We start from the raw sequence: 144,179 nt of genomic DNA, 5'->3' as shown, positions 1-144,179 counted from the left end.
TCTGGAACCTCTCTCTCCCAACGTTCCTTACACTTAACCACCCCAATCGGTGTTTTTTTAAACAGGGATTTATATATTGTTGATAATGGTTTGGATAAATCATCATCCTTTAACATAAGTTCCAGGGGTGAAGGAGGGTATTCTACCCTTCGGTCCCCGAACTGCGCCCCAAAAGCATGGCGCAGCTGCAGGTACCGAAAAAAAACAGAGTTTGGAAGATCGTGTCTTGTCTTAAGTTGGTCAAAGGTAAGGAGATCCCCCTCTCTAACAATATCCTCTAGTTTTTTTATGCCCCTACCTGACCACACAGTGGGATCTGGAATGGAGCAGAAATGAGAAAGATTTGGATTAAACCATAGTGGCGCTGATGGCGTAACTCCCACATAACTAGGGGAAACTGACTTAGTAGCAACCTCCCAGGCTCTAATAATGGCTTTCATAGAGACCGTAATAGGCAGGCCTGCCTTCGGGCCTCTGTATAGGGTTAAGCTCAGGCTTTCATACGATCCAATATACGCTGCTTCCAGAACATTAGCAGAGTCTCCATTATCGGCCAGCAGCCAACGTCTGGCAAAAACCATTTGGCCGGCCAAATAATATTTTTGCCAGTCTGGAAGAGCCAACCCTCCCTGTCCCCATGGCTCTTGAAGGGTCTTTAAGCTAATTCTTGGTGCCTGTGGATGCCATATAAAAGATCCTATTATTCCATCGAGGGTGGAGTAAAAGGATTTCGGTACCCAGGTGGGGGAATGGCGCAAAAAATACAAGATGACGGATAAGAATTTAATTTTTAATAGGCTCACCCTTCCCATAAGAGATAGCGGTAGTTTCTGCCATAATTGGACCTTTTGTTTTAACCTAGTCACTAGGGGGAGAAGGTTCAACTTCACATATTCATAAATGCTAGCTGTGATTTTAACCCCTAAATATGTGATTGTGGAAACCCAGAGCAGCGGGAGAGAATTATCCCTCACCGCCTGTGCCCCAGGACCAAGCGGCAATATAGACGACTTGCTCCAGTTCACCTTCAACCCAGAATAGGTGGCAAAACTATCTAGAATCCTAAGTGCAGCTCTCAGTGAAGGTCCCGGATCTCGGAGGAACAGGAGCAAGTCGTCTGCATACAGCGCCACACATTCCTGAATTGTCCCCACTTGTATGCCCCCTACTTCACTAGATTTCCTTAGTGCCCTGGCAATTGGTTCCATCATCATTGCAAACAGAAATGGAGAGAGGGGACACCCCTGCCTAGTGCCCCTACTAATACCAAAGAAATCAGAGATTGACAACCCCAACCTTATTGCCGTCCTGGGTTCACTGTACAGCATTGTTATCCAGCGACAAAACACAGGGCCAAACCCTAAAGTTCCCAGCACTTTATGCATATACCCCCAATCTACGGTATCAAAAGCTTTCTCGATGTCTATGGAGACAACGACCCTCTCCGGGAACTCAGGTGCTTCCATTTGGATATGAGTAAAAAGTCTTCTTAAATTTGTGTCAGTTGACATGCCAGGCATAAAACCTGTCTGGTCAATATCAACCACCGTGGGGAGAACCTTTGCTACTCGCGTTGCTAATACTTTGGCAAGAATTTTCAGATCCATATTTAAAAGTGCTATGGGGCGGTATGAGGAACATTCCAAAGGATCCTTTTCCGGCTTCAGAAGGAGCACCATATATGCCTCCATCATGGACGCCGGCAAAGTACCCTGTTCCCAACAAAAAGCAAAAAGTTTTGTCAGCCTAGGGGCCACTTGAGATAAATATGATTTATAGAAGTCTGCGGGGAATCCATCCGGACCCGGCGCCTTCTTAGGGGGGAACGCTAATATGGCAGCCTCTACTTCAAGCACAGAAATAGGTTCGTCTAATGATGCAGCATCAGCTTCCGACAGTTTAGACATATTGAGAGTTTGCAATAACTCGTCTAACTCCTCATTATTATATTGTGGTATAGGAGAATACAACTTTGAGTAAAAATGGATAAATTCCCCTAAAACTCCTTCTGGTTCAGTGATGAGAGCTCCACCCTCTCCCTTTATTACCGGAACACTAACCGGAGCTTTGTGATCCGCAACCATATTAGCCAAAAGTCTGCCATTCTTGTCTCCTTCAGCAAAAATGACCTCCGTCCTCTGCTTAATCTCCTTGCCAGCCAGGGTCTTAAAATGGATATCAATCGAGCGTCTTGCTTCCAACAAGGAAATATACCCTGGCTCGGAAGGAGAGTCTGCCTGTTGTTGCACTGCCTCTCGTTCCAAGGCAAGAAGAGACTCTCCCTCAGAATTTTGATCCTTCCTTGCTGAGCTGATAGCAGAGATGCACTCCCCCCTAATTACTGTCTTGAAGGCATCCCATTCTATACTTGGGTTTACTGAACCTTCATTACATTTCCAATATGTTTCTATTGAATTTTGAACATGAGTACACACCTGATCCTCCATTAACCAGTCAGGAGATAACCTCCAACACCCTTTTTTGGTACCTGAGGAAAACCTCATTGTAAGTAGCAGAGGATTATGGTCCGAAATCCCTCCTGACAACTTTTCCGTTGCACACACAAACCTCAACAAGGAGGTATTACCAAAGGCCAAATCGATCCTCGCGGAAGATCTGTGTGCAGAGGATAAATGTGAGTAGGCCGTAGCATCAGGGTGTTTCCATCGCCATAGCTCTGTTAGTCCTGCCATATCAGCCCATGAGCAGAGATCCGCTGAGGCCGACCTAGCAGCATTGGAGGAGTCCAGCACCCGGTCTAGAATGGCATTGTAATCACCCATAAGTAGGATTGGCAAATGAAGGAAAGGAGCCAGTGTTACCATTAGATCAAACAAAAACTTCACCTGGAATGGGGGAGGCAAGTACACATTGACCAATATGAATTTATGATTATATACTTCCAAGGAAACCACCACATATCGTCCTCCCGGATCCGTAATCACCTGATGTATTGTACAGGCTACAGCTTTACTGATTAAAGACACCCCTCTTGCATATGTAGAATAGGTTGAGTGAATCACTCTCTGTACCCATGACTTACGTAGAGACAAGATCTTGCTGCCCTCCAGGTGGGTCTCCTGCATGAGGACGATATGTGGCTTCACCTGTTTCAGATATTGGAAAACCGTTGCTCTTTTAAATTTGCTATTCAAACCTTTGACATTCCATGATAAAATTCTTATTCTACTATCCATCAGAGAATATTGTGTAATGCACAACCTTCAAGATAAACTGTAGTTGAATAGAGATTATTTGAAAAGAACTATATGAGGACATGTGTATCATTAAAGACAGATGTGTTGAGTCATTAAAATATCCGCGACAGTGGTCTAACAAAACCCCCCCTGCTATCATACCAGAACCTGGAGAATCTGAAACATGGTTCCACCCAAACAATAGGCGAAACAAAAAAAGAAAAATACAAAAAAAAAGAAAAATTGTCCGGTATGCAGCTTGATCCCGAAAACTACCAACCCTCGGAGAGTTCCACCCTGTAGAACAAAAGTACGGCATACTTTGAATAAAGAAAGTGTCCGTGAACTGCATTGAAGTCTCCGGTAGAATTCAGATATCGGAATCGCTTGCACCCGACCACCCAAATAGAAAAATCATATGGGCAATAAGGGAAAAGAACAGGGGTACAAATATTGCAGGGATTTAATTACTTCCCCATCTTGAGAAATTAAATGTCTAGGGGGTTAAACAGAAAGAGCAGCCCCCTCCCTTCAGCAGCCAAAAAAATAGAATTAAATAAACAGCGGGGATCACTCCCCCACAACAGCTCTGTTTTGCCACGAGGTATCTGCTCCAAAATTGCCAGAAAGATTTAGGTTGTAACACAACAGGTTCAGAAAAAAACATAAAAACTGAGGCACATTGCAGATTCACCTGGTTGTGTTGTAAATTCATGGGGTAGCATCCAGCCAATCACATGCCTCCTGTGGGGTATCAAAGAACTTAACAGAACCTTTATATTGGACTCGGAGACGACTTGGATATAGCATGCTGTATTTCAGTTCTTTTTCTCTGAGCCTTTTCTTTACATCCGTGAAGGATCGGCGTCTGCGCTGCATTTCTGCAGAGAAATCTGGAAAAAGCATGATCCTGGCGTTTTCATATCTGAGATCCTGATGCTTTCTCGCTTCAACCAACAGCATGTCTCTGTCTTTATAGTTAAGAAAACGAACCAAGAATGGCCGGGGTGGGGCACCTGAAGGCCTGGTTCCAGTAGGGACTCTATGTGCCCTTTCCGCCACATAAGTAGGTGGCAAGTCCCCCAGCGATAATAACTTCTTAAAGAATTGTTCTGCAAAGGTCGACGGGGATGACCCCTCCACCCCCTCAGGGAGCCCCACCACTCTTACATTATTTCTGCGTTGGTGGTCTTCAGCATCATCCGCTCTGTGTTGCAACGCCCTGACCATATCCTTCAGTTCATGTAACTGGGAGCTCTGTGTGTGTGTGACATCCTCCACCTCCGATATGCGATCCTCTGCCGATGTCAGTCTGCCTCTAATTTTATCCAAGTCATGGCGGATCAAATTGCATTCCGACGCCAAACAGTCAATGCGACTAACCAGCTCAGTCTTTGAGGCTGCTATGGCCTCCAGTATTGGCCCTGTGATGGCATCGGTGTCCACCTCAATTTCTTGAGGCAGAGAAGGAGATGACTCTGGAGCCTGCTGTGTGGGGGACTTACGCTGCGCCATCTTGCCAGCCTGTGTCTTGGCGCGCTGTGTAGCCGACACAGCAAGTGAGATGTGTGGGAGGGGCTAGGCGCCATGCTCTCTCGTGAACGCAGCTGCCTCTGATCTAACGACGGCTGTGAGTGTTGTTTAGGCTGCCTTTTAACCCCCGCGGATGGCATCACTGTGTTCCCTGTCACCTCCCCTAGATCCGGAGCGTACTGGCGGCGAGAATAGGGCGATCGGTTGGGCGCAATCAGGATAAATGTAACGGATGCTAACCGGAGCTCCAAGGGATCACGTCCTGCCTCGTTCACATCCGGCCACGCCCCCCAGGGGGGGCCCTTGTTTTAAAGAGAGCTGTATTTTTATTGGTTGGTGCCATACCCCTACCCCCTTGAGTTTATTTATTCCAGACTGTGTCCCTCTGCAGAGTTTTCCCTAAACTTGATGATCCAGAGATGCACCAATTCTTTACAAAGGGAGTGTACTAATCCCCCCTTAGACAGTTGACACCGAAAAAAGTGCTCCACTGGATGATTTACCCTCATCACTTGATCTGCGGGATAAATAGGAAGAATCTACCCAGCATAAAAACTTAACATTGGCTATAATCCTTGCCTACTCTGTCCAAAATAAATTAAAAGTTTGACTATACATACACTTTAAAGTGGTTGTAAACCCACTTTGAAAAAAACAAACACCTGCAAGACAAAGGCATAATGAGCTAGTATGCACATCTCATTGTGTAATACTTACCTGAGATCGAAGCCCCCGCTGCGGTGCCCATACACAGCACTGGCCAGTGACATCACTCCTGGGGATTACTTCCGGGTTTTGCGGCTCCACCGCTGTGACACATACGTGCCATTGCTTCAGTTTGTGTCAGTGCACATGTGCCGATGACATCGGCACATGCAAATAAAGGGGATATCTCCTAAACCGTAAAGGTTTAGGATGTATCCTGGGTAGCTACAAGTAAGCCTTATGCCGCGTACACACGAGACTTCTCGTCAGACTGAACTCCGAAGGACTTTTCAACGGAGTTCCGAAGGAGTTCCGACGAAACGGGCTTGCCTACACATGATCCTACCAAAGTCCAATCGTTTTGAACGTGATGACGTACGACCGGACTAGAACAGGAAGTTCAATAGCTAGTAGCCAATAGCTGCCCTCGTGTCCTCTTCGGTCCGTTGGACTAGCATACAGAGGAACGTTTTTTTCGATAGGAATCGAGTCCATCGGAAAGATTTGAAACGTGTTCTATTTCTAAGGTCCGTCAGATTTTTTAACAGAAAAGGTCCGATGAAGCCCACACACGATCAGAATGTCAGACGGATTCGTTCCGTCTGACCTTTTCTCCTGGAAAGTCTGCTCGTGTGTACACGGCATTATTATAGGCTCACCTGTAGTAAAAAATGGTCTATAAGCCTGAGAAAGTGCAAGCACAGGATTCTAGGAGTCCGTTGAAGCCACTAAAGTACATACTGGAGCAGGAGAGGGAGGTTGCACAGAACAGAATCTGGTAACAAGAGGCTACAAGGCCACTCTAAAGGGCAATTGAAAGTTACAATTTAGTAATTTTACAATTCTGGATAGTATTACCTGTAGCGCTACCCCTTTAGGAGCTGCTAGTGTGTTGCCTGGGTCTTCCCAATTTCCGCTCCACAGCCAGGCACACAGTATTTCCCACATAACTTCTGCTCATTACTCCAATGACTAGTCTAGGGCTTGTAGTGTTTTTTTGTTGTTTTATTTTTGTTTGGGAACTGGGATAGGGGACACTTGAGGACAGCTTTCTCAGTAGAATTTTGTAGCAGCATGTACAAGACTGAGCAAAGTCCCTTGCAAACAGAAGGAATTGGGTGGACCCTGCTCTTCAAAACACCAGTCGTCCCCTTTAGCTCTGTACTCACAAGGCCCTGGTCGCAGGTCACCTTTCTTCATGATAACAGACAGGATTCATGGATGTCCTCCCTCATTCAGCTTCTAGGAGAACCCTGGGTTTTAACATTCAGGCTCTCAGGTCGCCCACCCGAGGCCGCATGGCAGCTTGTGCTAGGGAGAGGCAACCTGCCCCCTCCCAACTGGACCTCTCCTCTCCAGGAAAAGACTGAGGAGCCCAGGTGCTCCCTGGACATAAATACATGCACCCAGCATGCCTAGGGGCACCTCCCCTTCCAAATAGCTATCGCTCCTGTGTCCTGTAATAACTGAGCAGAGTAAACTGTGATTACTCTGCTTCAGTTTATGAATGAACAGGAGACTATGTTTCCTGTTTATTCATCTTCAATGCTCACCAAAGCCCCCAACAGGGCTGATAAGAAAAAAACAAAAAAAAAAACAAACAATAATTATTACAAAATTAAATTGTAAAAAAATTATAAAAAATTAAATTGCAAAAAAAAAAAAATCTAAAATAAAAAATTACTGACACCACTCCCCCCTGCCCTACCAACACTGTCTTTCTGCCCCAACCCCCTCCCCCCAAAAAAGCATTGTGAAAGAAATGAAAAACACCGTCCACTGCCCTACTGACACCAGCTACTGCCACATACTCCCCACCCCCTTCCGCAGAAGCACTGTGAAAAAAATATTTTAAAAATGATTTAAAAAAATAATAAACTGTAGCACTCTGGTGTTTAGGCAGGGTTGCTAACAAAATTTAGTTTGCCAGGTAGTATTTGTCCTAGCTAATGGTTAGGAGATCCACTGATTTCCCCCTAATTCTGGAATTGCTGCTCTTCTCTTTTCTGTCACTAGGTGGCATTGTGGCTGGTGAGTGATATAGTTACATAGTTACATAGTAGGTGAGGTTGAAAAAAGACACAAGTCCATCAAGTCCAACCTATATGTGTGATTATATGTCAGTTTTACATTGTATATCCCTGTATGTTGTGGTCGTTCAGGTGCTTCTCTAATTTTTTGAAACTTGATGAAAAGTTTGAAAAAGTTTTTTGAAACTCGATGCTCCCTGCTGAAACAAATGCCTGTGGAAGGGAATTCCACATCCTTGCCACTCTTATGCCCTGTACACACGGTCGGACATTGATCGGACATTCCGACAACAAAATCCATGGATTTTTTTTGACGGATGTTGGCTCAAACTTGTCTTGCATACACACGGTCACACAAAATTGTCGGAATATCCGATCGTTCTGAGCGCGGTGACATAAAACACGTACGTCGGGACTATAAACGGAGCAGTAGCCAATAGCTTTCGTCTCTTAATTTATTCTGAGCATGCGTGACACTTTGACCGTCGGATTTGTGTACACACGATTGGAATTTCCGACAACGGATTTTGTTGTCGGAAAATTTTATAGCAAGCTCTCAAACTTTGTGTGTCGGAAATTCCTATGGAAAATGTGTGATGGAGCCTACACACAGTCGGAATTTCCGACAACAAGGTCCTATCACACATTTTCCATCGGAAAATCCTATCGTGTGTACAGGGCATTATGCCGTGTACACACGGTCGGAATTTCCAACAACAAATATTCAATGTGAGCTTGTCAGAAATTCCAACCGTGTGTAGGCTCCATCGGACATTTGTTGTCGGCATTACAGTAAAGAACCCTCTACGCAGTTTAAGGTCAAACCTCTTTTCTTCTAATTTCAATGAGTGGCCACGTGTCTTATTAAACTCCCTTCTGTGGAAAAGTTTTATCCCTATTGTGGGGTCACCAGTAGGGATGAACCGAACACCCTCCCGTTCGGTTCGCAGCAGAACATGCATACAGGCAAAAAATTTGTCAGAACACACGAACACCGTTAAAGTCTATGGGACACGAACATGAATAATCAAAAGTGCTCATTTTAAAGGCTTACAGTGGGGCAAAAAAGTATTTAGTCAGCCACCAATTGTGCAAGTTCTCCCACTTAAAAAGATGAGAGAGGCCTGTAATTGTCATCATAGGTATACCTCAACTATGAGAGACAAAATGTGGAAACAAATCAACTGCCAACATAACCCCCTTTTTTATATGAGGGGTGCAGGAGTCTGGGGGTACCCAAGGGCATAGATGGGTTTTACTAGGAGGGGGAGCAGGTGTTTGTGGGGGTACCAAAAGGGTGTAGGAGTCTGGGGGTACCCAAGGGAAAAGATGGGTTCTAATAGGAGGGGGAGCAGGTGTTTGTGGGGGTACCAAAGGGTGCAGGAGTCTGGGGGTACCCAAGGTAAAAGATGTGTTCTACTAGGAGGGGGAGCAGGTGCTTGTGGGGGTACCAAAGGGGTGCAGGAGTCTGGGGGAACCCATCTACCCAAGGGAATAGATGGGTTCTACTAGGAGGGGAACAGGTGTAGCAAAGGGGTGTGGGAGACTGGGGGGGTACCCAAGGGAGTAGATGGGGTTTGGGGGTAACCAAAGGAGTAGATGGGAGGGATGCAGGAGGTGGGTACCCAAGGTAGAAAATAGCACGAATGAGGGAGGGATACCAAAAGTGCAGCAATAACCTGGTCTACTACTGCTCCCCTGCCAACATAACCCCCCTTTTAACTAACCACCCCCTTTATATGGGGTCCTAGTATGGACACACCACCCCATCATATTACCCATGCAGAACCTTTGATACAGCAACCCCACTTTTAACTTCTCCTTAGACCACCACTTCCATGAAGCTAACCCACCCTAACATCTCCTTAGACCACCACTTACTGCCCCCACCTAACACCATGGCCTAGATGGGAGAGGTTCCATGCCCTAACCCCCACTTTGCTTTGTTCTTCCACTTCCTGACAACCTCCTTTGCTGCACCCATGAGACAGCTTTCCCTTCTATTGTGCACCCCCAATTTCCCCTCCCTTCCAGAACCAAACACACTTAGGTCATTACTGCTGCAGCCTCCAAGCCAATCACAAGCTATTGTTTCATCAATCCAAGCATACCGCTGCTGGGATTCAAACTCACAGCTGCACAAGCTCACATTAGCACAACTGGCGCATATACCCACTGAGCCACAGCAAGAGTTGCTTGTGACACCTCTCAAAAACTAGGGCTTTGTTAGACATAGAAACTTGCCAATAAATTTACAGCTGGCTGAGACGTGGGTTCTGTGTCTAATATGGCCCTCCTTTTTGGCAAAACTCACAAGCAGCTCCGGCCGTGGAGTAGTGGGCTAATGCTCCCAGCTAGCAACTGTGACGGTTGTCAGTTCAAATCCCGTGTGGGCTGTGCTAAACGAAATGTGAATCAATTAAAATTGACCTGGGAGCTGCAAGTAGCCGCCAGGGTTGCCAAATTGGTTGCAGAAAAAGTTCTGTAGAGCGTGGAAGGAAGGGGAGGCGGGGAACGTGCACTGCTGTGCTGAAAAGGTGATTGAGGATATGGGTGCATAGTGACATGGGAGAGGAATGCTTGGGGAACAGTCAGGGCCCATATACCAAGGGGGAGGATGAAGTGCTCTACCCCCCCATAGAGAAACAGTGTAACAGGGAATGCAGAAGAAGGGTGCCCAAGGGAATAGATGGGTCCTACTAGGAGGGTAGCAGGTGTTTGTGGGGTACTCATAGATGGAGATGGTAAGCAATATAGGGGGTGCCTGAGTCTGGGGGTACCCAAGTCAAAAGATGGGTTCTACTAGGAGCAGGTGTTTGTGAGGGTACCAAAGGGTGCAGGAGCCTGGGGGTACCCATCTACCCAAGGGAATAGATGGGTTTTACTAGGAGGGGAGCAGGTTTACCAAATGGGTCTGGGGTGTGGGGGTACCCAAGGAATTAGATGCGGTTGTGGGGTAACCAAAGGAGTAGATGGGATGGATGAAGGAGATTGGGGGGTGGATACCAAAAGTGAACTTGGTCTATTTCTGCTCCACTGCCAACATAACCCCCACTTTTTAAATGAGGGGTGCAGGAGTCTGGGGGTACCCAAGGGCATAGATGGCTTTTACTAGGAGGGGGAGCAGGTGTTTGTCAGGGTACCAAAGGGTGCAGGAGTCTGGGGGTACCCAAAGCAAAAGATGGGTTCTACTAGGAGGGGGAGCAGGTGTTTGTGAGGGTACCAAAGGGTGCAGGAGTCTGGGGGTACCCAAAGCAAAAGATGGGTTCTACTAGGAGGGGGAGCAGGTGTTTGTGAGGGTACCAAAGGGTGCAGGAGTCTGGGGGTACCCAAAGCAAAAGATGGGTTCTACTAGGAGGGGGAGCAGGTGTTTGTGGGGGTACCAAAGGGTGCAGGAGTCTGGGGGTACCCAAAGCAAAAGATGAGTTCTACTAGGAGGGGGAGCAGGTGTTTGTGGGGGTACCAAAGGAGTGCAGGAGTCTGGGGGTACCCATCTACCCAAGGGATTAGATAGGGTTGTGGGGTAACCAAAGGAGTAGATGGGAGGGATGCAGGAGATTGGGGGGGGGTGGCTACCCAAGGTAGTAATTAGCATGAGTGAGGGAGGGATACCAAAAGTCCAAGAACCCTGGATGAACATACTGCTCCCCTGTCAACATAACACCCCTTTTACTAACCACCCCCAAATCCCCTTTAGTTTTCCCAATTCCGGCCTTTGATGCACCTAGGATAGCGCTTCCCCTTCCTTGAAGCTAAGCCTCCCTTAACTTCTCCTTAGACCACCACTTCCTGCCCACACCTAATACCATGGCCTAGATGGGAGAGGTTCCATGCCTTAACCCCACCCTCCCTGCTTTGTTCTCCCACATCCCAATCACCTCCTTTGCTGCACGCATGAGACAGCTTTCCCTTCTTCTATTGTGCACCCCCAATTCCCCCTCCCTTCCAGAACCCAACACACTTAGGTCATTCCTGCTGCAGCCTCCAGGCCAATCACAAGCTATTGTTTCATCAATCCAAGCATACCGCTGCTGGGATTCAAACTCACAACTGCACAAGCTCACATTAGCACAACTGGCGCATATACCCACTGAGCCACAGCCAGAGTTGCTTGTCACACCTCTCAAAAACTAGGGCTTTGTTAGACATAGAAACTTGCCAATAAATTTACAGCTGGCTGAGACGTGGGTTCTGTGTCTAATATGGCCCTCCCTTTTGGCAGGACTCATAAGCAGCTCTGGCCATGGCTGAGTGGGTAAATCCACCTTCTGAGTAAATGGCAGTCTGAATCCTGCGTGCGGGTACCCAAATGTACCAGGTACCATGTTTTATTTTAATGGCTGTTCAAAAAACATGCGCACGAAGGCCATAACCCTTTTTCAAAATAGCGCCGTATCAAAACGCATAGTACTTTGTTACCACGTGTTTTGGCACGTGTGTTAGGAATTATTGACATCACTGCACATGCGCTAAAAAGGCCGGCTCATTTTTGTGCGTTGCAGGATTTTTGGTGCATTCCCGCAATGCACAAGTATGAACGTATACAAAGTGTTCCTTCTTTCTGTATTTTCATGATCTTTTCTACTTTGTTATGAAAAAAACCCTTTTGCCTTTCTTAAAGCACTTTTTAACCACTTGTCGACCGCCTCCTGCATATATACGTGAACAAAATGGCACAGGCAGGCAAAATCACGTACCTGGTACGTGACTGCCTTCCCGCGGGCGGGGGGTCCAATTGGACCCCCCCCGGTGCCAGCGGCGGTCGCCTTCGGTCTGGGAGCATTGAGAGGCGAGGGGGAGGCCATCCGATCGTGGCCCCCCCTCGCGATCGCTCCCAGCCAATGAGAAACATCCCCTGCCTGTGTATAGTACACACAGGCAGAGGATGTGATGTCATCTCTCCTCGGCTCGGCAGTTTCCGTTCCGGCGCCGAGGGGAGAAGACTTCACAGTGAGTGAACACACACACACACAGTAGAACATGCCAGGCACACATAACACCCCCGATCCCCCCCTGATCGCCCCCCGATCACCTCCCAATCACCCCTCCCCCCCTGTCACACTGACACCAAGCAGTGTTTTTTTTTTTTTTTTCTTTTTTTCTGATTACTGCATGGTGTCAGTTTATGACAGTTAGAAGTGGTAGGGCAGTTAGTATTAGCCCCCTGTAGGTCTAGGGTACCCCCCTAACCCCCCCAATAAAGTTTTAACCCCTTGATCACCCCCTGTCGCCAGTGTCGCTAAGCGATCATTTTTCTGGTGACACTAGTTAGGGAGGTAAATATTTAGGTTCGCCGTCAACGTTTTATAGCGTCAGGGACCCCCATATACTACTGAATAAATGTTTTAACTCCTTGATTGCCCCCTAGTTAACCCTTTCACCACTGATCACCGTATAACCGTTACAGTTGACGCTGGTTAGTTCGTTTATTTTTTATAGTGTCAGGGCACCCGCCGTTTATTACTGAATAAAGGTTTAGCCCCTGATCGCCCGACGGTGATATGCGTCGTCCCAAGCAGCATCAGGTTAGTGCCAGTAGCGCTAACACCCACGCACGCAGCCTCCCTTAGTGGTATAGTATCTGAACGCATCAATATCTGATCCGATCACATCTATACTAGCGTCCCCAGCAGTTTAGGGTTCCCAAAAACGCAGTGTTAGCGGGATCAGCCCAGATACCTGCTAGCACCTGCGTTTTGCCCCTCCGCCCGGCCCAGCCCAGCCCAGCCCACCCAAGTGCAGTATTGATCGATCACTGTCACTTACAAAACACTAAACGCATAACTGCAGCGTTCGCAGAGTCAGGCCTGATCCCTGCGATCGCTAACAGTTTTTTTGGTAGCGTTTTGGTGAATTGGCAAGCACCAGTGGCCTAGTACACCCTGGTCGTAGTCAAACCAGCACTGCAGTAACACTTGGTGACGTGGCGAGTCCCATAAGTGCAGTTCAAGCTGGTGAGGTGGCAAGCACAAGTAGTGTCCCGCTGCCACCAAAAAGACAAACACAGGCCCGTCGTGCCCATAAAGCCCTTCCTGCTGCATTCGCCAATCCTAATTGGGAACCCAACACTTCTGCAGCACCTGTACTTCCCCCATTCACATCCTCAACAAAATGCAGTCGGCTGCATGAGAGGCATTTTCTTTATGTCCTCCCGAGTACCCCTACCCAACGAACCCCCCCAAAAAAGATGTTTTGTCTGCAGCAAGCGCGAATATAGGCGTGACACCCGCTATTATTGTCCCTCCTGTCCTGACAATCCTGGTTTTTGCATTGGTGAATGTTTTGAACGCTACCATTCACTAGTTGAGTACTAGCGTAGGGTACAGCATTCCACAGACTAGGCACACTTTCACAGGGTCTCCCAAGATGCCATCGCATTTTGAGAGACCCGAACCTGGAACCGGTTACAGTTATAAAAGGTACAGTTACAAAAAAAAGTGTAAAAAAAAAAACAAAAAAAAAAACACAAACAAAAATATAAAAAAAAATAGTTGTCGTTTTATTGTTCTCTCTCTCTCTCTCTATTCTCTCTATTGTTCTGCTCTTTTTTACTGTATTCTATTCTGCAATGTTTTATTGTTATTATGTTTTATCATGTTTGCTTTTCAGGTATGCAATTTTTTATACTTTACCGTTTACTGTGCTTTATTGTTAACCATTTTTTTGTCTTCAGGTATGCCATTCACGACTTTGAGTGATTATACCAGAATGATGCCTGCAGGTTTAGGTATCATCTTGGTATCATTCTTTTCAGCCAGCAGTCGGCTTTCATGTAAAAGCAATCCTAGTGGCTAATTAGCCTCTAGACTGCTTTTACAAGCAGTGGGAGGGAATGCCCCCCCACCGTCTTCCGTGTTTTTCTCTGGCTCTCCTGTCTCAACAGGGAACCTGAGAATGCAGCCGGTGATTCAGCCAGCTGACCATAGAGCTGATCAGAGACATCTCTATGGCCTAAGAAACCGGAAGCTACGAGCATTTTATGACTTAGATTTCGCCAGATGTAAACAGCGCCATTGGGAAATTGGAAAAGCATTTTATCACACCGATCTTGGTGTGGTCAGATGCTTTGAGGGCAGAGGAGAAATCTAGGGTCTAATAGACCTCAATTTTTTCAAAAAAGAGTACCTGTCACTACCTATTGCTATCATAGGGGATATTTACATTCCTTGAGATAACAATAAAAATGATTTAAAAAAAAAAAAAATGAAAGGAACAGTTTAAAAATAAGATAAAAAAGCAAAAAAATAATAAAGAAAAAAAAAAAAAAAAAAAAGCACCCCTGTCCCCCCTGCTCTCGCGCTAAGGCGAACGCAAGCGTCGGTCTGGCGTCAAATGTAAACAGCAATTGCACCATGCATGTGAGGTATCACCGCGAAGGTCAGATCGAGGGCAGTAATTTTAGCAGTAGACCTCCTCTGTAAATCTAAAGTGGTAACCTGTAAAGGCTTTTAAAGGCTTTTAAAAATGTATTTAGTTTGTCGCCACTGCACGTTTGTGCGCAATTTTAAAGCATGTCATGTTTGGTATCCATGTACTCGGCCGAAGATCATCTTTTTTATTTCATCAAACATTTGGGCAATATAGTGTGTTTTAGTGCATTAAAATTTTAAAAAGTGTGTTTTTTCCCAAAAAAATGCGTTTGAAAAATCGCTGCCCAAATATTGTGTGAAAAAAAAAATGAAACACCCACCATTTTAATCTGTAGGGCATTTGCTTTAAAAAAATATATAATGTGTGGGGGTTCAAAGTAATTTTCTTGCAAAAAAAAAAAAATTTTTCCTATAATCAAAAAGTGTCAGAAAGGGCTTTGTCTTCAAGTGGTTAGAAGAGTGGGTGATGTGTGACATAAGCTTCTAAATGTTGTGCATAAAATGCCAGGACAGTTCAAAACCCCCCCAAATGACCCCATTTTGGAAAGTAGACACCCCAAGCTATTTGCTGAGAGGCATGTCGAATCCATGGAATATTTTATATTGTGACACAAGTTGCGGGAAAGAGACATTTTTTTTTTTTTTTTTTTTTGCACAAAGTTGTCACTAAATGATATATTGCTCAAACATGCCATGGGAATATGTGAAATTACACCCCAAAATACATTCTGTTGCTTCTCCTGAGTATGGGGATACCACATGTGTGGGACTTTTTGGGAGCCTAGCCTCGCACAGGACCGCGAAAACCAAGCACTGCCTTCAGGCTTTCTAACTGTGCCTATCACAGTTTCGGAGGCCATGGAATGCCAAGGTGGCAAACCCCCCCCCCCCAAATGACCCCATTTTGGAAAGTAGACACCCCAAGCTATTTGCTGAGCGGTATAGTGAGTATTTTGCAGACCTCACTTTTTGTCACAAAGTTTTGAAATTGAAAAAAGAAAAAAAAATGTTTTTTCTTGTCTTTCTTCATTTTCAAAAACAAATGAGAGCTGCAAAATACTCACCATGCCTCTCAGCAAATAGCTTGGGGTGTCTACTTTCCAAAATGGGGTCATTTGGGGGGGTTTGTGCCACCTGGGCATTCCATGGCCTTCGAAACTGTGATAGGCAGTGAAGAGTGAAATCAAAAATTTACACCCTTAGAAATCCTGAAGGCGGTGATTGGTTTTCCCCTCCCTTCTAGAACCCAACACACTTAGGTCATTCCTGCTGCAGCCTCCAGGCCAATCACACGCTATTGTTTCATCAATCCAAGCATACCGCTGCCGGGATTCAAACTCACAACTGCACATGAGCACAACTGGCGCATATACCCACTGAGCCACAGCCAGAGTTGCTTGTCAAACCTCTCAAAAACTAGGGCTTTGTTAGACATAGAAACTTGCCAATAAATTTACAGCTGGCTGAGACGTGGGTTCTGTGTCTAATATGGCCCTCCCTTTTGGCAGGACTCACAAGCAGCTCTGGCCATGGCTGAGTGGGTAAAGCCACCTTTTGAGTAAATGCGAGTCTGAATCCTGCGTGCAGGTACCATGTTTTATTTTAATGGCTGTTCAAAAAACATGCGCACGAAGGCCATGACCCTTTTTCAAAATAGCGCCGCATCAAAACGCATAGTACTTTGTTACCACGTGTTTTGGCACGTGTGTTAGGAATTATTGACATCACTGCACATGCGCTAAAAAGGCCGGCTCATTTTTGTGCGTTGCAGGATTTTTGGTGCATTCCCGCAATGCACAAGTATGAACGTATACAAAGTGTTCCTTCTTTCTGTATTTTCATGATCTTTTCTACTTTGTTATGAAAAAAACCCTTTTGCCTTTCTTAAAGCACTTTTTAAACAGCATTTTTTTTTGCTTTCAGTTCACTAATTAGGGGAGTGGTTAAGTGTTTGCAGCTGTGATATAAGCAAGTGCACAACTCACTGAGCTTGCTCACTAGGATTGCAAACAAGTGGATTGGAATAAGTGCAGTTAAAACACAGGAGTTTAAACAGAAGGAGTTTACACTCTGTATGTAACATAGCATTTACATTACTTTAAGTAACATTTGATCGTATGTTATATATGTATTGTAACTTGAAAACCAAAAAAATCCGCAGCCAGAAGTTGACACACATACATCAGTCACACTGTTATTATATCCACAAGCAAATATTACTTCTGTCTAAGCATGCCACACCTGGGAACCAAGCTCATGGCCGCACAAGCTCACATGAGCACAACTGACGCCTTTACCCCCTGAGCTACAGCCAGAACCACTTCTGACAGCTTCCGAAAACTAGGCCTTTGTTAGACATAGAAAAGAACCACTAGTAAACCTACAGCTGGTTGAAACCTGGGTTCTATATCTAATATAGGCCTCCTTTTTGGCAGGTCTCACAAACGCTTCTGGGCGTGGCGTAGTGGGCTAATGCGCCCTGCTAGCAACTATGAGGTTGTCAGTTCAAATCCCGTGTGGGCCAAGCTAAACAAAATGTGAATCGATTAAAATTGACCAGGGTTGCCAAATTGGTTACAGAAAAAGTTCTGTAGGGCCTGGAAGGAAGGAAGGAAGGGGAGGCGGGGAACGTGGACTGCTGTGCTAAAAAGGTGATTGGGGATATGGGTGCATAGTGACATGGGAGGGGAATGCTTGGGGAACAGTCAGGGCCTGTATACCGAGGGGAAGATGAAGTGCTCTACCCCCCTATAGAGAAGCAGTGTAACAGGGAATGCAAAAGAAGGGTGCCCAAGGGAATAGATGGGTCCTACTAGGAGGGTAGCAGGTGTTTGTGGGGTACTCATAGATGGAGATGGTAAGCAACATAGGGGGTGCCTGAGACTGGGGGTACCCAATGGAACAGATGGGTTCTACTAGGAGGGAGAGCAGGTGTACCAAAGGCGTGTGGGATTCTGGGGTGTGGGGGTATCCAAGGGATTACATGGGGTTGTGGGCTAACCAAAGGAGTAGATGGGAGGGATGCAGGAGATTGGGGGGTGGATACCAAAAGTGCAGGAGTACCCTGGATGAACTTGGTCTATTTCTGCTCCACTGCCAACATAACCCCCACTTTTTAGATGAGGGGTGCAGGAGTCTGGGGGTACCCAAGGGCATAGATGGCTTTTACTAGGAGGGGGAGCAGGTGTTTGTGGGGGTACCAAAGGGTGCAGGAGTCTGGGGGTACCCAAGTCAAAAGATGGGTTCTACTAGGAGGGGGAGCAGGTGTTTGTGGGGGTACCAAAGGGTGCAGGAGTCTGGGGGTACCCAAAGCAAAAGATGGGTTCTACTAGGAGGGGGAGCAGGTGTTTGTGGGGGTACCAAAGGGTGCAGGAGTCTGGGGGTACCCAAAGCAAAAGATGAGTTCTACTAGGAGGGGAGCAGGTGTTTGTGGGGGTACCAAAGGGTGCAGGAGTCTGGGGGTACCCAAGTCAAAAGATGGGTTCTACTAGGAGGGGGAGCAGGTGTTTGTGGGAGTACCCAAGGGTGCAGGAGTCTGGGGGTACCCAAAGCAAAAGATGGGTTCTACTAGGAGGGGAGCAGGTGTTTGTGGGGGTACCAAAGGGTGCAGGAGTCTGGGGGTACCCAAAGCAAAAGATGGGTTCTACTAGGAGGGGGAGCAGGTGTTTGTGGGGGTACCAAAGGGTGCAGGAGTCTGGGGGTACCCAGGGCATAGATGGCTTTTACTAGGAGGGGGAGCAGGTGTTTGTGGGGGTACCAAAGGGTGCAGGAGTCTGGGGGTACCCAAGTCAAAAGATGGGTTCTACTAGGAGGGGGAGCAGGTGTTTGTGGGGGTACCAAAGGGTGCAGGAGTCTGGGGGTACCCAAAGCAAAAGATGGGTTCTACTAGGAGGGGGAGCAGGTGTTTGTGGGGGTACCAAAGGGTGCAGGAGTCTGGGGGTACCCAAAGCAAAAGATGGGTTCTACTAGGAGGGGAGCAGGTGTTTGTGGGGGTACCAAAGGGTGCAGGAGTCTGGGGGTACCCAAGTCAAAAGATGGGTTCTACTAGGAGGGGGAGCAGGTGTTTGTGGGGGTACCCAAGGGTGCAGGAGTCTGGGGGTACCCAAAGCAAAAGATGGGTTCTACTAGGAGGGGAGCAGGTGTTTGTGGGGGTACCAAAGGGTGCAGGAGTCTGGGGGTACCCAAAGCAAAAGATGGGTTCTACTAGGAGGGGGAGCAGGTGTTTGTGGGGGTACCAAAGGGTGCAGGAGTCTGGGGGTACCCAAAGCAAAAGATGAGTTCTACTAGGAGGGGAGCAGGTGTTTGTGGGGGTACCAAAGGGTGCAGGAGTCTGGGGGTACCCAAGTCAAAAGATGGGTTCTACTAGGAGGGGGAGCAGGTGTTTGTGGGAGTACCCAAGGGTGCAGGAGTCTGGGGGTACCCAAAGCAAAAGATGGGTTCTACTAGGAGGGGAGCAGGTGTTTGTGGGGGTACCAAAGGGTGCAGGAGTCTGGGGGTACCCAAAGCAAAAGATGGGTTCTACTAGGAGGGGGAGCAGGTGTTTGTGGGGGTACCAAAGGGTGCAGGAGTCTGGGGGTACCCAGGGCATAGATGGCTTTTACTAGGAGGGGGAGCAGGTGTTTGTGGGGGTACCAAAGGGTGCAGGAGTCTGGGGGTACCCAAGTCAAAAGATGGGTTCTACTAGGAGGGGGAGCAGGTGTTTGTGGGGGTACCAAAGGGTGCAGGAGTCTGGGGGTACCCAAAGCAAAAGATGGGTTCTACTAGGAGGGGGAGCAGGTGTTTGTGGGGGTACCAAAGGGTGCAGGAGTCTGGGGGTACCCAAAGCAAAAGATGGGTTCTACTAGGAGGGGAGCAGGTGTTTGTGGGGGTACCAAAGGGTGCAGGAGTCTGGGGGTACCCAAGTCAAAAGATGGGTTCTACTAGGAGGGGGAGCAGGTGTTTGTGGGGGTACCCAAGGGTGCAGGAGTCTGGGGGTACCCAAAGCAAAAGATGGGTTCTACTAGGAGGGGAGCAGGTGTTTGTGGGGGTACCAAAGGGTGCAGGAGTCTGGGGGTACCCAAAGCAAAAGATGGGTTCTACTAGGAGGGGGAGCAGGTGTTTGTGGGGGTACCAAAGGGTGCAGGAGTCTGGGGGTACCCAAAGCAAAAGATGGGTTCTACTAGGAGGGAGAGCAGGTGTACCAAAGGCGTGTGGGATTCTGGGGTGTGGGGGTATCCAAGGGATTACATGGGGTTGTGGGCTAACCAAAGGAGTAGATGGGAGGGATGCAGGAGATTGGGGGGTGGATACCAAAAGTGCAGGAGTACCCTGGATGAACTTGGTCTATTTCTGCTCCACTGCCAACATAACCCCCACTTTTTAGATGAGGGGTGCAGGAGTCTGGGGGTACCCAAGGGCATAGATGGCTTTTACTAGGAGGGGGAGCAGGTGTTTGTGGGGGTACCAAAGGGTGCAGGAGTCTGGGGGTACCCAAGTCAAAAGATGGGTTCTACTAGGAGGGGGAGCAGGTGTTTGTGGGGGTACCAAAGGGTGCAGGAGTCTGGGGGTACCCAAAGCAAAAGATGGGTTCTACTAGGAGGGGGAGCAGGTGTTTGTGGGGGTACCAAAGGGTGCAGGAGTCTGGGGGTACCCAAAGCAAAAGATGAGTTCTACTAGGAGGGGAGCAGGTGTTTGTGGGGGTACCAAAGGGTGCAGGAGTCTGGGGGTACCCAAGTCAAAAGATGGGTTCTACTAGGAGGGGGAGCAGGTGTTTGTGGGGGTACCCAAGGGTGCAGGAGTCTGGGGGTACCCAAAGCAAAAGATGGGTTCTACTAGGAGGGGAGCAGGTGTTTGTGGGGGTACCAAAGGGTGCAGGAGTCTGGGGGTACCCAAAGCAAAAGATGGGTTCTACTAGGAGGGGGAGCAGGTGTTTGTGGGGGTACCAAAGGGTGCAGGAGTCTGGGGGTACCCAAAGCAAAAGATGGGTTCTACTAGGAGGGGGAGCAGATGTTTGTGGGGGTACCAAAGGGTGCAGGAGTCTGGGGGTACCCAAAGCAAAAGATGGGTTCTACTAGGAGGGGGAGCAGATGTTTGTGGGGGTACCAAAGGAGTGCAGAAGTCTGGGGGTACCCAAAGCAAAAGATGAGTTCTACTAGGAGGGGAGCAGGTGTTTGTGGGGGTACCAAAGGGTGCAGGAGTCTGGGGGTACCCAAAGCAAAAGATGGGTTCTACTAGGAGGGGGAGCAGGTGTTTGTGGGGGTACCAAAGGGTGCAGGAGTCTGGGGGTACCCAAAGCAAAAGATGGGTTCTACTAGGAGGGGGAGCAGATGTTTGTGGGGGTACCAAAGGAGTGCAGGAGTCTGGGGGTAGCCATCTACCCAAGGGAATAGATGGGTTCTACCCAAGGGATTAGATAGGGTTGTGGGGTAACCAAAGGAGTAGATGGGAGGGGGGGTGGCTACCCAAGGTAGTAATTAGCACGAGTGAGGGAGGGATAGCAAAAGTGCAGGAAGTACCCTGGATGAACATACTGCTCCCCTGCCAACATAAGCCCCCTTTTACTAATCACCCCCAAATCCCCTTTAGTTTTCCCAATCCCTTCCTTTGAAGCACCTAGGATAGCGCTTCCCCTTCCGTGACGCTAAGCCTCCCTTAACTTCTCCTTAGACCACCACTTACTGCCCACACCTAACACCATGGCCTAGATGGGAGAGGTTCCATGCCTTAACCACCACCATCCCTGCTTTGTTCTCCCACATCCCGATCACCTCCTTTGCTGCACCCATGAGACAGCTTTCCCTTCTTCTATTGTGCTCCCCCAATTTCCCCTCCCTTCTAGAACCCAACACACTTAGGTCATTCCTGCTGCAGCCTCCAGGCCAATCACACGCTATTGTTTCATCAATCCAAGCATACCGCTGCCGGGATTCAAACTCACAACTGCACAAGTGCACATGAGCACAACTGGCGCATATACCCACTGAGCCACAGCCAGAGTTGCTTGTCACAGCTCTCAAAAACTAGGGCTTTGTTAGACATAGAAACTTGCCAATAAATTTACAGCTGGCTGAGACGTGGGTTCTGTGTCTAATATGGCCCTCCCTTTTGGCAGCACTCACAAGCAGCTCTGGCCATGGCTGAGTGGGTAAAGCCACCTTTTGAGTAAATGTGAGTCTGAATCCTGCGTGCAGGTACCATGTTTTATTTTAATGGCTGTTCAAAAAACATGCGCACGAAGGCCATGACCCTTTTTCAAAATAGCGCCGCATCAAAACGCATAGTACTTTGTTACCACGTGTTTTGGCACGTGTGTTAGGAATTATTGACATCACTGCACATGCGCTAAAAAGGCCGGCTCATTTTTGTGCGTTGCAGGATTTTTGGTGCATTCCCGCAATGCACAAGTATGAACGTATACAAAGTGTTCCTTCTTTCTGTATTTTCATGATCTTTTCTACTTTGTTATGAAAAAAACCCTTTTGCCTTTCTTAAAGCACTTTTTAAACAGCATTTTTTTTTGCTTTCAGTTCACTAATTAGGGGAGTGGTTAAGTGTTTGCAGCTGTGATATAAGCAAGTGCACAACTCACTGAGCTTGCTCACTAGGATTGCAAACAAGTGGATTGGAATAAGTGCAGTTAAAACACAGGAGTTTAAACAGAAGGAGTTTACACTCTGTATGTAACATAGCATTTACATTACTTTAAGTAACATTTGATCGTATGTTATATATGTATTGTAACTTGAAAACCAAAAAAATCCGCAGCCAGAAGTTGACACACATACATCAGTCACACTGTTATTATATCCACAAGCAAATATTACTTCTGTCTAAGCATGCCACACCTGGGAACCAAGCTCATGGCCGCACAAGCTCACATGAGCACAACTGACGCCTTTACCCCCTGAGCTACAGCCAGAACCACTTCTGACAGCTTCCGAAAACTAGGCCTTTGTTAGACATAGAAAAGAACCACTAGTAAACCTACAGCTGGTTGAAACCTGGGTTCTATATCTAATATAGGCCTCCTTTTTGGCAGGTCTCACAAACGCTTCTGGGCGTGGCGTAGTGGGCTAATGCGCCCTGCTAGCAACTATGAGGTTGTCAGTTCAAATCCCGTGTGGGCCAAGCTAAACAAAATGTGAATCGATTAAAATTGACCAGGGTTGCCAAATTGGTTACAGAAAAAGTTCTGTAGGGCCTGGAAGGAAGGAAGGAAGGAAGGAAGGAAGGAAGGAAGGGGAGGCGGGGAACGTGGACTGCTGTGCTAAAAAGGTGATTGGGGATATGGGTGCATAGTGACATGGGAGGGGAATGCTTGGGGAACAGTCAGGGCCTGTATACCGAGGGGAAGATGAAGTGCTCTACCCCCCTATAGAGAAGCAGTGTAACAGGGAATGCAAAAGAAGGGTGCCCAAGGGAATAGATGGGTCCTACTAGGAGGGTAGCAGGTGTTTGTGGGGTACTCATAGATGGAGATGGTAAGCAACATAGGGGGTGCCTGAGACTGGGGGTACCCAATGGAACAGATGGGTTCTACTAGGAGGGAGAGCAGGTGTACCAAAGGCGTGTGGGATTCTGGGGTGTGGGGGTATCCAAGGGATTACATGGGGTTGTGGGCTAACCAAAGGAGTAGATGGGAGGGATGCAGGAGATTGGGGGGTGGATACCAAAAGTGCAGGAGTACCCTGGATGAACTTGGTCTATTTCTGCTCCACTGCCAACATAACCCCCACTTTTTAGATGAGGGGTGCAGGAGTCTGGGGGTACCCAAGGGCATAGATGGCTTTTACTAGGAGGGGGAGCAGGTGTTTGTGGGGGTACCAAAGGGTGCAGGAGTCTGGGGGTACCCAAAGCAAAAGATGGGTTCTACTAGGAGGGGGAGCAGGTGTTTGTGGGGGTACCAAAGGGTGCAGGAGTCTGGGGGTACCCAAAGCAAAAGATGAGTTCTACTAGGAGGGGAGCAGGTGTTTGTGGGGGTACCAAAGGGTGCAGGAGTCTGGGGGTACCCAAGTCAAAAGATGGGTTCTACTAGGAGGGGGAGCAGGTGTTTGTGGGGGTACCCAAGGGTGCAGGAGTCTGGGGGTACCCAAAGCAAAAGATGGGTTCTACTAGGAGGGGAGCAGGTGTTTGTGGGGGTACCAAAGGGTGCAGAAGTCTGGGGGTACCCAAAGCAAAAGATGGGTTCTACTAGGAGGGGGAGCAGGTGTTTGTGGGGGTACCAAAGGGTGCAGGAGTCTGGGGGTACCCAAAGCAAAAGATGGGTTCTACTAGGAGGGGGAGCAGATGTTTGTGGGGGTACCAAAGGGTGCAGGAGTCTGGGGGTACCCAAAGCAAAAGATGGGTTCTACTAGGAGGGGGAGCAGATGTTTGTGGGGGTACCAAAGGAGTGCAGGAGTCTGGGGGTACCCAAAGCAAAAGATGAGTTCTACTAGGAGGGGAGCAGGTGTTTGTGGGGGTACCAAAGGGTGCAGGAGTCTGGGGGTACCCAAAGCAAAAGATGGGTTCTACTAGGAGGGGGAGCAGGTGTTTGTGGGGGTACCAAAGGGTGCAGGAGTCTGGGGGTACCCAAAGCAAAAGATGGGTTCTACTAGGAGGGGGAGCAGATGTTTGTGGGGGTACCAAAGGAGTGCAGGAGTCTGGGGGTACCCATCTACCCAAGGGAATAGATGGGTTCTACCCAAGGGATTAGATAGGGTTGTGGGGTAACCAAAGGAGTAGATGGGAGGGATGCAGGAGATTGGGGGGGGGGGGGTGGCTACCCAAGGTAGTAATTAGCACGAGTGAGGGAGGGATAGCAAAAGTGCAGGAAGTACCCTGGATGAACATACTGCTCCCCTGCCAACATAAGCCCCCTTTTACTAATCACCCCCAAATCCCCTTTAGTTTTCCCAATCCCTTCCTTTGAAGCACCTAGGATAGCGCTTCCCCTTCCGTGACGCTAAGCCTCCCTTAACTTCTCCTTAGACCACCACTTACTGCCCACACCTAACACCATGGCCTAGATGGGAGAGGTTCCATGCCTTAACCACCACCATCCCTGCTTTGTTCTCTCACATCCCGATCACCTCCTTTGCTGCACCCATGAGACAGCTTTCCCTTCTTCTATTGTGCTCCCCCAATTTCCCCTCCCTTCTAGAACCCAACACACTTAGGTCATTCCTGCTGCAGCCTCCAGGCCAATCACACGCTATTGTTTCATCAATCCAAGCATACCGCTGCCGGGATTCAAACTCACAACTGCACAAGTGCACATGAGCACAACTGGCGCATATACCCACTGAGCCACAGCCAGAGTTGCTTGTCACACCTCTCAAAAACTAGGGCTTTGTTAGACATAGAAACTTGCCAATAAATTTACAGCTGGCTGAGACGTGGGTTCTGTGTCTAATATGGCCCTCCCTTTTGGCAGGACTCACAAGCAGCTCTGGCCATGGCTGAGTGGGTAAAGCCACCTTTTGAGTAAATGCGAGTCTGAATCCTGCGTGCAGGTACCATGTTTTATTTTAATGGCTGTTCAAAAAACATGCGCACGAAGGCCATGACCCTTTTTCAAAATAGCGCCGCATCAAAACGCATAGTACTTTGTTACCACGTGTTTTGGCACGTGTGTTAGGAATTATTGACATCACTGCACATGCGCTAAAAAGGCCGGCTCATTTTTGTGCGTTGCAGGATTTTTGGTGCATTCCCGCAATGCACAAGTATGAACGTATACAAAGTGTTCCTTCTTTCTGTATTTTCATGATCTTTTCTACTTTGTTATGAAAAAAACCCTTTTGCCTTTCTTAAAGCACTTTTTAAACAGCATTTTTTTTTGCTTTCAGTTCACTAATTAGGGGAGTGGTTAAGTGTTTGCAGCTGTGATATAAGCAAGTGCACAACTCACTGAGCTTGCTCACTAGGATTGCAAACAAGTGGATTGGAATAAGTGCAGTTAAAACACAGGAGTTTAAACAGAAGGAGTTTACACTCTGTATGTAACATAGCATTTACATTACTTTAAGTAACATTTGATCGTATGTTATATATGTATTGTAACTTGAAAACCAAAAAAATCCGCAGCCAGAAGTTGACACACATACATCAGTCACACTGTTATTATATCCACAAGCAAATATTACTTCTGTCTAAGCATGCCACACCTGGGAACCAAGCTCATGGCCGCACAAGCTCACATGAGCACAACTGACGCCTTTACCCCCTGAGCTACAGCCAGAACCACTTCTGACAGCTTCCGAAAACTAGGCCTTTGTTAGACATAGAAAAGAACCACTAGTAAACCTACAGCTGGTTGAAACCTGGGTTCTATATCTAATATAGGCCTCCTTTTTGGCAGGTCTCACAAACGCTTCTGGGCGTGGCGTAGTGGGCTAATGCGCCCTGCTAGCAACTATGAGGTTGTCACTTCAAATCCCGTGTGGGCCAAGCTAAACAAAATGTGAATCGATTAAAATTGACCAGGGTTGCCAAATTGGTTACAGAAAAAGTTCTGTAGGGCCTGGAAGGAAGGAAGGAAGGAAGGAAGGGGAGGCGGGGAACGTGGACTGCTGTGCTAAAAAGGTGATTGGGGATATGGGTGCATAGTGACATGGGAGGGGAATGCTTGGGGAACAGTCAGGGCCTGTATACCGAGGGGAAGATGAAGTGCTCTACCCCCCTATAGAGAAGCAGTGTAACAGGGAATGCAAAAGAAGGGTGCCCAAGGGAATAGATGGGTCCTACTAGGAGGGTAGCAGGTGTTTGTGGGGTACTCATAGATGGAGATGGTAAGCAACATAGGGGGTGCCTGAGACTGGGGGTACCCAATGGAACAGATGGGTTCTACTAGGAGGGAGAGCAGGTGTACCAAAGGCGTGTGGGATTCTGGGGTGTGGGGGTATCCAAGGGATTACATGGGGTTGTGGGCTACCCAAAGGAGTAGATGGGAGGGATGCAGGAGATTGGGGGGTGGATACCAAAAGTGCAGGAGTACCCTGGATGAACTTGGTCTATTTCTGCTCCACTGCCAACATAACCCCCACTTTTTAGATGAGGGGTGCAGGAGTCTGGGGGTACCCAAGGGCATAGATGGCTTTTACTAGGAGGGGGAGCAGGTGTTTGTGGGGGTACCAAAGGGTGCAGGAGTCTGGGGGTACCCAAGTCAAAAGATGGGTTCTACTAGGAGGGGGAGCAGGTGTTTGTGGGGGTACCAAAGGGTGCAGGAGTCTGGGGGTACCCAAAGCAAAAGATGGGTTCTACTAGGAGGGGGAGCAGGTGTTTGTGGGGGTACCAAAGGGTGCAGGAGTCTGGGGGTACCCAAAGCAAAAGATGAGTTCTACTAGGAGGGGAGCAGGTGTTTGTGGGGGTACCAAAGGGTGCAGGAGTCTGGGGGTACCCAAGTCAAAAGATGGGTTCTACTAGGAGGGGGAGCAGGTGTTTGTGGGGGTACCCAAGGGTGCAGGAGTCTGGGGGTACCCAAAGCAAAAGATGGGTTCTACTAGGAGGGGAGCAGGTGTTTGTGGGGGTACCAAAGGGTGCAGGAGTCTGGGGGTACCCAAAGCAAAAGATGGGTTCTACTAGGAGGGGGAGCAGGTGTTTGTGGGGGTACCAAAGGGTGCAGGAGTCTGGGGGTACCCAAAGCAAAAGATGAGTTCTACTAGGAGGGGAGCAGGTGTTTGTGGGGGTACCAAAGGGTGCAGGAGTCTGGGGGTACCCAAGTCAAAAGATGGGTTCTACTAGGAGGGGGAGCAGGTGTTTGTGGGGGTACCCAAGGGTGCAGGAGTCTGGGGGTACCCAAAGCAAAAGATGGGTTCTACTAGGAGGGGAGCAGGTGTTTGTGGGGGTACCAAAGGGTGCAGGAGTCTGGGGGTACCCAAAGCAAAAGATGGGTTCTACTAGGAGGGGGAGCAGGTGTTTGTGGGGGTACCAAAGGGTGCAGGAGTCTGGGGGTACCCAAAGCAAAAGATGGGTTCTACTAGGAGGGGGAGCAGATGTTTGTGGGGGTACCAAAGGAGTGCAGGAGTCTGGGGGTACCCATCTACCCAAGGGAATAGATGGGTTCTACCCAAGGGATTAGATAGGGTTGTGGGGTAACCAAAGGAGTAGATGGGAGGGATGCAGGAGATTGGGGGGGGGGGGTGGCTACCCAAGGTAGTAATTAGCACGAGTGAGGGAGGGATAGCAAAAGTGCAGGAAGTACCCTGGATGAACATACTGCTCCCCTGCCAACATAAGCCCCCTTTTACTAATCACCCCCAAATCCCCTTTAGTTTTCCCAATCCCTTCCTTTGAAGCACCTAGGATAGCGCTTCCCCTTCCGTGACGCTAAGCCTCCCTTAACTTCTCCTTAGACCACCACTTACTGCCCACACCTAACACCATGGCCTAGATGGGAGAGGTTCCATGCCTTAACCACCACCATCCCTGCTTTGTTCTCCCACATCCCGATCACCTCCTTTGCTGCACCCATGAGACAGCTTTCCCTTCTTCTATTGTGCTCCCCCAATTTCCCCTCCCTTCTAGAACCCAACACCACTTAGGTCATTCCTGCTGCAGCCTCCAGGCCAATCACACGCTATTGTTTCATCAATCCAAGCATACCGCTGCCGGGATTCAAACTCACAACTGCACAAGTGCACATGAGCACAACTGGCGCATATACCCACTGAGCCACAGCCAGAGTTGCTTGTCACACCTCTCAAAAACTAGGGCTTTGTTAGACATAGAAACTTGCCAATAAATTTACAGCTGGCTGAGACGTGGGTTCTGTGTCTAATATGGCCCTCCCTTTTGGCAGGACTCACAAGCAGCTCTGGCCATGGCTGAGTGGGTAAAGCCACCTTTTGAGTAAATGCGAGTCTGAATCCTGCGTGCAGGTACCATGTTTTATTTTAATGGCTGTTCAAAAAACATGCGCACGAAGGCCATGACCCTTTTTCAAAATAGCGCCGCATCAAAACGCATAGTACTTTGTTACCACGTGTTTTGGCACGTGTGTTAGGAATTATTGACATCACTGCACATGCGCTAAAAAGGCCGGCTCATTTTTGTGCGTTGCAGGATTTTTGGTGCATTCCCGCAATGCACAAGTATGAACGTATACAAAGTGTTCCTTCTTTCTGTATTTTCATGATCTTTTCTACTTTGTTATGAAAAAAACCCTTTTGCCTTTCTTAAAGCACTTTTTAAACAGCATTTTTTTTTGCTTTCAGTTCACTAATTAGGGGAGTGGTTAAGTGTTTGCAGCTGTGATATAAGCAAGTGCACAACTCACTGAGCTTGCTCACTAGGATTGCAAACAAGTGGATTGGAATAAGTGCAGTTAAAACACAGGAGTTTAAACAGAAGGAGTTTACACTCTGTATGTAACATAGCATTTACATTACTTTAAGTAACATTTGATCGTATGTTATATATGTATTGTAACTTGAAAACCAAAAAAATCCGCAGCCAGAAGTTGACACACATACATCAGTCACACTGTTATTATATCCACAAGCAAATATTACTTCTGTCTAAGCATGCCACACCTGGGAACCAAGCTCATGGCCGCACAAGCTCACATGAGCACAACTGACGCCTTTACCCCCTGAGCTACAGCCAGAACCACTTCTGACAGCTTCCGAAAACTAGGCCTTTGTTAGACATAGAAAAGAACCACTAGTAAACCTACAGCTGGTTGAAACCTGGGTTCTATATCTAATATAGGCCTCCTTTTTGGCAGGTCTCACAAACGCTTCTGGGCGTGGCGTAGTGGGCTAATGCGCCCTGCTAGCAACTATGAGGTTGTCACTTCAAATCCCGTGTGGGCCAAGCTAAACAAAATGTGAATCGATTAAAATTGACCAGGGTTGCCAAATTGGTTACAGAAAAAGTTCTGTAGGGCCTGGAAGGAAGGAAGGAAGGGGAGGCGGGGAACGTGGACTGCTGTGCTAAAAAGGTGATTGGGGATATGGGTGCATAGTGACATGGGAGGGGAATGCTTGGGGAACAGTCAGGGCCTGTATACCGAGGGGAAGATGAAGTGCTCTACCCCCCTATAGAGAAGCAGTGTAACAGGGAATGCAAAAGAAGGGTGCCCAAGGGAATAGATGGGTCCTACTAGGAGGGTAGCAGGTGTTTGTGGGGTACTCATAGATGGAGATGGTAAGCAACATAGGGGGTGCCTGAGACTGGGGGTACCCAATGGAACAGATGGGTTCTACTAGGAGGGAGAGCAGGTGTACCAAAGGCATGTGGGATTCTGGGGTGTGGGGGTATCCAAGGGATTACATGGGGTTGTGGGCTAACCAAAGGAGTAGATGGGAGGGATGCAGGAGATTGGGGGGTGGATACCAAAAGTGCAGGAGTACCCTGGATGAACTTGGTCTATTTCTGTTCCACTGCCAACATAACCCCCACTTTTTAGATGAGGGGTGCAGGAGTCTGGGGGTACCCAAGGGCATAGATGGCTTTTACTAGGAGGGGGAGCAGGTGTTTGTGGGGGTACCAAAGGGTGCAGGAGTCTGGGGGTACCCAAGTCAAAAGATGGGTTCTACTAGGAGGGGGAGCAGGTGTTTGTGGGGGTACCAAAGGGTGCAGGAGTCTGGGGGTACCCAAAGCAAAAGATGGGTTCTACTAGGAGGGGGAGCAGGTGTTTGTGGGGGTACCAAAGGGTGCAGGAGTCTGGGGGTACCCAAAGCAAAAGATGAGTTCTACTAGGAGGGGAGCAGGTGTTTGTGGGGGTACCAAAGGGTGCAGGAGTCTGGGGGTACCCAAGTCAAAAGATGGGTTCTACTAGGAGGGGGAGCAGGTGTTTGTGGGGGTACCCAAGGGTGCAGGAGTCTGGGGGTACCCAAAGCAAAAGATGGGTTCTACTAGGAGGGGAGCAGGTGTTTGTGGGGGTACCAAAGGGTGCAGGAGTCTGGGGGTACCCAAAGCAAAAGATGGGTTCTACTAGGAGGGGGAGCAGGTGTTTGTGGGGGTACCAAAGGGTGCAGGAGTCTGGGGGTACCCAAAGCAAAAGATGAGTTCTACTAGGAGGGGAGCAGGTGTTTGTGGGGGTACCAAAGGGTGCAGGAGTCTGGGGGTACCCAAGTCAAAAGATGGGTTCTACTAGGAGGGGGAGCAGGTGTTTGTGGGGGTACCCAAGGGTGCAGGAGTCTGGGGGTACCCAAAGCAAAAGATGGGTTCTACTAGGAGGGGAGCAGGTGTTTGTGGGGGTACCAAAGGGTGCAGGAGTCTGGGGGTACCCAAAGCAAAAGATGGGTTCTACTAGGAGGGGGAGCAGGTGTTTGTGGGGGTACCAAAGGGTGCAGGAGTCTGGGGGTACCCAAAGCAAAAGATGGGTTCTACTAGGAGGGGGAGCAGGTGTTTGTGGGGGTACCAAAGGGTGCAGGAGTCTGGGGGTACCCAAAGCAAAAGATGAGTTCTACTAGGAGGGGAGCAGGTGTTTGTGGGGGTACCAAAGGGTGCAGGAGTCTGGGGGTACCCAAGTCAAAAGATGGGTTCTACTAGGAGGGGGAGCAGGTGTTTGTGGGGGTACCCAAGGGTGCAGGAGTCTGGGGGTACCCAAAGCAAAAGATGGGTTCTACTAGGAGGGGAGCAGGTGTTTGTGGGGGTACCAAAGGGTGCAGGAGTCTGGGGGTACCCAAAGCAAAAGATGGGTTCTACTAGGAGGGGGAGCAGGTGTTTGTGGGGGTACCAAAGGGTGCAGGAGTCTGGGGGTACCCAAGGGCATAGATGGCTTTTACTAGGAGGGGGAGCAGGTGTTTGTGGGGGTACCAAAGGGTGCAGGAGTCTGGGGGTACCCAAGTCAAAAGATGGGTTCTACTAGGAGGGGGAGCAGGTGTTTGTGGGGGTACCAAAGGGTGCAGGAGTCTGGGGGTACCCAAAGCAAAAGATGGGTTCTACTAGGAGGGGGAGCAGGTGTTTGTGGGGGTACCAAAGGGTGCAGGAGTCTGGGGGTACCCAAAGCAAAAGATGAGTTCTACTAGGAGGGGAGCAGGTGTTTGTGGGGGTACCAAAGGGTGCAGGAGTCTGGGGGTACCCAAGTCAAAAGATGGGTTCTACTAGGAGGGGGAGCAGGTGTTTGTGGGGGTACCCAAGGGTGCAGGAGTCTGGGGGTACCCAAAGCAAAAGATGGGTTCTACTAGGAGGGGAGCAGGTGTTTGTGGGGGTACCAAAGGGTGCAGGAGTCTGGGGGTACCCAAAGCAAAAGATGGGTTCTACCAGGAGGGGGAGCAGGTGTTTGTGGGGGTACCAAAGGGTGCAGGAGTCTGGGGGTACCCAAAGCAAAAGATGGGTTCTACTAGGAGGGGGAGCAGATGTTTGTGGGGGTACCAAAGGGTGCAGGAGTCTGGGGGTACCCAAAGCAAAAGATGGGTTCTACTAGGAGGGGGAGCAGATGTTTGTGGGGGTACCAAAGGAGTGCAGGAGTCTGGGGGTACCCAAAGCAAAAGATGAGTTCTACTAGGAGGGGAGCAGGTGTTTGTGGGGGTACCAAAGGGTGCAGGAGTCTGGGGGTACCCAAAGCAAAAGATGGGTTCTACTAGGAGGGGGAGCAGGTGTTTGTGGGGGTACCAAAGGGTGCAGGAGTCTGGGGGTACCCAAAGCAAAAGATGGGTTCTACTAGGAGGGGGAGCAGATGTTTGTGGGGGTACCAAAGGAGTGCAGGAGTCTGGGGGTACCCATCTACCCAAGGGAATAGATGGGTTCTACCCAAGGGATTAGATAGGGTTGTGGGGTAACCAAAGGAGTAAATGGGAGGGATGCAGGAGATTGGGGGGGGGGGGGTGGCTACCCAAGGTAGTAATTAGCACGAGTGAGGGAGGGATAGCAAAAGTGCAGGAAGTACCCTGGATGAACATACTGCTCCCCTGCCAACATAAGCCCCCTTTTACTAATCACCCCCAAATCCCCTTTAGTTTTCCCAATCCCTTCCTTTGAAGCACCTAGGATAGCGCTTCCCCTTCCGTGACGCTAAGCCTCCCTTAACTTCTCCTTAGACCACCACTTACTGCCCACACCTAACACCATGGCCTAGATGGGAGAGGTTCCATGCCTTAACCACCACCATCCCTGCTTTGTTCTCCCACATCCCGATCACCTCCTTTGCTGCACCCATGAGACAGCTTTCCCTTCTTCTATTGTGCTCCCCCAATTTCCCCTCCCTTCTAGAACCCAACACACTTAGGTCATTCCTGCTGCAGCCTCCAGGCCAATCACACGCTATTGTTTCATCAATCCAAGCATACCGCTGCCGGGATTCAAACTCACAACTGGCGCATATACCCACTGAGCCACAGCCAGAGTTGCTTGTCACACCTCTCAAAAACTAGGGCTTTGTTAGACATAGAAACTTGCCAATAAATTTACAGCTGGCTGAGACGTGGGTTCTGTGTCTAATATGGCCCTCCCTTTTGGCAGGACTCACAAGCAGCTCTGGCCATGGCTGAGTGGGTAAAGCCACCTTTTGAGTAAATGCGAGTCTGAATCCTGCGTGCAGGTACCATGTTTTATTTTAATGGCTGTTCAAAAAACATGCGCACGAAGGCCATGACCCTTTTTCAAAATAGCGCCGCATCAAAACGCATAGTACTTTGTTACCACGTGTTTTGGCACGTGTGTTAGGAATTATTGACATCACTGCACATGCGCTAAAAAGGCCGGCTCATTTTTGTGCGTTGCAGGATTTTTGGTGCATTCCCGCAATGCACAAGTATGAACGTATACAAAGTGTTCCTTCTTTCTGTATTTTCATGATCTTTTCTACTTTGTTATGAAAAAAACCCTTTTGCCTTTCTTAAAGCACTTTTTAAACAGCATTTTTTTTTGCTTTCAGTTCACTAATTAGGGGAGTGGTTAAGTGTTTGCAGCTGTGATATAAGCAAGTGCACAACTCACTGAGCTTGCTCACTAGGATTGCAAACAAGTGGATTGGAATAAGTGCAGTTAAAACACAGGAGTTTAAACAGAAGGAGTTTACACTCTGTATGTAACATAGCATTTACATTACTTTAAGTAACATTTGATCGTATGTTATATATGTATTGTAACTTGAAAACCCAAAAAATCCGCAGCCAGAAGTTGACACACATACATCAGTCACACTGTTATTATATCCACAAGCAAATATTACTTCTGTCTAAGCATGCCACACCTGGGAACCAAGCTCATGGCCGCACAAGCTCACATGAGCACAACTGACGCCTTTACCCCCTGAGCTACAGCCAGAACCACTTCTGACAGCTTCCGAAAACTAGGCCTTTGTTAGACATAGAAAAGAACCACTAGTAAACCTACAGCTGGTTGAAACCTGGGTTCTATATCTAATATAGGCCTCCTTTTTGGCAGGTCTCACAAACGCTTCTGGGCGTGGCGTAGTGGGCTAATGCGCCCTGCTAGCAACTATGAGGTTGTCACTTCAAATCCCGTGTGGGCCAAGCTAAACAAAATGTGAATCGATTAAAATTGACCAGGGTTGCCAAATTGGTTACAGAAAAAGTTCTGTAGGGCCTGGAAGGAAGGAAGGAAGGGGAGGCGGGGAACGTGCACTGCTGTGCTAAAAAGGTGATTGGGGATATGGGTGCATAGTGACATGGGAGGGGAATGCTTGGGGAACAGTCAGGGCCTGTATACCGAGGGGAAGATGAAGTGCTCTACCCCCCTATAGAGAAGCAGTGTAACAGGGAATGCAAAAGAAGGGTGCCCAAGGGAATAGATGGGTCCTACTAGGAGGGTAGCAGGTGTTTGTGGGGTACTCATAGATGGAGATGGTAAGCAACATAGGGGGTGCCTGAGACTGGGGGTACCCAATGGAACAGATGGGTTCTACTAGGAGGGAGAGCAGGTGTACCAAAGGCGTGTGGGATTCTGGGGTGTGGGGGTATCCAAGGGATTACATGGGGTTGTGGGCTAACCAAAGGAGTAGATGGGAGGGATGCAGGAGATTGGGGGGTGGATACCAAAAGTGCAGGAGTACCCTGGATGAACTTGGTCTATTTCTGCTCCACTGCCAACATAACCCCCACTTTTTAGATGAGGGGTGCAGGAGTCTGGGGGTACCCAAGGGCATAGATGGCTTTTACTAGGAGGGGGAGCAGGTGTTTGTGGGGGTACCAAAGGGTGCAGGAGTCTGGGGGTACCCAAGTCAAAAGATGGGTTCTACTAGGAGGGGGAGCAGGTGTTTGTGGGGGTACCAAAGGGTGCAGGAGTCTGGGGGTACCCAAAGCAAAAGATGGGTTCTACTAGGAGGGGGAGCAGGTGTTTGTGGGGGTACCAAAGGGTGCAGGAGTCTGGGGGTACCCAAAGCAAAAGATGAGTTCTACTAGGAGGGGAGCAGGTGTTTGTGGGGGTACCAAAGGGTGCAGGAGTCTGGGGGTACCCAAGTCAAAAGATGGGTTCTACTAGGAGGGGGAGCAGGTGTTTGTGGGGGTACCCAAGGGTGCAGGAGTCTGGGGGTACCCAAAGCAAAAGATGGGTTCTACTAGGAGGGGAGCAGGTGTTTGTGGGGGTACCAAAGGGTGCAGGAGTCTGGGGGTACCCAAAGCAAAAGATGGGTTCTACTAGGAGGGGGAGCAGGTGTTTGTGGGGGTACCAAAGGGTGCAGGAGTCTGGGGGTACCCAAAGCAAAAGATGAGTTCTACTAGGAGGGGAGCAGGTGTTTGTGGGGGTACCAAAGGGTGCAGGAGTCTGGGGGTACCCAAGTCAAAAGATGGGTTCTACTAGGAGGGGGAGCAGGTGTTTGTGGGGGTACCCAAGGGTGCAGGAGTCTGGGGGTACCCAAAGCAAAAGATGGGTTCTACTAGGAGGGGAGCAGGTGTTTGTGGGGGTACCAAAGGGTGCAGGAGTCTGGGGGTACCCAAAGCAAAAGATGGGTTCTACTAGGAGGGGGAGCAGGTGTTTGTGGGGGTACCAAAGGGTGCAGGAGTCTGGGGGTACCCAAAGCAAAAGATGGGTTCTACTAGGAGGGGGAGCAGATGTTTGTGGGGGTACCAAAGGAGTGCAGGAGTCTGGGGGTACCCATCTACCCAAGGGAATAGATGGGTTCTACCCAAGGGATTAGATAGGGTTGTGGGGTAACCAAAGGAGTAGATGGGAGGGATGCAGGAGATTGGGGGGGGGGGGGGGTGGCTACCCAAGGTAGTAATTAGCACGAGTGAGGGAGGGATAGCAAAAGTGCAGGAAGTACCCTGGATGAACATACTGCTCCCCTGCCAACATAAGCCCCCTTTTACTAATCACCCCCAAATCCCCTTTAGTTTTCCCAATCCCTTCCTTTGAAGCACCTAGGATAGCGCTTCCCCTTCCGTGACGCTAAGCCTCCCTTAACTTCTCCTTAGACCACCACTTACTGCCCACACCTAACACCATGGCCTAGATGGGAGAGGTTCCATGCCTTAACCACCACCATCCCTGCTTTGTTCTCCCACATCCCGATCACCTCCTTTGCTGCACCCATGAGACAGCTTTCCCTTCTTCTATTGTGCTCCCCCAATTTCCCCTCCCTTCTAGAACCCAACACACTTAGGTCATTCCTGCTGCAGCCTCCAGGCCAATCACACGCTATTGTTTCATCAATCCAAGCATACCGCTGCCGGGATTCAAACTCACAACTGCACAAGTGCACATGAGCACAACTGGCGCATATACCCACTGAGCCACAGCCAGAGTTGCTTGTCACACCTCTCAAAAACTAGGGCTTTGTTAGACATAGAAACTTGCCAATAAATTTACAGCTGGCTGAGACGTGGGTTCTGTGTCTAATATGGCCCTCCCTTTTGGCAGGACTCACAAGCAGCTCTGGCCATGGCTGAGTGGGTAAAGCCACCTTTTGAGTAAATGCGAGTCTGAATCCTGCGTGCAGGTACCATGTTTTATTTTAATGGCTGTTCAAAAAACATGCGCACGAAGGCCATGACCCTTTTTCAAAATAGCGCCGCATCAAAACGCATAGTACTTTGTTACCACGTGTTTTGGCACGTGTGTTAGGAATTATTGACATCACTGCACATGCGCTAAAAAGGCCGGCTCATTTTTGTGCGTTGCAGGATTTTTGGTGCATTCCCGCAATGCACAAGTATGAACGTATACAAAGTGTTCCTTCTTTCTGTATTTTCATGATCTTTTCTACTTTGTTATGAAAAAAAACCCTTTTGCCTTTCTTAAAGCACTTTTTAAACAGCATTTTTTTTTGCTTTCAGTTCACTAATTAGGGGAGTGGTTAAGTGTTTGCAGCTGTGATATAAGCAAGTGCACAACTCACTGAGCTTGCTCACTAGGATTGCAAACAAGTGGATTGGAATAAGTGCAGTTAAAACACAGGAGTTTAAACAGAAGGAGTTTACACTCTGTATGTAACATAGCATTTACATTACTTTAAGTAACATTTGATCGTATGTTATATATGTATTGTAACTTGAAAACCAAAAAAATCCGCAGCCAGAAGTTGACACACATACATCAGTCACACTGTTATTATATCCACAAGCAAATATTACTTCTGTCTAAGCATGCCACACCTGGGAACCAAGCTCATGGCCGCACAAGCTCACATGAGCACAACTGACGCCTTTACCCCCTGAGCTACAGGCAGAACCACTTCTGACAGCTTCCGAAAACTAGGCCTTTGTTAGACATAGAAAAGAACCACTAGTAAACCTACAGCTGGTTGAAACCTGGGTTCTATATCTAATATAGGCCTCCTTTTTGGCAGGTCTCACAAACGCTTCTGGGCGTGGCGTAGTGGGCTAATGCGCCCTGCTAGCAACGATGAGGTTGTCAGTTCAAATCCTGTGTGGGCCAAGCTAAACAAAATGTGAATCGATTAAAATTGACCAGGGTTGCCAAATTGGTTACAGAAAAAGTTCTGTAGGGCCTGGAAGGAAGGAAGGAAGGGGAGGCGGGGAACGTGGACTGCTGTGCTAAAAAGGTGATTGGGGATATGGGTGCATAGTGACATGGGAGGGGAATGCTTGGGGAACAGTCAGGGCCTGTATACCGAGGTGAAGATGAAGTGCTCTACCCCCCTATAGAGAAGCAGTGTAACAGGGAATGCAAAAGAAGGGTGCCCAAGGGAATAGATGGGTCCTACTAGGAGGGTAGCAGGTGTTTGTGGGGTACTCATAGATGGAGATGGTAAGCAACATAGGGGGTGCCTGAGACTGGGGGTACCCAATGGAACAGATGGGTTCTACTAGGAGGGAGAGCAGGTGTACCAAAGGCGTGTGGGATTCTGGGGTGTGGGGGTATCCAAGGGATTACATGGGGTTGTGGGCTAACCAAAGGAGTAGATGGGAGGGATGCAGGAGATTGGGGGGTGGATACCAAAAGTGCAGGAGTACCCTGGATGAACTTGGTCTATTTCTGCTCCACTGCCAACATAACCCCCACTTTTTAGATGAGGGGTGCAGGAGTCTGGGGGTACCCAAGGGCATAGATGGCTTTTACTAGGAGGGGGAGCAGGTGTTTGTGGGGGTACCAAAGGGTGCAGGAGTCTGGGGGTACCCAAGTCAAAAGATGGGTTCTACTAGGAGGGGGAGCAGGTGTTTGTGGGGGTACCAAAGGGTGCAGGAGTCTGGGGGTACCCAAAGCAAAAGATGGGTTCTACTAGGAGGGGGAGCAGGTGTTTGTGGGGGTACCAAAGGGTGCAGGAGTCTGGGGGTACCCAAAGCAAAAGATGAGTTCTACTAGGAGGGGAGCAGGTGTTTGTGGGGGTACCAAAGGGTGCAGGAGTCTGGGGGTACCCAAGTCAAAAGATGGGTTCTACTAGGAGGGGGAGCAGGTGTTTGTGGGGGTACCCAAGGGTGCAGGAGTCTGGGGGTACCCAAAGCAAAAGATGGGTTCTACTAGGAGGGGAGCAGGTGTTTGTGGGGGTACCAAAGGGTGCAGGAGTCTGGGGGTACCCAAAGCAAAAGATGGGTTCTACTAGGAGGGGGAGCAGGTGTTTGTGGGGGTACCAAAGGGTGCAGGAGTCTGGGGGTACCCAAAGCAAAAGATGAGTTCTACTAGGAGGGGAGCAGGTGTTTGTGGGGGTACCAAAGGGTGCAGGAGTCTGGGGGTACCCAAGTCAAAAGATGGGTTCTACTAGGAGGGGGAGCAGGTGTTTGTGGGGGTACCCAAGGGTGCAGGAGTCTGGGGGTACCCAAAGCAAAAGATGGGTTCTACTAGGAGGGGAGCAGGTGTTTGTGGGGGTACCAAAGGGTGCAGGAGTCTGGGGGTACCCAAAGCAAAAGATGGGTTCTACTAGGAGGGGGAGCAGGTGTTTGTGGGGGTACCAAAGGGTGCAGGAGTCTGGGGGTACCCAAAGCAAAAGATGGGTTCTACTAGGAGGGGGAGCAGATGTTTGTGGGGGTACCAAAGGAGTGCAGGAGTCTGGGGGTACCCATCTACCCAAGGGAATAGATGGGTTCTACCCAAGGGATTAGATAAGGTTGTGGGGTAACCAAAGGAGTAGATGGGAGGGATGCAGGAGATTGGGGGGGGGGGGGGGGGGTGGCTACCCAAGGTAGTAATTAGCACGAGTGAGGGAGGGATAGCAAAAGTGCAGGAAGTACCCTGGATGAACATACTGCTCCCCTGCCAACATAAGCCCCCTTTTACTAATCACCCCCAAATCCCCTTTAGTTTTCCCAATCCCTTCCTTTGAAGCACCTAGGATAGCGCTTCCCCTTCCGTGACGCTAAGCCTCCCTTAACTTCTCCTTAGACCACCACTTACTGCCCACACCTAACACCATGGCCTAGATGGGAGAGGTTCCATGCCTTAACCACCACCATCCCTGCTTTGTTCTCCCACATCCCGATCACCTCCTTTGCTGCACCCATGAGACAGCTTTCCCTTCTTCTATTGTGCTCCCCCAATTTCCCCTCCCTTCTAGAACCCAACACACTTAGGTCATTCCTGCTGCAGCCTCCAGGCCAATCACACGCTATTGTTTCATCAATCCAAGCATACCGCTGCCGGGATTCAAACTCACAACTGCACAAGTGCACATGAGCACAACTGGCGCATATACCCACTGAGCCACAGCCAGAGTTGCTTGTCACACCTCTCAAAAACTAGGGCTTTGTTAGACATAGAAACTTGCCAATAAATTTACAGCTGGCTGAGACGTGGGTTCTGTGTCTAATATGGCCCTCCCTTTTGGCAGGACTCACAAGCAGCTCTGGCCATGGCTGAGTGGGTAAAGCCACCTTTTGAGTAAATGCGAGTCTGAATCCTGCGTGCAGGTACCATGTTTTATTTTAATGGCTGTTCAAAAAACATGCGCACGAAGGCCATGACCCTTTTTCAAAATAGCGCCGCATCAAAACGCATAGTACTTTGTTACCACGTGTTTTGGCACGTGTGTTAGGAATTATTGACATCACTGCACATGCGCTAAAAAGGCCGGCTCATTTTTGTGCGTTGCAGGATTTTTGGTGCATTCCCGCAATGCACAAGTATGAACGTATACAAAGTGTTCCTTCTTTCTGTATTTTCATGATCTTTTCTACTTTGTTATGAAAAAAACCCTTTTGCCTTTCTTAAAGCACTTTTTAAACAGCATTTTTTTTTGCTTTCAGTTCACTAATTAGGGGAGTGGTTAAGTGTTTGCAGCTGTGATATAAGCAAGTGCACAACTCACTGAGCTTGCTCACTAGGATTGCAAACAAGTGGATTGGAATAAGTGCAGTTAAAACACAGGAGTTTAAACAGAAGGAGTTTACACTCTGTATGTAACATAGCATTTACATTACTTTAAGTAACATTTGATCGTATGTTATATATGTATTGTAACTTGAAAACCCAAAAAATCCGCAGCCAGAAGTTGACACACATACATCAGTCACACTGTTATTATATCCACAAGCAAATATTACTTCTGTCTAAGCATGCCACACCTGGGAACCAAGCTCATGGCCGCACAAGCTCACATGAGCACAACTGACGCCTTTACCCCCTGAGCTACAGCCAGAACCACTTCTGACAGCTTCCGAAAACTAGGCCTTTGTTAGACATAGAAAAGAACCACTAGTAAACCTACAGCTGGTTGAAACCTGGGTTCTATATCTAATATAGGCCTCCTTTTTGGCAGGTCTCACAAACGCTTCTGGGCGTGGCGTAGTGGGCTAATGCGCCCTGCTAGCAACTGTGAGGTTGTCAGTTCAAATCCCGTGTGGGCCAAGCTAAACAAAATGTGAATCGATTAAAATTGACCAGGGTTGCCAAATTGGTTACAGAAAAAGTTCTGTAGGGCCTGGAAGGAAGGAAGGAAGGAAGGGGAGGCGGGGAACGTGGACTGCTGTGCTAAAAAGGTGATTGGGGATATGGGTACATAGTGACATGGGAGGGGAATGCTTGGGGAACAGTCAGGGCCTGTATACCGAGGGGAAGATGAAGTGCTCTACCCCCCTATAGAGAAGCAGTGTAACAGGGAATGCAAAAGAAGGGTGCCCAAGGGAATAGATGGGTCCTACTAGGAGGGTAGCAGGTGTTTGTGGGGTACTCATAGATGGAGATGGTAAGCAACATAGGGGGTGCCTGAGACTGGGGGTACCCAATGGAACAGATGGGTTCTACTAGGAGGGAGAGCAGGTGTACCAAAGGCGTGTGGGATTCTGGGGTGTGGGGGTATCCAAGGGATTACATGGGGTTGTGGGCTAACCAAAGGAGTAGATGGGAGGGATGCAGGAGATTGGGGGGTGGATACCAAAAGTGCAGGAGTACCCTGGATGAACTTGGTCTATTTCTGCTCCACTGCCAACATAACCCCCACTTTTTAGATGAGGGGTGCAGGAGTCTGGGGGTACCCAAGGGCATAGATGGCTTTTACTAGGAGGGGGAGCAGGTGTTTGTGGGGGTACCAAAGGGTGCAGGAGTCTGGGGGTACCCAAGTCAAAAGATGGGTTCTACTAGGAGGGGGAGCAGGTGTTTGTGGGGGTACCAAAGGGTGCAGGAGTCTGGGGGTACCCAAAGCAAAAGATGGGTTCTACTAGGAGGGGGAGCAGGTGTTTGTGGGGGTACCAAAGGGTGCAGGAGTCTGGGGGTACCCAAAGCAAAAGATGAGTTCTACTAGGAGGGGAGCAGGTGTTTGTGGGGGTACCAAAGGGTGCAGGAGTCTGGGGGTACCCAAGTCAAAAGATGGGTTCTACTAGGAGGGGGAGCAGGTGTTTGTGGGGGTACCCAAGGGTGCAGGAGTCTGGGGGTACCCAAAGCAAAAGATGGGTTCTACTAGGAGGGGAGCAGGTGTTTGTGGGGGTACCAAAGGGTGCAGGAGTCTGGGGGTACCCAAAGCAAAAGATGGGTTCTACTAGGAGGGGGAGCAGGTGTTTGTGGGGGTACCAAAGGGTGCAGGAGTCTGGGGGTACCCAAAGCAAAAGATGAGTTCTACTAGGAGGGGAGCAGGTGTTTGTGGGGGTACCAAAGGGTGCAGGACTCTGGGGGTACCCAAGTCAAAAGATGGGTTCTACTAGGAGGGGGAGCAGGTGTTTGTGGGGGTACCCAAGGGTGCAGGAGTCTGGGGGTACCCAAAGCAAAAGATGGGTTCTACTAGGAGGGGAGCAGGTGTTTGTGGGGGTACCAAAGGGTGCAGGAGTCTGGGGGTACCCAAAGCAAAAGATGGGTTCTACTAGGAGGGGGAGCAGGTGTTTGTGGGGGTACCAAAGGGTGCAGGAGTCTGGGGGTACCCAAAGCAAAAGATGGGTTCTACTAGGAGGGGGAGCAGATGTTTGTGGGGGTACCAAAGGAGTGCAGGAGTCTGGGGGTACCCATCTACCCAAGGGAATAGATGGGTTCTACCCAAGGGATTAGATAGGGTTGTGGGGTAACCAAAGGAGTAGATGGGAGGGATGCAGGAGATTGGGGGGGGCGGGGGGGTGGCTACCCAAGGTAGTAATTAGCACGAGTGAGGGAGGGATAGCAAAAGTGCAGGAAGTACCCTGGATGAACATACTGCTCCCCTGCCAACATAAGCCCCCTTTTACTAATCACCCCCAAATCCCCTTTAGTTTTCCCAATCCCTTCCTTTGAAGCACCTAGGATAGCGCTTCCCCTTCCGTGACGCTAAGCCTCCCTTAACTTCTCCTTAGACCACCACTTACTGCCCACACCTAACACCATGGCCTAGATGGGAGAGGTTCCATGCCTTAACCACCACCATCCCTGCTTTGTTCTCCCACATCCCGATCACCTCCTTTGCTGCACCCATGAGACAGCTTTCCCTTCTTCTATTGTGCTCCCCCAATTTCCCCTCCCTTCTAGAACCCAACACACTTAGGTCATTCCTGCTGCAGCCTCCAGGCCAATCACACGCTATTGTTTCATCAATCCAAGCATACCGCTGCCGGGATTCAAACTCACAACTGCACAAGTGCACATGAGCACAACTGGCGCATATACCCACTGAGCCACAGCCAGAGTTGCTTGTCACACCTCTCAAAAACTAGGGCTTTGTTAGACATAGAAACTTGCCAATAAATTTACAGCTGGCTGAGACGTGGGTTCTGTGTCTAATATGGCCCTCCCTTTTGGCAGGACTCACAAGCAGCTCTGGCCATGGCTGAGTGGGTAAAGCCACCTTTTGAGTAAATGCGAGTCTGAATCCTGCGTGCAGGTACCATGTTTTATTTTAATGGCTGTTCAAAAAACATGCGCACGAAGGCCATGACCCTTTTTCAAAATAGCGCCGCATCAAAACGCATAGTACTTTGTTACCACGTGTTTTGGCACGTGTGTTAGGAATTATTGACATCACTGCACATGCGCTAAAAAGGCCGGCTCATTTTTGTGCGTTGCAGGATTTTTGGTGCATTCCCGCAATGCACAAGTATGAACGTATACAAAGTGTTCCTTCTTTCTGTATTTTCATGATCTTTTCTACTTTGTTATGAAAAAAACCCTTTTGCCTTTCTTAAAGCACTTTTTAAACAGCATTTTTTTTTGCTTTCAGTTCACTAATTAGGGGAGTGGTTAAGTGTTTGCAGCTGTGATATAAGCAAGTGCACAACTCACTGAGCTTGCTCACTAGGATTGCAAACAAGTGGATTGGAATAAGTGCAGTTAAAACACAGGAGTTTAAACAGAAGGAGTTTACACTCTGTATGTAACATAGCATTTACATTACTTTAAGTAACATTTGATCGTATGTTATATATGTATTGTAACTTGAAAACCAAAAAAATCCGCAGCCAGAAGTTGACACACATACATCAGTCACACTGTTATTATATCCACAAGCAAATATTACTTCTGTCTAAGCATGCCACACCTGGGAACCAAGCTCATGGCCGCACAAGCTCACATGAGCACAACTGACGCCTTTACCCCCTGAGCTACAGCCAGAACCACTTCTGACAGCTTCCGAAAACTAGGCCTTTGTTAGACATAGAAAAGAACCACTAGTAAACCTACAGCTGGTTGAAACCTGGGTTCTATATCTAATATAGGCCTCCTTTTTGGCAGGTCTCACAAACGCTTCTGGGCGTGGCGTAGTGGGCTAATGCGCCCTGCTAGCAACTATGAGGTTGTCACTTCAAATCCCGTGTGGGCCAAGCTAAACAAAATGTGAATCGATTAAAATTGACCAGGGTTGCCAAATTGGTTACAGAAAAAGTTCTGTAGGGCCTGGAAGGAAGGAAGGAAGGGGAGGCGGGGAACGTGGACTGCTGTGCTAAAAAGGTGATTGGGGATATGGGTGCATAGTGACATGGGAGGGGAATGCTTGGGGAACAGTCAGGGCCTGTATACCGAGGGGAAGATGAAGTGCTCTACCCCCCTATAGAGAAGCAGTGTAACAGGGAATGCAAAAGAAGGGTGCCCAAGGGAATAGATGGGTCCTACTAGGAGGGTAGCAGGTGTTTGTGGGGTACTCATAGATGGAGATGGTAAGCAACATAGGGGGTGCCTGAGACTGGGGGTACCCAATGGAACAGATGGGTTCTACTAGGAGGGAGAGCAGGTGTACCAAAGGCGTGTGGGATTCTGGGGTGTGGGGGTATCCAAGGGATTACATGGGGTTGTGGGCTAACCAAAGGAGTAGATGGGAGGGATGCAGGAGATTGGGGGGTGGATACCAAAAGTGCAGGAGTACCCTGGATGAACTTGGTCTATTTCTGCTCCACTGCCAACATAACCCCCACTTTTTAGATGAGGGGTGCAGGAGTCTGGGGGTACCCAAGGGCATAGATGGCTTTTACTAGGAGGGGGAGCAGGTGTTTGTGGGGGTACCAAAGGGTGCAGGAGTCTGGGGGTACCCAAGTCAAAAGATGGGTTCTACTAGGAGGGGGAGCAGGTGTTTGTGGGGGTACCAAAGGGTGCAGGAGTCTGGGGGTACCCAAAGCAAAAGATGGGTTCTACTAGGAGGGGGAGCAGGTGTTTGTGGGGGTACCAAAGGGTGCAGGAGTCTGGGGGTACCCAAAGCAAAAGATGAGTTCTACTAGGAGGGGAGCAGGTGTTTGTGGGGGTACCAAAGGGTGCAGGAGTCTGGGGGTACCCAAGTCAAAAGATGGGTTCTACTAGGAGGGGGAGCAGGTGTTTGTGGGGGTACCCAAGGGTGCAGGAGTCTGGGGGTACCCAAAGCAAAAGATGGGTTCTACTAGGAGGGGAGCAGGTGTTTGTGGGGGTACCAAAGGGTGCAGGAGTCTGGGGGTACCCAAAGCAAAAGATGGGTTCTACTAGGAGGGGGAGCAGGTGTTTGTGGGGGTACCAAAGGGTGCAGGAGTCTGGGGGTACCCAAAGCAAAAGATGAGTTCTACTAGGAGGGGAGCAGGTGTTTGTGGGGGTACCAAAGGGTGCAGGAGTCTGGGGGTACCCAAGTCAAAAGATGGGTTCTACTAGGAGGGGGAGCAGGTGTTTGTGGGGGTACCCAAGGGTGCAGGAGTCTGGGGGTACCCAAAGCAAAAGATGGGTTCTACTAGGAGGGGAGCAGGTGTTTGTGGGGGTACCAAAGGGTGCAGGAGTCTGGGGGTACCCAAAGCAAAAGATGGGTTCTACTAGGAGGGGGAGCAGGTGTTTGTGGGGGTACCAAAGGGTGCAGGAGTCTGGGGGTACCCAAAGCAAAAGATGGGTTCTACTAGGAGGGGGAGCAGATGTTTGTGGGGGTACCAAAGGAGTGCAGGAGTCTGGGGGTACCCATCTACCCAAGGGAATAGATGGGTTCTACCCAAGGGATTAGATAGGGTTGTGGGGTAACCAAAGGAGTAGATGGGAGGGATGCAGGAGATTGGGGGGGGGGGGGGGGTGGCTACCCAAGGTAGTAATTAGCACGAGTGAGGGAGGGATAGCAAAAGTGCAGGAAGTACCCTGGATGAACATACTGCTCCCCTGCCAACATAAGCCCCCTTTTACTAATCACCCCCAAATCCCCTTTAGTTTTCCCAATCCCTTCCTTTGAAGCACCTAGGATAGCGCTTCCCCTTCCGTGACGCTAAGCCTCCCTTAACTTCTCCTTAGACCACCACTTACTGCCCACACCTAACACCATGGCCTAGATGGGAGAGGTTCCATGCCTTAACCACCACCATCCCTGCTTTGTTCTCCCACATCCCGATCACCTCCTTTGCTGCACCCATGAGACAGCTTTCCCTTCTTCTATTGTGCTCCCCCAATTTCCCCTCCCTTCTAGAACCCAACACACTTAGGTCATTCCTGCTGCAGCCTCCAGGCCAATCACACGCTATTGTTTCATCAATCCAAGCATACCGCTGCCGGGATTCAAACTCACAACTGCACAAGTGCACATGAGCACAACTGGCGCATATACCCACTGAGCCACAGCCAGAGTTGCTTGTCACACCTCTCAAAAACTAGGGCTTTGTTAGACATAGAAACTTGCCAATAAATTTACAGCTGGCTGAGACGTGGGTTCTGTGTCTAATATGGCCCTCCCTTTTGGCAGGACTCACAAGCAGCTCTGGCCAATGGCTGAGTGGGTAAAGCCACCTTTTGAGTAAATGCGAGTCTGAATCCTGCGTGCAGGTACCATGTTTTATTTTAATGGCTGTTCAAAAAACATGCGCACGAAGGCCATGACCCTTTTTCAAAATAGCGCCGCATCAAAACGCATAGTACTTTGTTACCACGTGTTTTGGCACGTGTGTTAGGAATTATTGACATCACTGCACATGCGCTAAAAAGGCCGGCTCATTTTTGTGCGTTGCAGGATTTTTGGTGCATTCCCGCAATGCACAAGTATGAACGTATACAAAGTGTTCCTTCTTTCTGTATTTTCATGATCTTTTCTACTTTGTTATGAAAAAAACCCTTTTGCCTTTCTTAAAGCACTTTTTAAACAGCATTTTTTTTTGCTTTCAGTTCACTAATTAGGGGAGTGGTTAAGTGTTTGCAGCTGTGATATAAGCAAGTGCACAACTCACTGAGCTTGCTCACTAGGATTGCAAACAAGTGGATTGGAATAAGTGCAGTTAAAACACAGGAGTTTAAACAGAAGGAGTTTACACTCTGTATGTAACATAGCATTTACATTACTTTAAGTAACATTTGATCGTATGTTATATATGTATTGTAACTTGAAAACCCAAAAAATCCGCAGCCAGAAGTTGACACACATACATCAGTCACACTGTTATTATATCCACAAGCAAATATTACTTCTGTCTAAGCATGCCACACCTGGGAACCAAGCTCATGGCCGCACAAGCTCACATGAGCACAACTGACGCCTTTACCCCCTGAGCTACAGCCAGAACCACTTCTGACAGCTTCCGAAAACTAGGCCTTTGTTAGACATAGAAAAGAACCACTAGTAAACCTACAGCTGGTTGAAACCTGGGTTCTATATCTAATATAGGCCTCCTTTTTGGCAGGTCTCACAAACGCTTCTGGGCGTGGCGTAGTGGGCTAATGCGCCCTGCTAGCAACTATGAGGTTGTCACTTCAAATCCCGTGTGGGCCAAGCTAAACAAAATGTGAATCGATTAAAATTGACCAGGGTTGCCAAATTGGTTACAGAAAAAGTTCTGTAGGGCCTGGAAGGAAGGAAGGAAGGAAGGGGAGGCGGGGAACGTGGACTGCTGTGCTAAAAAGGTGATTGGGGATATGGGTGCATAGTGACATGGGAGAGGAATGCTTGGGGAACAGTCAGGGCCTGTATACCGAGGGGAAGATGAAGTGCTCTACCCCCCTATAGAGAAGCAGTGTAACAGGGAATGCAAAAGAAGGGTGCCCAAGGGAATAGATGGGTCCTACTAGGAGGGTAGCAGGTGTTTGTGGGGTACTCATAGATGGAGATGGTAAGCAACATAGGGGGTGCCTGAGACTGGGGGTACCCAATGGAACAGATGGGTTCTACTAGGAGGGAGAGCAGGTGTACCAAAGGCGTGTGGGATTCTGGGGTGTGGGGGTATCCAAGGGATTACATGGGGTTGTGGGCTAACCAAAGGAGTAGATGGGAGGGATGCAGGAGATTGGGGGGTGGATACCAAAAGTGCAGGAGTACCCTGGATGAACTTGGTCTATTTCTGCTCCACTGCCAACATAACCCCCACTTTTTAGATGAGGGGTGCAGGAGTCTGGGGGTACCCAAGGGCATAGATGGCTTTTACTAGGAGGGGGAGCAGGTGTTTGTGGGGGTACCAAAGGGTGCAGGAGTCTGGGGGTACCCAAGTCAAAAGATGGGTTCTACTAGGAGGGGGAGCAGGTGTTTGTGGGGGTACCAAAGGGTGCAGGAGTCTGGGGGTACCCAAAGCAAAAGATGGGTTCTACTAGGAGGGGGAGCAGGTGTTTGTGGGGGTACCAAAGGGTGCAGGAGTCTGGGGGTACCCAAAGCAAAAGATGAGTTCTACTAGGAGGGGAGCAGCTGTTTGTGGGGGTACCAAAGGGTGCAGGAGTCTGGGGGTACCCAAGTCAAAAGATGGGTTCTACTAGGAGGGGGAGCAGGTGTTTGTGGGGGTACCCAAGGGTGCAGGAGTCTGGGGGTACCCAAAGCAAAAGATGGGTTCTACTAGGAGGGGAGCAGGTGTTTGTGGGGGTACCAAAGGGTGCAGGAGTCTGGGGGTACCCAAAGCAAAAGATGGGTTCTACTAGGAGGGGGAGCAGGTGTTTGTGGGGGTACCAAAGGGTGCAGGAGTCTGGGGGTACCCAAAGCAAAAGATGAGTTCTACTAGGAGGGGAGCAGGTGTTTGTGGGGGTACCAAAGGGTGCAGGAGTCTGGGGGTACCCAAGTCAAAAGATGGGTTCTACTAGGAGGGGGAGCAGGTGTTTGTGGGGGTACCCAAGGGTGCAGGAGTCTGGGGGTACCCAAAGCAAAAGATGGGTTCTACTAGGAGGGGAGCAGGTGTTTGTGGGGGTACCAAAGGGTGCAGGAGTCTGGGGGTACCCAAAGCAAAAGATGGGTTCTACTAGGAGGGGGAGCAGGTGTTTGTGGGGGTACCAAAGGAGTGCAGGAGTCTGGGGGTACCCATCTACCCAAGGGAATAGATGGGTTCTACCCAAGGGATTAGATAGGGTTGTGGGGTAACCAAAGGAGTAGATGGGAGGGATGCAGGAGATTGGGGGGGGGGGGGGTGGCTACCCAAGGTAGTAATTAGCACGAGTGAGGGAGGGATAGCAAAAGTGCAGGAAGTACCCTGGATGAACATACTGCTCCCCTGCCAACATAAGCCCCCTTTTACTAATCACCCCCAAATCCCCTTTAGTTTTCCCAATCCCTTCCTTTGAAGCACCTAGGATAGCGCTTCCCCTTCCGTGACGCTAAGCCTCCCTTAACTTCTCCTTAGACCACCACTTACTGCCCACACCTAACACCATGGCCTAGATGGGAGAGGTTCCATGCCTTAACCACCACCATCCCTGCTTTGTTCTCCCACATCCCGATCACCTCCTTTGCTGCACCCATGAGACAGCTTTCCCTTCTTCTATTGTGCTCCCCCAATTTCCCCTCCCTTCTAGAACCCAACACACTTAGGTCATTCCTGCTGCAGCCTCCAGGCCAATCACACGCTATTGTTTCATCAATCCAAGCATACCGCTGCCGGGATTCAAACTCACAACTGCACAAGTGCACATGAGCACAACTGGCGCATATACCCACTGAGCCACAGCCAGAGTTGCTTGTCACACCTCTCAAAAACTAGGGCTTTGTTAGACATAGAAACTTGCCAATAAATTTACAGCTGGCTGAGACGTGGGTTCTGTGTCTAATATGGCCCTCCCTTTTGGCAGGACTCACAAGCAGCTCTGGCCATGGCTGAGTGGGTAAAGCCACCTTTTGAGTAAATGCGAGTCTGAATCCTGCGTGCAGGTACCATGTTTTATTTTAATGGCTGTTCAAAAAACATGCGCACGAAGGCCATGACCCTTTTTCAAAATAGCGCCGCATCAAAACGCATAGTACTTTGTTACCACGTGTTTTGGCACGTGTGTTAGGAATTATTGACATCACTGCACATGCGCTAAAAAGGCCGGCTCATTTTTGTGCGTTGCAGGATTTTTGGTGCATTCCCGCAATGCACAAGTATGAACGTATACAAAGTGTTCCTTCTTTCTGTATTTTCATGATCTTTTCTACTTTGTTATGAAAAAAACCCTTTTGCCTTTCTTAAAGCACTTTTTAAACAGCATTTTTTTTTGCTTTCAGTTCACTAATTAGGGGAGTGGTTAAGTGTTTGCAGCTGTGATATAAGCAAGTGCACAACTCACTGAGCTTGCTCACTAGGATTGCAAACAAGTGGATTGGAATAAGTGCAGTTAAAACACAGGAGTTTAAACAGAAGGAGTTTACACTCTGTATGTAACATAGCATTTACATTACTTTAAGTAACATTTGATCGTATGTTATATATGTATTGTAACTTGAAAACCAAAAAAATCCGCAGCCAGAAGTTGACACACATACATCAGTCACACTGTTATTATATCCACAAGCAAATATTACTTCTGTCTAAGCATGCCACACCTGGGAACCAAGCTCATGGCCGCACAAGCTCACATGAGCACAACTGACGCCTTTACCCCCTGAGCTACAGCCAGAACCACTTCTGACAGCTTCCGAAAACTAGGCCTTTGTTAGACATAGAAAAGAACCACTAGTAAACCTACAGCTGGTTGAAACCTGGGTTCTATATCTAATATAGGCCTCCTTTTTGGCAGGTCTCACAAACGCTTCTGGGCGTGGCGTAGTGGGCTAATGCGCCCTGCTAGCAACTATGAGGTTGTCAGTTCAAATCCTGTGTGGGCCAAGCTAAACAAAATGTGAATCGATTAAAATTGACCAGGGTTGCCAAATTGGTTACAGAAAAAGTTCTGTAGGGCCTGGAAGGAAGGAAGGAAGGGGAGGCGGGGAACGTGGACTGCTGGGCTAAAAAGGTGATTGGGGATATGGGTGCATAGTGACATGGGAGGGGAATGCTTGGGGAACAGTCAGGGCCTGTATACCGAGGGGAAGATGAAGTGCTCTACCCCCCTATAGAGAAGCAGTGTAACAGGGAATGCAAAAGAAGGGTGCCCAAGGGAATAGATGGGTCCTACTAGGAGGGTAGCAGGTGTTTGTGGGGTACTCATAGATGGAGATGGTAAGCAACATAGGGGGTGCCTGAGACTGGGGGTACCCAATGGAACAGATGGGTTCTACTAGGAGGGAGAGCAGGTGTACCAAAGGCGTGTGGGATTCTGGGGTGTGGGGGTATCCAAGGGATTACATGGGGTTGTGGGCTAACCAAAGGAGTAGATGGGAGGGATGCAGGAGATTGGGGGGTGGATACCAAAAGTGCAGGAGTACCCTGGATGAACTTGGTCTATTTCTGCTCCACTGCCAACATAACCCCCACTTTTTAGATGAGGGGTGCAGGAGTCTGGGGGTACCCAAGGGCATAGATGGCTTTTACTAGGAGGGGGAGCAGGTGTTTGTGGGGGTACCAAAGGGTGCAGGAGTCTGGGGGTACCCAAGTCAAAAGATGGGTTCTACTAGGAGGGGGAGCAGGTGTTTGTGGGGGTACCAAAGGGTGCAGGAGTCTGGGGGTACCCAAAGCAAAAGATGGGTTCTACTAGGAGGGGGAGCAGGTGTTTGTGGGGGTACCAAAGGGTGCAGGAGTCTGGGGGTACCCAAAGCAAAAGATGAGTTCTACTAGGAGGGGAGCAGGTGTTTGTGGGGGTACCAAAGGGTGCAGGAGTCTGGGGGTACCCAAGTCAAAAGATGGGTTCTACTAGGAGGGGGAGCAGGTGTTTGTGGGGGTACCCAAGGGTGCAGGAGTCTGGGGGTACCCAAAGCAAAAGATGGGTTCTACTAGGAGGGGAGCAGGTGTTTGTGGGGGTACCAAAGGGTGCAGGAGTCTGGGGGTACCCAAAGCAGAAGATGGGTTCTACTAGGAGGGGGAGCAGGTGTTTGTGGGGGTACCAAAGGGTGCAGGAGTCTGGGGGTACCCAAAGCAAAAGATGAGTTCTACTAGGAGGGGAGCAGGTGTTTGTGGGGGTACCAAAGGGTGCAGGAGTCTGGGGGTACCCAAGTCAAAAGATGGGTTCTACTAGGAGGGGGAGCAGGTGTTTGTGGGGGTACCCAAGGGTGCAGGAGTCTGGGGGTACCCAAAGCAAAAGATGGGTTCTACTAGGAGGGGAGCAGGTGTTTGTGGGGGTACCAAAGGGTGCAGGAGTCTGGGGGTACCCAAAGCAAAAGATGGGTTCTACTAGGAGGGGGAGCAGGTGTTTGTGGGGGTACCAAAGGGTGCAGGAGTCTGGGGGTACCCAAAGCAAAAGATGGGTTCTACTAGGAGGGGGAGCAGATGTTTGTGGGGGTACCAAAGGAGTGCAGGAGTCTGGGGGTACCCATCTACCCAAGGGAATAGATGGGTTCTACCCAAGGGATTAGATAGGGTTGTGGGGTAACCAAAGGAGTAGATGGGAGGGATGCAGGAGATTGGGGGGGGGGGGGGTGGCTACCCAAGGTAGTAATTAGCACGAGTGAGGGAGGGATAGCAAAAGTGCAGGAAGTACCCTGGATGAACATACTGCTCCCCTGCCAACATAAGCCCCCTTTTACTAATCACCCCCAAATCCCCTTTAGTTTTCCCAATCCCTTCCTTTGAAGCACCTAGGATAGCGCTTCCCCTTCCGTGACGCTAAGCCTCCCTTAACTTCTCCTTAGACCACCACTTACTGCCCACACACCTAACACCATGGCCTAGATGGGAGAGGTTCCATGCCTTAACCACCACCATCCCTGCTTTGTTCTCCCACATCCCGATCACCTCCTTTGCTGCACCCATGAGACAGCTTTCCCTTCTTCTATTGTGCTCCCCCAATTTCCCCTCCCTTCTAGAACCCAACACACTTAGGTCATTCCTGCTGCAGCCTCCAGGCCAATCACACGCTATTGTTTCATCAATCCAAGCATACCGCTGCCGGGATTCAAACTCACAACTGCACAAGTGCACATGAGCACAACTGGCGCATATACCCACTGAGCCACAGCCAGAGTTGCTTGTCACACCTCTCAAAAACTAGGGCTTTGTTAGACATAGAAACTTGCCAATAAATTTACAGCTGGCTGAGACGTGGGTTCTGTGTCTAATATGGCCCTCCCTTTTGGCAGGACTCACAAGCAGCTCTGGCCATGGCTGAGTGGGTAAAGCCACCTTTTGAGTAAATGCGAGTCTGAATCCTGCGTGCAGGTACCATGTTTTATTTTAATGGCTGTTCAAAAAACATGCGCACGAAGGCCATGACCCTTTTTCAAAATAGCGCCGCATCAAAACGCATAGTACTTTGTTACCACGTGTTTTGGCACGTGTGTTAGGAATTATTGACATCACTGCACATGCGCTAAAAAGGCCGGCTCATTTTTGTGCGTTGCAGGATTTTTGGTGCATTCCCGCAATGCACAAGTATGAACGTATACAAAGTGTTCCTTCTTTCTGTATTTTCATGATCTTTTCTACTTTGTTATGAAAAAAACCCTTTTGCCTTTCTTAAAGCACTTTTTAAACAGCATTTTTTTTTGCTTTCAGTTCACTAATTAGGGGAGTGGTTAAGTGTTTGCAGCTGTGATATAAGCAAGTGCACAACTCACTGAGCTTGCTCACTAGGATTGCAAACAAGTGGATTGGAATAAGTGCAGTTAAAACACAGGAGTTTAAACAGAAGGAGTTTACACTCTGTATGTAACATAGCATTTACATTACTTTAAGTAACATTTGATCGTATGTTATATATGTATTGTAACTTGAAAACCCAAAAAATCCGCAGCCAGAAGTTGACACACATACATCAGTCACACTGTTATTATATCCACAAGCAAATATTACTTCTGTCTAAGCATGCCACACCTGGGAACCAAGCTCATGGCCGCACAAGCTCACATGAGCACAACTGACGCCTTTACCCCCTGAGCTACAGCCAGAACCACTTCTGACAGCTTCCGAAAACTAGGCCTTTGTTAGACATAGAAAAGAACCACTAGTAAACCTACAGCTGGTTGAAACCTGGGTTCTATATCTAATATAGGCCTCCTTTTTGGCAGGTCTCACAAACGCTTCTGGGCGTGGCGTAGTGGGCTAATGCGCCCTGCTAGCAACTATGAGGTTGTCACTTCAAATCCCGTGTGGGCCAAGCTAAACAAAATGTGAATCGATTAAAATTGACCAGGGTTGCCAAATTGGTTACAGAAAAAGTTCTGTAGGGCCTGGAAGGAAGGAAGGAAGGAAGGGGAGGCGGGGAACGTGGACTGCTGTGCTAAAAAGGTGATTGGGGATATGGGTGCATAGTGACATGGGAGAGGAATGCTTGGGGAACAGTCAGGGCCTGTATACCGAGGGGAAGATGAAGTGCTCTACCCCCCTATAGAGAAGCAGTGTAACAGGGAATGCAAAAGAAGGGTGCCCAAGGGAATAGATGGGTCCTACTAGGAGGGTAGCAGGTGTTTGTGGGGTACTCATAGATGGAGATGGTAAGCAACATAGGGGGTGCCTGAGACTGGGGGTACCCAATGGAACAGATGGGTTCTACTAGGAGGGAGAGCAGGTGTACCAAAGGCGTGTGGGATTCTGGGGTGTGGGGGTATCCAAGGGATTACATGGGGTTGTGGGCTAACCAAAGGAGTAGATGGGAGGGATGCAGGAGATTGGGGGGTGGATACCAAAAGTGCAGGAGTACCCTGGATGAACTTGGTCTATTTCTGCTCCACTGCCAACATAACCCCCACTTTTTAGATGAGGGGTGCAGGAGTCTGGGGGTACCCAAGGGCATAGATGGCTTTTACTAGGAGGGGGAGCAGGTGTTTGTGGGGGTACCAAAGGGTGCAGGAGTCTGGGGGTACCCAAGTCAAAAGATGGGTTCTACTAGGAGGGGGAGCAGGTGTTTGTGGGGGTACCAAAGGGTGCAGGAGTCTGGGGGTACCCAAAGCAAAAGATGGGTTCTACTAGGAGGGGGAGCAGGTGTTTGTGGGGGTACCAAAGGGTGCAGGAGTCTGGGGGTACCCAAAGCAAAAGATGAGTTCTACTAGGAGGGGAGCAGCTGTTTGTGGGGGTACCAAAGGGTGCAGGAGTCTGGGGGTACCCAAGTCAAAAGATGGGTTCTACTAGGAGGGGGAGCAGGTGTTTGTGGGGGTACCCAAGGGTGCAGGAGTCTGGGGGTACCCAAAGCAAAAGATGGGTTCTACTAGGAGGGGAGCAGGTGTTTGTGGGGGTACCAAAGGGTGCAGGAGTCTGGGGGTACCCAAAGCAAAAGATGGGTTCTACTAGGAGGGGGAGCAGGTGTTTGTGGGGGTACCAAAGGGTGCAGGAGTCTGGGGGTACCCAAAGCAAAAGATGAGTTCTACTAGGAGGGGAGCAGGTGTTTGTGGGGGTACCAAAGGGTGCAGGAGTCTGGGGGTACCCAAGTCAAAAGATGGGTTCTACTAGGAGGGGGAGCAGGTGTTTGTGGGGGTACCCAAGGGTGCAGGAGTCTGGGGGTACCCAAAGCAAAAGATGGGTTCTACTAGGAGGGGAGCAGGTGTTTGTGGGGGTACCAAAGGGTGCAGGAGTCTGGGGGTACCCAAAGCAAAAGATGGGTTCTACTAGGAGGGGGAGCAGGTGTTTGTGGGGGTACCAAAGGAGTGCAGGAGTCTGGGGGTACCCATCTACCCAAGGGAATAGATGGGTTCTACCCAAGGGATTAGATAGGGTTGTGGGGTAACCAAAGGAGTAGATGGGAGGGATGCAGGAGATTGGGGGGGGGGGGGTGGCTACCCAAGGTAGTAATTAGCACGAGTGAGGGAGGGATAGCAAAAGTGCAGGAAGTACCCTGGATGAACATACTGCTCCCCTGCCAACATAAGCCCCCTTTTACTAATCACCCCCAAATCCCCTTTAGTTTTCCCAATCCCTTCCTTTGAAGCACCTAGGATAGCGCTTCCCCTTCCGTGACGCTAAGCCTCCCTTAACTTCTCCTTAGACCACCACTTACTGCCCACACCTAACACCATGGCCTAGATGGGAGAGGTTCCATGCCTTAACCACCACCATCCCTGCTTTGTTCTCCCACATCCCGATCACCTCCTTTGCTGCACCCATGAGACAGCTTTCCCTTCTTCTATTGTGCTCCCCCAATTTCCCCTCCCTTCTAGAACCCAACACACTTAGGTCATTCCTGCTGCAGCCTCCAGGCCAATCACACGCTATTGTTTCATCAATCCAAGCATACCGCTGCCGGGATTCAAACTCACAACTGCACAAGTGCACATGAGCACAACTGGCGCATATACCCACTGAGCCACAGCCAGAGTTGCTTGTCACACCTCTCAAAAACTAGGGCTTTGTTAGACATAGAAACTTGCCAATAAATTTACAGCTGGCTGAGACGTGGGTTCTGTGTCTAATATGGCCCTCCCTTTTGGCAGGACTCACAAGCAGCTCTGGCCATGGCTGAGTGGGTAAAGCCACCTTTTGAGTAAATGCGAGTCTGAATCCTGCGTGCAGGTACCATGTTTTATTTTAATGGCTGTTCAAAAAACATGCGCACGAAGGCCATGACCCTTTTTCAAAATAGCGCCGCATCAAAACGCATAGTACTTTGTTACCACGTGTTTTGGCACGTGTGTTAGGAATTATTGACATCACTGCACATGCGCTAAAAAGGCCGGCTCATTTTTGTGCGTTGCAGGATTTTTGGTGCATTCCCGCAATGCACAAGTATGAACGTATACAAAGTGTTCCTTCTTTCTGTATTTTCATGATCTTTTCTACTTTGTTATGAAAAAAACCCTTTTGCCTTTCTTAAAGCACTTTTTAAACAGCATTTTTTTTTGCTTTCAGTTCACTAATTAGGGGAGTGGTTAAGTGTTTGCAGCTGTGATATAAGCAAGTGCACAACTCACTGAGCTTGCTCACTAGGATTGCAAACAAGTGGATTGGAATAAGTGCAGTTAAAACACAGGAGTTTAAACAGAAGGAGTTTACACTCTGTATGTAACATAGCATTTACATTACTTTAAGTAACATTTGATCGTATGTTATATATGTATTGTAACTTGAAAACCAAAAAAATCCGCAGCCAGAAGTTGACACACATACATCAGTCACACTGTTATTATATCCACAAGCAAATATTACTTCTGTCTAAGCATGCCACACCTGGGAACCAAGCTCATGGCCGCACAAGCTCACATGAGCACAACTGACGCCTTTACCCCCTGAGCTACAGCCAGAACCACTTCTGACAGCTTCCGAAAACTAGGCCTTTGTTAGACATAGAAAAGAACCACTAGTAAACCTACAGCTGGTTGAAACCTGGGTTCTATATCTAATATAGGCCTCCTTTTTGGCAGGTCTCACAAACGCTTCTGGGCGTGGCGTAGTGGGCTAATGCGCCCTGCTAGCAACTATGAGGTTGTCAGTTCAAATCCTGTGTGGGCCAAGCTAAACAAAATGTGAATCGATTAAAATTGACCAGGGTTGCCAAATTGGTTACAGAAAAAGTTCTGTAGGGCCTGGAAGGAAGGAAGGAAGGGGAGGCGGGGAACGTGGACTGCTGGGCTAAAAAGGTGATTGGGGATATGGGTGCATAGTGACATGGGAGGGGAATGCTTGGGGAACAGTCAGGGCCTGTATACCGAGGGGAAGATGAAGTGCTCTACCCCCCTATAGAGAAGCAGTGTAACAGGGAATGCAAAAGAAGGGTGCCCAAGGGAATAGATGGGTCCTACTAGGAGGGTAGCAGGTGTTTGTGGGGTACTCATAGATGGAGATGGTAAGCAACATAGGGGGTGCCTGAGACTGGGGGTACCCAATGGAACAGATGGGTTCTACTAGGAGGGAGAGCAGGTGTACCAAAGGCGTGTGGGATTCTGGGGTGTGGGGGTATCCAAGGGATTACATGGGGTTGTGGGCTAACCAAAGGAGTAGATGGGAGGGATGCAGGAGATTGGGGGGTGGATACCAAAAGTGCAGGAGTACCCTGGATGAACTTGGTCTATTTCTGCTCCACTGCCAACATAACCCCCACTTTTTAGATGAGGGGTGCAGGAGTCTGGGGGTACCCAAGGGCATAGATGGCTTTTACTAGGAGGGGGAGCAGGTGTTTGTGGGGGTACCAAAGGGTGCAGGAGTCTGGGGGTACCCAAGTCAAAAGATGGGTTCTACTAGGAGGGGGAGCAGGTGTTTGTGGGGGTACCAAAGGGTGCAGGAGTCTGGGGGTACCCAAAGCAAAAGATGGGTTCTACTAGGAGGGGGAGCAGGTGTTTGTGGGGGTACCAAAGGGTGCAGGAGTCTGGGGGTACCCAAAGCAAAAGATGAGTTCTACTAGGAGGGGAGCAGGTGTTTGTGGGGGTACCAAAGGGTGCAGGAGTCTGGGGGTACCCAAGTCAAAAGATGGGTTCTACTAGGAGGGGGAGCAGGTGTTTGTGGGGGTACCCAAGGGTGCAGGAGTCTGGGGGTACCCAAAGCAAAAGATGGGTTCTACTAGGAGGGGAGCAGGTGTTTGTGGGGGTACCAAAGGGTGCAGGAGTCTGGGGGTACCCAAAGCAGAAGATGGGTTCTACTAGGAGGGGGAGCAGGTGTTTGTGGGGGTACCAAAGGGTGCAGGAGTCTGGGGGTACCCAAAGCAAAAGATGAGTTCTACTAGGAGGGGAGCAGGTGTTTGTGGGGGTACCAAAGGGTGCAGGAGTCTGGGGGTACCCAAGTCAAAAGATGGGTTCTACTAGGAGGGGGAGCAGGTGTTTGTGGGGGTACCCAAGGGTGCAGGAGTCTGGGGGTACCCAAAGCAAAAGATGGGTTCTACTAGGAGGGGAGCAGGTGTTTGTGGGGGTACCAAAGGGTGCAGGAGTCTGGGGGTACCCAAAGCAAAAGATGGGTTCTACTAGGAGGGGGAGCAGGTGTTTGTGGGGGTACCAAAGGGTGCAGGAGTCTGGGGGTACCCAAAGCAAAAGATGGGTTCTACTAGGAGGGGGAGCAGATGTTTGTGGGGGTACCAAAGGAGTGCAGGAGTCTGGGGGTACCCATCTACCCAAGGGAATAGATGGGTTCTACCCAAGGGATTAGATAGGGTTGTGGGGTAACCAAAGGAGTAGATGGGAGGGATGCAGGAGATTGGGGGGGGGGGGGGGTGGCTACCCAAGGTAGTAATTAGCACGAGTGAGGGAGGGATAGCAAAAGTGCAGGAAGTACCCTGGATGAACATACTGCTCCCCTGCCAACATAAGCCCCCTTTTACTAATCACCCCCAAATCCCCTTTAGTTTTCCCAATCCCTTCCTTTGAAGCACCTAGGATAGCGCTTCCCCTTCCGTGACGCTAAGCCTCCCTTAACTTCTCCTTAGACCACCACTTACTGCCCACACACCTAACACCATGGCCTAGATGGGAGAGGTTCCATGCCTTAACCACCACCATCCCTGCTTTGTTCTCCCACATCCCGATCACCTCCTTTGCTGCACCCATGAGACAGCTTTCCCTTCTTCTATTGTGCTCCCCCAATTTCCCCTCCCTTCTAGAACCCAACACACTTAGGTCATTCCTGCTGCAGCCTCCAGGCCAATCACACGCTATTGTTTCATCAATCCAAGCATACCGCTGCCGGGATTCAAACTCACAACTGCACAAGTGCACATGAGCACAACTGGCGCATATACCCACTGAGCCACAGCCAGAGTTGCTTGTCACACCTCTCAAAAACTAGGGCTTTGTTAGACATAGAAACTTGCCAATAAATTTACAGCTGGCTGAGACGTGGGTTCTGTGTCTAATATGGCCCTCCCTTTTGGCAGGACTCACAAGCAGCTCTGGCCATGGCTGAGTGGGTAAAGCCACCTTTTGAGTAAATGCGAGTCTGAATCCTGCGTGCAGGTACCATGTTTTATTTTAATGGCTGTTCAAAAAACATGCGCACGAAGGCCATGACCCTTTTTCAAAATAGCGCCGCATCAAAACGCATAGTACTTTGTTACCACGTGTTTTGGCACGTGTGTTAGGAATTATTGACATCACTGCACATGCGCTAAAAAGGCCGGCTCATTTTTGTGCGTTGCAGGATTTTTGGTGCATTCCCGCAATGCACAAGTATGAACGTATACAAAGTGTTCCTTCTTTCTGTATTTTCATGATCTTTTCTACTTTGTTATGAAAAAAACCCTTTTGCCTTTCTTAAAGCACTTTTTAAACAGCATTTTTTTTTGCTTTCAGTTCACTAATTAGGGGAGTGGTTAAGTGTTTGCAGCTGTGATATAAGCAAGTGCACAACTCACTGAGCTTGCTCACTAGGATTGCAAACAAGTGGATTGGAATAAGTGCAGTTAAAACACAGGAGTTTAAACAGAAGGAGTTTACACTCTGTATGTAACATAGCATTTACATTACTTTAAGTAACATTTGATCGTATGTTATATATGTATTGTAACTTGAAAACCAAAAAAATCCGCAGCCAGAAGTTGACACACATACATCAGTCACACTGTTATTATATCCACAAGCAAATATTACTTCTGTCTAAGCATGCCACACCTGGGAACCAAGCTCATGGCCGCACAAGCTCACATGAGCACAACTGACGCCTTTACCCCCTGAGCTACAGCCAGAACCACTTCTGACAGCTTCCGAAAACTAGGCCTTTGTTAGACATAGAAAAGAACCACTAGTAAACCTACAGCTGGTTGAAACCTGGGTTCTATATCTAATATAGGCCTCCTTTTTGGCAGGTCTCACAAACGCTTCTGGGCGTGGCGTAGTGGGCTAATGCGCCCTGCTAGCAACTATGAGGTTGTCAGTTCAAATCCCGTGTGGGCCAAGCTAAACAAAATGTGAATCGATTAAAATTGACCAGGGTTGCCAAATTGGTTACAGAAAAAGTTCTGTAGGGCCTGGAAGGAAGGAAGGAAGGGGAGGCGGGGAACGTGGACTGCTGTGCTAAAAAGGTGATTGGGGATATGGGTGCATAGTGACATGGGAGGGGAATGCTTGGGGAACAGTCAGGGCCTGTATACCGAGGGGAAGATGAAGTGCTCTACCCCCCTATAGAGAAGCAGTGTAACAGGGAATGCAAAAGAAGGGTGCCCAAGGGAATAGATGGGTCCTACTAGGAGGGTAGCAGGTGTTTGTGGGGTACTCATAGATGGAGATGGTAAGCAACATAGGGGGTGCCTGAGACTGGGGGTACCCAATGGAACAGATGGGTTCTACTAGGAGGGAGAGCAGGTGTACCAAAGGCGTGTGGGATTCTGGGGTGTGGGGGTATCCAAGGGATTACATGGGGTTGTGGGCTAACCAAAGGAGTAGATGGGAGGGATGCAGGAGATTGGGGGGTGGATACCAAAAGTGCAGGAGTACCCTGGATGAACTTGGTCTATTTCTGCTCCACTGCCAACATAACCCCCACTTTTTAGATGAGGGGTGCAGGAGTCTGGGGGTACCCAAGGGCATAGATGGCTTTTACTAGGAGGGGGAGCAGGTGTTTGTGGGGGTACCAAAGGGTGCAGGAGTCTGGGGGTACCCAAGTCAAAAGATGGGTTCTACTAGGAGGGGGAGCAGGTGTTTGTGGGGGTACCAAAGGGTGCAGGAGTCTGGGGGTACCCAAAGCAAAAGATGGGTTCTACTAGGAGGGGGAGCAGGTGTTTGTGGGGGTACCAAAGGGTGCAGGAGTCTGGGGGTACCCAAAGCAAAAGATGAGTTCTACTAGGAGGGGAGCAGGTGTTTGTGGGGGTACCAAAGGGTGCAGGAGTCTGGGGGTACCCAAGTCAAAAGATGGGTTCTACTAGGAGGGGGAGCAGGTGTTTGTGGGGGTACCCAAGGGTGCAGGAGTCTGGGGGTACCCAAAGCAAAAGATGGGTTCTACTAGGAGGGGAGCAGGTGTTTGTGGGGGTACCAAAGGGTGCAGGAGTCTGGGGGTACCCAAAGCAAAAGATGGGTTCTACTAGGAGGGGGAGCAGGTGTTTGTGGGGGTACCAAAGGGTGCAGGAGTCTGGGGGTACCCAAAGCAAAAGATGAGTTCTACTAGGAGGGGAGCAGGTGTTTGTGGGGGTACCAAAGGGTGCAGGAGTCTGGGGGTACCCAAGTCAAAAGATGGGTTCTACTAGGAGGGGGAGCAGGTGTTTGTGGGGGTACCCAAGGGTGCAGGAGTCTGGGGGTACCCAAAGCAAAAGATGGGTTCTACTAGGAGGGGAGCAGGTGTTTGTGGGGGTACCAAAGGGTGCAGGAGTCTGGGGGTACCCAAAGCAAAAGATGGGTTCTACTAGGAGGGGGAGCAGGTGTTTGTGGGGGTACCAAAGGGTGCAGGAGTCTGGGGGTACCCAAAGCAAAAGATGGGTTCTACTAGGAGGGGGAGCAGATGTTTGTGGGGGTACCAAAGGAGTGCAGGAGTCTGGGGGTACCCATCTACCCAAGGGAATGGATGGGTTCTACCCAAGGGATTAGATAGGGTTGTGGGGTAACCAAAGGAGTAGATGGGAGGGATGCAGGAGATTGGGGGGGGGGGGGGGTGGCTACCCAAGGTAGTAATTAGCACGAGTGAGGGAGGGATAGCAAAAGTGCAGGAAGTACCCTGGATGAACATACTGCTCCCCTGCCAACATAAGCCCCCTTTTACTAATCACCCCCAAATCCCCTTTAGTTTTCCCAATCCCTTCCTTTGAAGCACCTAGGATAGCGCTTCCCCTTCCGTGACGCTAAGCCTCCCTTAACTTCTCCTTAGACCACCACTTACTGCCCACACCTAACACCATGGCCTAGATGGGAGAGGTTCCATGCCTTAACCACCACCATCCCTGCTTTGTTCTCCCACATCCCGATCACCTCCTTTGCTGCACCCATGAGACAGCTTTCCCTTCTTCTATTGTGCTCCCCCAATTTCCCCTCCCTTCTAGAACCCAACACACTTAGGTCATTCCTGCTGCAGCCTCCAGGCCAATCACACGCTATTGTTTCATCAATCCAAGCATACCGCTGCCGGGATTCAAACTCACAACTGCACAAGTGCACATGAGCACAACTGGCGCATATACCCACTGAGCCACAGCCAGAGTTGCTTGTCACACCTCTCAAAAACTAGGGCTTTGTTAGACATAGAAACTTGCCAATAAATTTACAGCTGGCTGAGACGTGGGTTCTGTGTCTAATATGGCCCTCCCTTTTGGCAGGACTCACAAGCAGCTCTGGCCATGGCTGAGTGGGTAAAGCCACCTTTTGAGTAAATGCGAGTCTGAATCCTGCGTGCAGGTACCATGTTTTATTTTAATGGCTGTTCAAAAAACATGCGCACGAAGGCCATGACCCTTTTTCAAAATAGCGCCGCATCAAAACGCATAGTACTTTGTTACCACGTGTTTTGGCACGTGTGTTAGGAATTATTGACATCACTGCACATGCGCTAAAAAGGCCGGCTCATTTTTGTGCGTTGCAGGATTTTTGGTGCATTCCCGCAATGCACAAGTATGAACGTATACAAAGTGTTCCTTCTTTCTGTATTTTCATGATCTTTTCTACTTTGTTATGAAAAAAACCCTTTTGCCTTTCTTAAAGCACTTTTTAAACAGCATTTTTTTTTGCTTTCAGTTCACTAATTAGGGGAGTGGTTAAGTGTTTGCAGCTGTGATATAAGCAAGTGCACAACTCACTGAGCTTGCTCACTAGGATTGCAAACAAGTGGATTGGAATAAGTGCAGTTAAAACACAGGAGTTTAAACAGAAGGAGTTTACACTCTGTATGTAACATAGCATTTACATTACTTTAAGTAACATTTGATCGTATGTTATATATGTATTGTAACTTGAAAACCAAAAAAATCCGCAGCCAGAAGTTGACACACATACATCAGTCACACTGTTATTATATCCACAAGCAAATATTACTTCTGTCTAAGCATGCCACACCTGGGAACCAAGCTCATGGCCGCACAAGCTCACATGAGCACAACTGACGCCTTTACCCCCTGAGCTACAGCCAGAACCACTTCTGACAGCTTCCGAAAACTAGGCCTTTGTTAGACATAGAAAAGAACCACTAGTAAACCTACAGCTGGTTGAAACCTGGGTTCTATATCTAATATAGGCCTCCTTTTTGGCAGGTCTCACAAACGCTTCTGGGCGTGGCGTAGTGGGCTAATGCGCCCTGCTAGCAACTATGAGGTTGTCAGTTCAAATCCCGTGTGGGCCAAGCTAAACAAAATGTGAATCGATTAAAATTGACCAGGGTTGCCAAATTGGTTACAGAAAAAGTTCTGTAGGGCCTGGAAGGAAGGAAGGAAGGGGAGGCGGGGAACGTGGACTGCTGTGCTAAAAAGGTGATTGGGGATATGGGTGCATAGTGACATGGGAGGGGAATGCTTGGGGAACAGTCAGGGCCTGTATACCGAGGGGAAGATGAAGTGCTCTACCCCCCTATAGAGAAGCAGTGTAACAGGGAATGCAAAAGAAGGGTGCCCAAGGGAATAGATGGGTCCTACTAGGAGGGTAGCAGGTGTTTGTGGGGTACTCATAGATGGAGATGGTAAGCAACATAGGGGGTGCCTGAGACTGGGGGTACCCAATGGAACAGATGGGTTCTACTAGGAGGGAGAGCAGGTGTACCAAAGGCGTGTGGGATTCTGGGGTGTGGGGGTATCCAAGGGATTACATGGGGTTGTGGGCTAACCAAAGGAGTAGATGGGAGGGATGCAGGAGATTGGGGGGTGGATACCAAAAGTGCAGGAGTACCCTGGATGAACTTGGTCTATTTCTGCTCCACTGCCAACATAACCCCCACTTTTTAGATGAGGGGTGCAGGAGTCTGGGGGTACCCAAGGGCATAGATGGCTTTTACTAGGAGGGGGAGCAGGTGTTTGTGGGGGTACCAAAGGGTGCAGGAGTCTGGGGGTACCCAAGTCAAAAGATGGGTTCTACTAGGAGGGGGAGCAGGTGTTTGTGGGGGTACCAAAGGGTGCAGGAGTCTGGGGGTACCCAAAGCAAAAGATGGGTTCTACTAGGAGGGGGAGCAGGTGTTTGTGGGGGTACCAAAGGGTGCAGGAGTCTGGGGGTACCCAAAGCAAAAGATGAGTTCTACTAGGAGGGGAGCAGGTGTTTGTGGGGGTACCAAAGGGTGCAGGAGTCTGGGGGTACCCAAGTCAAAAGATGGGTTCTACTAGGAGGGGGAGCAGGTGTTTGTGGGGGTACCCAAGGGTGCAGGAGTCTGGGGGTACCCAAAGCAAAAGATGGGTTCTACTAGGAGGGGAGCAGGTGTTTGTGGGGGTACCAAAGGGTGCAGGAGTCTGGGGGTACCCAAAGCAAAAGATGGGTTCTACTAGGAGGGGGAGCAGGTGTTTGTGGGGGTACCAAAGGGTGCAGGAGTCTGGGGGTACCCAAAGCAAAAGATGAGTTCTACTAGGAGGGGAGCAGGTGTTTGTGGGGGTACCAAAGGGTGCAGGAGTCTGGGGGTACCCAAGTCAAAAGATGGGTTCTACTAGGAGGGGGAGCAGGTGTTTGTGGGGGTACCCAAGGGTGCAGGAGTCTGGGGGTACCCAAAGCAAAAGATGGGTTCTACTAGGAGGGGAGCAGGTGTTTGTGGGGGTACCAAAGGGTGCAGGAGTCTGGGGGTACCCAAAGCAAAAGATGGGTTCTACTAGGAGGGGGAGCAGGTGTTTGTGGGGGTACCAAAGGGTGCAGGAGTCTGGGGGTACCCAAAGCAAAAGATGGGTTCTACTAGGAGGGGGAGCAGATGTTTGTGGGGGTACCAAAGGAGTGCAGGAGTCTGGGGGTACCCATCTACCCAAGGGAATGGATGGGTTCTACCCAAGGGATTAGATAGGGTTGTGGGGTAACCAAAGGAGTAGATGGGAGGGATGCAGGAGATTGGGGGGGGGGGGGGGTGGCTACCCAAGGTAGTAATTAGCACGAGTGAGGGAGGGATAGCAAAAGTGCAGGAAGTACCCTGGATGAACATACTGCTCCCCTGCCAACATAAGCCCCCTTTTACTAATCACCCCCAAATCCCCTTTAGTTTTCCCAATCCCTTCCTTTGAAGCACCTAGGATAGCGCTTCCCCTTCCGTGACGCTAAGCCTCCCTTAACTTCTCCTTAGACCACCACTTACTGCCCACACCTAACACCATGGCCTAGATGGGAGAGGTTCCATGCCTTAACCACCACCATCCCTGCTTTGTTCTCCCACATCCCGATCACCTCCTTTGCTGCACCCATGAGACAGCTTTCCCTTCTTCTATTGTGCTCCCCCAATTTCCCCTCCCTTCTAGAACCCAACACACTTAGGTCATTCCTGCTGCAGCCTCCAGGCCAATCACACGCTATTGTTTCATCAATCCAAGCATACCGCTGCCGGGATTCAAACTCACAACTGCACAAGTGCACATGAGCACAACTGGCGCATATACCCACTGAGCCACAGCCAGAGTTGCTTGTCACACCTCTCAAAAACTAGGGCTTTGTTAGACATAGAAACTTGCCAATAAATTTACAGCTGGCTGAGACGTGGGTTCTGTGTCTAATATGGCCCTCCCTTTTGGCAGGACTCACAAGCAGCTCTGGCCATGGCTGAGTGGGTAAAGCCACCTTTTGAGTAAATGCGAGTCTGAATCCTGCGTGCAGGTACCATGTTTTATTTTAATGGCTGTTCAAAAAACATGCGCACGAAGGCCATGACCCTTTTTCAAAATAGCGCCGCATCAAAACGCATAGTACTTTGTTACCACGTGTTTTGGCACGTGTGTTAGGAATTATTGACATCACTGCACATGCGCTAAAAAGGCCGGCTCATTTTTGTGCGTTGCAGGATTTTTGGTGCATTCCCGCAATGCACAAGTATGAACGTATACAAAGTGTTCCTTCTTTCTGTATTTTCATGATCTTTTCTACTTTGTTATGAAAAAAACCCTTTTGCCTTTCTTAAAGCACTTTTTAAACAGCATTTTTTTTTGCTTTCAGTTCACTAATTAGGGGAGTGGTTAAGTGTTTGCAGCTGTGATATAAGCAAGTGCACAACTCACTGAGCTTGCTCACTAGGATTGCAAACAAGTGGATTGGAATAAGTGCAGTTAAAACACAGGAGTTTAAACAGAAGGAGTTTACACTCTGTATGTAACATAGCATTTACATTACTTTAAGTAACATTTGATCGTATGTTATATATGTATTGTAACTTGAAAACCAAAAAAATCCGCAGCCAGAAGTTGACACACATACATCAGTCACACTGTTATTATATCCACAAGCAAATATTACTTCTGTCTAAGCATGCCACACCTGGGAACCAAGCTCATGGCCGCACAAGCTCACATGAGCACAACTGACGCCTTTACCCCCTGAGCTACAGCCAGAACCACTTCTGACAGCTTCCGAAAACTAGGCCTTTGTTAGACATAGAAAAGAACCACTAGTAAACCTACAGCTGGTTGAAACCTGGGTTCTATATCTAATATAGGCCTCCTTTTTGGCAGGTCTCACAAACGCTTCTGGGCGTGGCGTAGTGGGCTAATGCGCCCTGCTAGCAACTATGAGGTTGTCAGTTCAAATCCCGTGTGGGCCAAGCTAAACAAAATGTGAATCGATTAAAATTGACCAGGGTTGCCAAATTGGTTACAGAAAAAGTTCTGTAGGGCCTGGAAGGAAGGAAGGAAGGGGAGGCGGGGAACGTGGACTGCTGTGCTAAAAAGGTGATTGGGGATATGGGTGCATAGTGACATGGGAGGGGAATGCTTGGGGAACAGTCAGGGCCTGTATACCGAGGGGAAGATGAAGTGCTCTACCCCCCTATAGAGAAGCAGTGTAACAGGGAATGCAAAAGAAGGGTGCCCAAGGGAATAGATGGGTCCTACTAGGAGGGTAGCAGGTGTTTGTGGGGTACTCATAGATGGAGATGGTAAGCAACATAGGGGGTGCCTGAGACTGGGGGTACCCAATGGAACAGATGGGTTCTACTAGGAGGGAGAGCAGGTGTACCAAAGGCGTGTGGGATTCTGGGGTGTGGGGGTATCCAAGGGATTACATGGGGTTGTGGGCTAACCAAAGGAGTAGATGGGAGGGATGCAGGAGATTGGGGGGTGGATACCAAAAGTGCAGGAGTACCCTGGATGAACTTGGTCTATTTCTGCTCCACTGCCAACATAACCCCCACTTTTTAGATGAGGGGTGCAGGAGTCTGGGGGTACCCAAGGGCATAGATGGCTTTTACTAGGAGGGGGAGCAGGTGTTTGTGGGGGTACCAAAGGGTGCAGGAGTCTGGGGGTACCCAAGTCAAAAGATGGGTTCTACTAGGAGGGGGAGCAGGTGTTTGTGGGGGTACCAAAGGGTGCAGGAGTCTGGGGGTACCCAAAGCAAAAGATGGGTTCTACTAGGAGGGGGAGCAGGTGTTTGTGGGGGTACCAAAGGGTGCAGGAGTCTGGGGGTACCCAAAGCAAAAGATGAGTTCTACTAGGAGGGGAGCAGGTGTTTGTGGGGGTACCAAAGGGTGCAGGAGTCTGGGGGTACCCAAGTCAAAAGATGGGTTCTACTAGGAGGGGGAGCAGGTGTTTGTGGGGGTACCCAAGGGTGCAGGAGTCTGGGGGTACCCAAAGCAAAAGATGGGTTCTACTAGGAGGGGAGCAGGTGTTTGTGGGGGTACCAAAGGGTGCAGGAGTCTGGGGGTACCCAAAGCAAAAGATGGGTTCTACTAGGAGGGGGAGCAGGTGTTTGTGGGGGTACCAAAGGGTGCAGGAGTCTGGGGGTACCCAAAGCAAAAGATGAGTTCTACTAGGAGGGGAGCAGGTGTTTGTGGGGGTACCAAAGGGTGCAGGAGTCTGGGGGTACCCAAGTCAAAAGATGGGTTCTACTAGGAGGGGGAGCAGGTGTTTGTGGGGGTACCCAAGGGTGCAGGAGTCTGGGGGTACCCAAAGCAAAAGATGGGTTCTACTAGGAGGGGAGCAGGTGTTTGTGGGGGTACCAAAGGGTGCAGGAGTCTGGGGGTACCCAAAGCAAAAGATGGGTTCTACTAGGAGGGGGAGCAGGTGTTTGTGGGGGTACCAAAGGGTGCAGGAGTCTGGGGGTACCCAAAGCAAAAGATGGGTTCTACTAGGAGGGGGAGCAGATGTTTGTGGGGGTACCAAAGGAGTGCAGGAGTCTGGGGGTACCCATCTACCCAAGGGAATAGATGGGTTCTACCCAAGGGATTAGATAGGGTTGTGGGGTAACCAAAGGAGTAGATGGGAGGGATGCAGGAGATTGGGGGGGGGGGGGGGGGGTGGCTACCCAAGGTAGTAATTAGCACGAGTGAGGGAGGGATAGCAAAAGTGCAGGAAGTACCCTGGATGAACATACTGCTCCCCTGCCAACATAAGCCCCCTTTTACTAATCACCCCCAAATCCCCTTTAGTTTTCCCAATCCCTTCCTTTGAAGCACCTAGGATAGCGCTTCCCCTTCCGTGACGCTAAGCCTCCCTTAACTTCTCCTTAGACCACCACTTACTGCCCACACCTAACACCATGGCCTAGATGGGAGAGGTTCCATGCCTTAACCACCACCATCCCTGCTTTGTTCTCCCACATCCCGATCACCTCCTTTGCTGCACCCATGAGACAGCTTTCCCTTCTTCTATTGTGCTTCCCCAATTTCCCCTCCCTTCTAGAACCCAACACACTTAGGTCATTCCTGCTGCAGCCTCCAGGCCAATCACACGCTATTGTTTCATCAATCCAAGCATACCGCTGCCGGGATTCAAACTCACAACTGCACAAGTGCACATGAGCACAACTGGCGCATATACCCACTGAGCCACAGCCAGAGTTGCGTGTCACACCTCTCAAAAACTAGGGCTTTGTTAGACATAGAAACTTGCCAATAAATTTACAGCTGGCTGAGACGTGGGTTCTGTGTCTAATATGGCCCTCCCTTTTGGCAGGACTCACAAGCAGCTCTGGCCATGGCTGAGTGGGTAAAGCCACCTTTTGAGTAAATGCGAGTCTGAATCCTGCGTGCAGGTACCATGTTTTATTTTAATGGCTGTTCAAAAAACATGCGCACGAAGGCCATGACCCTTTTTCAAAATAGCGCCGCATCAAAACGCATAGTACTTTGTTACCACGTGTTTTGGCACGTGTGTTAGGAATTATTGACATCACTGCACATGCGCTAAAAAGGCCGGCTCATTTTTGTGCGTTGCAGGATTTTTGGTGCATTCCCGCAATGCACAAGTATGAACGTATACAAAGTGTTCCTTCTTTCTGTATTTTCATGATCTTTTCTACTTTGTTATGAAAAAAACCCTTTTGCCTTTCTTAAAGCACTTTTTAAACAGCATTTTTTTTTGCTTTCAGTTCACTAATTAGGGGAGTGGTTAAGTGTTTGCAGCTGTGATATAAGCAAGTGCACAACTCACTGAGCTTGCTCACTAGGATTGCAAACAAGTGGATTGGAATAAGTGCAGTTAAAACACAGGAGTTTAAACAGAAGGAGTTTACACTCTGTATGTAACATAGCATTTACATTACTTTAAGTAACATTTGATCGTATGTTATATATGTATTGTAACTTGAAAACCAAAAAAATCCGCAGCCAGAAGTTGACACACATACATCAGTCACACTGTTATTATATCCACAAGCAAATATTACTTCTGTCTAAGCATGCCACACCTGGGAACCAAGCTCATGGCCGCACAAGCTCACATGAGCACAACTGACGCCTTTACCCCCTGAGCTACAGCCAGAACCACTTCTGACAGCTTCCGAAAACTAGGCCTTTGTTAGACATAGAAAAGAACCACTAGTAAACCTACAGCTGGTTGAAACCTGGGTTCTATATCTAATATAGGCCTCCTTTTTGGCAGGTCTCACAAACGCTTCTGGGCGTGGCGTAGTGGGCTAATGCGCCCTGCTAGCAACTATGAGGTTGTCAGTTCAAATCCCGTGTGGGCCAAGCTAAACAAAATGTGAATCGATTAAAATTGACCAGGGTTGCCAAATTGGTTACAGAAAAAGTTCTGTAGGGCCTGGAAGGAAGGAAGGAAGGAAGGGGAGGCGGGGAACGTGGACTGCTGTGCTAAAAAGGTGATTGGGGATATGGGTGCATAGTGACATGGGAGGGGAATGCTTGGGGAACAGTCAGGGCCTGTATACCGAGGGGAAGATGAAGTGCTCTACCCCCCTATAGAGAAGCAGTGTAACAGGGAATGCAAAAGAAGGGTGCCCAAGGGAATAGATGGGTCCTACTAGGAGGGTAGCAGGTGTTTGTGGGGTACTCATAGATGGAGATGGTAAGCAACATAGGGGGTGCCTGAGACTGGGGGTACCCAATGGAACAGATGGGTTCTACTAGGAGGGAGAGCAGGTGTACCAAAGGCGTGTGGGATTTTGGGGTGTGGGGGTATCCAAGGGATTACATGGGGTTGTGGGCTAACCAAAGGAGTAGATGGGAGGGATGCAGGAGATTGGGGGGTGGATACCAAAAGTGCAGGAGTACCCTGGATGAACTTGGTCTATTTCTGCTCCACTGCCAACATAACCCCCACTTTTTAGATGAGGGGTGCAGGAGTCTGGGGGTACCCAAGGGCATAGATGGCTTTTACTAGGAGGGGGAGCAGGTGTTTGTGGGGGTACCAAAGGGTGCAGGAGTCTGGGGGTACCCAAGTCAAAAGATGGGTTCTACTAGGAGGGGGAGCAGGTGTTTGTGGGGGTACCAAAGGGTGCAGGAGTCTGGGGGTACCCAAAGCAAAAGATGGGTTCTACTAGGAGGGGGAGCAGGTGTTTGTGGGGGTACCAAAGGGTGCAGGAGTCTGGGGGTACCCAAAGCAAAAGATGAGTTCTACTAGGAGGGGAGCAGGTGTTTGTGGGGGTACCAAAGGGTGCAGGAGTCTGGGGGTACCCAAGTCAAAAGATGGGTTCTACTAGGAGGGGGAGCAGGTGTTTGTGGGGGTACCCAAGGGTGCAGGAGTCTGGGGGTACCCAAAGCAAAAGATGGGTTCTACTAGGAGGGGAGCAGGTGTTTGTGGGGGTACCAAAGGGTGCAGGAGTCTGGGGGTACCCAAAGCAAAAGATGGGTTCTACTAGGAGGGGGAGCAGGTGTTTGTGGGGGTACCAAAGGGTGCAGGAGTCTGGGGGTACCCAAAGCAAAAGATGAGTTCTACTAGGAGGGGAGCAGGTGTTTGTGGGGGTACCAAAGGGTGCAGGAGTCTGGGGGTACCCAAGTCAAAAGATGGGTTCTACTAGGAGGGGGAGCAGGTGTTTGTGGGGGTACCCAAGGGTGCAGGAGTCTGGGGGTACCCAAAGCAAAAGATGGGTTCTACTAGGAGGGGAGCAGGTGTTTGTGGGGGTACCAAAGGGTGCAGGAGTCTGGGGGTACCCAAAGCAAAAGATGGGTTCTACTAGGAGGGGGAGCAGGTGTTTGTGGGGGTACCAAAGGGTGCAGGAGTCTGGGGGTACCCAAAGCAAAAGATGGGTTCTACTAGGAGGGGGAGCAGATGTTTGTGGGGGTACCAAAGGAGTGCAGGAGTCTGGGGGTACCCATCTACCCAAGGGAATAGATGGGTTCTACCCAAGGGATTAGATAGGGTTGTGGGGTAACCAAAGGAGTAGATGGGAGGGATGCAGGAGATTGGGGGGGGGGGGGGGTGGCTACCCAAGGTAGTAATTAGCACGAGTGAGGGAGGGATAGCAAAAGTGCAGGAAGTACCCTGGATGAACATACTGCTCCCCTGCCAACATAAGCCCCCTTTTACTAATCACCCCCAAATCCCCTTTAGTTTTCCCAATCCCTTCCTTTGAAGCACCTAGGATAGCGCTTCCCCTTCCGTGACGCTCAGCCTCCCTTAACTTCTCCTTAGACCACCACTTACTGCCCACACCTAACACCATGGCCTAGATGGGAGAGGTTCCATGCCTTAACCACCACCATCCCTGCTTTGTTCTCCCACATCCCGATCACCTCCTTTGCTGCACCCATGAGACAGCTTTCCCTTCTTCTATTGTGCTCCCCCAATTTCCCCTCCCTTCTAGAACCCAACACACTTAGGTCATTCCTGCTGCAGCCTCCAGGCCAATCACACGCTATTGTTTCATCAATCCAAGCATACCGCTGCCGGGATTCAAACTCACAACTGCACAAGTGCACATGAGCACAACTGGCGCATATACCCACTGAGCCACAGCCAGAGTTGCTTGTCACACCTCTCAAAAACTAGGGCTTTGTTAGACATAGAAACTTGCCAATAAATTTACAGCTGGCTGAGACGTGGGTTCTGTGTCTAATATGGCCCTCCCTTTTGGCAGGACTCACAAGCAGCTCTGGCCATGGCTGAGTGGGTAAAGCCACCTTTTGAGTAAATGCGAGTCTGAATCCTGCGTGCAGGTACCATGTTTTATTTTAATGGCTGTTCAAAAAACATGCGCACGAAGGCCATGACCCTTTTTCAAAATAGCGCCGCATCAAAACGCATAGTACTTTGTTACCACGTGTTTTGGCACGTGTGTTAGGAATTATTGACATCACTGCACATGCGCTAAAAAGGCCGGCTCATTTTTGTGCGTTGCAGGATTTTTGGTGCATTCCCGCAATGCACAAGTATGAACGTATACAAAGTGTTCCTTCTTTCTGTATTTTCATGATCTTTTCTACTTTGTTATGAAAAAAACCCTTTTGCCTTTCTTAAAGCACTTTTTAAACAGCATTTTTTTTTGCTTTCAGTTCACTAATTAGGGGAGTGGTTAAGTGTTTGCAGCTGTGATATAAGCAAGTGCACAACTCACTGAGCTTGCTCACTAGGATTGCAAACAAGTGGATTGGAATAAGTGCAGTTAAAACACAGGAGTTTAAACAGAAGGAGTTTACACTCTGTATGTAACATAGCATTTACATTACTTTAAGTAACATTTGATCGTATGTTATATATGTATTGTAACTTGAAAACCAAAAAAATCCGCAGCCAGAAGTTGACACACATACATCAGTCACACTGTTATTATATCCACAAGCAAATATTACTTCTGTCTAAGCATGCCACACCTGGGAACCAAGCTCATGGCCGCACAAGCTCACATGAGCACAACTGACGCCTTTACCCCCTGAGCTACAGCCAGAACCACTTCTGACAGCTTCCGAAAACTAGGCCTTTGTTAGACATAGAAAAGAACCACTAGTAAACCTACAGCTGGTTGAAACCTGGGTTCTATATCTAATATAGGCCTCCTTTTTGGCAGGTCTCACAAACGCTTCTGGGCGTGGCGTAGTGGGCTAATGCGCCCTGCTAGCAACTATGAGGTTGTCAGTTCAAATCCCGTGTGGGCCAAGCTAAACAAAATGTGAATCGATTAAAATTGACCAGGGTTGCCAAATTGGTTACAGAAAAAGTTCTGTAGGGCCTGGAAGGAAGGAAGGAAGGGGAGGCGGGGAACGTGGACTGCTGTGCTAAAAAGGTGATTGGGGATATGGGTGCATAGTGACATGGGAGGGGAATGCTTGGGGAACAGTCAGGGCCTGTATACCGAGGGGAAGATGAAGTGCTCTACCCCCCTATAGAGAAGCAGTGTAACAGGGAATGCAAAAGAAGGGTGCCCAAGGGAATAGATGGGTCCTACTAGGAGGGTAGCAGGTGTTTGTGGGGTACTCATAGATGGAGATGGTAAGCAACATAGGGGGTGCCTGAGACTGGGGGTACCCAATGGAACAGATGGGTTCTACTAGGAGGGAGAGCAGGTGTACCAAAGGCGTGTGGGATTCTGGGGTGTGGGGGTATCCAAGGGATTACATGGGGTTGTGGGCTAACCAAAGGAGTAGATGGGAGGGATGCAGGAGATTGGGGGGTGGATACCAAAAGTGCAGGAGTACCCTGGATGAACTTGGTCTATTTCTGCTCCACTGCCAACATAACCCCCACTTTTTAGATGAGGGGTGCAGGAGTCTGGGGGTACCCAAGGGCATAGATGGCTTTTACTAGGAGGGGGAGCAGGTGTTTGTGGGGGTACCAAAGGGTGCAGGAGTCTGGGGGTACCCAAGTCAAAAGATGGGTTCTACTAGGAGGGGGAGCAGGTGTTTGTGGGGGTACCAAAGGGTGCAGGAGTCTGGGGGTACCCAAAGCAAAAGATGGGTTCTACTAGGAGGGGGAGCAGGTGTTTGTGGGGGTACCAAAGGGTGCAGGAGTCTGGGGGTACCCAAAGCAAAAGATGAGTTCTACTAGGAGGGGAGCAGGTGTTTGTGGGGGTACCAAAGGGTGCAGGAGTCTGGGGGTACCCAAGTCAAAAGATGGGTTCTACTAGGAGGGGGAGCAGGTGTTTGTGGGGGTACCCAAGGGTGCAGGAGTCTGGGGGTACCCAAAGCAAAAGATGGGTTCTACTAGGAGGGGAGCAGGTGTTTGTGGGGGTACCAAAGGGTGCAGGAGTCTGGGGGTACCCAAAGCAAAAGATGGGTTCTACTAGGAGGGGGAGCAGGTGTTTGTGGGGGTACCAAAGGGTGCAGGAGTCTGGGGGTACCCAAAGCAAAAGATGAGTTCTACTAGGAGGGGAGCAGGTGTTTGTGGGGGTACCAAAGGGTGCAGGAGTCTGGGGGTACCCAAGTCAAAAGATGGGTTCTACTAGGAGGGGGAGCAGGTGTTTGTGGGGGTACCCAAGGGTGCAGGAGTCTGGGGGTACCCAAAGCAAAAGATGGGTTCTACTAGGAGGGGAGCAGGTGTTTGTGGGGGTACCAAAGGGTGCAGGAGTCTGGGGGTACCCAAAGCAAAAGATGGGTTCTACTAGGAGGGGGAGCAGGTGTTTGTGGGGGTACCAAAGGGTGCAGGAGTCTGGGGGTACCCAAAGCAAAAGATGGGTTCTACTAGGAGGGGGAGCAGATGTTTGTGGGGGTACCAAAGGAGTGCAGGAGTCTGGGGGTACCCATCTACCCAAGGGAATAGATGGGTTCTACCCAAGGGATTAGATAGGGTTGTGGGGTAACCAAAGGAGTAGATGGGAGGGATGCAGGAGATTGGGGGGGGGGGGGGGGTGGCTACCCAAGGTAGTAATTAGCACGAGTGAGGGAGGGATAGCAAAAGTGCAGGAAGTACCCTGGATGAACATACTGCTCCCCTGCCAACATAAGCCCCCTTTTACTAATCACCCCCAAATCCCCTTTAGTTTTCCCAATCCCTTCCTTTGAAGCACCTAGGATAGCGCTTCCCCTTCCGTGACGCTAAGCCTCCCTTAACTTCTCCTTAGACCACCACTTACTGCCCACACCTAACACCATGGCCTAGATGGGAGAGGTTCCATGCCTTAACCACCACCATCCCTGCTTTGTTCTCCCACATCCCGATCACCTCCTTTGCTGCACCCATGAGACAGCTTTCCCTTCTTCTATTGTGCTCCCCCAATTTCCCCTCCCTTCTAGAACCCAACACACTTAGGTCATTCCTGCTGCAGCCTCCAGGCCAATCACACGCTATTGTTTCATCAATCCAAGCATACCGCTGCCGGGATTCAAACTCACAACTGCACAAGTGCACATGAGCACAACTGGCGCATATACCCACTGAGCCACAGCCAGAGTTGCTTGTCACACCTCTCAAAAACTAGGGCTTTGTTAGACATAGAAACTTGCCAATAAATTTACAGCTGGCTGAGACGTGGGTTCTGTGTCTAATATGGCCCTCCCTTTTGGCAGGACTCACAAGCAGCTCTGGCCATGGCTGAGTGGGTAAAGCCACCTTTTGAGTAAATGCGAGTCTGAATCCTGCGTGCAGGTACCATGTTTTATTTTAATGGCTGTTCAAAAAACATGCGCACGAAGGCCATGACCCTTTTTCAAAATAGCGCCGCATCAAAACGCATAGTACTTTGTTACCACATGTTTTGGCACGTGTGTTAGGAATTATTGACATCACTGCACATGCGCTAAAAAGGCCGGCTCATTTTTGTGCGTTGCAGGATTTTTGGTGCATTCCCGCAATGCACAAGTATGAACGTATACAAAGTGTTCCTTCTTTCTGTATTTTCATGATCTTTTCTACTTTGTTATGAAAAAAACCCTTTTGCCTTTCTTAAAGCACTTTTTAAACAGCATTTTTTTTTGCTTTCAGTTCACTAATTAGGGGAGTGGTTAAGTGTTTGCAGCTGTGATATAAGCAAGTGCACAACTCACTGAGCTTGCTCACTAGGATTGCAAACAAGTGGATTGGAATAAGTGCAGTTAAAACACAGGAGTTTAAACAGAAGGAGTTTACACTCTGTATGTAACATAGCATTTACATTACTTTAAGTAACATTTGATCGTATGTTATATATGTATTGTAACTTGAAAACCAAAAAAATCCGCAGCCAGAAGTTGACACACATACATCAGTCACACTGTTATTATATCCACAAGCAAATATTACTTCTGTCTAAGCATGCCACACCTGGGAACCAAGCTCATGGCCGCACAAGCTCACATGAGCACAACTGACGCCTTTACCCCCTGAGCTACAGCCAGAACCACTTCTGACAGCTTCCGAAAACTAGGCCTTTGTTAGACATAGAAAAGAACCACTAGTAAACCTACAGCTGGTTGAAACCTGGGTTCTATATCTAATATAGGCCTCCTTTTTGGCAGGTCTCACAAACGCTTCTGGGCGTGGCGTAGTGGGCTAATGCGCCCTGCTAGCAACTATGAGGTTGTCAGTTCAAATCCCGTGTGGGCCAAGCTAAACAAAATGTGAATCGATTAAAATTGACCAGGGTTGCCAAATTGGTTACAGAAAAAGTTCTGTAGGGCCTGGAAGGAAGGAAGGAAGGGGAGGTGGGGAACGTGGACTGCTGTGCTAAAAAGGTGATTGGGGATATGGGTGCATAGTGACATGGGAGGGGAATGCTTGGGGAACAGTCAGGGCCTGTATACCGAGGGGAAGATGAAGTGCTCTACCCCCCTATAGAGAAGCAGTGTAACAGGGAATGCAAAAGAAGGGTGCCCAAGGGAATAGATGGGTCCTACTAGGAGGGTAGCAGGTGTTTGTGGGGTACTCATAGATGGAGATGGTAAGCAACATAGGGGGTGCCTGAGACTGGGGGTACCCAATGGAACAGATGGGTTCTACTAGGAGGGAGAGCAGGTGTACCAAAGGCGTGTGGGATTCTGGGGTGTGGGGGTATCCAAGGGATTACATGGGGTTGTGGGCTAACCAAAGGAGTAGATGGGAGGGATGCAGGAGATTGGGGGGTGGATACCAAAAGTGCAGGAGTACCCTGGATGAACTTGGTCTATTTCTGCTCCACTGCCAACATAACCCCCACTTTTTAGATGAGGGGTGCAGGAGTCTGGGGGTACCCAAGGGCATAGATGGCTTTTACTAGGAGGGGGAGCAGGTGTTTGTGGGGGTACCAAAGGGTGCAGGAGTCTGGGGGTACCCAAGTCAAAAGATGGGTTCTACTAGGAGGGGGAGCAGGTGTTTGTGGGGTACTCATAGATGGAGATGGTAAGCAACATAGGGGGTGCCTGAGACTGGGGGTACCCAATGGAACAGATGGGTTCTACTAGGAGGGAGAGCAGGTGTACCAAAGGCGTGTGGGATTCTGGGGTGTGGGGGTATCCAAGGGATTACATGGGGTTGTGGGCTAACCAAAGGAGTAGATGGGAGGGATGCAGGAGATTGGGGGGTGGATACCAAAAGTGCAGGAGTACCCTGGATGAACTTGGTCTATTTCTGCTCCACTGCCAACATAACCCCCACTTTTTAGATGAGGGGTGCAGGAGTCTGGGGGTACCCAAGGGCATAGATGGCTTTTACTAGGAGGGGGAGCAGGTGTTTGTGGGGGTACCAAAGGGTGCAGGAGTCTGGGGGTACCCAAGTCAAAAGATGGGTTCTACTAGGAGGGGGAGCAGGTGTTTGTGGGGGTACCAAAGGGTGCAGGAGTCTGGGGGTACCCAAAGCAAAAGATGGGTTCTACTAGGAGGGGGAGCAGGTGTTTGTGGGGGTACCAAAGGGTGCAGGAGTCTGGGGGTACCCAAAGCAAAAGATGAGTTCTACTAGGAGGGGAGCAGGTGTTTGTGGGGGTACCAAAGGGTGCAGGAGTCTGGGGGTACCCAAGTCAAAAGATGGGTTCTACTAGGAGGGGGAGCAGGTGTTTGTGGGGGTACCCAAGGGTGCAGGAGTCTGGGGGTACCCAAAGCAAAAGATGGGTTCTACTAGGAGGGGAGCAGGTGTTTGTGGGGGTACCAAAGGGTGCAGGAGTCTGGGGGTACCCAAAGCAAAAGATGGGTTCTACTAGGAGGGGGAGCAGGTGTTTGTGGGGGTACCAAAGGGTGCAGGAGTCTGGGGGTACCCAAAGCAAAAGATGAGTTCTACTAGGAGGGGAGCAGGTGTTTGTGGGGGTACCAAAGGGTGCAGGAGTCTGGGGGTACCCAAGTCAAAAGATGGGTTCTACTAGGAGGGGGAGCAGGTGTTTGTGGGGGTACCCAAGGGTGCAGGAGTCTGGGGGTACCCAAAGCAAAAGATGGGTTCTACTAGGAGGGGAGCAGGTGTTTGTGGGGGTACCAAAGGGTGCAGGAGTCTGGGGGTACCCAAAGCAAAAGATGGGTTCTACTAGGAGGGGGAGCAGGTGTTTGTGGGGGTACCAAAGGGTGCAGGAGTCTGGGGGTACCCAAAGCAAAAGATGGGTTCTACTAGGAGGGGGAGCAGATGTTTGTGGGGGTACCAAAGGAGTGCAGGAATCTGGGGGTACCCATCTACCCAAGGGAATAGATGGGTTCTACCCAAGGGATTAGATAGGGTTGTGGGGTAACCAAAGGAGTAGATGGGAGGGATGCAGGAGATTGGGGGGGGGGGGGGTGGCTACCCAAGGTAGTAATTAGCACGAGTGAGGGAGGGATAGCAAAAGTGCAGGAAGTACCCTGGATGAACATACTGCTCCCCTGCCAACATAAGCCCCCTTTTACTAATCACCCCCAAATCCCCTTTAGTTTTCCCAATCCCTTCCTTTGAAGCACCTAGGATAGCGCTTCCCCTTCCGTGACGCTAAGCCTCCCTTAACTTCTCCTTAGACCACCACTTACTGCCCACACCTAACACCATGGCCTAGATGGGAGAGGTTCCATGCCTTAACCACCACCATCCCTGCTTTGTTCTCCCACATCCCGATCACCTCCTTTGCTGCACCCATGAGACAGCTTTCCCTTCTTCTATTGTGCTCCCCCAATTTCCCCTCCCTTCTAGAACCCAACACACTTAGGTCATTCCTGCTGCAGCCTCCAGGCCAATCACACGCTATTGTTTCATCAATCCAAGCATACCGCTGCCGGGATTCAAACTCACAACTGCACAAGTGCACATGAGCACAACTGGCGCATATACCCACTGAGCCACAGCCAGAGTTGCTTGTCACACCTCTCAAAAACTAGGGCTTTGTTAGACATAGAAACTTGCCAATAAATTTACAGCTGGCTGAGACGTGGGTTCTGTGTCTAATATGGCCCTCCCTTTTGGCAGGACTCACAAGCAGCTCTGGCCATGGCTGAGTGGGTAAAGCCACCTTTTGAGTAAATGCGAGTCTGAATCCTGCGTGCAGGTACCATGTTTTATTTTAATGGCTGTTCAAAAAACATGCGCACGAAGGCCATGACCCTTTTTCAAAATAGCGCCGCATCAAAACGCATAGTACTTTGTTACCACGTGTTTTGGCACGTGTGTTAGGAATTATTGACATCACTGCACATGCGCTAAAAAGGCCGGCTCATTTTTGTGCGTTGCAGGATTTTTGGTGCATTCCCGCAATGCACAAGTATGAACGTATACAAAGTGTTCCTTCTTTCTGTATTTTCATGATCTTTTCTACTTTGTTATGAAAAAAACCCTTTTGCCTTTCTTAAAGCACTTTTTAAACAGCATTTTTTTTTGCTTTCAGTTCACTAATTAGGGGAGTGGTTAAGTGTTTGCAGCTGTGATATAAGCAAGTGCACAACTCACTGAGCTTGCTCACTAGGATTGCAAACAAGTGGATTGGAATAAGTGCAGTTAAAACACAGGAGTTTAAACAGAAGGAGTTTACACTCTGTATGTAACATAGCATTTACATTACTTTAAGTAACATTTGATCGTATGTTATATATGTATTGTAACTTGAAAACCAAAAAAATCCGCAGCCAGAAGTTGACACACATACATCAGTCACACTGTTATTATATCCACAAGCAAATATTACTTCTGTCTAAGCATGCCACACCTGGGAACCAAGCTCATGGCTGCACAAGCTCACATGAGCACAACTGACGCCTTTACCCCCTGAGCTACAGCCAGAACCACTTCTGACAGCTTCCGAAAACTAGGCCTTTGTTAGACATAGAAAAGAACCACTAGTAAACCTACAGCTGGTTGAAACCTGGGTTCTATATCTAATATAGGCCTCCTTTTTGGCAGGTCTCACAAACGCTTCTGGGCGTGGCGTAGTGGGCTAATGCGCCCTGCTAGCAACTATGAGGTTGTCAGTTCAAATCCCGTGTGGGCCAAGCTAAACAAAATGTGAATCGATTAAAATTGACCAGGGTTGCCAAATTGGTTACAGAAAAAGTTCTGTAGGGCCTGGAAGGAAGGAAGGAAGGAAGGAAGGGGAGGCGGGGAACGTGGACTGCTGTGCTAAAAAGGTGATTGGGGATATGGGTGCATAGTGACATGGGAGGGGAATGCTTGGGGAACAGTCAGGGCCTGTATACCGAGGGGAAGATGAAGTGCTCTACCCCCCTATAGAGAAGCAGTGTAACAGGGAATGCAAAAGAAGGGTGCCCAAGGGAATAGATGGGTCCTACTAGGAGGGTAGCAGGTGTTTGTGGGGTACTCATAGATGGAGATGGTAAGCAACATAGGGGGTGCCTGAGACTGGGGGTACCCAATGGAACAGATGGGTTCTACTAGGAGGGAGAGCAGGTGTACCAAAGGCGTGTGGGATTCTGGGGTGTGGGGGTATCCAAGGGATTACATGGGGTTGTGGGCTAACCAAAGGAGTAGATGGGAGGGATGCAGGAGATTGGGGGGTGGATACCAAAAGTGCAGGAGTACCCTGGATGAACTTGGTCTATTTCTGCTCCACTGCCAACATAACCCCCACTTTTTAGATGAGGGGTGCAGGAGTCTGGGGGTACCCAAGGGCATAGATGGCTTTTACTAGGAGGGGGAGCAGGTGTTTGTGGGGGTACCAAAGGGTGCAGGAGTCTGGGGGTACCCAAGTCAAAAGATGGGTTCTACTAGGAGGGGGAGCAGGTGTTTGTGGGGGTACCAAAGGGTGCAGGAGTCTGGGGGTACCCAAAGCAAAAGATGGGTTCTACTAGGAGGGGGAGCAGGTGTTTGTGGGGGTACCAAAGGGTGCAGGAGTCTGGGGGTACCCAAAGCAAAAGATGGGTTCTACTAGGAGGGGGAGCAGGTGTTTGTGGGGGTACCAAAGGGTGCAGGAGTCTGGGGGTACCCAAAGCAAAAGATGAGTTCTACTAGGAGGGGAGCAGGTGTTTGTGGGGGTACCAAAGGGTGCAGGAGTCTGGGGGTACCCAAGTCAAAAGATGGGTTCTACTAGGAGGGGGAGCAGGTGTTTGTGGGGGTACCCAAGGGTGCAGGAGTCTGGGGGTACCCAAAGCAAAAGATGGGTTCTACTAGGAGGGGAGCAGGTGTTTGTGGGGGTACCAAAGGGTGCAGGAGTCTGGGGGTACCCAAAGCAAAAGATGGGTTCTACTAGGAGGGGGAGCAGGTGTTTGTGGGGGTACCAAAGGGTGCAGGAGTCTGGGGGTACCCAAAGCAAAAGATGAGTTCTACTAGGAGGGGAGCAGGTGTTTGTGGGGGTACCAAAGGGTGCAGGAGTCTGGGGGTACCCAAGTCAAAAGATGGGTTCTACTAGGAGGGGGAGCAGGTGTTTGTGGGGGTACCCAAGGGTGCAGGAGTCTGGGGGTACCCAAAGCAAAAGATGGGTTCTACTAGGAGGGGAGCAGGTGTTTGTGGGGGTACCAAAGGGTGCAGGAGTCTGGGGGTACCCAAAGCAAAAGATGGGTTCTACTAGGAGGGGGAGCAGGTGTTTGTGGGGGTACCAAAGGGTGCAGGAGTCTGGGGGTACCCAAAGCAAAAGATGGGTTCTACTAGGAGGGGGAGCAGATGTTTGTGGGGGTACCAAAGGAGTGCAGGAGTCTGGGGGTACCCATCTACCCAAGGGAATAGATGGGTTCTACCCAAGGGATTAGATAGGGTTGTGGGGTAACCAAAGGAGTAGATGGGAGGGATGCAGGAGATTGGGGGGGGGGGGGGGGGTGGCTACCCAAGGTAGTAATTAGCACGAGTGAGGGAGGGATAGCAAAAGTGCAGGAAGTACCCTGGATGAACATACTGCTCCCCTGCCAACATAAGCCCCCTTTTACTAATCACCCCCAAATCCCCTTTAGTTTTCCCAATCCCTTCCTTTGAAGCACCTAGGATAGCGCTTCCCCTTCCGTGACGCTAAGCCTCCCTTAACTTCTCCTTAGACCACCACTTACTGCCCACACCTAACACCATGGCCTAGATGGGAGAGGTTCCATGCCTTAACCACCACCATCCCTGCTTTGTTCTCCCACATCCCGATCACCTCCTTTGCTGCACCCATGAGACAGCTTTCCCTTCTTCTATTGTGCTCCCCCAATTTCCCCTCCCTTCTAGAACCCAACACACTTAGGTCATTCCTGCTGCAGCCTCCAGGCCAATCACACGCTATTGTTTCATCAATCCAAGCATACCGCTGCCGGGATTCAAACTCACAACTGCACAAGTGCACATGAGCACAACTGGCGCATATACCCACTGAGCCACAGCCAGAGTTGCTTGTCACACCTCTCAAAAACTAGGGCTTTGTTAGACATAGAAACTTGCCAATAAATTTACAGCTGGCTGAGACGTGGGTTCTGTGTCTAATATGGCCCTCCCTTTTGGCAGGACTCACAAGCAGCTCTGGCCATGGCTGAGTGGGTAAAGCCACCTTTTGAGTAAATGCGAGTCTGAATCCTGCGTGCAGGTACCATGTTTTATTTTAATGGCTGTTCAAAAAACATGCGCACGAAGGCCATGACCCTTTTTCAAAATAGCGCCGCATCAAAACGCATAGTACTTTGTTACCACGTGTTTTGGCACGTGTGTTAGGAATTATTGACATCACTGCACATGCGCTAAAAAGGCCGGCTCATTTTTGTGCGTTGCAGGATTTTTGGTGCATTCCCGCAATGCACAAGTATGAACGTATACAAAGTGTTCCTTCTTTCTGTATTTTCATGATCTTTTCTACTTTGTTATGAAAAAAACCCTTTTGCCTTTCTTAAAGCACTTTTTAAACAGCATTTTTTTTTGCTTTCAGTTCACTAATTAGGGGAGTGGTTAAGTGTTTGCAGCTGTGATATAAGCAAGTGCACAACTCACTGAGCTTGCTCACTAGGATTGCAAACAAGTGGATTGGAATAAGTGCAGTTAAAACACAGGAGTTTAAACAGAAGGAGTTTACACTCTGTATGTAACATAGCATTTACATTACTTTAAGTAACATTTGATCGTATGTTATATATGTATTGTAACTTGAAAACCCAAAAAATCCGCAGCCAGAAGTTGACACACATACATCAGTCACACTGTTATTATATCCACAAGCAAATATTACTTCTGTCTAAGCATGCCACACCTGGGAACCAAGCTCATGGCCGCACAAGCTCACATGAGCACAACTGACGCCTTTACCCCCTGAGCTACAGCCAGAACCACTTCTGACAGCTTCCGAAAACTAGGCCTTTGTTAGACATAGAAAAGAACCACTAGTAAACCTACAGCTGGTTGAAACCTGGGTTCTATATCTAATATAGGCCTCCTTTTTGGCAGGTCTCACAAACGCTTCTGGGCGTGGCGTAGTGGGCTAATGCGCCCTGCTAGCAACTGTGAGGTTGTCAGTTCAAATCCCGTGTGGGCCAAGCTAAACAAAATGTGAATCGATTAAAATTGACCAGGGTTGCCAAATTGGTTACAGAAAAAGTTCTGTAGGGCCTGGAAGGAAGGAAGGAAGGAAGGAAGGGGAGGCGGGGAACGTGGACTGCTGTGCTAAAAAGGTGATTGGGGATATGGGTGCATAGTGACATGGGAGGGGAATGCTTGGGGAACAGTCAGGGCCTGTATACCGAGGGGAAGATGAAGTGCTCTACCCCCCTATAGAGAAGCAGTGTAACAGGGAATGCAAAAGAAGGGTGCCCAAGGGAATAGATGGGTCCTACTAGGAGGGTAGCAGGTGTTTGTGGGGTACTCATAGATGGAGATGGTAAGCAACATAGGGGGTGCCTGAGACTGGGGGTACCCAATGGAACAGATGGGTTCTACTAGGAGGGAGAGCAGGTGTACCAAAGGCGTGTGGGATTCTGGGGTGTGGGGGTATCCAAGGGATTACATGGGGTTGTGGGCTAACCAAAGGAGTAGATGGGAGGGATGCAGGAGATTGGGGGGTGGATACCAAAAGTGCAGGAGTACCCTGGATGAACTTGGTCTATTTCTGCTCCACTGCCAACATAACCCCCACTTTTTAGATGAGGGGTGCAGGAGTCTGGGGGTACCCAAGGGCATAGATGGCTTTTACTAGGAGGGGGAGCAGGTGTTTGTGGGGGTACCAAAGGGTGCAGGAGTCTGGGGGTACCCAAGTCAAAAGATGGGTTCTACTAGGAGGGGGAGCAGGTGTTTGTGGGGGTACCAAAGGGTGCAGGAGTCTGGGGGTACCCAAAGCAAAAGATGGGTTCTACTAGGAGGGGGAGCAGGTGTTTGTGGGGGTACCAAAGGGTGCAGGAGTCTGGGGGTACCCAAAGCAAAAGATGAGTTCTACTAGGAGGGGAGCAGCTGTTTGTGGGGGTACCAAAGGGTGCAGGAGTCTGGGGGTACCCAAGTCAAAAGATGGGTTCTACTAGGAGGGGGAGCAGGTGTTTGTGGGGGTACCCAAGGGTGCAGGAGTCTGGGGGTACCCAAAGCAAAAGATGGGTTCTACTAGGAGGGGAGCAGGTGTTTGTGGGGGTACCAAAGGGTGCAGGAGTCTGGGGGTACCCAAAGCAAAAGATGGGTTCTACTAGGAGGGGGAGCAGGTGTTTGTGGGGGTACCAAAGGGTGCAGGAGTCTGGGGGTACCCAAAGCAAAAGATGGGTTCTACTAGGAGGGGGAGCAGGTGTTTGTGGGGGTACCAAAGGGTGCAGGAGTCTGGGGGTACCCAAAGCAAAAGATGGGTTCTACTAGGAGGGGGAGCAGGTGTTTGTGGGGGTACCAAAGGGTGCAGGAGTCTGGGGGTACCCAAAGCAAAAGATGAGTTCTACTAGGAGGGGAGCAGGTGTTTGTGGGGGTACCAAAGGGTGCAGGAGTCTGGGGGTACCTAAGTCAAAAGATGGGTTCTACTAGGAGGGGGAGCAGGTGTTTGTGGGGGTACCCAAGGGTGCAGGAGTCTGGGGGTACCCAAAGCAAAAGATGGGTTCTACTAGGAGGGGAGCAGGTGTTTGTGGGGGTACCAAAGGGTGCAGGAGTCTGGGGGTACCCAAAGCAAAAGATGGGTTCTACTAGGAGGGGGAGCAGGTGTTTGTGGGGGTACCAAAGGGTGCAGGAGTCTGGGGGTACCCAAAGCAAAAGATGGGTTCTACTAGGAGGGGGAGCAGATGTTTGTGGGGGTACCAAAGGAGTGCAGGAGTCTGGGGGTACCCATCTACCCAAGGGAATAGATGGGTTCTACCCAAGGGATTAGATAGGGTTGTGGGGTAACCAAAGGAGTAGATGGGAGGGATGCAGGAGATTGGGGGGGGGGGGGGGGGGGGTGGCTACCCAAGGTAGTAATTAGCACGAGTGAGGGAGGGATAGCAAAAGTGCAGGAAGTACCCTGGATGAACATACTGCTCCCCTGCCAACATAAGCCCCCTTTTACTAATCACCCCCAAATCCCCTTTAGTTTTCCCAATCCCTTCCTTTGAAGCACCTAGGATAGCGCTTCCCCTTCCGTGACGCTAAGCCTCCCTTAACTTCTCCTTAGACCACCACTTACTGCCCACACCTAACACCATGGCCTAGATGGGAGAGGTTCCATGCCTTAACCACCACCATCCCTGCTTTGTTCTCCCACATCCCGATCACCTCCTTTGCTGCACCCATGAGACAGCTTTCCCTTCTTCTATTGTGCTCCCCCAATTTCCCCTCCCTTCTAGAACCCAACACACTTAGGTCATTCCTGCTGCAGCCTCCAGGCCAATCACACGCTATTGTTTCATCAATCCAAGCATACCGCTGCCGGGATTCAAACTCACAACTGCACAAGTGCACATGAGCACAACTGGCGCATATACCCACTGAGCCACAGCCAGAGTTGCTTGTCACACCTCTCAAAAACTAGGGCTTTGTTAGACATAGAAACTTGCCAATAAATTTACAGCTGGCTGAGACGTGGGTTCTGTGTCTAATATGGCCCTCCCTTTTGGCAGGACTCACAAGCAGCTCTGGCCATGGCTGAGTGGGTAAAGCCACCTTTTGAGTAAATGCGAGTCTGAATCCTGCGTGCAGGTACCATGTTTTATTTTAATGGCTGTTCAAAAAACATGCGCACGAAGGCCATGACCCTTTTTCAAAATAGCGCCGCATCAAAACGCATAGTACTTTGTTACCACGTGTTTTGGCACGTGTGTTAGGAATTATTGACATCACTGCACATGCGCTAAAAAGGCCGGCTCATTTTTGTGCGTTGCAGGATTTTTGGTGCATTCCCGCAATGCACAAGTATGAACGTATACAAAGTGTTCCTTCTTTCTGTATTTTCATGATCTTTTCTACTTTGTTATGAAAAAAACCCTTTTGCCTTTCTTAAAGCACTTTTTAAACAGCATTTTTTTTTGCTTTCAGTTCACTAATTAGGGGAGTGGTTAAGTGTTTGCAGCTGTGATATAAGCAAGTGCACAACTCACTGAGCTTGCTCACTAGGATTGCAAACAAGTGGATTGGAATAAGTGCAGTTAAAACACAGGAGTTTAAACAGAAGGAGTTTACACTCTGTATGTAACATAGCATTTACATTACTTTAAGTAACATTTGATCGTATGTTATATATGTATTGTAACTTGAAAACCAAAAAAATCCGCAGCCAGAAGTTGACACACATACATCAGTCACACTGTTATTATATCCACAAGCAAATATTACTTCTGTCTAAGCATGCCACACCTGGGAACCAAGCTCATGGCCGCACAAGCTCACATGAGCACAACTGACGCCTTTACCCCCTGAGCTACAGCCAGAACCACTTCTGACAGCTTCCGAAAACTAGGCCTTTGTTAGACATAGAAAAGAACCACTAGTAAACCTACAGCTGGTTGAAACCTGGGTTCTATATCTAATATAGGCCTCCTTTTTGGCAGGTCTCACAAACGCTCCTGGGCGTGGCGTAGTGGGCTAATGCGCCCTGCTAGCAACTATGAGGTTGTCAGTTCAAATCCCGTGTGGGCCAAGCTAAACAAAATGTGAATCGATTAAAATTGACCAGGGTTGCCAAATTGGTTACAGAAAAAGTTCTGTAGGGCCTGGAAGGAAGGAAGGAAGGAAGGGGAGGCGGGGAACGTGGACTGCTGTGCTAAAAAGGTGATTGGGGATATGGGTGCATAGTGACATGGGAGGGGAATGCTTGGGGAACAGTCAGGGCCTGTATACCGAGGGGAAGATGAAGTGCTCTACCCCCCTATAGAGAAGCAGTGTAACAGGGAATGCAAAAGAAGGGTGCCCAAGGGAATAGATGGGTCCTACTAGGAGGGTAGCAGGTGTTTGTGGGGTACTCATAGATGGAGATGGTAAGCAACATAGGGGGTGCCTGAGACTGGGGGTACCCAATGGAACAGATGGGTTCTACTAGGAGGGAGAGCAGGTGTACCAAAGGCGTGTGGGATTCTGGGGTGTGGGGGTATCCAAGGGATTACATGGGGTTGTGGGCTAACCAAAGGAGTAGATGGGAGGGATGCAGGAGATTGGGGGGTGGATACCAAAAGTGCAGGAGTACCCTGGATGAACTTGGTCTATTTCTGCTCCACTGCCAACATAACCCCCACTTTTTAGATGAGGGGTGCAGGAGTCTGGGGGTACCCAAGGGCATAGATGGCTTTTACTAGGAGGGGGAGCAGGTGTTTGTGGGGGTACCAAAGGGTGCAGGAGTCTGGGGGTACCCAAGTCAAAAGATGGGTTCTACTAGGAGGGGGAGCAGGTGTTTGTGGGGGTACCAAAGGGTGCAGGAGTCTGGGGGTACCCAAAGCAAAAGATGGGTTCTACTAGGAGGGGGAGCAGGTGTTTGTGGGGGTACCAAAGGGTGCAGGAGTCTGGGGGTACCCAAAGCAAAAGATGAGTTCTACTAGGAGGGGAGCAGCTGTTTGTGGGGGTACCAAAGGGTGCAGGAGTCTGGGGGTACCCAAGTCAAAAGATGGGTTCTACTAGGAGGGGGAGCAGGTGTTTGTGGGGGTACCCAAGGGTGCAGGAGTCTGGGGGTACCCAAAGCAAAAGATGGGTTCTACTAGGAGGGGAGCAGGTGTTTGTGGGGGTACCAAAGGGTGCAGGAGTCTGGGGGTACCCAAAGCAAAAGATGGGTTCTACTAGGAGGGGGAGCAGGTGTTTGTGGGGGTACCAAAGGGTGCAGGAGTCTGGGGGTACCCAAAGCAAAAGATGGGTTCTACTAGGAGGGGGAGCAGGTGTTTGTGGGGGTACCAAAGGGTGCAGGAGTCTGGGGGTACCCAAAGCAAAAGATGGGTTCTACTAGGAGGGGGAGCAGGTGTTTGTGGGGGTACCAAAGGGTGCAGGAGTCTGGGGGTACCCAAAGCAAAAGATGAGTTCTACTAGGAGGGGAGCAGGTGTTTGTGGGGGTACCAAAGGGTGCAGGAGTCTGGGGGTACCTAAGTCAAAAGATGGGTTCTACTAGGAGGGGGAGCAGGTGTTTGTGGGGGTACCCAAGGGTGCAGGAGTCTGGGGGTACCCAAAGCAAAAGATGGGTTCTACTAGGAGGGGAGCAGGTGTTTGTGGGGGTACCAAAGGGTGCAGGAGTCTGGGGGTACCCAAAGCAAAAGATGGGTTCTACTAGGAGGGGGAGCAGGTGTTTGTGGGGGTACCAAAGGGTGCAGGAGTCTGGGGGTACCCAAAGCAAAAGATGGGTTCTACTAGGAGGGGGAGCAGATGTTTGTGGGGGTACCAAAGGAGTGCAGGAGTCTGGGGGTACCCATCTACCCAAGGGAATAGATGGGTTCTACCCAAGGGATTAGATAGGGTTGTGGGGTAACCAAAGGAGTAGATGGGAGGGATGCAGGAGATTGGGGGGGGGGGGGGGGGTGGCTACCCAAGGTAGTAATTAGCACGAGTGAGGGAGGGATAGCAAAAGTGCAGGAAGTACCCTGGATGAACATACTGCTCCCCTGCCAACATAAGCCCCCTTTTACTAATCACCCCCAAATCCCCTTTAGTTTTCCCAATCCCTTCCTTTGAAGCACCTAGGATAGCGCTTCCCCTTCCGTGACGCTAAGCCTCCCTTAACTTCTCCTTAGACCACCACTTACTGCCCACACCTAACACCATGGCCTAGATGGGAGAGGTTCCATGCCTTAACCACCACCATCCCTGCTTTGTTCTCCCACATCCCGATCACCTCCTTTGCTGCACCCATGAGACAGCTTTCCCTTCTTCTATTGTGCTCCCCCAATTTCCCCTCCCTTCTAGAACCCAACACACTTAGGTCATTCCTGCTGCAGCCTCCAGGCCAATCACACGCTATTGTTTCATCAATCCAAGCATACCGCTGCCGGGATTCAAACTCACAACTGCACAAGTGCACAACTGGCGCATATACCCACTGAGCCACAGCCAGAGTTGCTTGTCACACCTCTCAAAAACTAGGGCTTTGTTAGACATAGAAACTTGCCAATAAATTTACAGCTGGCTGAGACGTGGGTTCTGTGTCTAATATGGCCCTCCCTTTTGGCAGGACTCACAAGCAGCTCTGGCCATGGCTGAGTGGGTAAAGCCACCTTTTGAGTAAATGCGAGTCTGAATCCTGCGTGCAGGTACCATGTTTTATTTTAATGGCTGTTCAAAAAACATGCGCACGAAGGCCATGACCCTTTTTCAAAATAGCGCCGCATCAAAACGCATAGTACTTTGTTACCACGTGTTTTGGCACGTGTGTTAGGAATTATTGACATCACTGCACATGCGCTAAAAAGGCCGGCTCATTTTTGTGCGTTGCAGGATTTTTGGTGCATTCCCGCAATGCACAAGTATGAACGTATACAAAGTGTTCCTTCTTTCTGTATTTTCATGATCTTTTCTACTTTGTTATGAAAAAAACCCTTTTGCCTTTCTTAAAGCACTTTTTAAACAGCATTTTTTTTTGCTTTCAGTTCACTAATTAGGGGAGTGGTTAAGTGTTTGCAGCTGTGATATAAGCAAGTGCACAACTCACTGAGCTTGCTCACTAGGATTGCAAACAAGTGGATTGGAATAAGTGCAGTTAAAACACAGGAGTTTAAACAGAAGGAGTTTACACTCTGTATGTAACATAGCATTTACATTACTTTAAGTAACATTTGATCGTATGTTATATATGTATTGTAACTTGAAAACCAAAAAAATCCGCAGCCAGAAGTTGACACACATACATCAGTCACACTGTTATTATATCCACAAGCAAATATTACTTCTGTCTAAGCATGCCACACCTGGGAACCAAGCTCATGGCCGCACAAGCTCACATGAGCACAACTGACGCCTTTACCCCCTGAGCTACAGCCAGAACCACTTCTGACAGCTTCCGAAAACTAGGCCTTTGTTAGACATAGAAAAGAACCACTAGTAAACCTACAGCTGGTTGAAACCTGGGTTCTATATCTAATATAGGCCTCCTTTTTGGCAGGTCTCACAAACGCTCCTGGGCGTGGCGTAGTGGGCTAATGCGCCCTGCTAGCAACTATGAGGTTGTCAGTTCAAATCCCGTGTGGGCCAAGCTAAACAAAATGTGAATCGATTAAAATTGACCAGGGTTGCCAAATTGGTTACAGAAAAAGTTCTGTAGGGCCTGGAAGGAAGGAAGGAAGGAAGGGGAGGCGGGGAACGTGGACTGCTGTGCTAAAAAGGTGATTGGGGATATGGGTGCATAGTGACATGGGAGGGGAATGCTTGGGGAACAGTCAGGGCCTGTATACCGAGGGGAAGATGAAGTGCTCTACCCCCCTATAGAGAAGCAGTGTAACAGGGAATGCAAAAGAAGGGTGCCCAAGGGAATAGATGGGTCCTACTAGGAGGGTAGCAGGTGTTTGTGGGGTACTCATAGATGGAGATGGTAAGCAACATAGGGGGTGCCTGAGACTGGGGGTACCCAATGGAACAGATGGGTTCTACTAGGAGGGAGAGCAGGTGTACCAAAGGCGTGTGGGATTCTGGGGTGTGGGGGTATCCAAGGGATTACATGGGGTTGTGGGCTAACCAAAGGAGTAGATGGGAGGGATGCAGGAGATTGGGGGGTGGATACCAAAAGTGCAGGAGTACCCTGGATGAACTTGGTCTATTTCTGCTCCACTGCCAACATAACCCCCACTTTTTAGATGAGGGGTGCAGGAGTCTGGGGGTACCCAAGGGCATAGATGGCTTTTACTAGGAGGGGGAGCAGGTGTTTGTGGGGGTACCAAAGGGTGCAGGAGTCTGGGGGTACCCAAGTCAAAAGATGGGTTCTACTAGGAGGGGGAGCAGGTGTTTGTGGGGGTACCAAAGGGTGCAGGAGTCTGGGGGTACCCAAAGCAAAAGATGGGTTCTACTAGGAGGGGGAGCAGGTGTTTGTGGGGGTACCAAAGGGTGCAGGAGTCTGGGGGTACCCAAAGCAAAAGATGAGTTCTACTAGGAGGGGAGCAGCTGTTTGTGGGGGTACCAAAGGGTGCAGGAGTCTGGGGGTACCCAAGTCAAAAGATGGGTTCTACTAGGAGGGGGAGCAGGTGTTTGTGGGGGTACCCAAGGGTGCAGGAGTCTGGGGGTACCCAAAGCAAAAGATGGGTTCTACTAGGAGGGGAGCAGGTGTTTGTGGGGGTACCAAAGGGTGCAGGAGTCTGGGGGTACCCAAAGCAAAAGATGGGTTCTACTAGGAGGGGGAGCAGGTGTTTGTGGGGGTACCAAAGGGTGCAGGAGTCTGGGGGTACCCAAAGCAAAAGATGGGTTCTACTAGGAGGGGGAGCAGGTGTTTGTGGGGGTACCAAAGGGTGCAGGAGTCTGGGGGTACCCAAAGCAAAAGATGGGTTCTACTAGGAGGGGGAGCAGGTGTTTGTGGGGGTACCAAAGGGTGCAGGAGTCTGGGGGTACCCAAAGCAAAAGATGAGTTCTACTAGGAGGGGAGCAGGTGTTTGTGGGGGTACCAAAGGGTGCAGGAGTCTGGGGGTACCTAAGTCAAAAGATGGGTTCTACTAGGAGGGGGAGCAGGTGTTTGTGGGGGTACCCAAGGGTGCAGGAGTCTGGGGGTACCCAAAGCAAAAGATGGGTTCTACTAGGAGGGGAGCAGGTGTTTGTGGGGGTACCAAAGGGTGCAGGAGTCTGGGGGTACCCAAAGCAAAAGATGGGTTCTACTAGGAGGGGGAGCAGGTGTTTGTGGGGGTACCAAAGGGTGCAGGAGTCTGGGGGTACCCAAAGCAAAAGATGGGTTCTACTAGGAGGGGGAGCAGATGTTTGTGGGGGTACCAAAGGAGTGCAGGAGTCTGGGGGTACCCATCTACCCAAGGGAATAGATGGGTTCTACCCAAGGGATTAGATAGGGTTGTGGGGTAACCAAAGGAGTAGATGGGAGGGATGCAGGAGATTGGGGGGGGGGGGGGGTGGCTACCCAAGGTAGTAATTAGCACGAGTGAGGGAGGGATAGCAAAAGTGCAGGAAGTACCCTGGATGAACATACTGCTCCCCTGCCAACATAAGCCCCCTTTTACTAATCACCCCCAAATCCCCTTTAGTTTTCCCAATCCCTTCCTTTGAAGCACCTAGGATAGCGCTTCCCCTTCCGTGACGCTAAGCCTCCCTTAACTTCTCCTTAGACCACCACTTACTGCCCACACCTAACACCATGGCCTAGATGGGAGAGGTTCCATGCCTTAACCACCACCATCCCTGCTTTGTTCTCCCACATCCCGATCACCTCCTTTGCTGCACCCATGAGACAGCTTTCCCTTCTTCTATTGTGCTCCCCCAATTTCCCCTCCCTTCTAGAACCCAACACACTTAGGTCATTCCTGCTGCAGCCTCCAGGCCAATCACACGCTATTGTTTCATCAATCCAAGCATACCGCTGCCGGGATTCAAACTCACAACTGCACAAGTGCACATGAGCACAACTGGCGCATATACCCACTGAGCCACAGCCAGAGTTGCTTGTCACACCTCTCAAAAACTAGGGCTTTGTTAGACATAGAAACTTGCCAATAAATTTACAGCTGGCTGAGACGTGGGTTCTGTGTCTAATATGGCCCTCCCTTTTGGCAGGACTCACAAGCAGCTCTGGCCATGGCTGAGTGGGTAAAGCCACCTTTTGAGTAAATGCGAGTCTGAATCCTGCGTGCAGGTACCATGTTTTATTTTAATGGCTGTTCAAAAAACATGCGCACGAAGGCCATGACCCTTTTTCAAAATAGCGCCGCATCAAAACGCATAGTACTTTGTTACCACGTGTTTTGGCACGTGTGTTAGGAATTATTGACATCACTGCACATGCGCTAAAAAGGCCGGCTCATTTTTGTGCGTTGCAGGATTTTTGGTGCATTCCCGCAATGCACAAGTATGAACGTATACAAAGTGTTCCTTCTTTCTGTATTTTCATGATCTTTTCTACTTTGTTATGAAAAAAACCCTTTTGCCTTTCTTAAAGCACTTTTTAAACAGCATTTTTTTTTGCTTTCAGTTCACTAATTAGGGGAGTGGTTAAGTGTTTGCAGCTGTGATATAAGCAAGTGCACAACTCACTGAGCTTGCTCACTAGGATTGCAAACAAGTGGATTGGAATAAGTGCAGTTAAAACACAGGAGTTTAAACAGAAGGAGTTTACACTCTGTATGTAACATAGCATTTACATTACTTTAAGTAACATTTGATCGTATGTTATATATGTATTGTAACTTGAAAACCAAAAAAATCCGCAGCCAGAAGTTGACACACATACATCAGTCACACTGTTATTATATCCACAAGCAAATATTACTTCTGTCTAAGCATGCCACACCTGGGAACCAAGCTCATGGCCGCACAAGCTCACATGAGCACAACTGACGCCTTTACCCCCTGAGCTACAGCCAGAACCACTTCTGACAGCTTCCGAAAACTAGGCCTTTGTTAGACATAGAAAAGAACCACTAGTAAACCTACAGCTGGTTGAAACCTGGGTTCTATATCTAATATAGGCCTCCTTTTTGGCAGGTCTCACAAACGCTCCTGGGCGTGGCGTAGTGGGCTAATGCGCCCTGCTAGCAACTATGAGGTTGTCAGTTCAAATCCCGTGTGGGCCAAGCTAAACAAAATGTGAATCGATTAAAATTGACCAGGGTTGCCAAATTGGTTACAGAAAAAGTTCTGTAGGGCCTGGAAGGAAGGAAGGAAGGGGAGGCGGGGAACGTGGACTGCTGTGCTAAAAAGGTGATTGGGGATATGGGTGCATAGTGACATGGGAGGGGAATGCTTGGGGAACAGTCAGGGCCTGTATACCGAGGGGAAGATGAAGTGCTCTACCCCCCTATAGAGAAGCAGTGTAACAGGGAATGCAAAAGAAGGGTGCCCAAGGGAATAGATGGGTCCTACTAGGAGGGTAGCAGGTGTTTGTGGGGTACTCATAGATGGAGATGGTAAGCAACATAGGGGGTGCCTGAGACTGGGGGTACCCAATGGAACAGATGGGTTCTACTAGGAGGGAGAGCAGGTGTACCAAAGGCGTGTGGGATTCTGGGGTGTGGGGGTATCCAAGGGATTACATGGGGTTGTGGGCTAACCAAAGGAGTAGATGGGAGGGATGCAGGAGATTGGGGGGTGGATACCAAAAGTGCAGGAGTACCCTGGATGAACTTGGTCTATTTCTGCTCCACTGCCAACATAACCCCCACTTTTTAGATGAGGGGTGCAGGAGTCTGGGGGTACCCAAGGGCATAGATGGCTTTTACTAGGAGGGGGAGCAGGTGTTTGTGGGGGTACCAAAGGGTGCAGGAGTCTGGGGGTACCCAAGTCAAAAGATGGGTTCTACTAGGAGGGGGAGCAGGTGTTTGTGGGGGTACCAAAGGGTGCAGGAGTCTGGGGGTACCCAAAGCAAAAGATGGGTTCTACTAGGAGGGGGAGCAGGTGTTTGTGGGGGTACCAAAGGGTGCAGGAGTCTGGGGGTACCCAAAGCAAAAGATGAGTTCTACTAGGAGGGGAGCAGCTGTTTGTGGGGGTACCAAAGGGTGCAGGAGTCTGGGGGTACCCAAGTCAAAAGATGGGTTCTACTAGGAGGGGGAGCAGGTGTTTGTGGGGGTACCCAAGGGTGCAGGAGTCTGGGGGTACCCAAAGCAAAAGATGGGTTCTACTAGGAGGGGAGCAGGTGTTTGTGGGGGTACCAAAGGGTGCAGGAGTCTGGGGGTACCCAAAGCAAAAGATGGGTTCTACTAGGAGGGGGAGCAGGTGTTTGTGGGGGTACCAAAGGGTGCAGGAGTCTGGGGGTACCCAAAGCAAAAGATGAGTTCTACTAGGAGGGGAGCAGGTGTTTGTGGGGGTACCAAAGGGTGCAGGAGTCTGGGGGTACCCAAGTCAAAAGATGGGTTCTACTAGGAGGGGGAGCAGGTGTTTGTGGGGGTACCCAAGGGTGCAGGAGTCTGGGGGTACCCAAAGCAAAAGATGGGTTCTACTAGGAGGGGAGCAGGTGTTTGTGGGGGTACCAAAGGGTGCAGGAGTCTGGGGGTACCCAAAGCAAAAGATGGGTTCTACTAGGAGGGGGAGCAGGTGTTTGTGGGGGTACCAAAGGGTGCAGGAGTCTGGGGGTACCCAAAGCAAAAGATGGGTTCTACTAGGAGGGGGAGCAGATGTTTGTGGGGGTACCAAAGGAGTGCAGGAGTCTGGGGGTACCCATCTACCCAAGGGAATAGATGGGTTCTACCCAAGGGATTAGATAGGGTTGTGGGGTAACCAAAGGAGTAGATGGGAGGGATGCAGGAGATTGGGGGGGGCGGGGGGGTGGCTACCCAAGGTAGTAATTAGCACGAGTGAGGGAGGGATAGCAAAAGTGCAGGAAGTACCCTGGATGAACATACTGCTCCCCTGCCAACATAAGCCCCCTTTTACTAATCACCCCCAAATCCCCTTTAGTTTTCCCAATCCCTTCCTTTGAAGCACCTAGGATAGCGCTTCCCCTTCCGTGACGCTAAGCCTCCCTTAACTTCTCCTTAGACCACCACTTACTGCCCACACCTAACACCATGGCCTAGATGGGAGAGGTTCCATGCCTTAACCACCACCATCCCTGCTTTGTTCTCCCACATCCCGATCACCTCCTTTGCTGCACCCATGAGACAGCTTTCCCTTCTTCTATTGTGCTCCCCCAATTTCCCCTCCCTTCTAGAACCCAACACACTTAGGTCATTCCTGCTGCAGCCTCCAGGCCAATCACACGCTATTGTTTCATCAATCCAAGCATACCGCTGCCGGGATTCAAACTCACAACTGCACAAGTGCACATGAGCACAACTGGCGCATATACCCACTGAGCCACAGCCAGAGTTGCTTGTCACACCTCTCAAAAACTAGGGCTTTGTTAGACATAGAAACTTGCCAATAAATTTACAGCTGGCTGAGACGTGGGTTCTGTGTCTAATATGGCCCTCCCTTTTGGCAGGACTCACAAGCAGCTCTGGCCATGGCTGAGTGGGTAAAGCCACCTTTTGAGTAAATGCGAGTCTGAATCCTGCGTGCAGGTACCATGTTTTATTTTAATGGCTGTTCAAAAAACATGCGCACGAAGGCCATGACCCTTTTTCAAAATAGCGCCGCATCAAAACGCATAGTACTTTGTTACCACGTGTTTTGGCACGTGTGTTAGGAATTATTGACATCACTGCACATGCGCTAAAAAGGCCGGCTCATTTTTGTGCGTTGCAGGATTTTTGGTGCATTCCCGCAATGCACAAGTATGAACGTATACAAAGTGTTCCTTCTTTCTGTATTTTCATGATCTTTTCTACTTTGTTATGAAAAAAACCCTTTTGCCTTTCTTAAAGCACTTTTTAAACAGCATTTTTTTTTGCTTTCAGTTCACTAATTAGGGGAGTGGTTAAGTGTTTGCAGCTGTGATATAAGCAAGTGCACAACTCACTGAGCTTGCTCACTAGGATTGCAAACAAGTGGATTGGAATAAGTGCAGTTAAAACACAGGAGTTTAAACAGAAGGAGTTTACACTCTGTATGTAACATAGCATTTACATTACTTTAAGTAACATTTGATCGTATGTTATATATGTATTGTAACTTGAAAACCAAAAAAATCCGCAGCCAGAAGTTGACACACATACATCAGTCACACTGTTATTATATCCACAAGCAAATATTACTTCTGTCTAAGCATGCCACACCTGGGAACCAAGCTCATGGCCGCACAAGCTCACATGAGCACAACTGACGCCTTTACCCCCTGAGCTACAGCCAGAACCACTTCTGACAGCTTCCGAAAACTAGGCCTTTGTTAGACATAGAAAAGAACCACTAGTAAACCTACAGCTGGTTGAAACCTGGGTTCTATATCTAATATAGGCCTCCTTTTTGGCAGGTCTCACAAACGCTTCTGGGCGTGGCGTAGTGGGCTAATGCGCCCTGCTAGCAACTATGAGGTTGTCACTTCAAATCCCGTGTGGGCCAAGCTAAACAAAATGTGAATCGATTAAAATTGACCAGGGTTGCCAAATTGGTTACAGAAAAAGTTCTGTAGGGCCTGGAAGGAAGGAAGGAAGGGGAGGCGGGGAACGTGGACTGCTGTGCTAAAAAGGTGATTGGGGATATGGGTGCATAGTGACATGGGAGGGGAATGCTTGGGGAACAGTCAGGGCCTGTATACCGAGGGGAAGATGAAGTGCTCTACCCCCCTATAGAGAAGCAGTGTAACAGGGAATGCAAAAGAAGGGTGCCCAAGGGAATAGATGGGTCCTACTAGGAGGGTAGCAGGTGTTTGTGGGGTACTCATAGATGGAGATGGTAAGCAACATAGGGGGTGCCTGAGACTGGGGGTACCCAATGGAACAGATGGGTTCTACTAGGAGGGAGAGCAGGTGTACCAAAGGCGTGTGGGATTCTGGGGTGTGGGGGTATCCAAGGGATTACATGGGGTTGTGGGCTAACCAAAGGAGTAGATGGGAGGGATGCAGGAGATTGGGGGGTGGATACCAAAAGTGCAGGAGTACCCTGGATGAACTTGGTCTATTTCTGCTCCACTGCCAACATAACCCCCACTTTTTAGATGAGGGGTGCAGGAGTCTGGGGGTACCCAAGGGCATAGATGGCTTTTACTAGGAGGGGGAGCAGGTGTTTGTGGGGGTACCAAAGGGTGCAGGAGTCTGGGGGTACCCAAGTCAAAAGATGGGTTCTACTAGGAGGGGGAGCAGGTGTTTGTGGGGGTACCAAAGGGTGCAGGAGTCTGGGGGTACCCAAAGCAAAAGATGGGTTCTACTAGGAGGGGGAGCAGGTGTTTGTGGGGGTACCAAAGGGTGCAGGAGTCTGGGGGTACCCAAAGCAAAAGATGAGTTCTACTAGGAGGGGAGCAGGTGTTTGTGGGGGTACCAAAGGGTGCAGGAGTCTGGGGGTACCCAAGTCAAAAGATGGGTTCTACTAGGAGGGGGAGCAGGTGTTTGTGGGGGTACCCAAGGGTGCAGGAGTCTGGGGGTACCCAAAGCAAAAGATGGGTTCTACTAGGAGGGGAGCAGGTGTTTGTGGGGGTACCAAAGGGTGCAGGAGTCTGGGGGTACCCAAAGCAAAAGATGGGTTCTACTAGGAGGGGGAGCAGGTGTTTGTGGGGGTACCAAAGGGTGCAGGAGTCTGGGGGTACCCAAAGCAAAAGATGAGTTCTACTAGGAGGGGAGCAGGTGTTTGTGGGGGTACCAAAGGGTGCAGGAGTCTGGGGGTACCCAAGTCAAAAGATGGGTTCTACTAGGAGGGGGAGCAGGTGTTTGTGGGGGTACCCAAGGGTGCAGGAGTCTGGGGGTACCCAAAGCAAAAGATGGGTTCTACTAGGAGGGGAGCAGGTGTTTGTGGGGGTACCAAAGGGTGCAGGAGTCTGGGGGTACCCAAAGCAAAAGATGGGTTCTACTAGGAGGGGGAGCAGGTGTTTGTGGGGGTACCAAAGGGTGCAGGAGTCTGGGGGTACCCAAAGCAAAAGATGGGTTCTACTAGGAGGGGGAGCAGATGTTTGTGGGGGTACCAAAGGAGTGCAGGAGTCTGGGGGTACCCATCTACCCAAGGGAATAGATGGGTTCTACCCAAGGGATTAGATAGGGTTGTGGGGTAACCAAAGGAGTAGATGGGAGGGATGCAGGAGATTGGGGGGGGGGGGGGGGTGGCTACCCAAGGTAGTAATTAGCACGAGTGAGGGAGGGATAGCAAAAGTGCAGGAAGTACCCTGGATGAACATACTGCTCCCCTGCCAACATAAGCCCCCTTTTACTAATCACCCCCAAATCCCCTTTAGTTTTCCCAATCCCTTCCTTTGAAGCACCTAGGATAGCGCTTCCCCTTCCGTGACGCTAAGCCTCCCTTAACTTCTCCTTAGACCACCACTTACTGCCCACACCTAACACCATGGCCTAGATGGGAGAGGTTCCATGCCTTAACCACCACCATCCCTGCTTTGTTCTCCCACATCCCGATCACCTCCTTTGCTGCACCCATGAGACAGCTTTCCCTTCTTCTATTGTGCTCCCCCAATTTCCCCTCCCTTCTAGAACCCAACACACTTAGGTCATTCCTGCTGCAGCCTCCAGGCCAATCACACGCTATTGTTTCATCAATCCAAGCATACCGCTGCCGGGATTCAAACTCACAACTGCACAAGTGCACATGAGCACAACTGGCGCATATACCCACTGAGCCACAGCCAGAGTTGCTTGTCACACCTCTCAAAAACTAGGGCTTTGTTAGACATAGAAACTTGCCAATAAATTTACAGCTGGCTGAGACGTGGGTTCTGTGTCTAATATGGCCCTCCCTTTTGGCAGGACTCACAAGCAGCTCTGGCCATGGCTGAGTGGGTAAAGCCACCTTTTGAGTAAATGCGAGTCTGAATCCTGCGTGCAGGTACCATGTTTTATTTTAATGGCTGTTCAAAAAACATGCGCACGAAGGCCATGACCCTTTTTCAAAATAGCGCCGCATCAAAACGCATAGTACTTTGTTACCACGTGTTTTGGCACGTGTGTTAGGAATTATTGACATCACTGCACATGCGCTAAAAAGGCCGGCTCATTTTTGTGCGTTGCAGGATTTTTGGTGCATTCCCGCAATGCACAAGTATGAACGTATACAAAGTGTTCCTTCTTTCTGTATTTTCATGATCTTTTCTACTTTGTTATGAAAAAAACCCTTTTGCCTTTCTTAAAGCACTTTTTAAACAGCATTTTTTTTTGCTTTCAGTTCACTAATTAGGGGAGTGGTTAAGTGTTTGCAGCTGTGATATAAGCAAGTGCACAACTCACTGAGCTTGCTCACTAGGATTGCAAACAAGTGGATTGGAATAAGTGCAGTTAAAACACAGGAGTTTAAACAGAAGGAGTTTACACTCTGTATGTAACATAGCATTTACATTACTTTAAGTAACATTTGATCGTATGTTATATATGTATTGTAACTTGAAAACCCAAAAAATCCGCAGCCAGAAGTTGACACACATACATCAGTCACACTGTTATTATATCCACAAGCAAATATTACTTCTGTCTAAGCATGCCACACCTGGGAACCAAGCTCATGGCCGCACAAGCTCACATGAGCACAACTGACGCCTTTACCCCCTGAGCTACAGCCAGAACCACTTCTGACAGCTTCCGAAAACTAGGCCTTTGTTAGACATAGAAAAGAACCACTAGTAAACCTACAGCTGGTTGAAACCTGGGTTCTATATCTAATATAGGCCTCCTTTTTGGCAGGTCTCACAAACGCTTCTGGGCGTGGCGTAGTGGGCTAATGCGCCCTGCTAGCAACTATGAGGTTGTCACTTCAAATCCCGTGTGGGCCAAGCTAAACAAAATGTGAATCGATTAAAATTGACCAGGGTTGCCAAATTGGTTACAGAAAAAGTTCTGTAGGGCCTGGAAGGAAGGAAGGAAGGAAGGGGAGGCGGGGAACGTGGACTGCTGTGCTAAAAAGGTGATTGGGGATATGGGTGCATAGTGACATGGGAGAGGAATGCTTGGGGAACAGTCAGGGCCTGTATACCGAGGGGAAGATGAAGTGCTCTACCCCCCTATAGAGAAGCAGTGTAACAGGGAATGCAAAAGAAGGGTGCCCAAGGGAATAGATGGGTCCTACTAGGAGGGTAGCAGGTGTTTGTGGGGTACTCATAGATGGAGATGGTAAGCAACATAGGGGGTGCCTGAGACTGGGGGTACCCAATGGAACAGATGGGTTCTACTAGGAGGGAGAGCAGGTGTACCAAAGGCGTGTGGGATTCTGGGGTGTGGGGGTATCCAAGGGATTACATGGGGTTGTGGGCTAACCAAAGGAGTAGATGGGAGGGATGCAGGAGATTGGGGGGTGGATACCAAAAGTGCAGGAGTACCCTGGATGAACTTGGTCTATTTCTGCTCCACTGCCAACATAACCCCCACTTTTTAGATGAGGGGTGCAGGAGTCTGGGGGTACCCAAGGGCATAGATGGCTTTTACTAGGAGGGGGAGCAGGTGTTTGTGGGGGTACCAAAGGGTGCAGGAGTCTGGGGGTACCCAAGTCAAAAGATGGGTTCTACTAGGAGGGGGAGCAGGTGTTTGTGGGGGTACCAAAGGGTGCAGGAGTCTGGGGGTACCCAAAGCAAAAGATGGGTTCTACTAGGAGGGGGAGCAGGTGTTTGTGGGGGTACCAAAGGGTGCAGGAGTCTGGGGGTACCCAAAGCAAAAGATGAGTTCTACTAGGAGGGGAGCAGCTGTTTGTGGGGGTACCAAAGGGTGCAGGAGTCTGGGGGTACCCAAGTCAAAAGATGGGTTCTACTAGGAGGGGGAGCAGGTGTTTGTGGGGGTACCCAAGGGTGCAGGAGTCTGGGGGTACCCAAAGCAAAAGATGGGTTCTACTAGGAGGGGAGCAGGTGTTTGTGGGGGTACCAAAGGGTGCAGGAGTCTGGGGGTACCCAAAGCAAAAGATGGGTTCTACTAGGAGGGGGAGCAGGTGTTTGTGGGGGTACCAAAGGGTGCAGGAGTCTGGGGGTACCCAAAGCAAAAGATGAGTTCTACTAGGAGGGGAGCAGGTGTTTGTGGGGGTACCAAAGGGTGCAGGAGTCTGGGGGTACCCAAGTCAAAAGATGGGTTCTACTAGGAGGGGGAGCAGGTGTTTGTGGGGGTACCCAAGGGTGCAGGAGTCTGGGGGTACCCAAAGCAAAAGATGGGTTCTACTAGGAGGGGAGCAGGTGTTTGTGGGGGTACCAAAGGGTGCAGGAGTCTGGGGGTACCCAAAGCAAAAGATGGGTTCTACTAGGAGGGGGAGCAGGTGTTTGTGGGGGTACCAAAGGAGTGCAGGAGTCTGGGGGTACCCATCTACCCAAGGGAATAGATGGGTTCTACCCAAGGGATTAGATAGGGTTGTGGGGTAACCAAAGGAGTAGATGGGAGGGATGCAGGAGATTGGGGGGGGGGGGGGGTGGCTACCCAAGGTAGTAATTAGCACGAGTGAGGGAGGGATAGCAAAAGTGCAGGAAGTACCCTGGATGAACATACTGCTCCCCTGCCAACATAAGCCCCCTTTTACTAATCACCCCCAAATCCCCTTTAGTTTTCCCAATCCCTTCCTTTGAAGCACCTAGGATAGCGCTTCCCCTTCCGTGACGCTAAGCCTCCCTTAACTTCTCCTTAGACCACCACTTACTGCCCACACCTAACACCATGGCCTAGATGGGAGAGGTTCCATGCCTTAACCACCACCATCCCTGCTTTGTTCTCCCACATCCCGATCACCTCCTTTGCTGCACCCATGAGACAGCTTTCCCTTCTTCTATTGTGCTCCCCCAATTTCCCCTCCCTTCTAGAACCCAACACACTTAGGTCATTCCTGCTGCAGCCTCCAGGCCAATCACACGCTATTGTTTCATCAATCCAAGCATACCGCTGCCGGGATTCAAACTCACAACTGCACAAGTGCACATGAGCACAACTGGCGCATATACCCACTGAGCCACAGCCAGAGTTGCTTGTCACACCTCTCAAAAACTAGGGCTTTGTTAGACATAGAAACTTGCCAATAAATTTACAGCTGGCTGAGACGTGGGTTCTGTGTCTAATATGGCCCTCCCTTTTGGCAGGACTCACAAGCAGCTCTGGCCATGGCTGAGTGGGTAAAGCCACCTTTTGAGTAAATGCGAGTCTGAATCCTGCGTGCAGGTACCATGTTTTATTTTAATGGCTGTTCAAAAAACATGCGCACGAAGGCCATGACCCTTTTTCAAAATAGCGCCGCATCAAAACGCATAGTACTTTGTTACCACGTGTTTTGGCACGTGTGTTAGGAATTATTGACATCACTGCACATGCGCTAAAAAGGCCGGCTCATTTTTGTGCGTTGCAGGATTTTTGGTGCATTCCCGCAATGCACAAGTATGAACGTATACAAAGTGTTCCTTCTTTCTGTATTTTCATGATCTTTTCTACTTTGTTATGAAAAAAACCCTTTTGCCTTTCTTAAAGCACTTTTTAAACAGCATTTTTTTTTGCTTTCAGTTCACTAATTAGGGGAGTGGTTAAGTGTTTGCAGCTGTGATATAAGCAAGTGCACAACTCACTGAGCTTGCTCACTAGGATTGCAAACAAGTGGATTGGAATAAGTGCAGTTAAAACACAGGAGTTTAAACAGAAGGAGTTTACACTCTGTATGTAACATAGCATTTACATTACTTTAAGTAACATTTGATCGTATGTTATATATGTATTGTAACTTGAAAACCAAAAAAATCCGCAGCCAGAAGTTGACACACATACATCAGTCACACTGTTATTATATCCACAAGCAAATATTACTTCTGTCTAAGCATGCCACACCTGGGAACCAAGCTCATGGCCGCACAAGCTCACATGAGCACAACTGACGCCTTTACCCCCTGAGCTACAGCCAGAACCACTTCTGACAGCTTCCGAAAACTAGGCCTTTGTTAGACATAGAAAAGAACCACTAGTAAACCTACAGCTGGTTGAAACCTGGGTTCTATATCTAATATAGGCCTCCTTTTTGGCAGGTCTCACAAACGCTTCTGGGCGTGGCGTAGTGGGCTAATGCGCCCTGCTAGCAACTATGAGGTTGTCAGTTCAAATCCCGTGTGGGCCAAGCTAAACAAAATGTGAATCGATTAAAATTGACCAGGGTTGCCAAATTGGTTACAGAAAAAGTTCTGTAGGGCCTGGAAGGAAGGAAGGAAGGAAGGAAGGGGAGGCGGGGAACGTGGACTGCTGTGCTAAAAAGGTGATTGGGGATATGGGTGCATAGTGACATGGGAGGGGAATGCTTGGGGAACAGTCAGGGCCTGTATACCAAGGGGAAGATGAAGTGCTCTACCCCCCTATAGAGAAGCAGTGTAACAGGGAATGCAAAAGAAGGGTGCCCAAGGGAATAGATGGGTCCTACTAGGAGGGTAGCAGGTGTTTGTGGGGTACTCATAGATGGAGATGGTAAGCAACATAGGGGGTGCCTGAGACTGGGGGTACCCAATGGAACAGATGGGTTCTACTAGGAGGGAGAGCAGGTGTACCAAAGGCGTGTGGGATTCTGGGGTGTGGGGGTATCCAAGGGATTACATGGGGTTGTGGGCTAACCAAAGGAGTAGATGGGAGGGATGCAGGAGATTGGGGGGTGGATACCAAAAGTGCAGGAGTACCCTGGATGAACTTGGTCTATTTCTGCTCCACTGCCAACATAACCCCCACTTTTTAGATGAGGGGTGCAGGAGTCTGGGGGTACCCAAGGGCATAGATGGCTTTTACTAGGAGGGGGAGCAGGTGTTTGTGGGGGTACCAAAGGGTGCAGGAGTCTGGGGGTACCCAAGTCAAAAGATGGGTTCTACTAGGAGGGGGAGCAGGTGTTTGTGGGGGTACCAAAGGGTGCAGGAGTCTGGGGGTACCCAAAGCAAAAGATGGGTTCTACTAGGAGGGGGAGCAGGTGTTTGTGGGGGTACCAAAGGGTGCAGGAGTCTGGGGGTACCCAAAGCAAAAGATGAGTTCTACTAGGAGGGGAGCAGGTGTTTGTGGGGGTACCAAAGGGTGCAGGAGTCTGGGGGTACCCAAGTCAAAAGATGGGTTCTACTAGGAGGGGGAGCAGGTGTTTGTGGGGGTACCCAAGGGTGCAGGAGTCTGGGGGTACCCAAAGCAAAAGATGGGTTCTACTAGGAGGGGAGCAGGTGTTTGTGGGGGTACCAAAGGGTGCAGGAGTCTGGGGGTACCCAAAGCAAAAGATGGGTTCTACTAGGAGGGGGAGCAGGTGTTTGTGGGGGTACCAAAGGGTGCAGGAGTCTGGGGGTACCCAAAGCAAAAGATGAGTTCTACTAGGAGGGGAGCAGGTGTTTGTGGGGGTACCAAAGGGTGCAGGAGTCTGGGGGTACCCAAGTCAAAAGATGGGTTCTACTAGGAGGGGGAGCAGGTGTTTGTGGGGGTACCCAAGGGTGCAGGAGTCTGGGGGTACCCAAAGCAAAAGATGGGTTCTACTAGGAGGGGAGCAGGTGTTTGTGGGGGTACCAAAGGGTGCAGGAGTCTGGGGGTACCCAAAGCAAAAGATGGGTTCTACTAGGAGGGGGAGCAGGTGTTTGTGGGGGTACCAAAGGGTGCAGGAGTCTGGGGGTACCCAAAGCAAAAGATGGGTTCTACTAGGAGGGGGAGCAGATGTTTGTGGGGGTACCAAAGGAGTGCAGGAGTCTGGGGGTACCCATCTACCCAAGGGAATAGATGGGTTCTACCCAAGGGATTAGATAGGGTTGTGGGGTAACCAAAGGAGTAGATGGGAGGGATGCAGGAGATTGGGGGGGGGGGGGTGGCTACCCAAGGTAGTAATTAGCACGAGTGAGGGAGGGATAGCAAAAGTGCAGGAAGTACCCTGGATGAACATACTGCTCCCCTGCCAACATAAGCCCCCTTTTACTAATCACCCCCAAATCCCCTTTAGTTTTCCCAATCCCTTCCTTTGAAGCACCTAGGATAGCGCTTCCCCTTCCGTGACGCTAAGCCTCCCTTAACTTCTCCTTAGACCACCACTTACTGCCCACACCTAACACCATGGCCTAGATGGGAGAGGTTCCATGCCTTAACCACCACCATCCCTGCTTTGTTCTCCCACATCCCGATCACCTCCTTTGCTGCACCCATGAGACAGCTTTCCCTTCTTCTATTGTGCTCCCCCAATTTCCCCTCCCTTCTAGAACCCAACACACTTAGGTCATTCCTGCTGCAGCCTCCAGGCCAATCACACGCTATTGTTTCATCAATCCAAGCATACCGCTGCCGGGATTCAAACTCACAACTGCACAAGTGCACATGAGCACAACTGGCGCATATACCCACTGAGCCACAGCCAGAGTTGCTTGTCACACCTCTCAAAAACTAGGGCTTTGTTAGACATAGAAACTTGCCAATAAATTTACAGCTGGCTGAGACGTGGGTTCTGTGTCTAATATGGCCCTCCCTTTTGGCAGGACTCACAAGCAGCTCTGGCCATGGCTGAGTGGGTAAAGCCACCTTTTGAGTAAATGCGAGTCTGAATCCTGCGTGCAGGTACCATGTTTTATTTTAATGGCTGTTCAAAAAACATGCGCACGAAGGCCATGACCCTTTTTCAAAATAGCGCCGCATCAAAACGCATAGTACTTTGTTACCACGTGTTTTGGCACGTGTGTTAGGAATTATTGACATCACTGCACATGCGCTAAAAAGGCCGGCTCATTTTTGTGCGTTGCAGGATTTTTGGTGCATTCCCGCAATGCACAAGTATGAACGTATACAAAGTGTTCCTTCTTTCTGTATTTTCATGATCTTTTCTACTTTGTTATGAAAAAAACCCTTTTGCCTTTCTTAAAGCACTTTTTAAACAGCATTTTTTTTGCTTTCAGTTCACTAATTAGGGGAGTGGTTAAGTGTTTGCAGCTGTGATATAAGCAAGTGCACAACTCACTGAGCTTGCTCACTAGGATTGCAAACAAGTGGATTGGAATAAGTGCAGTTAAAACACAGGAGTTTAAACAGAAGGAGTTTACACTCTGTATGTAACATAGCATTTACATTACTTTAAGTAACATTTGATCGTATGTTATATATGTATTGTAACTTGAAAACCAAAAAAATCCGCAGCCAGAAGTTGACACACATACATCAGTCACACTGTTATTATATCCACAAGCAAATATTACTTCTGTCTAAGCATGCCACACCTGGGAACCAAGCTCATGGCCGCACAAGCTCACATGAGCACAACTGACGCCTTTACCCCCTGAGCTACAGCCAGAACCACTTCTGACAGCTTCCGAAAACTAGGCCTTTGTTAGACATAGAAAAGAACCACTAGTAAACCTACAGCTGGTTGAAACCTGGGTTCTATATCTAATATAGGCCTCCTTTTTGGCAGGTTTCACAAACGCTTCTGGGCGTGGCGTAGTGGGCTAATGCGCCCTGCTAGCAACTATGAGGTTGTCAGTTCAAATCCCGTGTGGGCCAAGCTAAACAAAATGTGAATCGATTAAAATTGACCAGGGTTGCCAAATTGGTTACAGAAAAAGTTCTGTAGGGCCTGGAAGGAAGGAAGGAAGGGGAGGCGGGGAACGTGGACTGCTGTGCTAAAAAGGTGATTGGGGATATGGGTGCATAGTGACATGGGAGGGGAATGCTTGGGGAACAGTCAGGGCCTGTATACCGAGGGGAAGATGAAGTGCTCTACCCCCCTATAGAGAAGCAGTGTAACAGGGAATGCAAAAGAAGGGTGCCCAAGGGAATAGATGGGTCCTACTAGGAGGGTAGCAGGTGTTTGTGGGGTACTCATAGATGGAGATGGTAAGCAACATAGGGGGTGCCTGAGACTGGGGGTACCCAATGGAACAGATGGGTTCTACTAGGAGGGAGAGCAGGTGTACCAAAGGCGTGTGGGATTCTGGGGTGTGGGGGTATCCAAGGGATTACATGGGGTTGTGGGCTAACCAAAGGAGTAGATGGGAGGGATGCAGGAGATTGGGGGGTGGATACCAAAAGTGCAGGAGTACCCTGGATGAACTTGGTCTATTTCTGCTCCACTGCCAACATAACCCCCACTTTTTAGATGAGGGGTGCAGGAGTCTGGGGGTACCCAAGGGCATAGATGGCTTTTACTAGGAGGGGGAGCAGGTGTTTGTGGGGGTACCAAAGGGTGCAGGAGTCTGGGGGTACCCAAGTCAAAAGATGGGTTCTACTAGGAGGGGGAGCAGGTGTTTGTGGGGGTACCAAAGGGTGCAGGAGTCTGGGGGTACCCAAAGCAAAAGATGGGTTCTACTAGGAGGGGGAGCAGGTGTTTGTGGGGGTACCAAAGGGTGCAGGAGTCTGGGGGTACCCAAAGCAAAAGATGAGTTCTACTAGGAGGGGAGCAGGTGTTTGTGGGGGTACCAAAGGGTGCAGGAGTCTGGGGGTACCCAAGTCAAAAGATGGGTTCTACTAGGAGGGGGAGCAGGTGTTTGTGGGGGTACCCAAGGGTGCAGGAGTCTGGGGGTACCCAAAGCAAAAGATGGGTTCTACTAGGAGGGGAGCAGGTGTTTGTGGGGGTACCAAAGGGTGCAGGAGTCTGGGGGTACCCAAAGCAAAAGATGGGTTCTACTAGGAGGGGGAGCAGGTGTTTGTGGGGGTACCAAAGGGTGCAGGAGTCTGGGGGTACCCAAAGCAAAAGATGAGTTCTACTAGGAGGGGAGCAGGTGTTTGTGGGGGTACCAAAGGGTGCAGGAGTCTGGGGGTACCCAAGTCAAAAGATGGGTTCTACTAGGAGGGGGAGCAGGTGTTTGTGGGGGTACCCAAGGGTGCAGGAGTCTGGGGGTACCCAAAGCAAAAGATGGGTTCTACTAGGAGGGGGAGCAGATGTTTGTGGGGGTACCAAAGGAGTGCAGGAGTCTGGGGGTACCCATCTACCCAAGGGAATAGATGGGTTCTACCCAAGGGATTAGATAGGGTTGTGGGGTAACCAAAGGAGTAGATGGGAGGGATGCAGGAGATTGGGGGGGGGGGGGGGGGGGTGGCTACCCAAGGTAGTAATTAGCACGAGTGAGGGAGGGATAGCAAAAGTGCAGGAAGTACCCTGGATGAACATACTGCTCCCCTGCCAACATAAGCCCCCTTTTACTAATCACCCCCAAATCCCCTTTAGTTTTCCCAATCCCTTCCTTTGAAGCACCTAGGATAGCGCTTCCCCTTCCGTGACGCTAAGCCTCCCTTAACTTCTCCTTAGACCACCACTTACTGCCCACACCTAACACCATGGCCTAGATGGGAGAGGTTCCATGCCTTAACCACCACCATCCCTGCTTTGTTCTCCCACATCCCGATCACCTCCTTTGCTGCACCCATGAGACAGCTTTCCCTTCTTCTATTGTGCTCCCCCAATTTCCCCTCCCTTCTAGAACCCAACACACTTAGGTCATTCCTGCTGCAGCCTCCAGGCCAATCACACGCTATTGTTTCATCAATCCAAGCATACCGCTGCCGGGATTCAAACTCACAACTGCACAAGTGCACATGAGCACAACTGGCGCATATACCCACTGAGCCACAGCCAGAGTTGCTTGTCACACCTCTCAAAAACTAGGGCTTTGTTAGACATAGAAACTTGCCAATAAATTTACAGCTGGCTGAGACGTGGGTTCTGTGTCTAATATGGCCCTCCCTTTTGGCAGGACTCACAAGCAGCTCTGGCCATGGCTGAGTGGGTAAAGCCACCTTTTGAGTAAATGCGAGTCTGAATCCTGCGTGCAGGTACCATGTTTTATTTTAATGGCTGTTCAAAAAACATGCGCACGAAGGCCATGACCCTTTTTCAAAATAGCGCCGCATCAAAACGCATAGTACTTTGTTACCACGTGTTTTGGCACGTGTGTTAGGAATTATTGACATCACTGCACATGCGCTAAAAAGGCCGGCTCATTTTTGTGCGTTGCAGGATTTTTGGTGCATTCCCGCAATGCACAAGTATGAACGTATACAAAGTGTTCCTTCTTTCTGTATTTTCATGATCTTTTCTACTTTGTTATGAAAAAAACCCTTTTGCCTTTCTTAAAGCACTTTTTAAACAGCATTTTTTTTTGCTTTCAGTTCACTAATTAGGGGAGTGGTTAAGTGTTTGCAGCTGTGATATAAGCAAGTGCACAACTCACTGAGCTTGCTCACTAGGATTGCAAACAAGTGGATTGGAATAAGTGCAGTTAAAACACAGGAGTTTAAACAGAAGGAGTTTACACTCTGTATGTAACATAGCATTTACATTACTTTAAGTAACATTTGATCGTATGTTATATATGTATTGTAACTTGAAAACCAAAAAAATCCGCAGCCAGAAGTTGACACACATACATCAGTCACACTGTTATTATATCCACAAGCAAATATTACTTCTGTCTAAGCATGCCACACCTGGGAACCAAGCTCATGGCCGCACAAGCTCACATGAGCACAACTGACGCCTTTACCCCCTGAGCTACAGCCAGAACCACTTCTGACAGCTTCCGAAAACTAGGCCTTTGTTAGACATAGAAAAGAACCACTAGTAAACCTACAGCTGGTTGAAACCTGGGTTCTATATCTAATATAGGCCTCCTTTTTGGCAGGTCTCACAAACGCTTCTGGGCGTGGCGTAGTGGGCTAATGCGCCCTGCTAGCAACTATGAGGTTGTCAGTTCAAATCCCGTGTGGGCCAAGCTAAACAAAATGTGAATCGATTAAAATTGACCAGGGTTGCCAAATTGGTTACAGAAAAAGTTCTGTAGGGCCTGGAAGGAAGGAAGGAAGGGGAGGCGGGGAATGTGGACTGCTGTGCTAAAAAGGTGATTGGGGATATGGGTGCATAGTGACATGGGAGGGGAATGCTTGGGGAACAGTCAGGGCCTGTATACCGAGGGGAAGATGAAGTGCTCTACCCCCCTATAGAGAAGCAGTGTAACAGGGAATGCAAAAGAAGGGTGCCCAAGGGAATAGATGGGTCCTACTAGGAGGGTAGCAGGTGTTTGTGGGGTACTCATAGATGGAGATGGTAAGCAACATAGGGGGTGCCTGAGACTGGGGGTACCCAATGGAACAGATGGGTTCTACTAGGAGGGAGAGCAGGTGTACCAAAGGCGTGTGGGATTTTGGGGTGTGGGGGTATCCAAGGGATTACATGGGGTTGTGGGCTAACCAAAGGAGTAGATGGGAGGGATGCAGGAGATTGGGGGGTGGATACCAAAAGTGCAGGAGTACCCTGGATGAACTTGGTCTATTTCTGCTCCACTGCCAACATAACCCCCACTTTTTAGATGAGGGGTGCAGGAGTCTGGGGGTACCCAAGGGCATAGATGGCTTTTACTAGGAGGGGGAGCAGGTGTTTGTGGGGGTACCAAAGGGTGCAGGAGTCTGGGGGTACCCAAGTCAAAAGATGGGTTCTACTAGGAGGGGGAGCAGGTGTTTGTGGGGGTACCAAAGGGTGCAGGAGTCTGGGGGTACCCAAAGCAAAAGATGGGTTCTACTAGGAGGGGGAGCAGGTGTTTGTGGGGGTACCAAAGGGTGCAGGAGTCTGGGGGTACCCAAAGCAAAAGATGAGTTCTACTAGGAGGGGAGCAGGTGTTTGTGGGGGTACCAAAGGGTGCAGGAGTCTGGGGGTACCCAAGTCAAAAGATGGGTTCTACTAGGAGGGGGAGCAGGTGTTTGTGGGGGTACCCAAGGGTGCAGGAGTCTGGGGGTACCCAAAGCAAAAGATGGGTTCTACTAGGAGGGGAGCAGGTGTTTGTGGGGGTACCAAAGGGTGCAGGAGTCTGGGGGTACCCAAAGCAAAAGATGGGTTCTACTAGGAGGGGGAGCAGGTGTTTGTGGGGGTACCAAAGGGTGCAGGAGTCTGGGGGTACCCAAAGCAAAAGATGAGTTCTACTAGGAGGGGAGCAGGTGTTTGTGGGGGTACCAAAGGGTGCAGGAGTCTGGGGGTACCCAAGTCAAAAGATGGGTTCTACTAGGAGGGGGAGCAGGTGTTTGTGGGGGTACCCAAGGGTGCAGGAGTCTGGGGGTACCCAAAGCAAAAGATGGGTTCTACTAGGAGGGGAGCAGGTGTTTGTGGGGGTACCAAAGGGTGCAGGAGTCTGGGGGTACCCAAAGCAAAAGATGGGTTCTACTAGGAGGGGGAGCAGGTGTTTGTGGGGGTACCAAAGGGTGCAGGAGTCTGGGGGTACCCAAAGCAAAAGATGGGTTCTACTAGGAGGGGGAGCAGATGTTTGTGGGGGTACCAAAGGAGTGCAGGAGTCTGGGGGTACCCATCTACCCAAGGGAATAGATGGGTTCTACCCAAGGGATTAGATAGGGTTGTGGGGTAACCAAAGGAGTAGATGGGAGGGATGCAGGAGATTGGGGGGGGGGGGGTGGCTACCCAAGGTAGTAATTAGCACGAGTGAGGGAGGGATAGCAAAAGTGCAGGAAGTACCCTGGATGAACATACTGCTCCCCTGCCAACATAAGCCCCCTTTTACTAATCACCCCCAAATCCCCTTTAGTTTTCCCAATCCCTTCCTTTGAAGCACCTAGGATAGCGCTTCCCCTTCCGTGACGCTAAGCCTCCCTTAACTTCTCCTTAGACCACCACTTACTGCCCACACCTAACACCATGGCCTAGATGGGAGAGGTTCCATGCCTTAACCACCACCATCCCTGCTTTGTTCTCCCACATCCCGATCACCTCCTTTGCTGCACCCATGAGACAGCTTTCCCTTCTTCTATTGTGCTCCCCCAATTTCCCCTCCCTTCTAGAACCCAACACACTTAGGTCATTCCTGCTGCAGCCTCCAGGCCAATCACACGCTATTGTTTCATCAATCCAAGCATACCGCTGCCGGGATTCAAACTCACAACTGCACAAGTGCACATGAGCACAACTGGCGCATATACCCACTGAGCCACAGCCAGAGTTGCTTGTCACACCTCTCAAAAACTAGGGCTTTGTTAGACATAGAAACTTGCCAATAAATTTACAGCTGGCTGAGACGTGGGTTCTGTGTCTAATATGGCCCTCCCTTTTGGCAGGACTCACAAGCAGCTCTGGCCATGGCTGAGTGGGTAAAGCCACCTTTTGAGTAAATGCGAGTCTGAATCCTGCGTGCAGGTACCATGTTTTATTTTAATGGCTGTTCAAAAAACATGCGCACGAAGGCCATGACCCTTTTTCAAAATAGCGCCGCATCAAAACGCATAGTACTTTGTTACCACGTGTTTTGGCACGTGTGTTAGGAATTATTGACATCACTGCACATGCGCTAAAAAGGCCGGCTCATTTTTGTGCGTTGCAGGATTTTTGGTGCATTCCCGCAATGCACAAGTATGAACGTATACAAAGTGTTCCTTCTTTCTGTATTTTCATGATCTTTTCTACTTTGTTATGAAAAAAACCCTTTTGCCTTTCTTAAAGCACTTTTTAAACAGCATTTTTTTTTGCTTTCAGTTCACTAATTAGGGGAGTGGTTAAGTGTTTGCAGCTGTGATATAAGCAAGTGCACAACTCACTGAGCTTGCTCACTAGGATTGCAAACAAGTGGATTGGAATAAGTGCAGTTAAAACACAGGAGTTTAAACAGAAGGAGTTTACACTCTGTATGTAACATAGCATTTACATTACTTTAAGTAACATTTGATCGTATGTTATATATGTATTGTAACTTGAAAACCAAAAAAATCCGCAGCCAGAAGTTGACACACATACATCAGTCACACTGTTATTATATCCACAAGCAAATATTACTTCTGTCTAAGCATGCCACACCTGGGAACCAAGCTCATGGCCGCACAAGCTCACATGAGCACAACTGACGCCTTTACCCCCTGAGCTACAGCCAGAACCACTTCTGACAGCTTCCGAAAACTAGGCCTTTGTTAGACATAGAAAAGAACCACTAGTAAACCTACAGCTGGTTGAAACCTGGGTTCTATATCTAATATAGGCCTCCTTTTTGGCAGGTCTCACAAACGCTTCTGGGCGTGGCGTAGTGGGCTAATGCGCCCTGCTAGCAACTATGAGGTTGTCAGTTCAAATCCCGTGTGGGCCAAGCTAAACAAAATGTGAATCGATTAAAATTGACCAGGGTTGCCAAATTGGTTACAGAAAAAGTTCTGTAGGGCCTGGAAGGAAGGAAGGAAGGGGAGGCGGGGAACGTGCACTGCTGTGCTAAAAAGGTGATTGGGGATATGGGTGCATAGTGACATGGGAGGGGAATGCTTGGGGAACAGTCAGGGCCTGTATACCGAGGGGAAGATGAAGTGCTCTACCCCCCTATAGAGAAGCAGTGTAACAGGGAATGCAAAAGAAGGGTGCCCAAGGGAATAGATGGGTCCTACTAGGAGGGTAGCAGGTGTTTGTGGGGTACTCATAGATGGAGATGGTAAGCAACATAGGGGGTGCCTGAGACTGGGGGTACCCAATGGAACAGATGGGTTCTACTAGGAGGGAGAGCAGGTGTACCAAAGGCGTGTGGGATTCTGGGGTGTGGGGGTATCCAAGGGATTACATGGGGTTGTGGGCTAACCAAAGGAGTAGATGGGAGGGATGCAGGAGATTGGGGGGTGGATACCAAAAGTGCAGGAGTACCCTGGATGAACTTGGTCTATTTCTGCTCCACTGCCAACATAACCCCCACTTTTTAGATGAGGGGTGCAGGAGTCTGGGGGTACCCAAGGGCATAGATGGCTTTTACTAGGAGGGGGAGCAGGTGTTTGTGGGGGTACCAAAGGGTGCAGGAGTCTGGGGGTACCCAAGTCAAAAGATGGGTTCTACTAGGAGGGGGAGCAGGTGTTTGTGGGGTACTCATAGATGGAGATGGTAAGCAACATAGGGGGTGCCTGAGACTGGGGGTACCCAATGGAACAGATGGGTTCTACTAGGAGGGAGAGCAGGTGTACCAAAGGCGTGTGGGATTCTGGGGTGTGGGGGTATCCAAGGGATTACATGGGGTTGTGGGCTAACCAAAGGAGTAGATGGGAGGGATGCAGGAGATTGGGGGGTGGATACCAAAAGTGCAGGAGTACCCTGGATGAACTTGGTCTATTTCTGCTCCACTGCCAACATAACCCCCACTTTTTAGATGAGGGGTGCAGGAGTCTGGGGGTACCCAAGGGCATAGATGGCTTTTACTAGGAGGGGGAGCAGGTGTTTGTGGGGGTACCAAAGGGTGCAGGAGTCTGGGGGTACCCAAGTCAAAAGATGGGTTCTACTAGGAGGGGGAGCAGGTGTTTGTGGGGGTACCAAAGGGTGCAGGAGTCTGGGGGTACCCAAAGCAAAAGATGGGTTCTACTAGGAGGGGGAGCAGGTGTTTGTGGGGGTACCAAAGGGTGCAGGAGTCTGGGGGTACCCAAAGCAAAAGATGAGTTCTACTAGGAGGGGAGCAGGTGTTTGTGGGGGTACCAAAGGGTGCAGGAGTCTGGGGGTACCCAAGTCAAAAGATGGGTTCTACTAGGAGGGGGAGCAGGTGTTTGTGGGGGTACCCAAGGGTGCAGGAGTCTGGGGGTACCCAAAGCAAAAGATGGGTTCTACTAGGAGGGGAGCAGGTGTTTGTGGGGGTACCAAAGGGTGCAGGAGTCTGGGGGTACCCAAAGCAAAAGATGGGTTCTACTAGGAGGGGGAGCAGGTGTTTGTGGGGGTACCAAAGGGTGCAGGAGTCTGGGGGTACCCAAAGCAAAAGATGAGTTCTACTAGGAGGGGAGCAGGTGTTTGTGGGGGTACCAAAGGGTGCAGGAGTCTGGGGGTACCCAAGTCAAAAGATGGGTTCTACTAGGAGGGGGAGCAGGTGTTTGTGGGGGTACCCAAGGGTGCAGGAGTCTGGGGGTACCCAAAGCAAAAGATGGGTTCTACTAGGAGGGGAGCAGGTGTTTGTGGGGGTACCAAAGGGTGCAGGAGTCTGGGGGTACCCAAAGCAAAAGATGGGTTCTACTAGGAGGGGGAGCAGGTGTTTGTGGGGGTACCAAAGGGTGCAGGAGTCTGGAGGTACCCAAAGCAAAAGATGGGTTCTACTAGGAGGGGGAGCAGATGTTTGTGGGGGTACCAAAGGAGTGCAGGAATCTGGGGGTACCCATCTACCCAAGGGAATAGATGGGTTCTACCCAAGGGATTAGATAGGGTTGTGGGGTAACCAAAGGAGTAGATGGGAGGGATGCAGGAGATTGGGGGGGGGGGGTGGCTACCCAAGGTAGTAATTAGCACGAGTGAGGGAGGGATAGCAAAAGTGCAGGAAGTACCCTGGATGAACATACTGCTCCCCTGCCAACATAAGCCCCCTTTTACTAATCACCCCCAAATCCCCTTTAGTTTTCCCAATCCCTTCCTTTGAAGCACCTAGGATAGCGCTTCCCCTTCCGTGACGCTAAGCCTCCCTTAACTTCTCCTTAGACCACCACTTACTGCCCACACCTAACACCATGGCCTAGATGGGAGAGGTTCCATGCCTTAACCACCACCATCCCTGCTTTGTTCTCCCACATCCCGATCACCTCCTTTGCTGCACCCATGAGACAGCTTTCCCTTCTTCTATTGTGCTCCCCCAATTTCCCCTCCCTTCTAGAACCCAACACACTTAGGTCATTCCTGCTGCAGCCTCCAGGCCAATCACACGCTATTGTTTCATCAATCCAAGCATACCGCTGCCGGGATTCAAACTCACAACTGCACAAGTGCACATGAGCACAACTGGCGCATATACCCACTGAGCCACAGCCAGAGTTGCTTGTCACACCTCTCAAAAACTAGGGCTTTGTTAGACATAGAAACTTGCCAATAAATTTACAGCTGGCTGAGACGTGGGTTCTGTGTCTAATATGGCCCTCCCTTTTGGCAGGACTCACAAGCAGCTCTGGCCATGGCTGAGTGGGTAAAGCCACCTTTTGAGTAAATGCGAGTCTGAATCCTGCGTGCAGGTACCATGTTTTATTTTAATGGCTGTTCAAAAAACATGCGCACGAAGGCCATGACCCTTTTTCAAAATAGCGCCGCATCAAAACGCATAGTACTTTGTTACCACGTGTTTTGGCACGTGTGTTAGGAATTATTGACATCACTGCACATGCGCTAAAAAGGCCGGCTCATTTTTGTGCGTTGCAGGATTTTTGGTGCATTCCCGCAATGCACAAGTATGAACGTATACAAAGTGTTCCTTCTTTCTGTATTTTCATGATCTTTTCTACTTTGTTATGAAAAAAACCCTTTTGCCTTTCTTAAAGCACTTTTTAAACAGCATTTTTTTTTGCTTTCAGTTCACTAATTAGGGGAGTGGTTAAGTGTTTGCAGCTGTGATATAAGCAAGTGCACAACTCACTGAGCTTGCTCACTAGGATTGCAAACAAGTGGATTGGAATAAGTGCAGTTAAAACACAGGAGTTTAAACAGAAGGAGTTTACACTCTGTATGTAACATAGCATTTACATTACTTTAAGTAACATTTGATCGTATGTTATATATGTATTGTAACTTGAAAACCAAAAAAATCCGCAGCCAGAAGTTGACACACATACATCAGTCACACTGTTATTATATCCACAAGCAAATATTACTTCTGTCTAAGCATGCCACACCTGGGAACCAAGCTCATGGCTGCACAAGCTCACATGAGCACAACTGACGCCTTTACCCCCTGAGCTACAGCCAGAACCACTTCTGACAGCTTCCGAAAACTAGGCCTTTGTTAGACATAGAAAAGAACCACTAGTAAACCTACAGCTGGTTGAAACCTGGGTTCTATATCTAATATAGGCCTCCTTTTTGGCAGGTCTCACAAACGCTTCTGGGCGTGGCGTAGTGGGCTAATGCGCCCTGCTAGCAACTATGAGGTTGTCAGTTCAAATCCCGTGTGGGCCAAGCTAAACAAAATGTGAATCGATTAAAATTGACCAGGGTTGCCAAATTGGTTACAGAAAAAGTTCTGTAGGGCCTGGAAGGAAGGAAGGAAGGGGAGGCGGGGAACGTGGACTGCTGTGCTAAAAAGGTGATTGGGGATATGGGTGCATAGTGACATGGGAGGGGAATGCTTGGGGAACAGTCAGGGCCTGTATACCGAGGGGAAGATGAAGTGCTCTACCCCCCTATAGAGAAGCAGTGTAACAGGGAATGCAAAAGAAGGGTGCCCAAGGGAATAGATGGGTCCTACTAGGAGGGTAGCAGGTGTTTGTGGGGTACTCATAGATGGAGATGGTAAGCAACATAGGGGGTGCCTGAGACTGGGGGTACCCAATGGAACAGATGGGTTCTACTAGGAGGGAGAGCAGGTGTACCAAAGGCGTGTGGGATTCTGGGGTGTGGGGGTATCCAAGGGATTACATGGGGTTGTGGGCTAACCAAAGGAGTAGATGGGAGGGATGCAGGAGATTGGGGGGTGGATACCAAAAGTGCAGGAGTACCCTGGATGAACTTGGTCTATTTCTGCTCCACTGCCAACATAACCCCCACTTTTTAGATGAGGGGTGCAGGAGTCTGGGGGTACCCAAGGGCATAGATGGCTTTTACTAGGAGGGGGAGCAGGTGTTTGTGGGGGTACCAAAGGGTGCAGGAGTCTGGGGGTACCCAAGTCAAAAGATGGGTTCTACTAGGAGGGGGAGCAGGTGTTTGTGGGGGTACCAAAGGGTGCAGGAGTCTGGGGGTACCCAAAGCAAAAGATGGGTTCTACTAGGAGGGGGAGCAGGTGTTTGTGGGGGTACCAAAGGGTGCAGGAGTCTGGGGGTACCCAAAGCAAAAGATGGGTTCTACTAGGAGGGGGAGCAGGTGTTTGTGGGGGTACCAAAGGGTGCAGGAGTCTGGGGGTACCCAAAGCAAAAGATGAGTTCTACTAGGAGGGGAGCAGGTGTTTGTGGGGGTACCAAAGGGTGCAGGAGTCTGGGGGTACCCAAGTCAAAAGATGGGTTCTACTAGGAGGGGGAGCAGGTGTTTGTGGGGGTACCCAAGGGTGCAGGAGTCTGGGGGTACCCAAAGCAAAAGATGGGTTCTACTAGGAGGGGAGCAGGTGTTTGTGGGGGTACCAAAGGGTGCAGGAGTCTGGGGGTACCCAAAGCAAAAGATGGGTTCTACTAGGAGGGGGAGCAGGTGTTTGTGGGGGTACCAAAGGGTGCAGGAGTCTGGGGGTACCCAAAGCAAAAGATGAGTTCTACTAGGAGGGGAGCAGGTGTTTGTGGGGGTACCAAAGGGTGCAGGAGTCTGGGGGTACCCAAGTCAAAAGATGGGTTCTACTAGGAGGGGGAGCAGGTGTTTGTGGGGGTACCCAAGGGTGCAGGAGTCTGGGGGTACCCAAAGCAAAAGATGGGTTCTACTAGGAGGGGAGCAGGTGTTTGTGGGGGTACCAAAGGGTGCAGGAGTCTGGGGGTACCCAAAGCAAAAGATGGGTTCTACTAGGAGGGGGAGCAGGTGTTTGTGGGGGTACCAAAGGGTGCAGGAGTCTGGGGGTACCCAAAGCAAAAGATGGGTTCTACTAGGAGGGGGAGCAGATGTTTGTGGGGGTACCAAAGGAGTGCAGGAGTCTGGGGGTACCCATCTACCCAAGGGAATAGATGGGTTCTACCCAAGGGATTAGATAGGGTTGTGGGGTAACCAAAGGAGTAGATGGGAGGGATGCAGGAGATTGGGGGGGGGGTGGCTACCCAAGGTAGTAATTAGCACGAGTGAGGGAGGGATAGCAAAAGTGCAGGAAGTACCCTGGATGAACATACTGCTCCCCTGCCAACATAAGCCCCCTTTTACTAATCACCCCCAAATCCCCTTTAGTTTTCCCAATCCCTTCCTTTGAAGCACCTAGGATAGCGCTTCCCCTTCCGTGACGCTAAGCCTCCCTTAACTTCTCCTTAGACCACCACTTACTGCCCACACCTAACACCATGGCCTAGATGGGAGAGGTTCCATGCCTTAACCACCACCATCCCTGCTTTGTTCTCCCACATCCCGATCACCTCCTTTGCTGCACCCATGAGACAGCTTTCCCTTCTTCTATTGTGCTCCCCCAATTTCCCCTCCCTTCTAGAACCCAACACACTTAGGTCATTCCTGCTGCAGCCTCCAGGCCAATCACACGCTATTGTTTCATCAATCCAAGCATACCGCTGCCGGGATTCAAACTCACAACTGCACAAGTGCACATGAGCACAACTGGCGCATATACCCACTGAGCCACAGCCAGAGTTGCTTGTCACACCTCTCAAAAACTAGGGCTTTGTTAGACATAGAAACTTGCCAATAAATTTACAGCTGGCTGAGACGTGGGTTCTGTGTCTAATATGGCCCTCCCTTTTGGCAGGACTCACAAGCAGCTCTGGCCATGGCTGAGTGGGTAAAGCCACCTTTTGAGTAAATGCGAGTCTGAATCCTGCGTGCAGGTACCATGTTTTATTTTAATGGCTGTTCAAAAAACATGCGCACGAAGGCCATGACCCTTTTTCAAAATAGCGCCGCATCAAAACGCATAGTACTTTGTTACCACGTGTTTTGGCACGTGTGTTAGGAATTATTGACATCACTGCACATGCGCTAAAAAGGCCGGCTCATTTTTGTGCGTTGCAGGATTTTTGGTGCATTCCCGCAATGCACAAGTATGAACGTATACAAAGTGTTCCTTCTTTCTGTATTTTCATGATCTTTTCTACTTTGTTATGAAAAAAACCCTTTTGCCTTTCTTAAAGCACTTTTTAAACAGCATTTTTTTTTGCTTTCAGTTCACTAATTAGGGGAGTGGTTAAGTGTTTGCAGCTGTGATATAAGCAAGTGCACAACTCACTGAGCTTGCTCACTAGGATTGCAAACAAGTGGATTGGAATAAGTGCAGTTAAAACACAGGAGTTTAAACAGAAGGAGTTTACACTCTGTATGTAACATAGCATTTACATTACTTTAAGTAACATTTGATCGTATGTTATATATGTATTGTAACTTGAAAACCAAAAAAATCCGCAGCCAGAAGTTGACACACATACATCAGTCACACTGTTATTATATCCACAAGCAAATATTACTTCTGTCTAAGCATGCCACACCTGGGAACCAAGCTCATGGCCGCACAAGCTCACATGAGCACAACTGACGCCTTTACCCCCTGAGCTACAGCCAGAACCACTTCTGACAGCTTCCGAAAACTAGGCCTTTGTTAGACATAGAAAAGAACCACTAGTAAACCTACAGCTGGTTGAAACCTGGGTTCTATATCTAATATAGGCCTCCTTTTTGGCAGGTCTCACAAACGCTTCTGGGCGTGGCGTAGTGGGCTAATGCGCCCTGCTAGCAACTATGAGGTTGTCAGTTCAAATCCCGTGTGGGCCAAGCTAAACAAAATGTGAATCGATTAAAATTGACCAGGGTTGCCAAATTGGTTACAGAAAAAGTTCTGTAGGGCCTGGAAGGAAGGAAGGAAGGAAGGGGAGGCGGGGAACGTGGACTGCTGTGCTAAAAAGGTGATTGGGGATATGGGTGCATAGTGACATGGGAGGGGAATGCTTGGGGAACAGTCAGGGCCTGTATACCGAGGGGAAGATGAAGTGCTCTACCCCCCTATAGAGAAGCAGTGTAACAGGGAATGCAAAAGAAGGGTGCCCAAGGGAATAGATGGGTCCTACTAGGAGGGTAGCAGGTGTTTGTGGGGTAATCATAGATGGAGATGGTAAGCAACATAGGGGGTGCCTGAGACTGGGGGTACCCAATGGAACAGATGGGTTCTACTAGGAGGGAGAGCAGGTGTACCAAAGGCGTGTGGGATTCTGGGGTGTGGGGGTATCCAAGGGATTACATGGGGTTGTGGGCTAACCAAAGGAGTAGATGGGAGGGATGCAGGAGATTGGGGGGTGGATACCAAAAGTGCAGGAGTACCCTGGATGAACTTGGTCTATTTCTGCTCCACTGCCAACATAACCCCCACTTTTTAGATGAGGGGTGCAGGAGTCTGGGGGTACCCAAGGGCATAGATGGCTTTTACTAGGAGGGGGAGCAGGTGTTTGTGGGGGTACCAAAGGGTGCAGGAGTCTGGGGGTACCCAAGTCAAAAGATGGGTTCTACTAGGAGGGGGAGCAGGTGTTTGTGGGGGTACCAAAGGGTGCAGGAGTCTGGGGGTACCCAAAGCAAAAGATGGGTTCTACTAGGAGGGGGAGCAGGTGTTTGTGGGGGTACCAAAGGGTGCAGGAGTCTGGGGGTACCCAAAGCAAAAGATGAGTTCTACTAGGAGGGGAGCAGGTGTTTGTGGGGGTACCAAAGGGTGCAGGAGTCTGGGGGTACCCAAGTCAAAAGATGGGTTCTACTAGGAGGGGGAGCAGGTGTTTGTGGGGGTACCCAAGGGTGCAGGAGTCTGGGGGTACCCAAAGCAAAAGATGGGTTCTACTAGGAGGGGAGCAGGTGTTTGTGGGGGTACCAAAGGGTGCAGGAGTCTGGGGGTACCCAAAGCAAAAGATGGGTTCTACTAGGAGGGGGAGCAGGTGTTTGTGGGGGTACCAAAGGGTGCAGGAGTCTGGGGGTACCCAAAGCAAAAGATGAGTTCTACTAGGAGGGGAGCAGGTGTTTGTGGGGGTACCAAAGGGTGCAGGAGTCTGGGGGTACCCAAGTCAAAAGATGGGTTCTACTAGGAGGGGGAGCAGGTGTTTGTGGGGGTACCCAAGGGTGCAGGAGTCTGGGGGTACCCAAAGCAAAAGATGGGTTCTACTAGGAGGGGAGCAGGTGTTTGTGGGGGTACCAAAGGGTGCAGGAGTCTGGGGGTACCCAAAGCAAAAGATGGGTTCTACTAGGAGGGGGAGCAGGTGTTTGTGGGGGTACCAAAGGGTGCAGGAGTCTGGGGGTACCCAAAGCAAAAGATGGGTTCTACTAGGAGGGGGAGCAGATGTTTGTGGGGGTACCAAAGGAGTGCAGGAGTCTGGGGGTACCCATCTACCCAAGGGAATAGATGGGTTCTACCCAAGGGATTAGATAGGGTTGTGGGGTAACCAAAGGAGTAGATGGGAGGGATGCAGGAGATTGGGGGGGGGGGGGTGGCTACCCAAGGTAGTAATTAGCACGAGTGAGGGAGGGATAGCAAAAGTGCAGGAAGTACCCTGGATGAACATACTGCTCCCCTGCCAACATAAGCCCCCTTTTACTAATCACCCCCAAATCCCCTTTAGTTTTCCCAATCCCTTCCTTTGAAGCACCTAGGATAGCGCTTCCCCTTCCGTGACGCTAAGCCTCCCTTAACTTCTCCTTAGACCACCACTTACTGCCCACACCTAACACCATGGCCTAGATGGGAGAGGTTCCATGCCTTAACCACCACCATCCCTGCTTTGTTCTCCCACATCCCGATCACCTCCTTTGCTGCACCCATGAGACAGCTTTCCCTTCTTCTATTGTGCTCCCCCAATTTCCCCTCCCTTCTAGAACCCAACACACTTAGGTCATTCCTGCTGCAGCCTCCAGGCCAATCACACGCTATTGTTTCATCAATCCAAGCATACCGCTGCCGGGATTCAAACTCACAACTGCACAAGTGCACATGAGCACAACTGGCGCATATACCCACTGAGCCACAGCCAGAGTTGCTTGTCACACCTCTCAAAAACTAGGGCTTTGTTAGACATAGAAACTTGCCAATAAATTTACAGCTGGCTGAGACGTGGGTTCTGTGTCTAATATGGCCCTCCCTTTTGGCAGGACTCACAAGCAGCTCTGGCCATGGCTGAGTGGGTAAAGCCACCTTTTGAGTAAATGCGAGTCTGAATCCTGCGTGCAGGTACCATGTTTTATTTTAATGGCTGTTCAAAAAACATGCGCACGAAGGCCATGACCCTTTTTCAAAATAGCGCCGCATCAAAACGCATAGTACTTTGTTACCACGTGTTTTGGCACGTGTGTTAGGAATTATTGACATCACTGCACATGCGCTAAAAAGGCCGGCTCATTTTTGTGCGTTGCAGGATTTTTGGTGCATTCCCGCAATGCACAAGTATGAACGTATACAAAGTGTTCCTTCTTTCTGTATTTTCATGATCTTTTCTACTTTGTTATGAAAAAAACCCTTTTGCCTTTCTTAAAGCACTTTTTAAACAGCATTTTTTTTTGCTTTCAGTTCACTAATTAGGGGAGTGGTTAAGTGTTTGCAGCTGTGATATAAGCAAGTGCACAACTCACTGAGCTTGCTCACTAGGATTGCAAACAAGTGGATTGGAATAAGTGCAGTTAAAACACAGGAGTTTAAACAGAAGGAGTTTACACTCTGTATGTAACATAGCATTTACATTACTTTAAGTAACATTTGATCGTATGTTATATATGTATTGTAACTTGAAAACCAAAAAAATCCGCAGCCAGAAGTTGACACACATACATCAGTCACACTGTTATTATATCCACAAGCAAATATTACTTCTGTCTAAGCATGCCACACCTGGGAACCAAGCTCATGGCCGCACAAGCTCACATGAGCACAACTGACGCCTTTACCCCCTGAGCTACAGCCAGAACCACTTCTGACAGCTTCCGAAAACTAGGCCTTTGTTAGACATAGAAAAGAACCACTAGTAAACCTACAGCTGGTTGAAACCTGGGTTCTATATCTAATATAGGCCTCCTTTTTGGCAGGTCTCACAAACGCTTCTGGGCGTGGCGTAGTGGGCTAATGCGCCCTGCTAGCAACTATGAGGTTGTCAGTTCAAATCCCGTGTGGGCCAAGCTAAACAAAATGTGAATCGATTAAAATTGACCAGGGTTGCCAAATTGGTTACAGAAAAAGTTCTGTAGGGCCTGGAAGGAAGGAAGGAAGGGGAGGCGGGGAACGTGGACTGCTGTGCTAAAAAGGTGATTGGGGATATGGGTGCATAGTGACATGGGAGGGGAATGCTTGGGGAACAGTCAGGGCCTGTATACCGAGGGGAAGATGAAGTGCTCTACCCCCCTATAGAGAAGCAGTGTAACAGGGAATGCAAAAGAAGGGTGCCCAAGGGAATAGATGGGTCCTACTAGGAGGGTAGCAGGTGTTTGTGGGGTACTCATAGATGGAGATGGTAAGCAACATAGGGGGTGCCTGAGACTGGGGGTACCCAATGGAACAGATGGGTTCTACTAGGAGGGAGAGCAGGTGTACCAAAGGCGTGTGGGATTCTGGGGTGTGGGGGTATCCAAGGGATTACATGGGGTTGTGGGCTAACCAAAGGAGTAGATGGGAGGGATGCAGGAGATTGGGGGGTGGATACCAAAAGTGCAGGAGTACCCTGGATGAACTTGGTCTATTTCTGCTCCACTGCCAACATAACCCCCACTTTTTAGATGAGGGGTGCAGGAGTCTGGGGGTACCCAAGGGCATAGATGGCTTTTACTAGGAGGGGGAGCAGGTGTTTGTGGGGGTACCAAAGGGTGCAGGAGTCTGGGGGTACCCAAGTCAAAAGATGGGTTCTACTAGGAGGGGGAGCAGGTGTTTGTGGGGGTACCAAAGGGTGCAGGAGTCTGGGGGTACCCAAAGCAAAAGATGGGTTCTACTAGGAGGGGGAGCAGGTGTTTGTGGGGGTACCAAAGGGTGCAGGAGTCTGGGGGTACCCAAAGCAAAAGATGAGTTCTACTAGGAGGGGAGAAGGTGTTTGTGGGGGTACCAAAGGGTGCAGGAGTCTGGGGGTACCCAAGTCAAAAGATGGGTTCTACTAGGAGGGGGAGCAGGTGTTTGTGGGGGTACCCAAGGGTGCAGGAGTCTGGGGGTACCCAAAGCAAAAGATGGGTTCTACTAGGAGGGGAGCAGGTGTTTGTGGGGGTACCAAAGGGTGCAGGAGTCTGGGGGTACCCAAAGCAAAAGATGGGTTCTACTAGGAGGGGGAGCAGGTGTTTGTGGGGGTACCAAAGGGTGCAGGAGTCTGGGGGTACCCAAAGCAAAAGATGAGTTCTACTAGGAGGGGAGCAGGTGTTTGTGGGGGTACCAAAGGGTGCAGGAGTCTGGGGGTACCCAAGTCAAAAGATGGGTTCTACTAGGAGGGGGAGCAGGTGTTTGTGGGGGTACCCAAGGGTGCAGGAGTCTGGGGGTACCCAAAGCAAAAGATGGGTTCTACTAGGAGGGGAGCAGGTGTTTGTGGGGGTACCAAAGGGTGCAGGAGTCTGGGGGTACCCAAAGCAAAAGATGGGTTCTACTAGGAGGGGGAGCAGGTGTTTGTGGGGGTACCAAAGGGTGCAGGAGTCTGGGGGTACCCAAAGCAAAAGATGGGTTCTACTAGGAGGGGGAGCAGATGTTTGTGGGGGTACCAAAGGAGTGCAGGAGTCTGGGGGTACCCATCTACCCAAGGGAATAGATGGGTTCTACCCAAGGGATTAGATAGGGTTGTGGGGTAACCAAAGGAGTAGATGGGAGGGATGCAGGAGATTGGGGGGGGGGGGGTGGCTACCCAAGGTAGTAATTAGCACGAGTGAGGGAGGGATAGCAAAAGTGCAGGAAGTACCCTGGATGAACATACTGCTCCCCTGCCAACATAAGCCCCCTTTTACTAATCACCCCCAAATCCCCTTTAGTTTTCCCAATCCCTTCCTTTGAAGCACCTAGGATAGCGCTTCCCCTTCCGTGACGCTAAGCCTCCCTTAACTTCTCCTTAGACCACCACTTACTGCCCACACCTAACACCATGGCCTAGATGGGAGAGGTTCCATGCCTTAACCACCACCATCCCTGCTTTGTTCTCCCACATCCCGATCACCTCCTTTGCTGCACCCATGAGACAGCTTTCCCTTCTTCTATTGTGCTCCCCCAATTTCCCCTCCCTTCTAGAACCCAACACACTTAGGTCATTCCTGCTGCAGCCTCCAGGCCAATCACACGCTATTGTTTCATCAATCCAAGCATACCGCTGCCGGGATTCAAACTCACAACTGCACAAGTGCACATGAGCACAACTGGCGCATATACCCACTGAGCCACAGCCAGAGTTGCTTGTCACACCTCTCAAAAACTAGGGCTTTGTTAGACATAGAAACTTGCCAATAAATTTACAGCTGGCTGAGACGTGGGTTCTGTGTCTAATATGGCCCTCCCTTTTGGCAGGACTCACAAGCAGCTCTGGCCATGGCTGAGTGGGTAAAGCCACCTTTTGAGTAAATGCGAGTCTGAATCCTGCGTGCAGGTACCATGTTTTATTTTAATGGCTGTTCAAAAAACATGCGCACGAAGGCCATGACCCTTTTTCAAAATAGCGCCGCATCAAAACGCATAGTACTTTGTTACCACGTGTTTTGGCACGTGTGTTAGGAATTATTGACATCACTGCACATGCGCTAAAAAGGCCGGCTCATTTTTGTGCGTTGCAGGATTTTTGGTGCATTCCCGCAATGCACAAGTATGAACGTATACAAAGTGTTCCTTCTTTCTGTATTTTCATGATCTTTTCTACTTTGTTATGAAAAAAACCCTTTTGCCTTTCTTAAAGCACTTTTTAAACAGCATTTTTTTTTGCTTTCAGTTCACTAATTAGGGGAGTGGTTAAGTGTTTGCAGCTGTGATATAAGCAAGTGCACAACTCACTGAGCTTGCTCACTAGGATTGCAAACAAGTGGATTGGAATAAGTGCAGTTAAAACACAGGAGTTTAAACAGAAGGAGTTTACACTCTGTATGTAACATAGCATTTACATTACTTTAAGTAACATTTGATCGTATGTTATATATGTATTGTAACTTGAAAACCAAAAAAATCCGCAGCCAGAAGTTGACACACATACATCAGTCACACTGTTATTATATCCACAAGCAAATATTACTTCTGTCTAAGCATGCCACACCTGGGAACCAAGCTCATGGCCGCACAAGCTCACATGAGCACAACTGACGCCTTTACCCCCTGAGCTACAGCCAGAACCACTTCTGACAGCTTCCGAAAACTAGGCCTTTGTTAGACATAGAAAAGAACCACTAGTAAACCTACAGCTGGTTGAAACCTGGGTTCTATATCTAATATAGGCCTCCTTTTTGGCAGGTCTCACAAACGCTTCTGGGCGTGGCGTAGTGGGCTAATGCGCCCTGCTAGCAACTATGAGGTTGTCAGTTCAAATCCCGTGTGGGCCAAGCTAAACAAAATGTGAATCGATTAAAATTGACCAGGGTTGCCAAATTGGTTACAGAAAAAGTTCTGTAGGGCCTGGAAGGAAGGAAGGAAGGGGAGGCGGGGAACGTGGACTGCTGTGCTAAAAAGGTGATTGGGGATATGGGTGCATAGTGACATGGGAGGGGAATGCTTGGGGAACAGTCAGGGCCTGTATACCGAGGGGAAGATGAAGTGCTCTACCCCCCTATAGAGAAGCAGTGTAACAGGGAATGCAAAAGAAGGGTGCCCAAGGGAATAGATGGGTCCTACTAGGAGGGTAGCAGGTGTTTGTGGGGTACTCATAGATGGAGATGGTAAGCAACATAGGGGGTGCCTGAGACTGGGGGTACCCAATGGAACAGATGGGTTCTACTAGGAGGGAGAGCAGGTGTACCAAAGGCGTGTGGGATTCTGGGGTGTGGGGGTATCCAAGGGATTACATGGGGTTGTGGGCTAACCAAAGGAGTAGATGGGAGGGATGCAGGAGATTGGGGGGTGGATACCAAAAGTGCAGGAGTACCCTGGATGAACTTGGTCTATTTCTGCTCCACTGCCAACATAACCCCCACTTTTTAGATGAGGGGTGCAGGAGTCTGGGGGTACCCAAGGGCATAGATGGCTTTTACTAGGAGGGGGAGCAGGTGTTTGTGGGGGTACCAAAGGGTGCAGGAGTCTGGGGGTACCCAAGTCAAAAGATGGGTTCTACTAGGAGGGGGAGCAGGTGTTTGTGGGGGTACCAAAGGGTGCAGGAGTCTGGGGGTACCCAAAGCAAAAGATGGGTTCTACTAGGAGGGGGAGCAGGTGTTTGTGGGGGTACCAAAGGGTGCAGGAGTCTGGGGGTACCCAAAGCAAAAGATGAGCTCTACTAGGAGGGGAGCAGGTGTTTGTGGGGGTACCAAAGGGTGCAGGAGTCTGGGGGTACCCAAGTCAAAAGATGGGTTCTACTAGGAGGGGGAGCAGGTGTTTGTGGGGGTACCCAAGGGTGCAGGAGTCTGGGGGTACCCAAAGCAAAAGATGGGTTCTACTAGGAGGGGAGCAGGTGTTTGTGGGGGTACCAAAGGGTGCAGGAGTCTGGGGGTACCCAAAGCAAAAGATGGGTTCTACTAGGAGGGGGAGCAGGTGTTTGTGGGGGTACCAAAGGGTGCAGGAGTCTGGGGGTACCCAAAGCAAAAGATGAGTTCTACTAGGAGGGGAGCAGGTGTTTGTGGGGGTACCAAAGGGTGCAGGAGTCTGGGGGTACCCAAGTCAAAAGATGGGTTCTACTAGGAGGGGGAGCAGGTGTTTGTGGGGGTACCCAAGGGTGCAGGAGTCTGGGGGTACCCAAAGCAAAAGATGGGTTCTACTAGGAGGGGAGCAGGTGTTTGTGGGGGTACCAAAGGGTGCAGGAGTCTGGGGGTACCCAAAGCAAAAGATGGGTTCTACTAGGAGGGGGAGCAGGTGTTTGTGGGGGTACCAAAGGGTGCAGGAGTCTGGGGGTACCCAAAGCAAAAGATGGGTTCTACTAGGAGGGGGAGCAGATGTTTGTGGGGGTACCAAAGGAGTGCAGGAGTCTGGGGGTACCCATCTACCCAAGGGAATAGATGGGTTCTACCCAAGGGATTAGATAGGGTTGTGGGGTAACCAAAGGAGTAGATGGGAGGGATGCAGGAGATTGGGGGGGGGGGGGGGGTGGCTACCCAAGGTAGTAATTAGCACGAGTGAGGGAGGGATAGCAAAAGTGCAGGAAGTACCCTGGATGAACATACTGCTCCCCTGCCAACATAAGCCCCCTTTTACTAATCACCCCCAAATCCCCTTTAGTTTTCCCAATCCCTTCCTTTGAAGCACCTAGGATAGCGCTTCCCCTTCCGTGACGCTAAGCCTCCCTTAACTTCTCCTTAGACCACCACTTACTGCCCACACCTAACACCATGGCCTAGATGGGAGAGGTTCCATGCCTTAACCACCACCATCCCTGCTTTGTTCTCCCACATCCCGATCACCTCCTTTGCTGCACCCATGAGACAGCTTTCCCTTCTTCTATTGTGCTCCCCCAATTTCCCCTCCCTTCTAGAACCCAACACACTTAGGTCATTCCTGCTGCAGCCTCCAGGCCAATCACACGCTATTGTTTCATCAATCCAAGCATACCGCTGCCGGGATTCAAACTCACAACTGCACAAGTGCACATGAGCACAACTGGCGCATATACCCACTGAGCCACAGCCAGAGTTGCTTGTCACACCTCTCAAAAACTAGGGCTTTGTTAGACATAGAAACTTGCCAATAAATTTACAGCTGGCTGAGACGTGGGTTCTGTGTCTAATATGGCCCTCCCTTTTGGCAGGACTCACAAGCAGCTCTGGCCATGGCTGAGTGGGTAAAGCCACCTTTTGAGTAAATGCGAGTCTGAATCCTGCGTGCAGGTACCATGTTTTATTTTAATGGCTGTTCAAAAAACATGCGCACGAAGGCCATGACCCTTTTTCAAAATAGCGCCGCATCAAAACGCATAGTACTTTGTTACCACGTGTTTTGGCACGTGTGTTAGGAATTATTGACATCACTGCACATGCGCTAAAAAGGCCGGCTCATTTTTGTGCGTTGCAGGATTTTTGGTGCATTCCTGCAATGCACAAGTATGAACGTATACAAAGTGTTCCTTCTTTCTGTATTTTCATGATCTTTTCTACTTTGTTATGAAAAAAACCCTTTTGCCTTTCTTAAAGCACTTTTTAAACAGCATTTTTTTTTGCTTTCAGTTCACTAATTAGGGGAGTGGTTAAGTGTTTGCAGCTGTGATATAAGCAAGTGCACAACTCACTGAGCTTGCTCACTAGGATTGCAAACAAGTGGATTGGAATAAGTGCAGTTAAAACACAGGAGTTTAAACAGAAGGAGTTTACACTCTGTATGTAACATAGCATTTACATTACTTTAAGTAACATTTGATCGTATGTTATATATGTATTGTAACTTGAAAACCAAAAAAATCCGCAGCCAGAAGTTGACACACATACATCAGTCACACTGTTATTATATCCACAAGCAAATATTACTTCTGTCTAAGCATGCCACACCTGGGAACCAAGCTCATGGCCGCACAAGCTCACATGAGCACAACTGACGCCTTTACCCCCTGAGCTACAGCCAGAACCACTTCTGACAGCTTCCGAAAACTAGGCCTTTGTTAGACATAGAAAAGAACCACTAGTAAACCTACAGCTGGTTGAAACCTGGGTTCTATATCTAATATAGGCCTCCTTTTTGGCAGGTCTCACAAACGCTTCTGGGCGTGGCGTAGTGGGCTAATGCGCCCTGCTAGCAACTATGAGGTTGTCAGTTCAAATCCCGTGTGGGCCAAGCTAAACAAAATGTGAATCGATTAAAATTGACCAGGGTTGCCAAATTGGTTACAGAAAAAGTTCTGTAGGGCCTGGAAGGAAGGAAGGAAGGGGAGGCGGGGAACGTGGACTGCTGTGCTAAAAAGGTGATTGGGGATATGGGTGCATAGTGACATGGGAGGGGAATGCTTGGGGAACAGTCAGGGCCTGTATACCGAGGGGAAGATGAAGTGCTCTACCCCCCTATAGAGAAGCAGTGTAACAGGGAATGCAAAAGAAGGGTGCCCAAGGGAATAGATGGGTCCTACTAGGAGGGTAGCAGGTGTTTGTGGGGTACTCATAGATGGAGATGGTAAGCAACATAGGGGGTGCCTGAGACTGGGGGTACCCAATGGAACAGATGGGTTCTACTAGGAGGGAGAGCAGGTGTACCAAAGGCGTGTGGGATTCTGGGGTGTGGGGGTATCCAAGGGATTACATGGGGTTGTGGGCTAACCAAAGGAGTAGATGGGAGGGATGCAGGAGATTGGGGGGTGGATACCAAAAGTGCAGGAGTACCCTGGATGAACTTGGTCTATTTCTGCTCCACTGCCAACATAACCCCCACTTTTTAGATGAGGGGTGCAGGAGTCTGGGGGTACCCAAGGGCATAGATGGCTTTTACTAGGAGGGGGAGCAGGTGTTTGTGGGGGTACCAAAGGGTGCAGGAGTCTGGGGGTACCCAAGTCAAAAGATGGGTTCTACTAGGAGGGGGAGCAGGTGTTTGTGGGGGTACCAAAGGGTGCAGGAGTCTGGGGGTACCCAAAGCAAAAGATGGGTTCTACTAGGAGGGGGAGCAGGTGTTTGTGGGGGTACCAAAGGGTGCAGGAGTCTGGGGGTACCCAAAGCAAAAGATGAGTTCTACTAGGAGGGGAGCAGGTGTTTGTGGGGGTACCAAAGGGTGCAGGAGTCTGGGGGTACCCAAGTCAAAAGATGGGTTCTACTAGGAGGGGGAGCAGGTGTTTGTGGGGGTACCCAAGGGTGCAGGAGTCTGGGGGTACCCAAAGCAAAAGATGGGTTCTACTAGGAGGGGAGCAGGTGTTTGTGGGGGTACCAAAGGGTGCAGGAGTCTGGGGGTACCCAAAGCAAAAGATGGGTTCTACTAGGAGGGGGAGCAGGTGTTTGTGGGGGTACCAAAGGGTGCAGGAGTCTGGGGGTACCCAAAGCAAAAGATGAGTTCTACTAGGAGGGGAGCAGGTGTTTGTGGGGGTACCAAAGGGTGCAGGAGTCTGGGGGTACCCAAGTCAAAAGATGGGTTCTACTAGGAGGGGGAGCAGGTGTTTGTGGGGGTACCCAAGGGTGCAGGAGTCTGGGGGTACCCAAAGCAAAAGATGGGTTCTACTAGGAGGGGAGCAGGTGTTTGTGGGGGTACCAAAGGGTGCAGGAGTCTGGGGGTACCCAAAGCAAAAGATGGGTTCTACTAGGAGGGGGAGCAGGTGTTTGTGGGGGTACCAAAGGGTGCAGGAGTCTGGGGGTACCCAAAGCAAAAGATGGGTTCTACTAGGAGGGGGAGCAGATGTTTGTGGGGGTACCAAAGGAGTGCAGGAGTCTGGGGGTACCCATCTACCCAAGGGAATAGATGGGTTCTACCCAAGGGATTAGATAGGGTTGTGGGGTAACCAAAGGAGTAGATGGGAGGGATGCAGGAGATTGGGGGGGGGGGGTGGCTACCCAAGGTAGTAATTAGCACGAGTGAGGGAGGGATAGCAAAAGTGCAGGAAGTACCCTGGATGAACATACTGCTCCCCTGCCAACATAAGCCCCCTTTTACTAATCACCCCCAAATCCCCTTTAGTTTTCCCAATCCCTTCCTTTGAAGCACCTAGGATAGCGCTTCCCCTTCCGTGACGCTAAGCCTCCCTTAACTTCTCCTTAGACCACCACTTACTGCCCACACCTAACACCATGGCCTAGATGGGAGAGGTTCCATGCCTTAACCACCACCATCCCTGCTTTGTTCTCCCACATCCCGATCACCTCCTTTGCTGCACCCATGAGACAGCTTTCCCTTCTTCTATTGTGCTCCCCCAATTTCCCCTCCCTTCTAGAACCCAACACACTTAGGTCATTCCTGCTGCAGCCTCCAGGCCAATCACACGCTATTGTTTCATCAATCCAAGCATACCGCTGCCGGGATTCAAACTCACAACTGCACAAGTGCACATGAGCACAACTGGCGCATATACCCACTGAGCCACAGCCAGAGTTGCTTGTCACACCTCTCAAAAACTAGGGCTTTGTTAGACATAGAAACTTGCCAATAAATTTACAGCTGGCTGAGACGTGGGTTCTGTGTCTAATATGGCCCTCCCTTTTGGCAGGACTCACAAGCAGCTCTGGCCATGGCTGAGTGGGTAAAGCCACCTTTTGAGTAAATGCGAGTCTGAATCCTGCGTGCAGGTACCATGTTTTATTTTAATGGCTGTTCAAAAAACATGCGCACGAAGGCCATGACCCTTTTTCAAAATAGCGCCGCATCAAAACGCATAGTACTTTGTTACCACGTGTTTTGGCACGTGTGTTAGGAATTATTGACATCACTGCACATGCGCTAAAAAGGCCGGCTCATTTTTGTGCGTTGCAGGATTTTTGGTGCATTCCCGCAATGCACAAGTATGAACGTATACAAAGTGTTCCTTCTTTCTGTATTTTCATGATCTTTTCTACTTTGTTATGAAAAAAACCCTTTTGCCTTTCTTAAAGCACTTTTTAAACAGCATTTTTTTTTGCTTTCAGTTCACTAATTAGGGGAGTGGTTAAGTGTTTGCAGCTGTGATATAAGCAAGTGCACAACTCACTGAGCTTGCTCACTAGGATTGCAAACAAGTGGATTGGAATAAGTGCAGTTAAAACACAGGAGTTTAAACAGAAGGAGTTTACACTCTGTATGTAACATAGCATTTACATTACTTTAAGTAACATTTGATCGTATGTTATATATGTATTGTAACTTGAAAACCAAAAAAATCCGCAGCCAGAAGTTGACACACATACATCAGTCACACTGTTATTATATCCACAAGCAAATATTACTTCTGTCTAAGCATGCCACACCTGGGAACCAAGCTCATTGCCGCACAAGCTCACATGAGCACAACTGACGCCTTTACCCCCTGAGCTACAGCCAGAACCACTTCTGACAGCTTCCGAAAACTAGGCCTTTGTTAGACATAGAAAAGAACCACTAGTAAACCTACAGCTGGTTGAAACCTGGGTTCTATATCTAATATAGGCCTCCTTTTTGGCAGCTCTCACAAACGCTTCTGGGCGTGGCGTAGTGGGCTAATGCGCCCTGCTAGCAACTATGAGGTTGTCAGTTCAAATCCCGTGTGGGCCAAGCTAAACAAAATGTGAATCGATTAAAATTGACCAGGGTTGCCAAATTGGTTACAGAAAAAGTTCTGTAGGGCCTGGAAGGAAGGAAGGAAGGGGAGGCGGGGAACGTGGACTGCTGTGCTAAAAAGGTGATTGGGGATATGGGTGCATAGTGACATGGGAGGGGAATGCTTGGGGAACAGTCAGGGCCTGTATACCGAGGGGAAGATGAAGTGCTCTACCCCCCTATAGAGAAGCAGTGTAACAGGGAATGCAAAAGAAGGGTGCCCAAGGGAATAGATGGGTCCTACTAGGAGGGTAGCAGGTGTTTGTGGGGTACTCATAGATGGAGATGGTAAGCAACATAGGGGGTGCCTGAGACTGGGGGTACCCAATGGAACAGATGGGTTCTACTAGGAGGGAGAGCAGGTGTACCAAAGGCGTGTGGGATTCTGGGGTGTGGGGGTATCCAAGGGATTACATGGGGTTGTGGGCTAACCAAAGGAGTAGATGGGAGGGATGCAGGAGATTGGGGGGTGGATACCAAAAGTGCAGGAGTACCCTGGATGAACTTGGTCTATTTCTGCTCCACTGCCAACATAACCCCCACTTTTTAGATGAGGGGTGCAGGAGTCTGGGGGTACCCAAGGGCATAGATGGCTTTTACTAGGAGGGGGAGCAGGTGTTTGTGGGGGTACCAAAGGGTGCAGGAGTCTGGGGGTACCCAAGTCAAAAGATGGGTTCTACTAGGAGGGGGAGCAGGTGTTTGTGGGGGTACCAAAGGGTGCAGGAGTCTGGGGGTACCCAAGTCAAAAGATGGGTTCTACTAGGAGGGGGAGCAGGTGTTTGTGGGGGTACCAAAGGGTGCAGGAGTCTGGGGGTACCCAAAGCAAAAGATGGGTTCTACTAGGAGGGGGAGCAGGTGTTTGTGGGGGTACCAAAGGGTGCAGGAGTCTGGGGGTACCCAAAGCAAAAGATGAGTTCTACTAGGAGGGGAGCAGGTGTTTGTGGGGGTACCAAAGGGTGCAGGAGTCTGGGGGTACCCAAGTCAAAAGATGGGTTCTACTAGGAGGGGGAGCAGGTGTTTGTGGGGGTACCCAAGGGTGCAGGAGTCTGGGGGTACCCAAAGCAAAAGATGGGTTCTACTAGGAGGGGAGCAGGTGTTTGTGGGGGTACCAAAGGGTGCAGGAGTCTGGGGGTACCCAAAGCAAAAGATGGGTTCTACTAGGAGGGGGAGCAGGTGTTTGTGGGGGTACCAAAGGGTGCAGGAGTCTGGGGGTACCCAAAGCAAAAGATGAGTTCTACTAGGAGGGGAGCAGGTGTTTGTGGGGGTACCAAAGGGTGCAGGAGTCTGGGGGTACCCAAGTCAAAAGATGGGTTCTACTAGGAGGGGGAGCAGGTGTTTGTGGGGGTACCCAAGGGTGCAGGAGTCTGGGGGTACCCAAAGCAAAAGATGGGTTCTACTAGGAGGGGAGCAGGTGTTTGTGGGGGTACCAAAGGGTGCAGGAGTCTGGGGGTACCCAAAGCAAAAGATGGGTTCTACTAGGAGGGGGAGCAGGTGTTTGTGGGGGTACCAAAGGGTGCAGGAGTCTGGGGGTACCCAAAGCAAAAGATGGGTTCTACTAGGAGGGGGAGCAGATGTTTGTGGGGGTACCAAAGGAGTGCAGGAGTCTGGGGGTACCCATCTACCCAAGGGAATAGATGGGTTCTACCCAAGGGATTAGATAGGGTTGTGGGGTAACCAAAGGAGTAGATGGGAGGGATGCAGGAGATTGGGGGGGGGGGGGGTGGCTACCCAAGGTAGTAATTAGCACGAGTGAGGGAGGGATAGCAAAAGTGCAGGAAGTACCCTGGATGAACATACTGCTCCCCTGCCAACATAAGCCCCCTTTTACTAATCACCCCCAAATCCCCTTTAGTTTTCCCAATCCCTTCCTTTGAAGCACCTAGGATAGCGCTTCCCCTTCCGTGACGCTAAGCCTCCCTTAACTTCTCCTTAGACCACCACTTACTGCCCACACCTAACACCATGGCCTAGATGGGAGAGGTTCCATGCCTTAACCACCACCATCCCTGCTTTGTTCTCCCACATCCCGATCACCTCCTTTGCTGCACCCATGAGACAGCTTTCCCTTCTTCTATTGTGCTCCCCCAATTTCCCCTCCCTTCCAGAACCCAACACACTTAGGTCATTCCTGCTGCAGCCTCCAGGCCAATCACACGCTATTGTTTCATCAATCCAAGCATACCGCTGCCGGGATTCAAACTCACAACTGCACAAGTGCACATGAGCACAACTGGCGCATATACCCACTGAGCCACAGCCAGAGTTGCTTGTCACACCTCTCAAAAACTAGGGCTTTGTTAGACATAGAAACTTGCCAATAAATTTACAGCTGGCTGAGACGTGGGTTCTGTGTCTAATATGGCCCTCCCTTTTGGCAGGACTCACAAGCAGCTCTGGCCATGGCTGAGTGGGTAAAGCCACCTTTTGAGTAAATGCGAGTCTGAATCCTGCGTGCAGGTACCATGTTTTATTTTAATGGCTGTTCAAAAAACATGCGCACGAAGGCCATGACCCTTTTTCAAAATAGCGCCGCATCAAAACGCATAGTACTTTGTTACCACGTGTTTTGGCACGTGTGTTAGGAATTATTGACATCACTGCACATGCGCTAAAAAGGCCGGCTCATTTTTGTGCGTTGCAGGATTTTTGGTGCATTCCCGCAATGCACAAGTATGAACGTATACAAAGTGTTCCTTCTTTCTGTATTTTCATGATCTTTTCTACTTTGTTATGAAAAAAACCCTTTTGCCTTTCTTAAAGCACTTTTTAAACAGCATTTTTTTTTGCTTTCAGTTCACTAATTAGGGGAGTGGTTAAGTGTTTGCAGCTGTGATATAAGCAAGTGCACAACTCACTGAGCTTGCTCACTAGGATTGCAAACAAGTGGATTGGAATAAGTGCAGTTAAAACACAGGAGTTTAAACAGAAGGAGTTTACACTCTGTATGTAACATAGCATTTACATTACTTTAAGTAACATTTGATCGTATGTTATATATGTATTGTAACTTGAAAACCAAAAAAATCCGCAGCCAGAAGTTGACACACATACATCAGTCACACTGTTATTATATCCACAAGCAAATATTACTTCTGTCTAAGCATGCCACACCTGGGAACCAAGCTCATGGCCGCACAAGCTCACATGAGCACAACTGACGCCTTTACCCCCTGAGCTACAGCCAGAACCACTTCTGACAGCTTCCGAAAACTAGGCCTTTGTTAGACATAGAAAAGAACCACTAGTAAACCTACAGCTGGTTGAAACCTGGGTTCTATATCTAATATAGGCCTCCTTTTTGGCAGGTCTCACAAACGCTTCTGGGCGTGGCGTAGTGGGCTAATGCGCCCTGCTAGCAACTATGAGGTTGTCAGTTCAAATCCCGTGTGGGCCAAGCTAAACAAAATGTGAATCGATTAAAATTGACCAGGGTTGCCAAATTGGTTACAGAAAAAGTTCTGTAGGGCCTGGAAGGAAGGAAGGAAGGGGAGGCGGGGAACGTGGACTGCTGTGCTAAAAAGGTGATTGGGGATATGGGTGCATAGTGACATGGGAGGGGAATGCTTGGGGAACAGTCAGGGCCTGTATACCGAGGGGAAGATGAAGTGCTCTACCCCCCTATAGAGAAGCAGTGTAACAGGGAATGCAAAAGAAGGGTGCCCAAGGGAATAGATGGGTCCTACTAGGAGGGTAGCAGGTGTTTGTGGGGTACTCATAGATGGAGATGGTAAGCAACATAGGGGGTGCCTGAGACTGGGGGTACCCAATGGAACAGATGGGTTCTACTAGGAGGGAGAGCAGGTGTACCAAAGGCGTGTGGGATTCTGGGGTGTGGGGGTATCCAAGGGATTACATGGGGTTGTGGGCTAACCAAAGGAGTAGATGGGAGGGATGCAGGAGATTGGGGGGTGGATACCAAAAGTGCAGGAGTACCCTGGATGAACTTGGTCTATTTCTGCTCCACTGCCAACATAACCCCCACTTTTTAGATGAGGGGTGCAGGAGTCTGGGGGTACCCAAGGGCATAGATGGCTTTTACTAGGAGGGGGAGCAGGTGTTTGTGGGGGTACCAAAGGGTGCAGGAGTCTGGGGGTACCCAAGTCAAAAGATGGGTTCTACTAGGAGGGGGAGCAGGTGTTTGTGGGGGTACCAAAGGGTGCAGGAAACTGGGGGTACCCAAGTCAAAAGATGGGTTCTACTAGGAGGGGGAGCAGGTGTTTGTGGGGGTACCAAAGGGTGCAGGAGTCTGGGGGTACCCAAAGCAAAAGATGGGTTCTACTAGGAGGGGGAGCAGGTGTTTGTGGGGGTACCAAAGGGTGCAGGAGTCTGGGGGTACCCAAAGCAAAAGATGAGTTCTACTAGGAGGGGAGCAGGTGTTTGTGGGGGTACCAAAGGGTGCAGGAGTCTGGGGGTACCCAAGTCAAAAGATGGGTTCTACTAGGAGGGGGAGCAGGTGTTTGTGGGGGTACCCAAGGGTGCAGGAGTCTGGGGGTACCCAAAGCAAAAGATGGGTTCTACTAGGAGGGGAGCAGGTGTTTGTGGGGGTACCAAAGGGTGCAGGAGTCTGGGGGTACCCAAAGCAAAAGATGGGTTCTACTAGGAGGGGGAGCAGGTGTTTGTGGGGGTACCAAAGGGTGCAGGAGTCTGGGGGTACCCAAAGCAAAAGATGAGTTCTACTAGGAGGGGAGCAGGTGTTTGTGGGGGTACCAAAGGGTGCAGGAGTCTGGGGGTACCCAAGTCAAAAGATGGGTTCTACTAGGAGGGGGAGCAGGTGTTTGTGGGGGTACCCAAGGGTGCAGGAGTCTGGGGGTACCCAAAGCAAAAGATGGGTTCTACTAGGAGGGGAGCAGGTGTTTGTGGGGGTACCAAAGGGTGCAGGAGTCTGGGGGTACCCAAAGCAAAAGATGGGTTCTACTAGGAGGGGGAGCAGGTGTTTGTGGGGGTACCAAAGGGTGCAGGAGTCTGGGGGTACCCAAAGCAAAAGATGGGTTCTACTAGGAGGGGGAGCAGATGTTTGTGGGGGTACCAAAGGAGTGCAGGAGTCTGGGGGTACCCATCTACCCAAGGGAATAGATGGGTTCTACCCAAGGGATTAGATAGGGTTGTGGGGTAACCAAAGGAGTAGATGGGAGGGATGCAGGAGATTGGGGGGGGGGGGGGGTGGCTACCCAAGGTAGTAATTAGCACGAGTGAGGGAGGGATAGCAAAAGTGCAGGAAGTACCCTGGATGAACATACTGCTCCCCTGCCAACATAAGCCCCCTTTTACTAATCACCCCCAAATCCCCTTTAGTTTTCCCAATCCCTTCCTTTGAAGCACCTAGGATAGCGCTTCCCCTTCCGTGACGCTAAGCCTCCCTTAACTTCTCCTTAGACCACCACTTACTGCCCACACCTAACACCATGGCCTAGATGGGAGAGGTTCCATGCCTTAACCACCACCATCCCTGCTTTGTTCTCCCACATCCCGATCACCTCCTTTGCTGCACCCATGAGACAGCTTTCCCTTCTTCTATTGTGCTCCCCCAATTTCCCCTCCCTTCTAGAACCCAACACACTTAGGTCATTCCTGCTGCAGCCTCCAGGCCAATCACACGCTATTGTTTCATCAATCCAAGCATACCGCTGCCGGGATTCAAACTCACAACTGCACAAGTGCACATGAGCACAACTGGCGCATATACCCACTGAGCCACAGCCAGAGTTGCTTGTCACACCTCTCAAAAACTAGGGCTTTGTTAGACATAGAAACTTGCCAATAAATTTACAGCTGGCTGAGACGTGGGTTCTGTGTCTAATATGGCCCTCCCTTTTGGCAGGACTCACAAGCAGCTCTGGCCATGGCTGAGTGGGTAAAGCCACCTTTTGAGTAAATGCGAGTCTGAATCCTGCGTGCAGGTACCATGTTTTATTTTAATGGCTGTTCAAAAAACATGCGCACGAAGGCCATGACCCTTTTTCAAAATAGCGCCGCATCAAAACGCATAGTACTTTGTTACCACGTGTTTTGGCACGTGTGTTAGGAATTATTGACATCACTGCACATGCGCTAAAAAGGCCGGCTCATTTTTGTGCGTTGCAGGATTTTTGGTGCATTCCCGCAATGCACAAGTATGAACGTATACAAAGTGTTCCTTCTTTCTGTATTTTCATGATCTTTTCTACTTTGTTATGAAAAAAACCCTTTTGCCTTTCTTAAAGCACTTTTTAAACAGCATTTTTTTTTGCTTTCAGTTCACTAATTAGGGGAGTGGTTAAGTGTTTGCAGCTGTGATATAAGCAAGTGCACAACTCACTGAGCTTGCTCACTAGGATTGCAAACAAGTGGATTGGAATAAGTGCAGTTAAAACACAGGAGTTTAAACAGAAGGAGTTTACACTCTGTATGTAACATAGCATTTACATTACTTTAAGTAACATTTGATCGTATGTTATATATGTATTGTAACTTGAAAACCAAAAAAATCCGCAGCCAGAAGTTGACACACATACATCAGTCACACTGTTATTATATCCACAAGCAAATATTACTTCTGTCTAAGCATGCCACACCTGGGAACCAAGCTCATGGCCGCACAAGCTCACATGAGCACAACTGACGCCTTTACCCCCTGAGCTACAGCCAGAACCACTTCTGACAGCTTCCGAAAACTAGGCCTTTGTTAGACATAGAAAAGAACCACTAGTAAACCTACAGCTGGTTGAAACCTGGGTTCTATATCTAATATAGGCCTCCTTTTTGGCAGGTCTCACAAACGCTTCTGGGCGTGGCGTAGTGGGCTAATGCGCCCTGCTAGCAACTATGAGGTTGTCAGTTCAAATCCCGTGTGGGCCAAGCTAAACAAAATGTGAATCGATTAAAATTGACCAGGGTTGCCAAATTGGTTACAGAAAAAGTTCTGTAGGGCCTGGAAGGAAGGAAGGAAGGAAGGAAGGGGAGGCGGGGAACGTGGACTGCTGTGCTAAAAAGGTGATTGGGGATATGGGTGCATAGTGACATGGGAGGGGAATGCTTGGGGAACAGTCAGGGCCTGTATACCGAGGGGAAGATGAAGTGCTCTACCCCCCTATAGAGAAGCAGTGTAACAGGGAATGCAAAAGAAGGGTGCCCAAGGGAATAGATGGGTCCTACTAGGAGGGTAGCAGGTGTTTGTGGGGTACTCATAGATGGAGATGGTAAGCAACATAGGGGGTGCCTGAGACTGGGGGTACCCAATGGAACAGATGGGTTCTACTAGGAGGGAGAGCAGGTGTACCAAAGGCGTGTGGGATTCTGGGGTGTGGGGGTATCCAAGGGATTACATGGGGTTGTGGGCTAACCAAAGGAGTAGATGGGAGGGATGCAGGAGATTGGGGGGTGGATACCAAAAGTGCAGGAGTACCCTGGATGAACTTGGTCTATTTCTGCTCCACTGCCAACATAACCCCCACTTTTTAGATGAGGGGTGCAGGAGTCTGGGGGTACCCAAGGGCATAGATGGCTTTTACTAGGAGGGGGAGCAGGTGTTTGTGGGGGTACCAAAGGGTGCAGGAGTCTGGGGGTACCCAAGTCAAAAGATGGGTTCTACTAGGAGGGGGAGCAGGTGTTTGTGGGGGTACCAAAGGGTGCAGGAAACTGGGGGTACCCAAGTCAAAAGATGGGTTCTACTAGGAGGGGGAGCAGGTGTTTGTGGGGGTACCAAAGGGTGCAGGAGTCTGGGGGTACCCAAAGCAAAAGATGGGTTCTACTAGGAGGGGGAGCAGGTGTTTGTGGGGGTACCAAAGGGTGCAGGAGTCTGGGGGTACCCAAAGCAAAAGATGAGTTCTACTAGGAGGGGAGCAGGTGTTTGTGGGGGTACCAAAGGGTGCAGGAGTCTGGGGGTACCCAAGTCAAAAGATGGGTTCTACTAGGAGGGGGAGCAGGTGTTTGTGGGGGTACCCAAGGGTGCAGGAGTCTGGGGGTACCCAAA

Source organism: Aquarana catesbeiana, linkage group LG02, assembly GCF_042186555.1.
Source record: "Aquarana catesbeiana isolate 2022-GZ linkage group LG02, ASM4218655v1, whole genome shotgun sequence".
Classification (NCBI taxonomy): Eukaryota; Metazoa; Chordata; class Amphibia; order Anura; family Ranidae; genus Aquarana; species Aquarana catesbeiana.
This window is presented reverse-complemented; position numbering follows the sequence as displayed.